This window comes from Nomascus leucogenys, chromosome 18 (assembly GCF_006542625.1).
Source record: "Nomascus leucogenys isolate Asia chromosome 18, Asia_NLE_v1, whole genome shotgun sequence".
Taxonomy (NCBI): Eukaryota; Metazoa; Chordata; class Mammalia; order Primates; family Hylobatidae; genus Nomascus; species Nomascus leucogenys.
Window position 1 is genome coordinate 53,336,373 of NC_044398.1, and position 119,503 is coordinate 53,455,875.

Consider the following 119,503-nt stretch of genomic DNA (forward strand, 5'->3'; position numbering starts at 1 on the left):
TTGCTAAACAGTTTGCTCCTTTATTCTTTTCCTATGTCCTAGGCACGGTCTAGACTGCTTCCACTGCTCATGGATAAATGCAGATCTAAGTGGCATGTGCATAGGGTCACCAGAATGGTAGCCTTGAGGATCCTCCCCAGCTCAGAAAACTCTTATAAGCACCAAAGGATAAACCTGAGGCCAAAAGACAGCCAAAACCAGCCAAAGAATGATACACAAGGCAAGCATTCTCAAGGACACAAAGCTGAGTGTGCTGGGGCTGCTGTTTCCCATCTCACTTCCAGCTTGTCTGGACAGAAGAGCCCCAGAGCTATCAGCTTCCACAGGATGAGAGAGGTTCAGACAAAGAGCAAGAGAGAGTTTGCCAGAGTGTATGACTGCTTCCAGTTTGGGGGCTGGGGTCTTTATTCATTCAGTAATTTTTACCCAGCACTTTTTTTTTAAGAGATTGGCTCTTGCTCTGTTACCAAGGCTGGACTGCAGTGGCACAATCATGACTCATTGCAGCCTCAGACTCCAGGGCTCGAGTGATCCCCCTGCCTCAGCCTCCCAAGGAACTAGGACTACAGGTGGGTATCACTGTGCCCAGATAATTTTTGATTTTGGTAGAGACAGGGTCTTGAACTCCTGGCCTCAAGTAATCCTCCCACCTTGGCCTCCCAAAGTGCTGGGATGACAGGTGTGAGCCACCACGTCCGGCCTATGGAGCATCTCTCATGTGCCAGGCCCTACAGTGGGTGTGGGGACCAAGCAGTCAATGAACAAGATCAAGTCCCTGCCCTTGGGGAGTTTATTTATTACTTGAGTAGCAGGAAAGAAACCATAAATACGTTAAAAGTAAAATGACCTTTCCTGACGCTCACAGATAAATTAGTGTAAACTTAGAGAGGGCCACATGCCATGAAAAAAATACGCAGAGTGGGCCGGGCACAGTAGCTCACGTCTGTAATCTCAGCACTTTGGGAGGCTGAGGCAGGTGGATCACCTGAGGTCGGGAGTTGGAGAACAGCCTGGACAGCATGGTGAAATCTCCTCTCTACTAAAAATACAAAAATTAGCTGGGCATGGTGGCGGGCACCTGTAATCCTGCCTACTTGGGAGGCTGAGGCAGGAGAATTGCCTGAACCCGGGAGGTGGAGGTTGCAGTGAGCCGAGATCGCGCCACTGCACTCCAGCCTGGGTGATAGAGCAAAACTCCATCTCAAAAAAAAAAAAAAAAAAAAAAAAAAAAAAAAAAAAGAAAATACCCAGAGTGACAGGATAGCGAGACTAGGAAGGGAAAGTCACCTGGGGAGGGGCACTGCAGCCGAGACCTAGGAGGTGTGAAGGATCCCATCACCTGAGACTCTTGGGGGATTATTCCAGGCAGAGGCAACATCTGGAGATAGCAGAGTGGATCTGCACTAAGAAGGGGCATTTGCCCAGCTCTTGAACGATGCTGGGTGCAGATACCTAGAGGAAGAGGCGGGCATTCCCAGGAGAAAGGGGCAAGAGGAGCTCTGACAAGGGAGGGCACACACCGGCAGCAGGTAGGAGAAATCGGTGCAATGTTGGGTGGAGGTGGGCAGTGGCAAGAGCTGTCAGGGAGGGCTCTGGGTCAGCTTGCTGGCTGGGATGAGCCACCCAGTGACCCCGAGTCCTCTCCAACCTACTTCTTAGGAGAAGGCTGATGCCGTCCTATGAAGCAAAGCAGCTACTGTGCATGCTCCGGAGGGAGCTTGGCAAAGCCGGCCGAGGGCCTGAATGTTTCCATTCTAGGGTGGCTTTGTGCCAATATATTCTGAACCCAAAATCAAGATTCTTTGTCCATCAGGTATAAGTACACTTATGCTGCAGGATGGACTCTGGAGGCCAATGGAGAACTCTCCTGTGCTTGCAGCCTGTGACGCAGTCCTGCTCTCAACATATGGGTGCTGTCCACCTCCCTGACTCTGCAAAAGAAGCCACTGCCCACCCATTCCCAGGTAGCTCTGCAAACAAGGTGACTAGAGCAGAGGCAGAAGAGGTTTTCGAGAGGACAAAGCCAGCAGTGGCTCAGTTGTGGAGAGAAGTGAGTCATCTTAGTTAAGTAGCCAGCACGTTGTATGCACTTGCACGGTGTCAGGCCCTGTGCTCAGGGCTTTCGTCACCCGTATCCCTGCCAGTCATCCTGCATAGGATAAAACAAAACCCAGCGTTCTCTGGGTCACGTTGCTTGTACATGCCAAGTCAACTAGGAGGGGACAGAATGAGGGTTTGAATTCAGTAGATCAGCCTCCTGAGACAATGTATAGAACATCTTCCCCCAAAAGAGGTATGTTCATTAAGATAAGTTCTCCGTCATTTCCCCCTTCCTATGTCTTTAGGGGTTTACTTGAAGTTCTGACATTTACTTTGAAAGTGCAACCACCCTTCTCTTGCCCCATCCCTAGTTTCCCAGGGAGGCTTCTCACCGGTTAGTACCGGCTTGCTGAATGTAGCCCACCACCGCCACCTGGTGTTGAAGGCCCATGACAAGCCCAGTGGCCACCACAGACATGGCTGAGACCCAGTGTTCCTGACTGCTGCTTTAAAAGGTTTTGTATTTTTTTTGTTGTTCTGACTCCAAAATAACATGCTCATTGTAAAACATTTAAGTATGCTTGTAGGGAGTAATTGGAAAAGCCTGCTTGCACAATAGAACGTGAAACCTCCTCTGCTTTGACCTCCATAGGGATATTTCTCTAATTATTCCTATCCCCAAATTCCATCAAATTGTGTTTGCTTTTGTGATGACAGTATATATATATATATGTGTGTGTGTGTGTGTATATATATATATACACATATATATACATGTATATATATTTGTGTGTGTATATATACATATATGTGTATATATGTATACACGTATATATGTGTATATATATACACACAAATATACATGTATATATATATACACACAAAAATACATGTATATATATATTTGTGTGTGTGTATACATTTATTATTTTTTTTGAGACAGTCTCGCTCTGTCACCCAGGCTGGAGTGCAATGGTGCGATCTCAGCTCACCGTAACCTCCACCTCCCAGGTTCAAGCAATTCTTGTACCTCAGTCTCGCGAGTGACTGGGACTACAGGCATGCACCACCACGCCTGGCTAATTTTTGCATTTTTAGTAGAGATAAGGTTTCACCATGTTGCTCAGTCTGGTCTTGAACCCCTGACCTCAAGTGGTCTGCCTGCTTTGGCCTCCCAAAATGCTGTGATTACAGGTGTGAGCCACCATGCCCAGCCTATTATAGTTATAGGATAATGGCCTTATTCTTAGGAGAGTCACACTAAAGTGTGTAGAGATATGTCCCACCATGTCTACAATTGGCTTTCAAATGTTTCAAACAAAAGAGCATACAGAGACAGAGAAAGAGAGGTAGAGAAATAGGACCACGTTAATCATTGAATCTCAATGGGGAATATACGAGTAGGTGCTCACTGTATAGTTCTTTCAACTTTTTATACGTTTGATATTTTTCAAAATAAAAAGTCACAGCATCACTGTTGAGTGAGGAGAGAGGAGAGACAGCTGGAATGTCAAACATCCACACTTGGGAAAGCTGACATGAGTGCCCTTCCATATGAGTGGGACTCCTAGGCGCTGCATGGTGCTAATGAGCAAGCTGAATGATGTGGGATGGATTCCAGCCAAGAACCTCAATGGCAGCATTAAACCTTCTTGGAGATATGCAGTCTTCCCCTGCCTGAGAAGTTCAGTGGCCCCAACCAAACAAAACATGGTAAACCTTACATGGCATTAAATGCAATTCACCAGAGTGATTTGCAGCAAGAACCTCCTATTGACCATCATCAGTGACTCTTTGGAAGCAGAGAGGATGCAGACAAGGGAGTCCCCATGATGAATGGCTTCCAAGGCATCAATGGAAAGGCTTGACATTTGCTCTGCAGTTTGCGTTGACTTTGTCCCCAGGCACAGTTTTCCTCTTTCCTGGTTCAACTACATGGGAACAGCTCAGTTCCTTCCTCTAGTGCTGGACACAGACACATTTCTCTTCCTAGGTTGTCACCTTCATTCTCTACCAGCAGCTTTTCTAACACTTTTCTGTTTTTACACTAAAGCAGGAAATGCTAGCTCCAGCAAAGTCCACATGGAAAATAACAATAGGTGAAGAGACTCGATTAAGTTTCCCAAAGTGCTAGTTGATATCTTGTCTTGTGGGGTTGGGGCAGAGGGAAACGGGCATGTGTGGAAGAAGTAGAATGAAAAGATCTCACCAGGATCGTGGGAACCAGAGAGTGCGTCCATTTCTGAAGTTAATCGCTCCCATCATCTGACAAATTCTTCTGGGAGACATGCATTTAACCAAAGTAAATGTTGAAAAAATTTTGCAATTCGTTCACATAATTGGAAACCCCACTGAGGGAAAAGCAGTGAAAAGGATTTTGTAATGAAGCCTCTCCTTCCCCAGATCTGCATCTTTTTGTCCCAGGCCTGCCTGCAGGGCTCCACTGTTACGACCTCATCCGTGTGAGATTTCTTGAAGGCAATTCACACTGTGTTCAAACTGGAAAGTTTTTTGCACATTTAAAAGAGGACCCTCGGCTGGGCGCGGTGGCTCACACCTGTAATCCCAGCACTTTGGTAGGCTGAGGTGGGTGGATCACCTGAGGTCAGGAGTTCAAGACCAGCCTGACCAACATGGTGAAACCCCGTCTCTACAAAAATACAAAAATCAGCTGGGCATAATGGCGGGTGCCTGTAATCCTGGCTACTCAGGAGGCTGAGGCAGGAGAATTGCTTGAACTTGGGAGGTGGAGGTTGCAATGAGCTGAGATGGTTGCAGTGAGCTTGAACCTGGGAAGCAGAGGTTGCAGTGAGCCCAGGCTGTACTCCAGCCTGGGCAACAGAGTGAGACTTTTAGATCAGGAACCAGGCACTCATCACATTCTAAGCTGTATCACTATAGAACATCTGTACTACCCACACCCATCTTAAAGGAAAAAGGCTAGGGATGTAAGGACTGCCTGCCTTTGCAATGGATGGGAAAATTAAGATTGAACAGAACTTGATGCCATTGTTTTTCCCCAAAAATGAGCTTCCTTTTTTAAGATGCCTTCTGTTAATTGCCCAACTTGAAAAGAAAAAAAAAATCATTAACTAGACAGCCTACAGTGCTACAGAACACTTTTATTAAAGGATATAAAATTTCTAGCCGTAATCTTATATCCTTTAACCAATTAATCAATTTCTCCCTATTCCCTCTCCCCTTCCCAGCCTCTAGTAACCACTTTCTACTTCTATGATATCAACTTGTTTAGGTTCTGCATATGAGAAGTATGTATCTTTCCGTTCCTGGCTTATTTCACTTAACATAATGTCCTCCAGGGAATGACAGGATTTCATTTTTTTAATGGCCAAATAGTATTCCATTTTGTATACGTACCACACTTTTATCCATCCACTGATAGACACTTAAGTTGATTCTCTCTTAGCTATTGTGAATAGTGCTTGCTGCAGTAAACATGGGGTTGCAGATATCTCTGATACATGCTTTTCTTTAGGTGTAGGAAATGCCACTAATGGAATTGCTGGATCATATAGTCGTTCTATTTGTATTGTTGTTTGTTTTTTAAGACAGTGCCTTGCTGCGTCGCCCAGGCTGGAGTGCAGTGGCATGATCTTAGCCCACTGCAATCTCCGCCTCCCGGGTTCAAGCGATTCTCTTGCCTCAGCCTCCTGAGTAGCTGGGATTACAGGCATGCACCACTGTGCCTGGCCCTATTTGTAGTTTCTTAAGGAAACTCCATACTGCTTTCCATAATGGCTGTACTAGTGTCACATTCCCACCAACAGTGATTGAGTTCTCTTTTCTCCAATCCTTGCCAGAATGTTATTTTTCATCTGATAATAGTCAAAAGTGGAGTTGATATCTCGTGGTTTTGATTCCCATTTCCCTGATTAATGGTACTGAACATTTTTTTCATACCACTGTAGTTTAGATAGTATCTTTGGAACTCTTGTGCTTGTGAAGATACAGACAAGTGTAGCCTGAAACTACTCTGACATTTTAAAAGTGAGAGCCCTCACCAACCATGGTAGTATTTTCAGCTTATCACTTTAACAGTTTTAGTTTATAAAGGTAATAAAATGTCAAGGCATCAAAATGAGGGGCAAAACATGAAATTTAAAAGGCTTATTATCTGTTTATTCTCCAACATGTGTTGATTCTTCTAGGTGATGGGGATACATGAGACACAAAAATGACAAAAATCACTGTCCTTACATTCTGTTGTCCCAAGATAAAGCCCTTGAACTGCCTAAAAGTGTAAGAAACAGTTCATACTAGCACACTTACGTACGCTGATCAAATTGGGCAATTAACAGAAGGCATCTTAAAAAAGGAAGCTCATTTTTGGGGAAAAACAATGGCATCAAGTTCTGTTCAATCTTAATTTTCCCATCCATTGCAAAGGCAGGCAGTCCTTACATCCCTAGCCTTTTTCCTTTAAGATGGGTGTGGGTAGTACAGATGTTCTATTAGTGATACAGCTTAGAATGTGATGAGTGCCTGGTTCCTGTTCTAAAAGTCAGAAGGGGGCTGGTTGGATGTCAAAGCATCTTCTAAACCACAGGTTCAGTCCTGTAGTGAAACCAGGACAATCTCCAACCCCCATGCCTCACCCAATCCTGGCTTTAGAAGCAGGGTCACTTCCTACCAGTCCATCTCCCCAAGATTGTCACATCAGAAGCAGCATCTCATTTCTCATTGGCTTATTTACTCCTAAAATGTGTTCCTCTTAGGCTATGATTACTGCTTTAGTTGGTTACCCTTGCTTAGAGACTACATATGCTAACAATTTAGGACAGGTTTGCAGTTAGGTTTTGGTGACCAATCAAAGTGTAATCATTTTTTTTAAAAAATGCTACTTGCTGTTCCTTTTCCATCTCTCAAGGTGAGGGGACCAAAATCAAAACGAAGAAAAAAAATTCATTAACCTTTTTACATCTTCACAGGTTCGGATTCGTCCAAAGCCCTTTAAACATGCACAATTCACTCAACACATCTGGTGTACTTTTGAAGAAAACTTGAGTGAAGAAAGAGTGATGGAGGGTGCTTTTAGATGGTCTGAGCCATCAGGAAAGGCTAAAAAAAAAAAAAAAAAAAAAAGTCTAAGGCTGGTCTCAAACTCGAGCTCAAGCAATCCTTCCACCTTGAACTCCCAAGTGCTAGGATTACAAGGGTAAGCCACTGCACCTGGCCCAGGAAAGGCCTCTTTGAGGAGACTGATACAGGGGCAGCAAGCTGTACCAATTTCTATCACGAGCTTTCTAGGCAGAGGAAAGCAAACCCGCAAGGAGAGACTGCAGCGATGAAAACGTGGCAATAATCAGGGGCTTGAACACGCAAGCCATGGTATGAGCTCTGGGTTTTATTCTGAGTGTGAATCATTGCAGGATTATGAACAGAACGGCCTGGTGGAGAACAGGTTGTGTGTGTGCGGAGGTGGGGTGGAGAGAACTTTGGGCGATCTGAGTAGAAGCAGAAAGGTTAGGAGGTTGTGGCAGGGATTTGGTTCAAAGATGATCGTGGATTGGACTAGAGGTGAACATTAAGGAAACATTTTCAAAGACAGAGCTTGTGGGTCTTGATGGATTAAATATGGAGTGTTAGAAAAAAAAGGATGACTTGATTTGGGTTTTGGGCAACTTTAACAATGATGTCAATTACTAAAAAACTAGGAGAATAATCTGAGGCACAAACCATGAGTTCTTTTTGGAGCGCATGCTGTGTTAAGGAGAGCATCTAAGTGGACTGTTTTTGGGAACTCAAAAAGAGATCAGGACTGGAGATAATCGGGATGTAAAGTAGCACATGAAGGGGTTTTTAGAGCCAAGAGCCTGCATGAGATCATCTAGGCAGGCTGCACTTCAGGGCACTATCAAAGGTCATGATCAGGAAAAGGAGGGTACCGCAAATTAGAGCACGACCTAAACAATCCCAACTTTACGTTAGAATTTTCACTAAAATGTTTCAGAGACTATTGAAACACACCGACTGATTAAAATTTCAGCAGTAATCTGTATTTTAAATTTCCTTACTCAAATGCAAATTATACATTCTAAGACTTTCAAAACACAGTTCTGAAATAACTGCACAATATAGTCAAAACATATTTATTACTTTTCAGTGTCATTTTGTACACTCCCGTACAAATACAAGAATATAGCCGTTATTTACAGGTATTGAAAAGAAATCTGTATATTCAAACCCAACATCTAAATACAGTAGCTGGAAGTCCTGAACTACAATAGTTCCGGTGCGCAGAGTGAATTATTTCCTGCATTGCCCTCTCCCCTTTAAAACAGTCCCTCAAAGATATGGTGGTTTTTGAACACAATAAACTGTTTTGGAAATGGGTAACAATTCCTGGCAAAGTTTTAAGAACCTCCTTCCCAAGATTTTACAAGTGTGAAACAAAGATTTAGAAGAAAAATACTACTACTAATTTGGGCTGTTAAAAGAAGCATAATGTCTTGAAACAGGGCTGAAGCATGTTTTTAGTCTGGAATTGCAGTCGTTTTAAAATCAGGTTAGACAAGTTAGAAAAATAAAAAGCGTAGGGAAGCTGGTTCTTCAGGGGAGTCTCTAACCTTCTTTCATCAAATATATTGTTACAATAACATGACATTTTAAAAGTTTGAATAGAGACTAATCTTTTAAAACGGGGGGAAAAAGCCACTTAAGTTCCCTAGAGGCTATTCAGTATTTCTATTTTCAAATTATCTAAGCCAAGGTGCATGTTCAAATCCATGGCCAACTAGATAAGGAATATTCCAGTCCAGAACATTATGCTTATTTTAATAGACATTCCCTAGTTAAGGTTAGGAGCTGGATACCATGTCTGTAGTAAGGTGCAATATTTAAAATATTTCCACAAAATTTTAAATTTTCTGTGTTTAAAAATTCACTACTGGCCAGGAGCGGTGGCTCACACCTGTAATCCCAGCGCTTTGGGAGGCCAAGGCAGGCAGATCACCTGAGGTTGGCAGTTCGAGACCAGCCTGACCAACATGGAGAAACCCCATCTCTACTAAAAATACAAAATTAGCCAGGCGTGGTGGTGACTGCCTGTAATCCCAGCTACTCGGAATGCTGAGGCAGGAGAATCGCTTGAACCCAGGAGGCAGAGGTTGCGGTGAGCCGAGATCACACCATTGCACTCCAGCCTGGGCAACAAGAGTGAAACTCCGTCTCAAGAAAAAAAAAATTCACTATTAAGAAATGTCAAATTAGGCGTCTTCTCCTAAATATATGTGACTAATTCATTTAGGGATTTAAACTTTTTTAAAAAACAAAACATAGCTACACAGACCAGTAGACTATAAGCAAATCAAATTCAAATTTACCTACATCACAAATTGCCATCTGATCAGGAAACATTTGCCTATTAAAACAAATTGCTCATTTCTTTCCAGAAAAGATACAGTAAGGTTTCTAGCTTAACACACAGCTCTTTGGGGTTTCATTTACATGCACTAATTAAATTCAACAGATGTTAACAATCTCACAGAGGTATAAACATGACAATAAATTAATGGCATTTGTCTTTTCTTACATTTAAAAAGTATTCTTAAATTACAGGAAAATATCTTCCAGTATAAGATTTTAATTCCTTTTAATTACACTGGAACATTTTTGTATTTTAGAAAACACCAACACTATCGCTTACAGTTAACTTTTTGAGCTTACTGAAGAGCCTGACCATTTCACTTCCATACTTTAAATATATGCTTAAAGCACAAGAGCAATTTCAAAATTTATGTTAGCATCCAAGAATGTAGTAACACTGACATTGATGTCTAACATAAAAAACAAGCCCTTGGTGCTGCCAGTTTTGGAAGCACTTATCTGCCCCAACAGAAAAAAAAAAAAAAAAAAATCACCAAAAAACCCTAAACCAATTAAAAAAAAAAAAAAAGAAAAAACACCTTTCTAAATCAGATGGCAAGATTTTGATGGTGAAAGTTTTTTTGTGGGGGAAGAAAGTTATTTTTTTCATGTGGAAACCCTTGTGATTTGATACATTACTGGCAGTGTGAAGCTAAGGCTATGTGACTAGTACTTTAGCAAAGGAAAAAAAAGTCAAGGTAATTTTATAGTAGCAATAGTTTCTTTTTTTATTTTAATATACTTTAGGAAACAATATACAAAGCTGCGCTTTCCTGCTATTTCCAGATAACAGCAGGAAGCTCCAATTACACAAATTTAGCGTTTTGTGATGGCTAAGAACAGCAGTCAGCACCAGACTTGAACAGTTAGCTACAACACAAACATCCTTCCAAATGAAATGTCATAATAGCAAGACAGGTAAACCAGGGTTTAACAAATGACAACCACTTGGGAAGTGACTTAATCATTCTTGTTGAATTTCTTATTTCATTAAATATCTTATACACAATTTCCTGTTAATACGTTTTAAACAAAACCTCCCTTAAGGAATTATTTCAATTAAGTATAAATATTCAACAAGAACAGTTCTGATAAAGAATCCCCAGGTAGTTCAAATTTTAATGTGCACTGACCGAAGGAAAAGAAAAATAACAATTTTTGTTTGTTTTAACATGTTTATTACAACAGATACAATTCACATCTGACTAGCTCTGTTTCCTCTTTCCCCTCCCACAACCATGTTCATTGGGCCATTTCCTTATATTTGAGCAATCAATGTACTTTGAGCACACATGCCTGTCCAGCAGTACTTTTTAAGTCCATTCTTACAGGGTGCAAATGGATTTCAATAATTTATACAAACAAGTAGGTTATGCTCAATCACTGCAATTTTAAGCTACTGTACACAGGAATGAAAAGGTTATAGAAAAGTGCCATAGCAACAGTGCCTTAAGAAAGGAGATGAAGAGGAGCCTTAAAAAAATGGATAAAATCAGAATTTCAGAGGGAAATGGAAACACACGGGAAATGAAAAACATTTCTCTGCAAAACAAATGGAGAAGCACTGCTCTTGATCAGGTGCAAGTGTGGAAACAGTTGTTTCATATTTTGTACACTGCCCATATGGTTCAAAATCGTATCCTTAGACACAGATCGCCTGGCGCTTGCACTGAATTTTTGAAAATGCAAGATTTCTGAATGATAAATTAACCCCCCCAATTTTTTTTTTTCTTTTAAAAAAAGCTAATTTTGCAGACAGGTTTACATGTAAAAGGCTAGGTATTTAGCCACCTCAGCATTGATTAGTTTTGGATGTCTAAGCTCTGTTACACATGGCTTCCCATGGCTTCACTCTACAAAACATATTTACAACGTGAAGGATACATCTACAAGAAATCTACATTTCAAGGGTTTTACAAATCAATCTTGTATCTTTCCCCTGAATTGACTCTCACAGACCCCGTCCCCTTGTCATTTCCTTTGCCCAGCTTAACGGTCCAAAGTCTACTTAAATGCAGCTCAAAAATGTTAAGATTGGGCAACAGATTTACAGTTCCTGTTCTCAAAACCATGTGCAATTATTCACATCTTCACACCATGAAGGAATTCTGATTTTTTAGCTTTTCAAGTTCCTTAATTTGTTGTCTCAAAAATAGTATCCTGAAAAAAAAAAAAGCAGACATTAGAACCTGTGTATATATACAAATATTACAGAAAACGCAAGCTTTTATAATTGTAATTTTTTAAATTAAAACAAGTGATTTCTAATTAAGGCAAAAAAATCAAAAAAATTAATTTAACTATAAATTGGTTTACAGTTAAGACAAAGTAAACATTTAATACATAATATCTATTAAAGTATCAGGATGATGAAAGGATGTTTTAGTTTTCTAACAACTTTTTTTATTTTTTATTTTTTTGAGACAGAGTCTTGCTCTGTTGCCCAGGCTAGAGTGCAGGGGTGCGATCTTGACTCACTGCAATATCCACCTCCTGGGTTTCAAGCAATTCTCCCTGCCTCAGCCTCCCGAGTAGCTGGGATTACAGGCACCTGTCCTTATGCCTGGCTAATTTTTGTATTTTTAGTAGAGACAAGGTTTTGCCATGTTGGCCAGACTGGTCTTGATCTCCTGACCTCAGGTGATCCGCCCACCTTGGCCTCCCAAAGTGCTGGGATTACAGGCTTTAGCCACCATGCTCGGCCTTTTTAACAATTTCTTTAATAATTCCTTTGGCTCTAACGACTTAAAATGTATTACTTTATAAACTATCATCACAATAAAGAAAGCAGCAGCTATTATACATGAAATAAACCTATACTGCATGTTTTCTGGCCCACTATATAGTAAAGAGTAGAATTAACCAGGTGTAAGAGATTAATCATTTAGAACAGCAATTCTCAATGTAGATGTAGGTACATAAAAATGAAGCCAAAAACCAAAAATTGAAACACACAAACCCCACAGTTACCCAGATTCCCATGAACGTAAAAATATTTCCTGTTTTTACTCCTCTCTTCTGGGAACTATAATATTTATTGCCTGTACACATGAATTAGGCATAATCAGGCTGGCTTGATATTTGACTGTATATACTGTTTTCCTAAGATGCAATAATGAATAATTTCCTAAAAGTCGAATGATGTAACAAGCCAAAATGAAGTTTATGTTAGAACTACTTTCAGAGCAATCTGAGAGTATAAGAACTTAAGTTGTTACTCAGAGAGTACCTCTAGATATTTTAGTAACTGTAAATAAACTTACTTTTTCAAGTTGTACTATAAACTACATTTGGTATTTACTAAGTATTTATGGTTTCTTGACAAGATTCAGTCTACCTGTAACTCTGTGACTTGCACAGACAGGACATAAAGCCATTGCCAAGTCTGTCCTCAACTCTGTAATAGGCATTAAAAAAAATACCTATGCTATTATTATTGTGACCTAGATATTCTATTTGAGTGAAACACTATATTAAGAAATGCGAGACAAGAGTTCAGGTGAAAAATACTAAGACAGCAGATACACTAAACTTGCTGGACAAATTCTTCCTATACTTTTCAAGGCATCTATTGATGATGCAAGGACAAATAATCTGAAATTTCAATGGAAACACCCTCAGCAAGAGAGGACATTTATAATTAGTTGTGGTCAATATTTCATTTTTTTCAACAATATATTATTGCAGCTTATGGAGTTATGAGAAAAGTCAAATGAAGCATTCATCATGGGTTAAAAGAAAATCGATAGGCTAAATTTATCCCTTCACGAGAAATATTATTAACTTATGAAAATGCAGTGATAGAATGTGATCAATGTATCAAAGAGAACCTTACATTTCATAAAATGTGATTTACATCTTTAGTTCGATTTAAGAATCATAATCTTGAGAAACATAAAAATATATTTCAGTGAAAGACTTACCTTTGCTCTCGCAAAGTTGCTTGAATTTCACATACTCGGACTAAAGATCTTAAATTTTTTAATTCAGTACAAATTTCGGACATGTGAATAGTTCCCATGTTATGCGCTTCTTCACGTAATCTTGATGCCTGTAATTAAAGAAATGAACAAAACAAACATTAATATACACAAAATAAAACATGAAATTTCTGAGTACAATTTTATACTAGGATCAGAGAATAATCCTTTTCCCTTAAATACACAAAAATGCTAGTGAATCTAATGGGGAAAATTAATTTCTTTTAAGAAACTGTCTCTAAGGGTGGAAGGTACTTATTTTAATATTTCTCTTCCAAGTTGGAGAAAATAGGATTTCCAACCTGAAGCTAATACAGCACTAAGAAAGGACTCATAATTTGTGGTTAATAAAAGATGCTGGGTCAGCCAAAGAGATTGTCATTTCTGCAAGTTCAGGTATTAGATACTGATTCAAAAGCCTCACTATACTCCTCTATCATAAGACAACACAACATATTCTCTGTAAACTTTCGAACACCCCAGATGGCCAGTTATCTGATAAAAAGAAAGGGGCAAATGGCAGTAAGTGGAATGTCCTAAGGTCTCTCATCCCAAAGCAAAAATATTTCCTAACTTCCAGTTGCTAGTCCAGTGGGAAAGTCATAGAAAATTAACAGTTTTTTGTTTGTTTGTTTTGTTTTTTTGAGACAGTCTTACTCTGTCACTCAGGCTGGAGTGCAGTGGTGCGATCTCGGCTCATTGCAACTTCTGCCTCCTGGGTTCAAGTAATTCTGGTGCCTCAGGCTCCCAAGTAGCTGGAATTACAGGTGCATGCCACCATGCCTGGCTAATTTTTATACTTATGGTTAGAGATGGGGTTTCACTATGTTGGCCAGGCTGGTCTCGAACTCCTGGCTGGCCTCAAGTGATCCACCTGCCTCAGCCTCCCAAAGTGTTGGGATTACAGGTATGAGCCACTGCGCTTGGCCAGTAGATTAACAGTGCTAATGGATTCTGAGACTATCAGAGAAGCCGAGTGGAAAAAGTACACTGGCTTTGAGCCACTCACTGTTAACTGGGTGACCCTGGGATCAAGGTCTTATGCACTATTCAGTCTTAAGGACTTCAATGGCAAAATGAGAAAACTCTATCTACACTGCTTAGCTGTTTTAAGAAGTAAAGAAAATAAATATAAGGCATTAAGCACTGAGCTAACTGCTGAGTACTTGACAACAGCGGCTATATAATGTTAAAATATTTTGTAAAACCGGAAAAGTTATCATACATATCAAATATTTTTTAAATGACTACAAAGTTAGAGATTCATTATTTTAAATATTGCTTGAATTCAGTGGTCACATTAGATTTTCTAGTTGATTAAATTCTGTTTTGCTGATCATCCAAAGGTAAAATCTAGGCTGTACGTAACATACCTGCTTCTCTGCATGATCTGCAGGCCATCCTTGAACGTGTTTTATGAGATTTTCACTGAAGTGTGCTGCTAGTGCAGGCGTTAATGAACACGTGGATCGGGCAGAAGAATTCTGTGGTACAACTGTTGCATTTGATGCATTACTACTATTAGAAGTATGATTGGGACCAGGTGATGGACTTCTCTGGCTACTAGAAAACAGAATTGAATGTGTAGTATGTTTAAAAGTAGTTTCTGGGTATCCTTATCCTAGAAACTGCATGTTAATACCTTTTATTAACTTAAAGATACCCAAATTCCTAAGAAATTTGTTATTTTAACGTCAAATAAAGAGAATTAACAATCCAAAGTATATTATTCCTCAAAACACTTTGGGGGAAAAAGCCCTTTTAACACTACTGTCAGAGTCAAATGTAAACTGTACTCTCCACATCTGAGAGCAGAACCTGCTAACTTTGTGTAGCACAAACACTAATAAGAATATAACTAAAAAAAGTCACATTTTAACAGCTGTAGATATAATGCACATCTGAAGACTGCTCATATACATCTAGGTAAGGGGAAAATATATATTGCCTTTGTTCCCAACGTCAGAACTGCTGAATCAGAGGGTGAAATAATGTGAAGCAAAATACAGACATTTTATTGGATAGCACTCAACAAGCATAGTGGCAAAACAAAACCAAAAAAATAACACTCTGAGATTCTTTATCTTCTTTTAAAGCCGAATGATTTGGGCCAGGGTTGGGGATATGGTGGTGAGAACCAAAAATTTAATCACCCAAGTTGATCTCCTACCTGCTTCACCAGACTTGGCTCTGAATGAATTTCAGTTATTTCCAAAAACTAAATCTCCCAAAGGATGAAGAGTTTTCATCACTGAGGATATTTAAAATAATACTGCAGCCTCTAAAAACAATTTAAAAGAAGAATTTCCCAAAAATGTTCAGAGCAATGGCAACATTGCTGGAGTAAGTAGACAGCTTCCCAAGGTGATTATTTTGAAGGGAACAACTCTCATTTGGAGGTATAAGTTCTGAAATGCTTGTTTAGAAAACAACAATAAAAACAACAGGTGAATTATTTTGCTACCTCATAGCATGAAATAAAAAATAGGAAAATCAATCAAATGAAAACCATTCATTCAACAAATGTCATTTAAAGTTGTGTTGTTAATGAACAAAGAAAAGTGCTAACACAATACAGCAGTATATAGAACCATCTAAAAAGCCATCTGCATAGGGTCACAGTTAAGCTATTGGGAAAGCCTGACATATACCAGTTGGGAAACATTGGCCCAAGTTTTAGATATGAGACTTTGGCTTTCATCAATATACTCAAACCAAAACTGCTATGAGGAGGTTAAAAAGTAAGGTAATTCCAACAAATATTGTAAAATCGTGTGCCTTTCTGGTACAAGTATCACAAATCTTTAGCCCCATCATATTGCACTGTGTAAAATTTTAAAGAGCCACTTTCTTCAAAATAACCCAGGCTTCACTACTAGAGACAACAACCTACCCTCTTTGTCTTTGTAAATTTTACAACATATAAGCCTACTTTAGGGTATTCATGGAGTTTAAGGTTAAGTTCTATTTTACAGATATAATATTCAAACAATGCAGTGTACCATCATTAAATAAAACATTGTGGTGTCAATATACAATATCAACCTACCTTGAGCGCTGAAGACTTCGAGGAGAGACAGGTTCATGACCTTGCTGCTTGTCAGCAGTTACAGGCTGCTGTGTGGCTGACTGTGACACTGGTCCTTGCTTAACTACTGGAGTACTAACCTGAAATGTCAAAATCTGGTGAGATGGTCTCCAAATCTAATTCACATCTCTCCCCCCAAAATCTAGGTAATCGTCTTAAAACACATAAAATGTGGTGTTTTTTTTTGTTTGTTCTGTTTTGTTTTGTTTTGTTTTTTTTTTGAGACGGAGTCTCGCTCTGTCACCCAGGCTGGAGTGCAGTGGCGCGATCTTGGCTCACTGCAAGCTCCGCCCTCCCGGGTTCACGCCATTCTCCTGCCTCAGCCTCACCGAGTAGCTGGGACTACAGGCGCCCGCCACCACACCCGGCTAATTTTTTTTGTATTTTTAGTAGAGACGGGGTTTCACCGTGGTCTCGATCTCCTGACCTCGTGATCCGCCCGCCTCGGCCTCCCAAAGTGCTGGGATTACAAGCGTGAGCCACTGCGCCCGGCCAAAATGTGGTGTTTTAAAGAAGACAGTCAATGTTCTGAAACTTACATCTCATTTCTTTGTAAAAGCCCAAGGTCATAAAATTACTTCCCTATCAAACCAGTCTAAGAAACTAGTTCTCCTCCTTTACAGCTCAGTTTTCTTTCCAATACATTATTATCTCTTCTGATTTACTGTTACTTTTATATCAATAAAAGTAAATATGTATGCTACCATATCATACACATATGGATGCTTAGATTTTAATGATATGGAGAAATATGTGATTGGGCTATCAGAAAATGAGTTATGGCCCATATAAAGTTCAACATCAGAGTTTTTCAAAGAGGTATTACTCTACAGAGGTAGACTGAAGTCCATGATTGCCAATCAGGATATGTATTATATTCAGAAGCCACATAGAGAAAAGCAGTTTAAAATATAAGCTCTAAATGGAGGCACAAAGGCAGATGGAGTCCTTTGTGATTAAGTCACACCTCACTGCTGTTTTTCTTTTGGTAGGGTGAGGGGATATGATTAATAATTCTCCCTAACAAATTCGGAATGTCCTGCTTAACTTCTGAATATTACATATCAATTCTAGTCAAGTCTTATAAAGAACATTTTAGCAAGCACTACATAAAAGCTCAAATGTTCAATTATTTTAAAAGCAACTTGAAGAAGTTTTTGGAACACAAAAAAACGAACAGCTACCTGCTTAAAGGATTTTTTTTTTTTTTTTTTTTTGAGACAGGGCCTTAATCTGGTTGCCTAGTCTGGAGTGCAGAGTGACATGATCTTCGCTCACTCTAACCTTGAATTCCCAGGTGCAGGTGATTCTCCTACCTCAGCCTCCTGAGTAGTGCACATTGCCATGCCCAAGAAAGTTTTTCAGAGTTTCACTCTCTTGCCCAGGCTGGAGTGCAGTGGCGTGATCTTGGCTCAACTGCACCTCCACTTCCCAGGTCAAGTGATTCTCATGCCTCAGCCTCCTGAGTAGCTGGGATTATAGGTCTGTGCCAGCACGCCCCAGATAATTTTTGTACTTTTAGTAGAGACCGGGTTTTGCCTGTTGGCCAGGCTTGTTTCACACTCCAGGCCTCAAGTGATCCGCCTGCCTCGAACTCCCCCAGCAAATTTTCAAATTATTTTTGTAGAGATGGGGTCTTGCTATATTGCCCAGGGCCTAATTCAATCCTCCCGCCTTGGCCTCCTAAGTGCTGTAATTATAGCTGTGAGCCACCACACCCAGCCTGTTTAAAGGAGTTGAAATGCTCAGTTTACAAGTGACTATAAAACCAATACTACCACTTATTTCACTTTTAACCACTATTTACTATACTCTTAAAATACCACCCTGAAGACAAGTTCTAAACTCCAAAAATAACATCTCTTTTGCTGAAACTCACATTTTAATTCTTTCCTCCTTAAAATACTGGCAAATGATAACAACTGCATAATAAACTAACAACTGTAACTTGGAATTTTAAAATTCAATCTAAATTGACCCTAAAACATGCAATGATCAATGGCCAAGGTAGGGAAGGGATGAACAAATGAGAAGACTTTAAAAGCTGACCAGCCACCTCTTTCAAGTTATATTTCAATGCATTTTTATTTTTGGGCTTCTGCTTAAGACCTTACAAATAATTATTTGGCATTAAAAAGTTTGAAACAGCCTACTGTTCCAAAACTACTCAAAAGAAATTCCCCCTACATTTACCATTTAGACCAGCAATTTTCTAACTGCACCTATGGAGCCAACCATGTAAGATTCTGCTGGGACAAATACAGGCAATATAAGCTTAGTAAAATGGGTCCCTGTATTCACAAACACCTAGGTTTCAAATTCTGACTCTACCACAGAAACTTGAGAGTTTGATTTTCTCATCTATTAAATAAAGCAAGTGATTCTCATGATGTGAAAATTAAACATACATTAAGTTCTTAGCACAGAAACTGCCTCATTTTTGAAATACAAATATGGAAAAGTCGCTGGAAAACATGTTCATTCATGTCTTTTGGAGTTTGAAAATTCTACAAATATTAAGACTCAGTATATCCTCTTTATCTCACTCTCCATGTGACAAATCCCAAAACCATTAGGGAACAGACTCAGATGGTGTATTAATGTAGCACAGATTCAAGCCCCTCTCTATCCCTCAGTGAACTGAGAAATTCTAGGCTGCATCTACTATCATACCTGTCATTCATTCCACCACTACACCTCATTCTCAGAGGGCTTTTTCTATAACAGATTCTAAAATGTTACTGACTTTTCAAAAGTAAGTAGTTTCTTTCCCAAATGTCCCTCAAAGGTGACATACCTTTGGCTGTGATGAAACAGGAGGAGTACTGATCAAAGGTTTGATAGGGACTGTGTTAGTTTGAGGTGTGCTTATTCTTGGAGAAACATATGATCTTGGGGATGACGCATCAGACGTTAAAGACATCGGAGACTGATTAGATGGCTGGGCTGTAAAAAAGGGAAACAATTAATTTTAAAGAAAAACAAAACAAAACAAAAAACTAAAGTCCTTTGTAATATATGTGGCAAAGATATTTGTATCACTCTAAACCCCCCACCCCCATATTACCCAGAGAACACTTAATGGAATAAATCAGAATCTGACCTTCTCACTGGGCCACACTGACTAAGTGAGCTGTGTGTTCAGAGGTAAGCACACCCAGTGTGGCCCACTCTCCTTTATGTGGCTGTAACAGGAAGCTAGGCCTGAACCTATTCTCACATGGAAGGCCTCCTCACCATCCTTATTTCTTCTTTCTTATTCTACATTTAGGCCCAGGTATCCCACGCAGTCTCCTGCTCATGAGGCTAGCCAGAGGGTTGCAAGAGTCTCTGCACCATTATACTTCCATTCCAGACAAGGCATTCCTGCTGTTTATCAGCTTTCTGACAAAGTGACCCTTTCACTTCCCATCTGCTCCTATGTGTATCTCTCTCCATTTGGATACCTTCATGAAGAGGGATATCTAATTCAAGGCAGAAAATGAGCATTTCCATATTATCCAGTCAAAAAACATCTAACGTCAATCTGAACCAAACTTCAACTCTTCAAATACATGCAACGTTTCACAAAGATATATGGCACATCATAGTTTACTTTTAGCTTTGGCATAAAAAAACTCATTAATAACAAAGTCTGAATTAAATACTGTATTAAGTAATTACAGATTTGATGGCAATACCTTAAGACAAATGTCAAAGCTTGCTTCATCTAAAAAGAAAGGAAATAAAAATACTACTGTATATGCCAGTGTTACAAAAAAAAAACAAAATTATTGTAGCTAATCTCTTAAAGAACTAAAAAAAAAAAAAAAAAAAAAAAAGGAAAGAAAAAACTAAATACAGAAAAGGGCTATTAATTCCAAAACAAAATCAAGATACCATTCTAGAGATATCTAAGATGAGTAAGAATACCTTGTGTTGAGAGCTGAGCAGCTTGAGAAATCAGAGACGTTATGTTGAAAGCAGATGGTCCAGCAGTAAGAAACTTATGAATTATAGACTGCAGTGAGGCTTGTGTCACAGCTGCTGTAAGAACTAAAAACATATTATTTCATACATTCATATAAAAACAAGAGGCTTATGTGGCGTTAGTAACAACCTGACAAGCAAGAGAACCCACAAGAAACAAATATTTCAACCTAGAACTCTCAAAATAAAAGCCTACTAGGTAGGAGTAATACAATGGGTCCCAAGATGTGAAATGATCTGAGGTAGAGAAAAAGAAACTTACTGGGTTTACAATAAAGGTAAACCAACAGAGTTTCTTTTACACTAATTAAGATGATCACCTGAACAAAGTCTCTCTACAAAATTTAACGAGTGTTCACAGGAACTTCCGATTACGTCAGAAACCTATTAGTATGTGAGTGTTCAGTATGTTGTATGGAATTCACTGGATAAACGATTGCTATTTCATGTGACTGCCTCTTTAGACAAGCTGGCCATTCAAATCCTACATCAAGATCCATCCTAATAATCTAAAAATGGATACAAAAAAGGGAGTATTGGCCAGACACGGTAGCTCACACCCAGCACTTTGGGAGGCTGAGGCGGGTGGATCGCCTGAGGTTAGGAGTTCGAGAACAGCCTGCCCAACATAGTGAAACCCCGTCTCTACTAAAAATACAAAAAATTAGCTGGGCATAGTGGCAGGTGCCTGTAATCCCAGCTACTAGGGAGGCTGAGGCAGGAGAATTGCTTGAACCTGGGAGGCAGAGGTTGCAGTGAGCCAGGATTGCGCCATTGCACTCCAGACTGGGCAACGAGCAAAAACTCCATCTCAAAAAAAAAAAAAAAAGTATTTAGAAATACCATGTATTTTTGATGTGTAAGGTATTTTATTACTGACATTAACTATTATTTCTTCAACTATTTATTTTGGAGACAGGGTTGTGCAATCACAGCTCACCATAGCCTTCACCTTCCAGGCTTAAGTTATGCTCCCACCTCAGCCTCCCAAGTAGCTGGAACTACAGGCGTTCCTGTGACGAACCACCACACCTGGCTAAGTTTTTGTATTTGTAGCAGAGATGGGGTTTTACCATGTTGCCCAGGCTGGTCTCAAACACCTGGGCTTCAGTGGTCCACCAGCCTCGGCAAGTGCTGGAATTACAGGCATGAGCCACTGCATCTGGCCTCCCCAAACTATCTAAAAGCCCCACTTTGCCTAAATAAAACATTTACCTATCACACACGAGAACTGTGTGGTTAGAGAATAAAATAAAAATACAAAAAAATTAAGGACAGTAGGAACAGACTAATGACCAACTAGCCTGAGATAGCTTTATTTTTAGGATAAGAACTTAACCACTTAACACTACCTTTTAAGTACATTATGTGAAAATGTACACAAAAATTGATTATTTTATTATTTATTTATTTTGAGATTGAGTCTTGCTCTGTCAGCCAGGCTGGAGTGCAGAGGCACCATCTCAGCTCACTGCAACCTCCATCTCCTGGGTTCAAGCGATTCTCGTACCTCAGCTGGGAGTAGCTGGGATTTACAGGCATGTGCCATCACGCCTGGTTAACTTTTGTATTTTTATTAGAGACAGCGTTTCACCATCTTGGTCAGGCTGGTCTCAAACTCCTGACCTCAGGTGATCCACCCGCCTTGGCCTAAAAATTTATCATTTTCAACAGAAAATTTTGCAGTGCTCTTAGGAATTAACGTGTGAATGTGAATAGTTTCCAAATTAAAACCACATCTACTTTTATTCAGACTTTTTCAAAGTGGCTGCCTAAATATTCTGAAACATAAGTAGCATTACTGAAAAGGCTGGAATTAAATAATGCAATTCACCAGGAAAAAATGGCAATATTTTATCTAGTACCTATCTCCTCTCTTCTCAGAATTTTTTAAAAGTATTTTAAGTAGCTATCTGAATTCCTACTTTTCTAGTAATTAGCATATTTTAAATAATCTGAGTAATTATTTATACAGGTTTTTTAGAAACATACCAGAAGTTTTTATATCAATTTCAACAAATGCTCTGTTGTTTTAATGTAAAATTTTACCATACACATTAAGTACATAGAATGGCTTATCTGCAGTAACTACCAGACACATAACAAGTATTGAAAAATATACACAAGATCCAAGCACCACTAACTCAATTATACTACCAATAGTCTTAAACTACAGTGGATATAAATTTCCAAACTCAAAAAAAAAAAAAAAAAAAAAAAAAAGTTCAACTATAAATTTCAAAAGAGGCCGGGCGCAGTGTCTCACGCTTATAATCCCAGCACTTTGGGAGGACGAGGCGGGCGGATCACGAGGTCAGGAGATCGAGACCATGATGAAACCCTGTCTCTATTAAAAATACAAAAAATTAGCCGGGCGTGGTGGCGGGTGCCTGTAGTCCCAGCTACTCGGAGAGGCTGAGGCAGGAGAATGGCGTGAACCCGGGAGGCGGAGCTTGCAGTGAGCCGAGACTGCACCACTGCACTCCAGCCGGGGCGACAGAGCGAGACTCCGTCTCAAAAAAAAAAAAAAAAAAAAAAAAAATTCAAAAGAAAACAAAGACCATTCCTAAAGTTGGGGATTTTACTACTTACATAATTTTGCACAATGCAAATACATTTTTAAAAAACTGTTATGAAGATTTACCTTCATTTATTTTAGATATGTCCACATTAGAATTATTAAGCTGCAGCGTGGCTTGCAAAGCAGGAAGCAATTGTCTAAGAAGATTTGGGTCCTGAAGTAAGGGAGGTATTGGTGACTGTGGAATAGGAGAAACAGGGACCGCTGAAGCAGATGTTGGAGGTGCAGATGTGGGGTTCAGTCCAGAGGCAGAAGACGTGGAAGGAGTTGTGCAAGAATGTGATACGGATTTGTCTCCTGATGTAGATTCTAAATAAAAAGATAATAAGCCTGAAAAATTATTTGAATAGAGAAAATTGGAACAAACATCAAAAGAACACCTCTCATGTGCCAGGCACCTAGGTAATCTCATTTAACCCTTACACATTGGAGCGCACAGAGAATGCTCAGTAAACATTCAAGTGACTAGAATAATGATTTAGACATTTCTCACCCTATTTCATAGGTAAGAAAGCTGAACAAGAAAGGTTAGATAACCTGAAGCCATAAAACCTGGTAAATCATACCCATATCTGATTTGAAAAGTACCAATCTGTCTACCAGCAATGCTACCTCAGAGATAATTATTTATTAACCACACATTCAAATAAGCTTCCATTAGGATAAAAGGACAATATAATTCTACAAGATTTAATTTATATCTCATGAAATAAGGTGAAAAATGTTTATGGCCACAGTAACAACCTACCTCAATAAGACACTGGTCTTAATACAAATCAGGACAGGTACCAAGGTGGTTACACCCAGAATGGGCTAAAGATGTGATGAGAAGAGACTTTTATACTTAATAACTGAGTTTTGTAACTACATACTTCCCTTTTCTAATTCAATATATAAGGCAATGAGCTATTTGTTTCATTTTAAGATTATTAAAATTAAAAAGGACACTTTAATAGTAAAAACAACCCACCTCATAGTATTTAGAAATAAAGGATGTATAAAATATGCATGGAAAATTATTTGAAAGCTGTTGTTTCAATTATTTATATAGATTTAATGTAACTGTAATCAAAGCCCCAAGAGCACTGTTAATACTATTTGATAAGCTAGTAACATAAATCCTGAAGATTCCATATCCTGAAGAAAAAGAACACTGCCAGCAGGACATGCCCTGCCAAATATAAAAACTTACATTTCAAACAAAGCCAGTTAAAGGTAGACTGAACTTCTGTGTAGGCATTTAAGTCTTTAAAACTATTAGAGGAAAATGTAGAAAGGTATCCATAACACCAAGCAGATGTGTAAAGTTACAAAAAGCAAAACAATTATATTCAAAGTAGTGGTAATCAAACTAAAGAATTTCTATAAGTCAAAAAAGACAAACTGCCCAATAGAAAAATGTACAGAAGACATTATTTCAAAGAAGGAACTTGAATGCCTAGGAAATTCAAGAAAAGATGCTCAACTTCTTTCAGAATCAGGAAAATGTAAAAATAAAGCAACATATCCCTTTACACTCACCATAATGCAAAAATTTTAAAGTCAGACAATATCAAATGTTGGCAAAGAGTAATGAGAACATTTACTTAACATTTCTGATGGATAATAAATTGATATAACCACACTGGAAAGTAATTTGGCATTATTTAGAAAGTTGAAGACACAAACACTACATGACCCAGTAATTCTCCTTTAGGTACACATCTCAGTGAAACTCAGATATATGTAAATTAGGAGAAATATTCAAAGACTATCACAATAGCACTCTGTTTGCTTTATTTTAGTACAAAACTAGAAACAACCTATTTCTTTAAGATTTTCAAGATCATATATACAGTACTAGCAAGCTTATTGAAAACAGACTCCCCTATGAGTCTTTTTACACTACTATAATGGTCAAAAGAACTAGGGATAATAGCTCTCTAAAGTGTGGATCTCACAGCTGATTTAAGTACATTTCAAAAATGTGTTGATTAACCATGATGAACTCAGAAGGACTAAGATATTTTTATTTGCGTAAGGGTATACACTTTTAAAGGAGGGTGCTTGAATCCAGCAGACTGCCTATTATTTTCAGCTTTGCTGTTCTGGATTCATAGACAAGCATAAAGAAACTTGAATAAAACGATAAATGTTTTCCTTGCGAAAATTCTGCTGTCAGATGGATGTGGTGACTCATGCCTACAATCCCAGCATTTTGCAAGGCTGAGATGGGTGACTGCTTGAGCCCAGGATTTCCAAGACCAGCCTGGGCAACATGGCAAAACCCTGTCTCTACTAAAAATACAAAAAATTAGCCAGTTGTGGTGGCCTGCGCCTGTGGTCCCAGCTACTCAGGAAGCTGAGGTGGGAGAATCACCTGAGCCACGAAGTCGTGGCTGCAGTAAGCCATGATTGAGCCACTGTAATCTATCCTGGGCAATGGGAGTGAGGCCCTGTCTAAAAAAAACAAAAAACAAAAAACTGCTGTCAGCTATTGTATTTTATAGGGCAATCAATTATAGAGTATATTAGCAGTATTCTCCAGATCACATCCCTCTTAAAGGTTCTTTCACACACAACTTGGGGGCATCCTGATTAATATTAATAATGAAATAAACTCTTTATATCTACTTACTGCATGAATTAAACTAGTATTAATATCCCCCTGAAATTATCCTCATTCTTTGTTATTTCTGTAAATTTTCTTCTGCTTTTAACAGAAACAAGTTGGAGAAGAAAGTGCAAGGTGTTTACAATTTTATTTGGTGCTACCAAATCTATGAGACATGAAAAATTAAAAATAAAAATTAAAAATCCCTCAGTGTTGCTCATCAAGCCAAGCAAAAGGGAAAACACTCCAAAATAAAAAACAAATACACATCATCATTAACAAAAAATAACAACAATATCCTTAATTTCTGTTTATTTACCCCAAGGATAGACTTCTTTTGCAGTTTTGGGGAATTATAGTTGAGTAGTGTGGAAACCAGTTGATCCTACTTAGTATTTATGGGACTCTTGGGCAAGTGACATCTCTGAAGGCCAGAATTGCTCTATGAAAAGGTTTGACTTTATTAAACCTTTTAATAAAGGTATTAGTCCTCAACAGACTGCTCATCGGAATCACTTCTAAAGTTAAAAAACAAAACACACACCTGGGCTCCAAGCCACATCTACTGGGCATATCTAACAACTTGTAAAAGTTCTATGTGTGATTCTGGCACTACTTGCTGTTTATGCAAAAAGACTGGAGAACCTCCAAGGTTCCTTTTAAGTTTAAAAACAAAAGAAAAACATAAAGCAAAATTGAAAAAATATAGCACAATGTGGAGAACTGAAATGAATAAAGATATGATCAGGGACAGAAGCGAAATCTTTTATCCATAGAGGTCTTCAGCATTCTATATTTACACTTTTTTTATTGCTCCGCTCTCTCAACCAAAGACACACATACAAACGTCCTTCCAAAGCATGTTGCAAGTTATTCACATATTTCTTATGTTACATGCCTCAATCTACGTGTATAATACTAATAGCTGAGTTTAATAATCCAAACATAAAATGCTATTCTGAGAGGTAGTTTTACTTTTATCACTGAAATAGTATAAAAGGTAGAAGTTTTATATTTAAAGTGTTGGTTGGGTGCCCCTCCCCTTTGGTTTGGAGTGCCCTTACACAAATCTAGCATATTACTCAGTATCTTCAATTACGTAACATTTATTATCCCTCCTTTGTACTAGGAACATGAGCTTCCTCGGGAGAGGATTTGTGTTGTACCTTTTCTTTCCTGAGATACAGTCATTCTCTGTCACCCAGGCTGGAGTGCAGTGGCATTATCTTGGCTCACTGCAATCTCTGCCTACCGGGTTCAAGTGATTCTCCTGCCTCAGCTGGGATTACAGGTGCATGCCACCACACCCAGCGAATTTTTTTTTTATTTTTAGTAGAGATGGGATTTTACCATGTTGGCCAAGTTGGTATTGAACTCCTGGCCTCAACTCATCTGCTCATCTCGGCTTCCCAAAGTGCTGGGATTACAGGCATGAGCCACCATGCCGGGCCTTGTACTTTTCTCTGTAGCCCTTGTAGAAAACAGGACTCGGCACCAAAATGGCATCAACATACACTTGTTGCCTGGGTGCCAGTTAATGACAGCATTCTTCAATACAGGTAACAGGAGCATGTACACATGCATTCGCATTTAACTTCTAGGCCAATCATCTTTATTGGCCTCAAAACTGATAATGCTAAACAATAAAAAAAAAAAAAAAACCTGATAATGCTGGGAAGGTAGGCCTTACGCTTCCATTGATGTAACAGTCAAACAAAACGATCAATAGCTCATTTTATGCTATATTCATAAAGCTAAGTAACAAACACTATGTAGAGACAAATTTAACTTAAACTTATTTTAAATAATCTTATAAAAATAACTCAAACCACCTTTTGTAAACACAAAGGCAACAAAACTTTGGAATAAGTAAAAAAAAAAAAAAAAAATCAGCGTACTTTAGTATAGAAATAGATAATTTTTTTTTTTTTTTTTTTTTGAGACGGAGTCTTGCTCTGTCACCCAGGCTGGAGTGCAGTGGCGCGATCTCAGCTCACTGCAAGCTCCGCCTCCTGGGTTCACCCCATTCTCCTGCCTCAGCCTCCCAAGTAGCTGGGACTACAGGCGTCTGCCACCTCGCCCAGCTAATTTTTTGTATTTTTAGTAGAGATGGGGTTTCACCGTGTTAGCCAGGATGGTCTCAATCTCCTGACCTCGTGATCCACCTGCCTTGGTCTCCCAAAGTGCTGGGATTACAGGCGTGTGCCACCGCACCTGGCCTACAAATACATAATTTTAATTAACAACTTCATTTGTCTGAAACCTTTTAGGCTAATTTGTTAGGATATGAGGCTAATATGCTTAATAACATGTTTTACATGTTTGCAACAAACTGAACATAAACAGAAAATCCACACCTTTGAAAACAGCTAAACACAAAGAATGAATTTACGTTAAGAATGTAGTGTTTCTCACTAAAAAGTCAGTTCAATGCATTCTTCTGCTCTTGAAGAGTATCAGCCCTATTCTCATTGCTTCAATGCAAACTTTTCCAAGCATTAAGGAAACCTAGACTACTATAGATTAAGCTCGTCCAACCCATGGGCCACAGGCCACATGAGGCCTAGGACAGCTTTGAATGTGGCTCGAAACAAATTTGTGAACTTTCTTAAAACATGCAATTTTTTAAAAAGCTCATCAGCTATCATTAGTGTATTTTATGTGTGGACCAAGACAATTCTTCCTCTTCCAATGTGGCCCAGGGAAGCCAAAAGATTGGATACTCCTACTTTAAATGGTCTTTCAAAATCACTCTTTAGTAATGGAATAATATCTGGTTTTAGCTCTAGTGTTGACTTGTGTGTGCCTATGATCTTTCAAAGGATATTTTGTGATCTCTTCCTAAGCTATTTTAAACTTTCCTTCACTCTCCCATTTGACATTTCTGTGACTTGTTTATCTCTGACCAATTATTTGATATGTGCTGTAAATGTCACCCTTTGATTTTAAATTGTACGTATTTAAGAGACAAAACTTCTTAATGCTTTATAATTATAAGTTATTCACTTGTATTTCCAAATTCTGCTGGGGCAGGGCAGCCTACCAAAGACTACAAGCATAAAAATCTGTTGCTATAACCTCTTTCTAGGGTTTAAAATATTATCACTTCAACTCTTCTTATAGGTACCCTTGCAAACTACTGTAAAGAGCATAAACTAAAGTCAAACTTTATTTATTACCTATATTTTTCTGGTATGTCAAATCCTTTTCAATATACAGAAGATCTAAAATGATACTGGTAATAAGTTTACTTCTAATCATTACTTTGGTGTTGTGTTTTGACAGTTGTTCTAATACTGAGCAGGACATGGGAACACATGAAACTCAAATTACTGCTACAAAGGCAGCCTGCTTTATCTATTTTGTAAGAGTGGTGTTACATGGGAAACAGCAGATTATGAAGAGGTATGTAAGTGTAGTAGGAAAAAACCGTAAGGTGGGTAGGTGACAACACCTAAATCTGTGACTTTAATTTTTAAATTCATGAGTATTTTTACTCATATATCCTTCTAGAACTCAATGCATTTATAAATGTACATAAATATGCTGTTTTATAACAGAAAGTATCCTTTAACTTGTTTTATTCAACTGAGAAAATCTTTGTGTTAACACATACAAAAGAGAAGCAACTTCCAACAGATTTTGCTAAAGTGACATCCCATACTAGCAAGACCCACTTACACACTCCCACATACTGTGCTTCCCAACATTCAATTGTTGTCATTAGTCTCAAGAGTGAAAAATATCCTCCTAGTAATTTTCAGCATGCACTGGCAATCTTTCTCTTGCATTGTTTTTATCCTGGTAAAGTATACACAGCATCAAACTTACTATTTTAACTATTTTGCAAGTATAATGCAGTGTCTTTAAGTACATCCACATTTCTGTGCAACTATCACCACTATACGTCTCCAGAACATTTTCATCTTCCCAAACAGAAACTTAACACCCACTCCCACCTCGGACACCACCACAGTCCCTGGTAACTACTATTCCAGTTTCTGTCTGTGTGAATTTGCCCATTCTAGGTACCCTTGTGTATGTGGAATCATAAAATATGTGTCCTGCTCCTGGCTTATTTCATGTAATATTCTCAAGGTTCATCCATGTTGTAGCATGTATGTAGCAGTTCATCCATGTTGTAGCATGTATCAGCCTTCACTCCCTTTCAAGGCTGAATATTGTATTGTTAGTCTATGTATCACGTCGTATCCTTTCATCTGCTGAACACTTGATTGTTTCTATCTAATGTTTGTCTGTTGTGAATTACCAGGAACACCCGCATGTAAGCACGTTCTGAGTCTCTGCTTTTCTTTTGGGTATGTATCTAGAAATGGAATTGCCGGATCCTACGCATAATTCTATGTTTAACTTTCTGAAGAGCTGCTGAACTGTATTCTAGAGTAGCTGCATCATTTTACATTCCCACCAACAATGTACAAGGGTTTCAATTTTTCCACACCCTCCAAAACACCTATTTCCATTTTTTAATTATAATAGTCATCCTAATGGGTATTAAGTGGTATTTCATTATGGTTTCTGAATTGCATTTCCCTAATGACTAAGGAGATTGAGCATCTTTTCATGTGCTTACTGGCCACCAGAATATCTTCTTTGCAGAAATGTTTATTCGAGTCCTTTGCCCATTTATGAACTGTGTTGTTTCACATGGTTGAGCTGGACTTCTACATATATTCATTCATCCCTTATCAACATACATGATTTACAAATATTTTCTTTTATTCTACGAATTGCATTTTCACTCCCTTTGATGTACAAGGTACATACATGATTTACAAATATTTTCTTTCATTCTATGAATTGCATTTTCGTTCCCTTTGATGTACAAGGTTTTAATACTGATGAAGTCCAATGTGCCTATTTTTTTCTTTTGTTGCCTGTGCTCTGGTATCATATTTCAAGAAATCATGGCCAACTCCAATACCATTTAGATTTTGTTTTCTTCCAAGTGTCTTAGTGTTTCAGTTCTTAAATTTAGGTCTTTGATCCATTCTCAGTGAATTTTTGTATATGGTGCAACTGCTCTTCTCTAATTTTCTGTTCATTGGATTGTCCACTGTTCTACTGGATTGTCTTTTTCATTCTGTTTTGTATGTATCTTTTTATGTATCTTTAATGTATCATGTTACATATGTTGCAAGTATTTTCTCCTGTCTGATACTTATCTTTCAACCTTTGTTTATTGTACTTTTCATAAAGAAGTTTTAAATGTCTTATATGTGGTCAAATTTATTAATTTTTAAAAAGACAAATCCATTTTGGGTCTTGATGAAGACTTTCCTTACCCTCAAATTACAAACAATATTTCCTAATATTCTTTTTATTAGTTATTTCTTAAGTTGACTAAACCTAGTTAAATTTAACGACTAAGACTAAATTCCTACACTAATGTATTTGATTATTCAATAAATATTTGAATAACTATGGCCAATCTTTCTAACTTTTCATGAATATTTAGTAAGCCTGAAAATTATTTTAAAGCAAAGCAACTTAGTGCTAAAGTTGGCCCACTACCACTGCCAGTTAAGGACCATCTACATCAGCTATAGAAGCCTAGCTTTAACACATACTGAAGTTTTTGAGTTCATTCAATTGTCATTTAGTCTACAGATAGCATAAAAACAGAAAGGAATTTTACTTCAAGTGACTGACTCACACCTCATATTAAAACGACTAGTCTGTCCTGTCCTTTACATATGGCACCAGCACATGAGTATGTGATTATTTACACATGTTCATACTGAGAGCTAGCTTGAGATTACTAAATAGGTCTAATTCTGTGGCTACTTTGTTTTGTTTTCAAATTTATCTCTGCTAATAATTCTAAATCACTAAATAAGGAACTTACTGAGTAAGGATATTAAACTCTCCTGACAACTTGGTCATAGCAAACAATAAGGACCCATGTTTCCTATTTTGTCATTTCACCAATCTAGAAGGGATAGCAGAGTTAGAGCAGGTTTAAAATGGCCATTGGGGTGCCAACTGATAAAATTCAATTTTATATTTTTTTGGTGTATCAGAGTTTCTCTATTTGTTATATGGTTGTCCAATAAAGTGATCATACATAGATGTTCAAATGTTACCCTAACGAACAAATATAGACCTAAATGGGGTCACCTCACTCCCTTGTTTCACTCTACCTAACATCAAGACTTGTGTTCTCTGCAAAAATAAAGAGCTCTGCAGCTTTCTATACCCTTCTGACTACTCACGCAGGCACAAAACTTGAATTCACCTTAGGTTCTTTCTCTCAAATGACACATTGGCATCAAACAGATCTAAATCCATTGCTGGTATGCTTTAATCAGATGCACAACACATACACAAACTTCTTTTTCTCCAAATACTTTTTTAAACCATGACTAGTGCAAGTGTTCCCAACTCTCAACACCTTTTCTTATAGCATCCATCTACAACAAATATTTACACATACAACATGGATGCCTATACAACATCCATTACACACATGTAGTACAGTCATCCATCCAACACATACACACTGTTGTATAGGCATCTACAACAAATATTTACACACTGCCTATTATCTGTCAAGCACTAGGAATAGAGCAGTGGTTAAGAAAGACAAAGACTCTGCTCTTGTACACAGCATCAACTACTGACATCTTTAGACACAGCTCAGCTATACTATTAGTGCTTAAGACCAGGCCAACCTGATTTGAACCATCAGCGCTTAATATAAATTAGTTAACTGTTAAGAAAAACCTAAACAAGTAAAATCACTAATTTTAATCATCTTAATCATTTTAATCATCTACTGATGAGAAGAGTCAATAGAAAGCTTAATTTAAATAACATGGATGTCTCCGTTGAGAAAAAAAAAATGTCAAATGGACACTTCAGAAATATGGAGAACAATCTAAATGAACAATCTAAACAGACAAAATGGAAAACAGTCTGTAAAGATTAAAGTTGCTATAAAACTTAGATCTAAGGATGTAAGTCTTCAATTAACATACAAGGAGAAGTACTTGGAAAGGCTGCACAATTTCCCCTAAACAAACAGATAATTCCATGGTAGGTAATCGAGTTTCTTCCTACAAGTTTAAGAATACTATATATAAATTATGCACATGCTTGTGATTAGCAAACACACTTCGTGAAATTTAAACTCGAATCTACTGTCAGAAATTTTACATTATGAGCGTCCGAACTGACACAGATGTGCTGTATGTTATGTCTTTCATTACATTTGGTTTTGAGGAAAGAACAGGGTTGCGGAGAAGCAGCCTCTAACACCACATGTTTGAACTGGGGTAATGTTTAGGCTCTTCATTTCTAAGATAGAGATATTACCTTCCCTCAGTGTTGTTTTAAGGAATAAACTAAAATGAACATAAGACAATTAGCATCAAACTGCATGGAGGGAAAGGTTAGAAGGTGAACAAAGTACAAAATGCAGTAAAACATAATGTTGAGCCCTAAAGGGGATATAATCTAAGTGAAAAAACTGAAATTACAATGTTTTAAGTGTTGTAACAAAAGAGTATTGCATTCAACAGGACAGCAATGAAAGAAAGAACATGTTCTATTTAGCAAAAGCTCAGGACAGGAAAGATAATGGCCAAGTCCTAAGAAATGTCCAAGTTTGCAACAGATGAATTACAGAGAATTAAGAGTGCAACGGGTGGAGACCAAGCTAGTAAAACAGACTGCAACCATCCTGCCAAGTGCTTGCTATAATCTATAAGTATAGACTTTATCATTTGGATGTTTAAGAAACCACTAGAAGTTTTAAGCAAGGAGCTGACACAATTCAATTTAAATGGTATAATGATGCCACTGTTAAGAGGATAGACTGGGTAAGAAGACAATCAGGAGATTATTTCAAGAGAACCTGGCCAGGTATGGTGGCTCGCACCTGTAATCCCAGCACGTTGGGAGGCCAAGGCCAGAAGACTGCTTGAGGCCAAAAGTTTGAGACCAGTTGGAGCAATACAGTGATTTTTACAAATTAACAAACAGAGAGAGATGACCTGAATTTCAGTAAGTGAAATCTCCACAAAATATTTTTACAATTAAAAGAGAGAGAATCTGAATTTCAATGAGTGCTAGGAGAAAGAGCCCAAGATTTGTCAATGGGTGGGTGGGTGAGAATGTTTAAGAATAAGGCAAAGTTAGGGAGAACAGTGCTGTTAATTACTGCGAATCTAAGAATAAATTGTGGGAAAGGGAGAATTTAGGGACACGTTGTATATGAGGATACGTAACAAATACTAAGAGTTTACAGAAGGTAAGTAGATATGTAAGTCTGAACTAGAACTAAAGATTTGGTAGTCATAACAGTAACAAAATGACTACCAAGGAATATGGTGAACAAGAAAAAGAACCAAACAGGAAAAACAGCCAAGATGCTGATATGTAAGAAGCAGGAAGGAACAGAAATAGGCAACTGAAGGAGGGTAGTATCACAAAAGCCAGAGAAAGAATTTCAAAAAGGAGTTAAAAAGTGTTAAATGTACAAAGGAGACATGGGATAAATACTTTCAAAGGGCCATCAGAATTTTAACTGACAAGGATTTTTTATGTAAAATTTCCTGTGAGCAAATTGTCAAAATTATAGGAACTTAAGAACCAAAATGTCCTATGGAAAATATATTAACTATAGCATTAATTCAGATTTCATGTCTCAATATTTCTCTTTGCAAATTTAATTCTGTCACAGGGTAAATCTGACATGTTATGTATGAATTTTGGTACAAACCATCTTTACCGAATTTGACATTTGGAACAAGCATTAATCTGACACATTATGTACTGTATGATATATATACTAAAGTATATGGTTGGATAACAAGGAAAATTCAAATAACATGCATAATACATACGTGTGTATTACATGCATATAACATATAATAAGAAAATTTCAAATAAAATGTATTTATAGTTGAGTTTCTGCTCAACTATAAATATTAATCTATATTAATCTAGATTTTAAGGGAGCTACAAGTTCTTTTTTAGGATTCTTTAAAATCACACTGTAGTTCAAGGAGAGAGGAAATCAGAAACAAAAGAAATCCAACTATTTGAGCCCTCTGTCAACAAATTAAATCAATGTGAATTAACGTATCAAGCCTCTCCTAAACCCACAGGACATTTAAAAGCACATCAACACTTACTAATGGTCTGCTAATGGATCTACCTGTGACAATTTATTTACTGCGTTTTAATTTCCTTAGATTCTTAAAACATACTATGAAGTACAAGTTTCAGATTGTGAATGGTCTATGCAAATTTCATCACATTGCTTATGTTGTGTCACACCTTCCAAGTAGCTGTTCTTAAGTTTTTCTGTAACTTTTTAAACATGCTATGATTATTGACACTGAGTTGGATAAACGCAATTTGGGTTGCAATGTTTAACTTCCACTCTTCAGACTTAAAGTCCAATTCAGACATTAACACTCCTTATCCTACGGCCCACAACTTAATTTTCTAATCGCAAACTGAAACCAATAATGAAATGTTATACAGACATTAGTTTAAAAATATCTCTATTCATATTAAGTATTAAGAGAAAACTGAAACGATTTATAAACTGTCAAGACAATGATCACAAAAACAGAAAATTGAAGAGACAGTTTTGACTTTAACAAATTACTTAAACCATTATTGTTATAAATTAAGCACCTGACTTAATTCAGAGGCAAGAAACAGTACTGAGGCTGGATAATTATAAATTAAAGAAAAAAGCTAAATATTGCTAACTCTACACCTAACTCTATACAAAAACATTCTAAAAGACTTTTTAAAAAATTTATAATTCAGAGCCAAAGGAAATAATGTAATATATAAGAAACTTAGAAACTATAGTTCAACGTGCAGCATCTAGTAATAATGGCATACCTTTTCTTTCTGTTTTCTGTGCAGGGACAGAAGATGTGGGTGTAGGCAGTTTTGATAAAGTAGATGCTCCATTAGCATCAAATGATTTCTTTGGCTGGTGATCAGACTGTAGCGTAAATGGACTAGAAGGAACAGTGCTTGGGGTAGCAGTTGGATGAACCACTGGTTTGATGGGGTGCTGTACTGGCGCAGAACTACTGTGAGTCTCTGCTCTTGGCAGTCTGTAGTCTCTGTCATTGTGTCTGCTTGTTTGAGACAAAATATTCTGTGGGAGCAAACTACTGGCATCACTGGAATGCTTGTCTTCCACTTTAGTTCACAGTTCGAAAAAACAGATGTTGGAATGACAGAAGGGGGAAGAAAAAAGATTACATTAGAATCCTACCTTTAACATCAGCTAATTTAGCAACATACTTGTACTTACATATTCTTTTATAAAACTGCAAACCCAGTTAGTGTCTGCAGTTTTACCACTGGCATGTAAATATGCAATACTGGAAGAGGAGGAGTTTTTGCTCAACTATAAATATTCATCTATACTCATATTTCAAGGGTGCTACACATTTTTTAAGGATTCCTTAGAATCACACTGTAGTTCAAACAAAACATTAAAAAAAAAATCAACATATGGATTTATAGTATCATCTCATAAAATTTTTAAAAATGTTTTAAAAGCAGAGAAAGTAAATGCTTCATTCTTTTACACTGTGGGTCATAGATTTTAATAACTGAATTATTCACAGTGGTTCAACTGCAAAGGAATATTAGGCTTTATTAGCCTGGTCTTTCTGAATATTAAGTTAGCTATAATTAGTTGCCTCTAAAGCAGTTTATACGAAAGCTTAAATGAAATCATTTTAAGATGACTGAAGTTATGATGAACTGTGAACACAGTAAGTAAAGCAATCTGTAGTATTTTTAATATTACAAATACTAGAGAGTTAATAAAATCATGATGCATAATGCTATCTGAAAATAGAAGTCCAACACCTGTAGCATAGTCAGAACAATCTACTTATCATTAGGTGTATTAAAAACAAATCCTCTTTCAATTTAAAGCCACAAGAATACTTTAAGCTCAGAAATACTGAAAACAGTTTAAAATCTATCAATTTAAATTCTAACACCATGATTCCACAAAACAGTACAAAAGAACGAAAATTTCAACTACCGTGTTGAAGTTCGTTCAAAGTGTCCAATCTAAATTACAATATTCCCAACAATAACTAAAGAATTAAAATAACCTCCAAGGAGAGAAATGACCTAAAATCCAAGCATGTGATGCACTGTAATTTTACTAAAGGATGCCCTCTCTGTTGATTATTGTATTGTTTTTTCCAATTCACAGCTCCTCCAATTGTAAGGACCAAGACAAAACAACGAAGGAGGAACATTCAAACTAGAAGTCAGTTTCAAACTTGTCAGTACACAACCACTACATGGTACACCACAACAAAAGGTACTGGAATACCACCCAAAAAGTCAATCGCATCAAAGCACAGGGTCTTTTGACAATGACTTACTATATAAAATTCAGTGTTATAAATGATACAATATAAAAATCTACAAAAATGAACAGAATACAAACATCTGTTGTATGATGGTAATATATAAGTAAGCTATCAACTTGCATGAACATAAAATTTAAAAAAATTTTATTCTACAGTTTCTACCTGCAATGAGGATACTACTAAGACAGAAACCTTTAGAGACAGACATAACAGGAATAATATCATGCCCAACCCTGTATACAATTTTTATTTCCTCAACCAAGAAAACTTCCTTTCAGTTCTATATTGCTAGTCAAAATGTATCAAGCGTATGTACTTCAGTGAAAATTAAGGATGATACTTCTAACATTTTTGAGTTAAAAAAACAAAAAGGACAGCAGCATTACAGGAAGAGGGGACGCTATAGCTGTAACAGCTTTCTATACTTACAACTCTAGATAAATACGGTTAAAGCAGTGCCTATTTGCCACCCTCCCAGACGGTGGTGCTTTGCTTTTCCTGACTGGAGAGAGGGGAGGTATGCTACTGGCATCTAGTGAGGAGAGGCCAGTTATGGTGCTCAACAACCTACAAAACAGGAAAGCCTTCCATAACAAACAATTACTTCACCCAAAATGTCATTAGTGCTTCTGTTGAGAAACCCTAAGTAAGGTTTCTCTAAACATAGAGCCATCAACATATAAAGCACAGGTTTGCAAAAATAAAAATTAGTAGCAGTTACAAGCAAATTAAAAATCTTATCCATATAATTTTCAGTATCAAGTTGTGGAGAATATTAACATTTGATAAAGTATTTTATTTATTTATTTTTTTGAGAGTGTCTCACTCTGTCACCCAGGCTGGAGTGCAACGGCATGAATCTCACCTCACTGAAACCTCTGCCTGCCTCAGCTTCCCAAGTGGCTCGGATTATAGGCGCGCACCACCAACGCCCAGCTTATTTTTGTATTTTTAGTAGAGACGGGGTTTCGTCACATTGGCCGGGCTAGTCTCAAACTCTTGACCTCAGATGATCCACCCGCCTCGGCCTCCCAAAGTGCTGGGATTACAGGCGTGAGCCACTGTGCCTGGCCTTTGTTACAATATTTTAGTGCTTTACAAACAATGTATTGCAAAAAAAAACAAAAACAAAAATCTCATTAAAACCGACTATCTCTTTACATGTAAAAATCTTCCAAATCCTTCCCCCTCTGCCATCCCCTAAAGTTCTTTTATTGGCAGTCAAAAACAAGCTTTAAGCCATACTCTACACAAACACCAATACACTGAAACACAAGGCAACACTCTGCCAATATGTTTTGGATAGACTAAGTTAAACATTTGAATGGCTTATTCACTTTATTACTAAGTTGACCAATATTTTAAAAAAGCAACAACACAGCTAAGGTTCTTTCTCAGACATTACCTAAACTAAAAAAAAAGTGTGATACATGACTACATTTCAACACAAGCACAGACACAATGACTCATCATTTGCCTATCCAGGAATTTAACTGAAGGCAGTAATCAGAGAAGTGGACAGATATGAAATCATAATCTTGTTTATGGTAGGAAAAGGCTGAAAACCTCCCAAGTATTCATTGATAGGGGATTATTTATCAATGAAGGTATACCTATGCAATCAATATAACAAATGCAGAATTATAAACAGACATAAAAACATATTCCTGATACATTACTGAATAAAAGAACAGGTAAAAAACAGTAACACAGAATCCCATTTTTCAAATACATACATATGTAATTTGTATACACATTTACATGCATACAGAAAAAAAAGCATATATTCCAAAATGTTCCGGGGTCACGGAATTTAAAAATTTTACCTATTTACGAATATGTCCTACTTTTGAAATCATGAAGAAAAACAAGTTAAAAAGTTATTTTTATACTTATCTATCACTGATCACTCATTTCCTTTTTTTTTTTTTGGAGACAGAGTGTTGCTATGTCGCCCAGGCTGGAGTACAGTGGCGCAATCTCAGCTCACAGCAACCTCCACCTCCTGGGTTCAAGCGAATTCTCCTGCCTCAGCCTCCTGAGTGGCTGGGATTACAGGCATGCGCCACCACACCTAGCTAATTTTCGTATTTTAGTAGAGACGGGGTTTCACCATGTTGGCCAGGATGGGCTCGATCTCTTGACTTCGTGATCCGCCTGCCTAGGCCTCCCAAAGTGCTGGGATTACAGGTGTGAGCCATCGCGCCCAGCCGTCTGTCATTCATTTTCTATGCATCCCCTCCCCTGCAATTTGTTCAAAAAACCCACAAGCTGGGTGCAACTTGTTTCTGTCTAGAGGAAAACCTCTGTCTCATTTTTAATTGTTTGACAAGTCAGTTAATTAAGATATAAAAAGAAACGGGACTAGAATCTAATTCTTCCATCTCAAAATTCAATGTTCTTTAATATGCCAACTTTAGTACTTTATACCATTAAAAAATTACACACAATTTCACTGATTTAAAAATTTAATATTTAACACTTAATCCTGCAGATGTTACTGTTTCATCTTAAATATTTTCTCCCATCAAAAACTCAATAATCCCTTCTAAGACCAAACACACCCCCAACTTTTTGGTTTGAGTTACAGGAGCAGGATTGAAACACTGAAGTCTGAGAATTCCCAGAAAACATCATCTTGAAATTCTTCTCAAAATTGCAAAAGGAACCCAAGAAGTCTATGTGACAGTTAATTTTTTTTTTTTTTTTTTTTTGAGACAGAGTCTGACTCTGTTGCCAGGCTAGAGTGTAGTGGCAAGATCATAGCCAAACTCCAAAGCTCAAGTCATCTTCTTGCCTCAGCCTCCCAAGCGGCTGGGACTACAGCTGGGTGGTTAACTTTTAATTCTGTGGTCTTGCCATGTTGCACAGGTCGGTCTCAAACTCCTGGCCTCAAGCCATCCTCCTGCCTCGGCCTCCCAAAGGGCTGGGATTGCAGCAGGCATGAGCCATGGCACCGGGAGTAAATTTTATTCAAGGTAAGGGACGCCAGTGGAAATAAGAGTACCTTTAATAAAGCTTCAAATTTGGAGAATGAATTACAAAACAAATGTATGTTATACAAAATTGTCCCACTAGCACAAAATTTGGCCTCAGAAGAACACTGAAGTATGCCCGCGGTTTGATTTATAGATGAAGAGCAACTTAGAACAAAAAGGTGTAAGTTTTCTAGTAGACATTTTAAAATTGTGTGGAAATTCAAAATAGAGATGTTACATAGATCTATGATCATGGTGAAATTAGTTTCTAAATACAAGGATAAACAAGTTACTCACTGGTAACATAAAAAAAAAAAAGTAGCTATTCTAGTGTCACTGTGTGTGATCATGATTCAATTATTAGACTAAAACCCAGTGAGATTTGTGTCCAGTTTAACAGGACACAACTTAAGGGCAGGCAGGTAGGGTGGGAGAGGAAGCTCCTGTCTGGGGGGATCAGGGGAAACCAATCCAAAACAAAATTTTACTGTTTGCAATTCAACTCCATTATAGCCATAATGTGTAGTGGGAAACACATACGTGTACTACTCAACCGTGTATCTTTTCTCCTTTCAGGGACCAAAATGGTGGAGGGTAGGGGATAATAAATCCAACAGAAAAGAATCTCCATATGTTTCTATTTATTTTAATTTACATATGTAGATGGCAATGGATATAGATTTGAAAAATAAATACGAGTAAGTCAAACATACATTTCAAAGAAAAAAAATTAATACTTACTTCCACTGGCAAATCCACTAGTGGCTGTTGCTTGCATCACCTCTCTTCTGTAATCCCTATCTTTTGGGAAGCTGTTGACTGCCATCTTGTTTGCTTCTTTTTGTCTCTGTTCTCTAAAAATAAAAAAAAAGATAAACACATAAAAATTACATTAAGGGCATGAGTTTCCATAATAAACAGCTCTGGCCAAATGCCTAACAAATGGTATATAGAAAACAAAAGGAGTGAACGTGGTCATAATTTAACTGGTGTGGGAGATGGAACGTAGCAAACAGAACACTAACGTGTCTCACTAATGGCAAAACTATACCAATTATCATACCACTAACGCCATAACCAAAGCTCAGCAATTTTAATTCTACATGTGAATGAAACATTATGGCCTTATTAAACTATTAAAATTTCCATCAAAATTAAAGATGCATAAATGTAGGTAAGTATTTTATTAACTATACTGACTATTCAAAAGGCCTTTGTGGACGGCTGCCTATCTATCCTAGATTTTTGTTTGTTTTTTGGAGATAGCATCTTGCTCTGTTGCTCAGGTTAGAGTGCGATGGCTCACTGCAGCTTTGGCCTCTCAGGCTCAAGCCATCCTCCCACCTCAGCCTCCTTAGTAGCTGGGACTACAAATGCATGCTACCACTCAGAGCTAACTTTTTGTAGAGGCAGGGTCTCACTATGTTGCCAGGGCTGGCCTCAAACTCCTGGGCTCAAGTAATCCTCCCAAAATTCTGGGATTATAGGCATGAGCCACTGCACCTGGCCAGGTTTTTTGTTTTTAAAAGTAAAGACAAACTATGGAAAACATGAAGGGGCAACCAACCACTGCAACTAAAAAGTGTAGATGGGCAGCACTATAAAAAAGCTAAATTAGAATGTTTAATGCTGTAAGATGTTAACCTGTAGAACCAAGCTAGAGAAATAATGTTTAATTAGATTAAAAGCTAATTACCTTTCAAGCCACTCTTTTGGTTTTTCCCATTGTGAAACTTCTGTTCGACAATTGTAGTAGTACTTTTTCCCAGAAGAGCTAATATGCTCAGACCAGTCATCTGCAGAATCATAAGGCTTAAAAATATATTTTTTACAATTAGAAAATGTTAATACTATTTAATCACATGAAATATCAAGAACATCAAAACACACATACAGGAAAACACTTATGAGATAAACGTACTCTGAACTAGAATGCAATTATCTGTGTAAGTATTCATAAGACCTTAGTTTATGAAAGTCTTCAAAGACAAAAGAACTTTATAAAATATCAAAATTAACCAGAATAAAAATTAGATCGTTAGGCACAGAAAGAAAACTGTGAAATTAACATCACCTTGATTTTAGAAAGCATGACAAAATCTCCCACCGCAATTTTAATTGTTGAAATCCAGTAACATGGGGGTGAGGAATGCACTCTCAACTAGATAATGGCATGAAATCATCAGTTCTAAATTCTAAGGCACAATAGTAATTATATATGGTATAAAAGAGAACAATCTTGCCTGTATTAACTGTTACTCAGTGAAAAAAGGAACCAAAATATGTAAACATAAACAGCTAATTAAAAGCTGTAAGTTTGTTTCACCTTCAAAATGGACAAGACGGATCAAGTACACATAACTAGAATCTTGTTCTCATGTAATATACAGGATTAGCAGTATCACTCATTTTCCCATAACTAAAAATGGTCTTTCAAAAATTCTCCTGTACAGTCTCTTCCAGGTACTTTTACAGGCAATGTAACATCATAACGAAATTAGAAAGATCTGAAAAGTCTAGTTTCCACGAAACGAATCTCACAAAGATTAGTTAAGTGTCTGACTGCCCCCAGGAAATCTGGTAGAATCTCAAGTATCCTGGTTGAATTCCTTAATTATTTTTTCAAAGGAGCTTACTGAAATAACTGATTATATTTTGTCAAATAGCTAGAAAAGAGGATTTTGAGTGTTCCCAACACAAATAAATGTTTGAGATGACAGACACGCAAATTACTCATTTGAACATTATAAAAATATACTGTATGTATCAAAACATCACTATGTACCCCATCAATATGTAGAATTGTCAATTTAGAAAAATTAAAAAATATTTGAAAAAATTAAACCACTTAAAAAAATGAAATAATGTACTGTTCTATCACAGTCTATCCTTCCGGGTTCACTGTATCGTGACACAATCTTCAAGCTTGAGGAAATGAAGTCTTATTCACTGCCTTACCCTTGGCCCAGCTTTAATTTTAACAACTAGGGAACAAGCTGAGAGAACTTATGAGTTGTCTATAGGTCACAAAACTAATTAGTGGTTTATCAAAGGACAAAAAACTGGTTTCCAAATGCCTATTATTTCCACTAAATTAACACCAATTCTGGAAATTCCCCTAATAATTCTGAAGGCAGTTAGAAAAAGATCACAGACTCTGCCATGTATTTATATGCTCAGGTTTACATCCCAAAATAATGAGGGTGGCAAAGCAGCCCTGTGCCCTCACACCTCAAAAAGCAGTAGAGAGTTAATTCTCAATCCCACTAGCTTCCAGAAGCCTACAATCAAGCATTAGGAACCCAATCACAAAGGGCCAAATTCAGAAAGTTCTTCTCTACCACCTACTCCTCCCTATACATAAATTATTATGCAACTGATCCCTTCTACAGATGTTATCTGGAAGACTTGGTTTGCTTTGCCAAGTGGTTATGGGGAATTACTGAATTGAAGAGGTAGAATGAGATTTGAGACTAGTGGACAGAGGACATCAGAGGTCAGTATGGTCTAGGCCAGTGCTCTTCCAAGTGATGGTTTGCCAACTTATCCTGGAGGAAATAAGGAGTTTGCATTTGAATATATAAACATACTGTTTCTTTCACAGAAGTTGTGCTTTAAGAAAAAAAAAAAAGTCAGCTGAACTAAACATTCTATTTAAGTGATTAACATTCTGGCACAACCTCCAGGACAGAAAGTTCACAAACCCGAGCACTGGTCTACCACACTACATTGATTTTGCCTATCAAATTCTAGATTAGTTCAAGCTGATGCCTTACACTTAACAAAATTCCAGAGTAGAGCAAACAATCACATACCAATAACTTTATTTTCTCCACCCCACTGCCATCCTCAAGGGATTAAGGAAAAAGAAACCCTTCAAATTATGGGATAATTTTTACAATGCCGATGTGCAATAGCAGGTGTCAAATTTCTTAACTTTACAAAAATAATAACTAATACTGAGAACTTAAACAAAAGGCCTGCAAACATTTAAAGTTTTCTAGATTTGGCCTGGGATGGCTGCCAACATATGCTCTAAAGCAGCTCTCCAAGTGTTATCCAGGAAACCTTGGGGAACCCCAACAGCCTTTCACAAGACCAAAACTATTTTCATAATAATACTAACATGATTATTTTTTTCTTCCTCATTTCACCACAAGCATATACTGAAGTTTACCCAGAGGCTCAACAAAACACTGGATGTATCGTAACAGACTGAATGCAGAAGCAGATATGAAGTTATGAAATTCTAAGTGTCTTTTTCTATTAAGTAAAACATTACCAAGATGTTCAATGTCTTTCTAAAAAATTACTTTTCATAAAGATGTTACATATGTTACCATATAATGGGTTTACAATTGGTATTTTAAATGAAATGAATAGTTAATTTCCCAGTTTTAATTTTTAATATGGTAGATATTGATGAGACTCAAACTTTTTCTTTCCTTTCCGTTCTTCCCTGAGATGAGGTCTTGTTATACTGCCCAGGCTGGTTTCCAACTCCCGGGCTCAAGTGAGCCTCCCTCAGTCTCCTAAGTAGCCAGAACTACAGGTGGCAAGCACCTCGCCTGGCTCAAGACTCAAAAGCTCCAAAGTATGCAGATGATACTTAGCTGATAACAAGAGGAGCTGGAATATGAATGCAAACTCATACAGGATTGAACTTAAGCAGATTCCAGCAAATCAAAATTGGCATAGAATATTTAGAAGGGAAAATCTCAATTACAGTGTCTTTAAATAAAAATAAGCAACATTTTTTTCCCTAATTCAGAGCCCCTTTTGAAAAATCAAATATGCACGACTAATCTAAAATAGTCTACAAGTCATACCGTGATTTTTTATTTTACCTTTTATTATTATTATTATTATTGAGACAGGGTCTTGCTGTCGGCCAGGCTGGAGGTGCAGTGGCGCAACCATAGCTCAATGCAGCAGCCTCAACCTTCTGGGCTGAAGCAATCCTTTCCTTCAGCCTTCCAAGTAGTTGGGACCACAGGAACACACCACCACACTTAGCTATTTATTTTTTTATTTTTATTTTTTTGTAGAGACAGGCGCTTACTGTGTTGCCCAGGCTGGTTTTAAACTCCAAGCCTCAAGTGATCCTCCTGCCTTGGCATTCCAAAGTGCTGGGATTATAGTTGTGAGCCACTGCGCCCAACATTCCCATGATTTTTGTGTGAAGGAGGCATTCATCAAGCTTTTCCTAATCTTTACCATAAGCCAGGCTCTGTGGTAAACACCCCACAATAAATGTTTATCACAGGACTTAGCAGGGAAGTACATTAAATGTTAACGCCTTAATCTGATACTGAAAATAAAAGATAATTTCAACTTGGCTTTTAACAGTTAACTTGATTTTAAAAAAATCACTCACATACCCAAATATCTGTGTAGATAATTCTAAAGCCAACTTTTCAGGTAAGATTAAATTTACAGTTTGTAAAGGCTGTTTGTGTCATTCCCACTAGGTACATTATAATGCAAAAGACCACTACACTTATGTACCTACAGGTGAAACCTAGAGAAACCAGAACGCGGATTCCAGAAACACAAAACATTTTATCTATTCTAGTAATGGTCTTCAACTTTCACTCACATAATTAAGTTCCCTGACACCCTTATGATTTGAATCATTCAAGCTTATCTGATGCCCATTATTTATTCTTTCTGACTTCACTGGGTTAAACCCACTGCCGTAAAATCCTAATAATCAAAATTTGTCTTCCTTGAATGAGGTGTTTTGTTTGCTTTTGTTTTACAAAAAAAAAAAAAAAAAAATGCCCACAACGGCTGCTGCTGTCCTAAGAGTACACAAACAGCAAATCTAAACTGTCAATGACAAGTGGAACTTTAGGTTAGTGTTACTTTGTAAAGTAATAGACTGTTTTCCAGGAAAACAGGCAGATTCATTCTAAAATCCTGAATATACATCTCACTGAAAATGATTTGTTCCCCCTTCTCCCCACTTGGCCTCATCCTCCCTTCCCTACTTGAAGAAAAAAGAAGAAAGGAAAAAGAAAATGACCCATCACAAATAGTTTGACAACAGCACACGTGAAGGCTTAGCGAGCTGTTTTCTCAGTCCCAATCCTACCCTTTGATAGTCCGCTCTGTGATGCTAGAGCTGGGACAGTGCAAATTACTCTCTATTTAGCCAGGTGGCTTCCTTCCTGTCAGAAGCATTAGACGAATGAAACGCAGAAGAAAGGAGCAGCCACAGTTGTTACCAGCTCTGGGCTACCATCCCACCACTAGAACTAGCTTCACCATACCCTTAGAGATATTACTACCAGCTCTGTGGGGCTCCTCCTCTACGCTATTAGGTTCTAAAACCCCAAATTCATCCTGTTGTTCAACAGCCCTGAGTGGTGATTACTATATGTGTTACTTCAGGGTTCCTTTGTTTTTTTTCAGTATCTGCTTAACCAATCCCATATATTAAATTCTGTGTTAAAACAACTAACATGATTTTCTTTTCTTTTTTTGAGCAGTCTTGCTCTGTCACCCAGGCTGGAATGCAATAGGGTGATCTTGGCTCACTGCAACCTCTGCCTCCCAGGTTCAAGTAATTCTCCTGCCTCAGCCTCCCAAGTAGCTGGGATTACAGGTGCTTGCCACCATGCCAGGATAACTTTTCTTTTTTTAGTAGAGATGGGATTTCACCATCTTGGCCTCAAGTGATCCACCTGCCTTGGCCTCCCAAATGCTAGGATTACAGGAACGAGCCACTGTTGCCTGGCCACTAGTGAAGTGCCTGGCCAACAGTATGATTTTCTAAATGAACACTAATATTATCTATTTTTATCCAAATATTATCCTAATGTCTCAATTTTCTATAGAAATGTACCATCCACACTGCTTCAACAAGAAACAAAAGTAAAATCTGAAGGTCTTTCAACATCAATTAAGACATGATGCTCACTCAAATACTCAAAGCAAAATCAGCTGGACTCAACCTACACCTTTGTTGGCCTTCTCATTGTTTGTTCTTTCCTATAATGTATTTTCCACACTGCTGAAATAATTTTTTAAATTGCAAATATGATGTTATTTTACTGATTATATCCTTCAATACCTCTCCACTGCCTTATATATGTATAATTAATATTCCTTGGCATGACATAGAACTTATGATATGCCTCCCATTTACCTCTGTAACTTTAGCTCCTGCCATTTTTCCATACTGTCAAAATTCCAGCAGTTCTCTAACTGTGCTACACTATTTTACACTTCTACATCGTTGCAAGCTCTATTCCTTTGTACGCTATGAAGTCCAGAGCTCTTTTACTGCCTAAGTTTTAGCCTGCTGGGAAGCATTAGTTATACTTTACTATCTTCCTCACCCAAGCTGGGAGTCCTGTGTTGAGCAACCTCCAAAGCAACTTAACAGGCACTGTTTGTTTACTTTTCTGTCTCTACCACAGGTCCCAGAATTCCTTTAAGATGGGCCACATTCTATATACATGCGGCTTAGCATATGCCTGGTGAATTAAAACCTTATTAATTTTTTGCTGAATTAAAAATATCATTTAAACCTATGACTTAAAAATCAAAATAAGTAAGTTATTTCATTAAACTGAACTTCTGAAAATATTTAAAAATCCCTCATTGGGTTTCACACTCTTGTGGACAGGTAAGTGTATATCCCTAGTGTCTGGGAGAGTGTGTAAGACACAGTAGATAATAAATATATCCTATAAGTAGTTTATACACTATGGAAAGAAAGTAAGCTTAACTTAGACCACTTTAAAGAAGTTTCAGCCTAAAGTTCTTTTTATCTCAGGTATCACAACGGAAAAACATTGCTTTGTACAGGAATCCTAAGTAAGTAATACCAAAGATACTATCTTCTGACAACGCTCAGTTCCATTAATAAGCTTGGCTCACTGGTTTAAAATAGGATAATAATAACATCAAATAAACACATTAAGACTGTGACTGAAACATTTTAAAAAAAAAGACAATCAGATTTTACAAGACTTGCCATGAGTTGTTTTTTTTTTGCTATAAATTCCAAAGAAACAATATTAGACATGTTTATAATACTTACTGCATCTGAAGTTTTGCTTGGGTTATTGCTTGGATTAGAAGAATGTGAATTTGAACTATGAAGAGCACTGTGGTTGTGTGAATTTTCTTGTGGAGAGTAACTGGTCCCTTAAAAAAATAAAGAACAAAGTGAATTACAAGTAAATTGTATTTCATGTTTAAACTGTTTTCTATCATACTAGATATTACCGTATATCTCTAAACGAACATCTTACATAAACATTAGGAATATATACACAGTCATACTTTTTATAGTATATAAAGTATCTGTGAACCTACTAAAGATGTGGCTTTAAAATATTATACATAGTTGTTATCCTGATATGCCCTGGAATAGCAGCATGTAACAGAACCTTTTTGAGAGAAACAAAACCTTATCTTTATCATCTGTAGCAACTTCTGGGTTTTCTTAAAGTTTTATTGGACAAAAATAGAAGTACAATGTGCACAGAAAAAATGCACAAGAACTCAAATGATACAGAACTAAAAGTCACTGTTATCAGTATGTTTTTGCAACTGTATTTCAATTTCTTAATAGTTTCCCCATTTGCCTTTTAATAGTCTTGACAATTTTTCAAATAAAACAGCATCAACTTTTTTCAAGAAGTTAAAGAGTCTTAGGGAAGGTGCTCACTTGTAAGATGATAAAGACATCAAGAGTCTTTTCCTAACAGGTCCAACTCTATCTAAAAATTGCTTAAGAGTAACTCAAGTTTTATGAAAACCTGTATATGTCAGTGACCAGAGAAAAAAGTTTCTCTTGCTTTAAGAAAAAGCAGGGTATAAAAATCCAGACATGCAAAAACACTTGATGAATGACACAAAAAGGTTCACCACAGAAGTCTAATGTTAGTATTTCAATTTCATTCCTTAATTTTAGATTTTTCAGCAACAAAGTAACATAATCCAACTGGTATTTTTTTTAATAAGTGATCTGGGAGTGGCATGGAGGCTACACCATTATGAACAAAAACTGGAAGTGCAAAGAGCAATTTAAATGCTCCAGTGGTCCAGGAATTATCAGTTAGAACCAGGGTGGATAAAAGTAGAAATGAGTTAGGATATTACTTCAATCACTAGAAACAACTAAATATTAAGAGGAAAGGTGAAGTGAGACAGATGATGACTATAAGGTTTTAGATATCCAAGTGAAAATGGTAAGCAGATTAATACAGATCTAGGAATTCAGAAGAAAAGGTGTAAGTAGATGTGGATTTGGAAGTCTTTTCTATTAGAGGTCAAAGGTAGGAGAGGGGACTAACTGCTCTGCATGTAAGCAGCAGGCACTAAAAGTTCATGGAAGAAATAAGAGTATGGCAGGAAAGAAGGCAATGGCCAAGATTTACCCTCAGTTAAGGGTCTGCTTATAATGGAAACTACAAGCAGATTCAAAGACCCAAGAAAGCTAGTGATGTCACAAAAGATCAAAGAGAATTACCTAAGTACAATGGTTACTTAAGAACAACGTAAGTGGTATGATAGAGGACATTTCCTAAGAAGCCTAATGGGCTCTTCTACTTACTTTGATTTCATCTTGCTGTACAGTATTCTATTTATATAGATAGAATACCTTAAACCCCCTTTTAAATAACAGGAAGCAAGAAATAAATCCTCAATAAATGCTCTAAGAATGAACACAATCAAGAAGAAATCAGTCAAAAATAAGCTGAACACTTTGGGAGGCCGAGGCGGGTGGATCCCCTGAGGTCCAGGAGCTCGAGACCAGCCTGACCAACATGGTAAAACCCCATCTCTACTAAAAATACAAAAGTTAGCTGGACGTGGTGGTGTGTGCCTGTAGTCCCAGCTACTCGGGAGGCTGAGGCAGGAGCATCACTTGAACCCGGGAGGCGAGGTTGCAGTGAGCTGAGAATCATGCCACTGCACTCCAGCCTGGGCAACAGAGCAAGACTCTGTCTCCAAAAAAAAAAAAAAAAAAAAAGGCTGACTATGCAGGAAAAGTTAACAGAAGCCCAGAGACTACTATCTTTAGAAAGGCTTTCTGGCACAGCTGGCCCCTGACAGATATGTGGGAATCTAGATTTCCAGAGGGATCTCATAACCCTAACTGATAAAGAGGTAAAAGAAGTGCTCACTGAGGCCAGGCACAGTGGCTTGCACTAGTCCCAACTACTGAGGAGGCAGAGGCAGGGGAATCCCTTGAGTCCAGGAGTTCAAGACCAGCCTGGGTGATATAATGAGAACCTGTCTTTAAAGAAAAAAAAAAAAAGAATCGCTCACTGTACCCAAGCTGTTTGGGTATATAATATGGTTTGTACTGAACACCTGCTTTCCTACTGGAGTCTGAAATTTTGGTACATGCAAGGCAAAGAGTACCTATATAACTCACCAAATCCAGTAAAAGCCGTGCACACTAAATCTCTAGTGAGCTTCCCTGGTAGACAACATTCTGTAAGTGTGTCACAATTTGTTGCCGGAGGAATTAAGTGCATCCTGTATGACTCTCTTAGGCAAGAATTCTTGGAAGCTTACACCTGGATTCCTTCAGATTTTGCCCCATGTGCCTTTTCTCTTTGCACCTGTCCACTGTAGTAAGTCACAGTCATGATAATGACTATGTTGACTCCTGAGAGTCTTAGAGAATCACCAAACCTCACAAATGGTTTCAGGATCCCAAAATGCTTAGTAACAAAGGAAAATTAATGCTTCAAGTTTTAAAGAAAACATGAGATCTATGCTGAAATTTCTACTTTTCAGATATAACTCTGAAGATTTTTTATAGCCGGGCGCAGTGGCTCACGCCTGTAATCCCAGCACTTTGGGAGGCCGAGACAGGCAAATCACAAGGTCAGGAGATCGAGACCGTCCTGGCCAACACAGTGAAACCCCGTCTCTACTAAAAAATACAAAAAAATTAGCCAGGCCTGGTGGTGGGCGCCTGTAGTCCCAGCTACTCGGGAGGCTCAGGCAGGAGAATGGCGTGAACCTGGGAGGCGGAGCTTGTAGTGAGCCGAGATCACGCCACTGCACTCCAGCCTGGGCAAGAGAGCAAGACTCCGTCTCAAAAAAAAAAGAAACAAAAAAGATCAGATTTACAACTGAATATAAGAAGTAGAACTAGTAATATGGACTACTAGAATATATATGCACTACTTGCAGAGTTGGGATTTCCATGAAAATTTCCATAAGTTTGTCGACAGTAATGGAAAAAAAGCTAATCTTACTGACTGAAATAAATCCCAGAGTAATCCATTAAAAAGCCTGGGTTAGATACCCCACTCTGACATTTATTTGCACACATTCTTGAACAGTATGTTCTATGCTTACATCTATGAAATGAAAGTGCCACATTAAAAGTTTACTGAAAGACATGACAGGTATTCTACAAATATAAGGTATATTACAAATGAGGGCTACTGACCTCTCATGAGGTTAAGATCCAGGAATTCACTCCGCTTTAGTGACTATTCCTGAAGTCAATGAAAACTCAAATACTGACAAGCATTCCAATTAATTATACCTCTAAAGAAATGGTATGCCTTCCACCAGCCTGATGGAACTTACCAACTAACTTTTAGGTCTAGTATATGTGTTTTCAGAAGGCACAGCATAATAAAGTCATAAGCATCAAGGCACACCAGCCTAAGACTTCTCTAAAAGAGAAAATGGAATCAGTTGTTGATGGGAAATTATTTTCAAAGACAGGAGCTCTTTGGATAGGGACCAGATGCCACATTCTATGGAGATTTACTCAGACTGCTTACCAAAAACAAAACTTGAAATGGGTGGGGAGTAAGATAAAGATATTTTTGTAAAAGACTAAGAATAAACTAACATTCTTAAACAGATTTCAAATTCACATTAAGAGGTTTTATACAAAGCATGGCAGGCAATACATCTTTAGATTCCGACTAGAAGGATACCCTTTGGACCTGAAGGTAGTGCAGATTTGCCCCTGAATAAAATGACAATAAGGTAAACAAAGTTAAATGTCTCAGAATAAAAGCTTCAGCTTGTATTACCTTAGATACTTTTTTTTGGTATTTCATTTGAGCCTTTTACTTTCTCTGTGTAATTCTTTCCAAACTGAAGTAATACACAAGTAGAAGAACAAACTGATTGTGCACATCCTCCCCAAGGCTGGGGTAATGGTGGTTATGATTTTCTAGAGCCATACCGAGAAGAAGTGCTACAACACAAAATTCCTTTTAAATCTCCTATCTTAAAATATCACATGAATTTTTATATGCGACCCCACAAGTTTTAGATTTCTCTTATTATAATACAGAATCTAAGGCTAAGAGAAAGAATATAGTAAGACTTCTGAACATATCCAGTAAGAGCAGAACCCATGCATAAAACTTGAACTCAGAATTTCAATCCCAAATCCAGTGAGTATTCAAGCATACAAAGGAAGATAATATATACATGCTGGTGAGAGACAGAGTGCATAAAGGGTACTTTTTACTGTATAAACAGCATTGTCTCCATTGCTTCACTGGGTCACACACTGGGTCACACACTGACCCAAAAAAGAAACGGAGGCAATGCCGTTTATACAGTCAAGTACCTTTATGCACTGTGTATATTACCAAGGAAAAGCTCACTATTTAACGACAAAAAAAAAAATTCACCTACCCAAGAAATACTGTATCAGTGAGTAAGTGGGATAAAAATGTTTTTAAATGTTGTACATTTAAACCAACCTCAAGAAATTAAAGTTAGGACTGATAAAGTTAAGTCTTAAAGGAGTCTAAAAAAAGGATGCTACTGGGAATGACTTGGTTTAGGGAGAAGGGCAAGACAGATATAGGGGTTCTATACTTCAGCTTGCAACCTGAAGAACTTAAATGGTGAGCAAAATTCTCCCTTCCAGTGCTTAGCTAGGGCAAATTATAAAATGGAGATGTAACAACATGACTGGATGCTAGTTTCAGACCACAGTCCAAGGGTCGGTACAAGAGAATGACATTTTCCCTGACAAAATCTTCAGTATTTTTGACAGAATAATCCCTATTTGGCATCTTCTGAAACTTCAGAAGCTAAAATTTAAGGGTGAGAAGGACCCTATAGTTTCAAAGAGTGAGGGCCTAGGAGAATAATCAGAAAATGGTCCAAAAAAATTCATCGAAACATACCCAACTCAGCGAGAAATGGACATTAAGCAATTACAATGCCCTTCCATTTACAAAAGAGAACCAGGATATTAGGAGTAGGGAAAGCAGAGGGAGGATATACAACTCTATACGATTAAATGACAGTGGGAAAGGCAACCAGCTTTCAAAAAGGTGGAACAACAGTTTTCAGTCTACTCAGGAACAAAATATTATGGCATTTATGTCCTTATTCAGACCTTGACAACCGCCAGAATTTATTGCCAGATCCACAGACTTAGAAGTCTTAGTGTCTTTATTCTCTTTAAGACACTAAGGAAGGAATAGGTATATCTGCATACTAAATGAAATAATTCAAAGACATCTACTATCCCATATTGCTTTCAGACAAAAGCAAAAATAGGACTGAATAAAGCTCAGTAGTGAATGTGAATCTTTAGTATATTAAAAATTGTAGATTTCAAGGTTGTCTTTCTCAGAGATTCTAATTCATGGTAATTTTTAAATTTGTTTTGTTTTGAGACAGGATCTCTCAGTTACCCAAGCTGGAGTGCAGTGGCACGATCTTGGCTCACTGCAACCTCTGCCTCCCGGGCTCAAGAGATCCTTGTGCCTCAGCCTCCCAAGTAGCTGGCACCACAGGTGTACACTACCATGTCCCACTAATTTTTGTATTTTTAGTAGAGACGTTCACTTTGTTGGCCAGGCTGTTTTCGAACTCCTGTCCTCAAGTGATCCATCCACCTGCCTTGGTCTCCCAAAGTGCTGGGACTGCAGGCGTGAGCCACCATGCCTGGCTTAATACCTGAATTTTTAATAGGCATTCCCAGGATGGTTCTAGTGTAGTTAGCACCCAGGCCACACATAGTGAAAGGGGGCCAGGGATGCCTACTGTGCATTATACATGTCTCCCAAAGAACCGTCTAACGTCTAAAAACAAGCTGCTTATAATTAACTGAGTCTAGAACCAAAATCTGCTTAGCACAGCATGCTAAATTTTCCAAGAATATAGCTGATATGCAAATTGTACTGTATAAAGCTTAATTCTTTTTTACACATGAACCAATACAACTTTAGTTTATAATAAGGTCATTTTTTGGAACTTTTATCAAAATGTCCACTACTTGGAAAAATCTCACCACTGACAATAATGCTATATATATAATACATCTGCCTTATATCTGTCACAAACAAATGACATTAAGTAGATTCCTTTGTTAACAGTTAGGTCCAAACACTGAAGTGGCAGAGATAAACGCAAGACGAAACACTCAACAAATTTCATTGTTTAAAAAACAGTACTGCCATATCTTATCTTAAATATACATATATGGCTACATATTTTTAGCACAGTGCTACAAAGAGTTTGTGAAAACTACACATAACATTATTTCTATGTGCAGGTAGTATATGTTATGTATATATTACTATGGCGATTTTATACCATACAGTCATGTGCTGCTTAAAGACAAGGATACGTTCTGAGCAATATGTTGTCAAGCAATTTTGTCCTGCAAACATCCTAAGAGTGTACTGATGCAAACCTATATGGTATAGTCTACTATACACCTTGGCTATGTGGTATAACCTATTGCTCCTAGGCTATAAACCTATACAGCCTGTAACTGTACTGAAGACTGTAGGCAACTATAATACAGTGTTAGTATTTGTGTATCTAAGCATATCTAAACACAGAAAAGGTACAGTAAAAATACATTATGAGATCACCTTCACATACACAGTCCTTCATTTATGGAAACATTATGCGACAGGAGCATTTAAAAATGGGCGGCGGCATGTGCAAAAGAATGAAACTGAGTTGTGTCTGAAAAGACGCTATCAAAAAGTGAAAAGACAACACGTAGAATGTTGCTAATCATGCATCTGGTAAGACTTTTATCTAATTCTACCAGTAAAAACTCTACAGCTCAATAAAAATAATCTGATTAAAAATGAGTAAAAAATCTGAACAAACATTTCCTCAAAGATGACATACAAATTGCCAAAGCGCATATCAAAGATGAACAATGGCATTAGCCATTGGGGAAATGCAAACCAAACCTGCAGGGAAATAACACTTCACACCCACTAGAATAGCTATAGTCAAAAAGACAGGCAAAAACAAGTGTTGGTGAGGATGCAGAGAAACTGGAACCCTCTCATCCACACTGCTAATGTGAAAGTAAAATACTGCATCTGCTTTGGCAAACAGTCTGGTAGTTTCTGAAAATGTTAAGCATAGTTATCTGTAGCCATAAAAAAGAACAAAATCACATCATATATACAAATACAACATTGGGTACTCGAGGACATAAAGATGGCAACAACAGAAACCGGGGACTACTAGAAAGGGAGGAAAGGAGGAGATACGGGTTGAAAAACTAACTGTTGGGTACTATGCTCAGTACCTGGGTGATGGGATCATTCGTACCCCAAACCTCAGCATCACTCAATATTCCCAAGTAACAAATCTGCAAATGTTCCCAACTAAATCTTACACAAACAAAAACTTAAACACAGGATATCCTCTATTAGTTGAAGATATACACAAAATACTAGTAATAAACAAGTGCTACAATCCTGGGTTAAATAGAACATCAATATTTACCAAATAATAAGCTCTAGGTACCATTAACAGTTAGGTCCAAACATTGAAGTGGCAGAGATAAACACAAGATGACACACTCAACAAATTTCACTGTTTAAAAAACAGTACTGCCATATCTTATCTTAAATATATATATATGGCTACATATTTTTAGCACAGTGCTACAAAGAGTTTGTGAAAATTACACATAACATTATTTCTATGTGCAGGTAGTATATGTTATTATGTATACTAACATTCATTCAAACATCTACTTGTGTACGTAAAATGTACTGGCACTATACTGGCAAACAAGAATAAAGCAGTGAAAAAGAGACCAAAAAAACCACCAACCAACCAATCAGTTACATGAGCCAGCAATTCCACGCCTAGGTACATATTCAGAAGAAATGAAAACATATGCCCAAACACTTGTACATGAATGTTCATAATGCATTATTCTTGGCTGGACACAATGGCTCACACCTGTAATCCTAGCACTTTGGGAAGCTGAGGCAAGCGGATTGCCTGAGCTCAGGAGTTTGAGACCAGCTTGGGCACCATGGTGAAACCCCGTCTCTACTAAAAATACAAAAAATTAGCCGAGTGTGGTGCTGTGTGCCTGTAGTCTCAGCTACTGAGGAGGCTGATGCAGGAGAATCGCTTGAACCCAGGAGGCAGAGGCTGCAGTGAGCTGAGACTGCACCACTGCAGTCCAGCCTGGGCAACAGAGTGAGACACTGTCTCAAAAACAGCAACAGGCCGTGCGCAGTGGCTCACTGCTGTAAGCTCAGCACTTTGGGCAGCCAAGGCAGGCGGACTGCCTGAGGTCAGGAGTTTGAGAACAGCCTGGCCAACATGGGGAAACCCTGCCTCTACTAAAAATACAAAAATAAGCCAAGTGTGGTGACGCATGCCTGTAATCCCAGGTAATCCCAGCTACTTGGGAGGCAGAGGCAGGAGAATCACTGGAATCTGGGAGGCGGAGGTTGCAGTGAGCCGAGATCTCATCACTGTACTCCAGTCTAAGGGACAGAGTGAGACTGTCTAAAAAAAAAAAAAACAAAAAACAAAAAAAACAAAAAACACATAATGCATTATTCTTAACAGTCAAAAAATAAAAACCAAATGTTTACCAATTGACAAGAAAATGTGGCATAATCATATAACAGAATCATTTAGCAACAAAAAGAAATGAGTACTAATACATGCTACAACACAAATGAATCTCAAAAATATGCTAAGTGAAATACCCCAGTCACAAAAGATCATATATGGTATGAGCCCATTTATTCAAAACATTAAGAATAGACAAACCTGTCGAGACAGAAAATACAGTAATAGTTTCTTAGAGCTGAGGGTGAGGGGGGTGTTGGGGGATGACAGTTAAAGGGTTTGTAAGTGATGTAAATATTCTAAAGTTGATTTAGAACATTGGTGACTAATTGTGAATATGTTAAAAATCAGTGAACTATACACTTCAAATGGCTGAATGGTATGGTATGTGAATTACACATAAATAAAACACGCTCCCACCAAAAAAAGCAATCTACTATATTTTACATGTGACTTTAATTTGTCTAGCTTAGACACAGTCCTTAATTCTTCAGTTCTCAACACCTAATCCCATGGGATGCTTTGAATAGAAAGTGGTGCACGACTGTGAATCTGGAATAAGCTGTATTGACATTCTCTTATGGCTTAAATGTACCTTATAGGCTCTGAGAATTACTGGAGTAAAATTTTAACCTAGGAAGTGAAAGCCTAAGTACTGATCTATAAAACAACATGGGTGAGCCTTGAAAACACTAAGTGAAAGCAGCCAGTCACAAAAGACCATATACTGTGTAATCAATTTATATGACATATCCAGAAAACAAAAATCTAGAGAGACAGAAAGCAGATCAATAATTGGGGAGTTGGGCATTGAGAAGAAAAAATGAAAGTGACTGCTAATGAATATACAGTAATTTGGGGGGGGAGATGATAATTGGTATGTAAATTTCATCTCAATTTTTAAAAATAACCAGGAATTCCAGACCAGCCTAGGGCAATATGGGGAGAGATTCTGTCTCTACAATAATACTAACAAATATCTTAAAAATAGGAAAAACATAGCCATGTAAAATATTTTTTAAAAGAGATGGCTGGTCTAACCAAGAGCCACTCCTTTAGTGAGACTAGCAATCAGGCAATCTGGGCTTCAGTTCAGATTTTGCCTCTACCTAGGTGGGGGGGCCCACCTGTGGTCACTTGTCAAATAAGATATTGCCTGACACTGTACATGGCTGAAATAATCACAAAAAGTCTGAAATGAGATACTTATGAATGCTTCTAACTTCTTTTGACCCCTGCCATCTGACTTTTCACTAAGGAATTAGCTAAGATTTCAAGAGTAAGCTTTTTGTTTTGTTGTTGCTGAGACTGAGTTTCGCTCTCGTCGCCAAGGCTGGAGTGCAATGGTGCAACCTTGGCTCACCGCAACCTCTGCCTCCTGGGTTCAAGCAATTCTCCTGCCTCAGCCTCCCAAGTAGCTGGGATTACAGGCGCCCACCACCACGCCTGGCTAATTTTCCTATTTTTAGTAGAGACGGGGTTTCACCACATTGCCCAGGCTGGTCTGGAACTTCTGACCTCAAGTGATCTGCCTGCCTCCGCCTCCCAAAGTGTTGGATTACAGGTGTGAGCCACCACACCCAGCCAAGAGTAAGATTTTTAGATCCTTTATACATTCTGTTATCTCCTCTCCTCTATCTCCCACTCTATTTCTTGGTCATGTTTGATTTCTCAGCTTATATGTCACATCCTCAGAAAAGCCTTTCTTGACCACCAAATTTAAAGCAAGCCCCCATCATAGCACACATCTCTCCTTAATGGCTTTTTTTTTTTTTTTTTTTTTTGGAGACAGAGTCTCTCACTCTGTTGCCCAGGCTGGAGTGCAGTGGTGCGATCTCGGCTCACTGCAAAATCTGCCACCCAGGTTCGAGTGATTCTCCTGCCTCAGCCTCTCGAGTAGCTGGGATTACATGCACCTGCCACCGTGCCCGGCTAATTTTTGTACTTTCAGTAGAGATAGGGTTTCATCATCTTGGCCAGGCTGGTCTTGAACTCCTGACCTTGTGATCCACCCGCCTCGGCCTCCCAAAGTGCTGGGATTACAGGCCTGAGCCACTGCGCCTGGACAATAGCTACTTTTATGCAGTGTAATTACATCCTATATTGCTCCCTGTTTTCTTATTTTTAAATTAAGTAGTTATTCTAAGGGAGGACAGCATTCCTCTGAGAGAAAAAATATAGGTTAGTGTAAAACCTTAAGTTTTATAAAAATTTATCAAATTATAATAAGATTCTTAATATAGCTAAAAAACTGAGTATTACCCCTTTTCCAAGCTGACTGATTAGAGTTACAAGAACACAAGGCAAAAAGAAACAGAGGCAGGTACCTGCATACACATAGGTGTCTCCAAGTAATTTTACCTCCTGACCCTAATTAACCAAGAAGTGGATTTCAACTTTGGAAGCCACATGGAACTCACTTCTCAATCTGAGAAGGAGTGAAAATGAACACAAAGCAATCTTCAAGTACATGCTGCGTTTTCATCTGTCTGAGTTACACTAAGATAGTAAGGCAAGCTACCAAAATCATCTCACACAGAAGATTTCAACTTGGTACGGTAGAAAACAACCTTCAGTCAAGGGACACATTACGAACAACAGCATAAAAGTAGGAAAGTACATGGTGATAAAGATCCAGAGGGCAAAGTACAACAGTCTGACAGGAACACGGTTACTGTACCTGCGATGTAACGGATGTGTAAAGCTGTTATGCTAGACTACTAAGGGGCCTTGGATACTAAACTAAAGAAAGAACAGATCTCATCTTCTGAATAACAAATTCTCAAAATTATTTACTTTTCACTTTTAAGCATTTTTCGATGCTTCTGAATAGTACTCGTGGCATCACAAAAAAGCACATTAGAAGTATGTATTTAAGGGCCAGGCATGGTGGCTCATGCCTGTAATTCCAGCACTCTGGGAGGCCAAGGTGGGTGGATCACCTGAGGTCAGGAGTTCAAGACCAGCCTGGCCAACATGGCAAAACCCCAGGTGTGGTGGCGAGCGCCTGTAGTCCCAGCTACTCGAGGAGGCCAAGGCAGGAGAATCATCTGAACCCGGGAGGCCGAGGTTGCAGCGAGCCGAGACTGAACTCCAGCCTGGGTGACAGAGCGAGACTCCATCTCAAAAAAAAAAAAAAAAAAAAAAAAAAAAGTGTATCTTTAAGGATAACACAACTAAAGAAGAAGAGTCTTTCTAGAAAAACAGTTATCTAATTTTTTCCCCAACTATTTAAAGCCACAGAGTTCTTTCCTTACATGGCTGGCTGTTCATCCTTCAGATGTTAATTCATATGTCAGCCTTTCCCTGACCAATGTAACTACTCTGCCTACCTCACTGCCACTACTGTTTGAATCACTATTTCCTTATCACACAATTATCCTTTTATATATTTTATATTGTCTGTCTCTTCCACTAGAAGAGAAACTCTGAGGACAGGGATCTTCCTGACATGCCACTGGAATAATTTCATAATCACAACAGTGCCCAGATCTGACAGTAGACTCCAAAATAAAATAAATGCATGAATGAAAGTCCAATACTTAAAAGTGGAGCTGCTCCTATTGCAACAAGGATAGTGAGTGATTAAGGATCAACTCTTGGTTCAGTCTGCTCTTAGAACCTTTGGGCTCCATACAGCATCATTTAATAATAAGGGATACAGAGAATCTCTGCAGATGAGCTGCCAAAGGCTGGAGACAACAAATCTTAGTGTCATATTCAAGAATATAATCATCATCTATTAAATACAACTATTATAAGCACAGCAAAGTTTTAAGACAACACACTATACCTGTAATACCCACTAAAAATACTTAGAATAAAAGTTGGTAACTAGTAACTTTAAAATTACTCTAGCCTCCACTCTATTATCTGTACAAAATAAAATAAACTGGAATAGTGCTTTTCCCAAAAACATGTGGTATTCAAGAGAGAAAAAAGGTAGCATATTACAGCAGAGTTACCTCAAGGAAAACTGTAAGTAAATTCTCCCTTACAGATAAGACAATTTCAATACTGCTCATGTGTCTCAGTTGAGACATGTGCACACAAAGCAGCATTTATTCTAAAACTCCATCTGTTTCGGGTGCTTAGTCATCCTGCTTTTATGCTGAGACAACCAGAGTGCATTTTTGGATAGAGCCATTGATAACCCAATATTGGACACTTTTGGTGCTGTTGAACTATGAAATGGTTGTTTATTCAAGGGAAAGTACATATTGCCACACTGCCTAAACCAATTTTATATACAAAAAGAAACAGATGGAAATGTTACTTACTGTAAGGTACTGTACTAAAGATAAAAACAGAATCTCAATGATTACTGGAGGGGAAGCCCCAACAAACCATATGTATGACAACATGCTCTAGACATATCTCTTCACTCTCCCTTCAGTCCCAATCTTTTCATTCCCCACCAACCTCCTTGCCCAACCACAGCTCTAGCCAAACTGAGATTATAGAAGTTCATTGAGGAACTGTTTCAAACATTCGGAGATTAATTCTCAGTGTATATATGCTCCAGAAACAGATTCAATCATAAAAGTAATCAACTGCAAAATGCTGACAAATAATAGAATAAGAGAATTCACAACTATATACACCCCTTAGCACAGGAATACAAAATGGTTGAATAACCAGACTGGCAAAAATATAATTCTTAAATGTTAATGTCTTTAAAATTTATACTATCAAAAGAGAGCAGTTGATAACATTCAAACAGATTTTCAACAAAGCATTAACAACTAATTGTAGGAATAGATGAATGTTTCCTTAATATGAAAAAGTTTTTGCATAATGATCATTTACCACCAGGCACAAGAATGAAATTCTCATAAATCTATTTTTATCATTATTTTTAAAAACTGCAGTACTATTTTATATGATTTTCTATAAAGAACAGTTATTAGTATCAAGAGACTACAGAAAAACACTTAGAAAAGGTGAGTCTCCTTATAGTTTTTCTGTATGTACATATTGTAACCAAAAATAGAATCATGCTACTTTGTGTGGGGATTTTTCTATTTAGTATCCAGGAACTTCTTCATTCATCAATAAATGTGCCTCTTACACCATCATTTTTAACAGCAACTCCACATGTACAATGCATATATTGTATGTAATCCACATGTACAATGCATATATTGTATGTAATCACAGGGACACGTATGTTCTCTAATTACTATTTATCTGGGTGTTGGAATTCCCAACTCATATAAAAAGAACTTAGGCCGGGCACAGTGGCTCATGCCTGTAATCCCAGCATTTTGGGAGGTCGAGGTGGGCAGATCACGAGGTCAGGAGTTCAAGACCAGCCTGGCCAGCATAGTGAAACCCCGTCTCTATAAAAAATTAGCCTGACATAAGGGGAACATCACACACCAGGGCCTGTCGTGGGGTGTGGGGAGAGGGGAGAGATAGCATTAGGAGATATACCTAATGTTAATGGGTGCAGCACACCAACATGGAACATGTATACATATGTAACAAACCTGCACGTTCTGCACATGTACCCTAGAACTTAAAGTATAAAAAAAAAAAAAAATTAGCCTGGTGTGGTGGCAGGTGCCTGTAATCCTAGCTACTCAGGGGGCTGAGACAGGAGAATCGCTTGAACCCGGGAGGCAGAGGTTGCAGCGAGCCAAGATCGCGCCACTGCACACCAGCCCAGGTGACAGTGCAAGACTCCATCTCAAAAAAACAACAAAAAAAGAACTTAGCAGTAACTAATATTGAAATAATCATATGAAAGTTATCTTAAAAGACCTATTTCCAGTTGACTTAAAAAGCCATTAATTCAGCAACTGGAATAATGTATTTTTGCAAACAACTCAGATGAATCAGACAGCAAATTGACACTGAAAATTATATTAAAAGGAAACTTTCAAAAAGATGACAGTTTGAGAATATGTTTCTGTATTTGCCCTCTATAACACCTATCAAAAATAACTAAAGGGATCAAAAAGAAAATGTAATCAAATCTAACAAGGCAAGTCATAACTCAACAAACCATCTCTGACAAATGGTTTCAAGAGACAAATTAAATCCATACTGAGGCCGGGCGAGGTGGCTCGGGCCTGTAATCCCAGTGCTTTGGGAGGCCAGGGTGGGCGGATCACTTGAGCCCAGGAGTTCAAGACCAGCTTGGGCAACATAGCGAGACCCCCATCTCTACAATGGTGTGGTGGTACCTGCCTTTAGTCCCAGCTACTTGGGAGGCTGGAGTGGGAGGATCACTTAAGCTGAGGAGGTCAAGGCTGCAGTGAGCCATGATAGTGCCACTGCACTCCAGCTTGGGCGATAAAGTGGGACCTCATCTCGAAAGAAAGAAAGAAAGAAAGAAAGAAAGAAAGAAAGAAAGAAAGAAAGAAAGAAAGAAAGAAAGGACAGACAGACCGAAAGAACGAACGAAAGAGAACGAAAGAAAGAAAGAACGAAAGAGCGAAGAACGAACGAACGAAAGAAAGAAAAAGAAAAGCCCATACTGAAATGCAGGAAGATACAAATTCCAATTCTTGTCAAGGCTACGTATTTAGAAAACTTATGGCAGGCAGAAGAGGTGGGAGAGAAGGGTCATCTGTACCAATAAACTGCCTTTTTTGGCCCAATGATGTAGAGAATTCTCAAAAGGGAGCCCTGCGCCGCCCTACATCTTTGCCTGGATCCCCAGGTGTAATCTCTGAGAAGAGACTTCATCAAATACTGTAAACCTTCAGAGTAAATATATAACCTCCTCACTGTATCACTCTCTTCCAAATATATGCCTTTCACACCTCTTTCCTTAACCTGGCCTCAGATTACAAACACCAAATTTTAAGGGCACAATTAAAATAGTGTCCAAAAGAGTAAGATGCAGAATCAGAGAGTATCTAATCATACTATCCACACACGATCCACTCAAAACACACACACACAAAACCTGTACAGACATGGAAGTGGGGGTATACAACATAAAGAAAATACTTCAAAAGAAATTTCAGGAAACCAAAAATTTTACAGTCCCCCTAACAAAAAAGAAAAAAAAAAATCAGAGCTGGAATTTAGAGGAACTTAAGGAAAAAGATGAAATTATTTAAAAAATAAAACCACATTAGAAGTAGCAAAAGAATAACATGGCTAAAAGCAATGTCAATCATAAGGAAACAGAACAGAGAAATACCATAAAGCACATAGGACAAAAATGTAAAGTACTCAGAGATAAGATACCCAATATGAAAGATGAAGCCAATATATGCAAAACTGAAGGTCCTGAAAAAAAAAACAGGGAGGACATTCAAGGGGATAATAAGACAAAACTTCCCTGAAATAAAAGATCTGAATCTGCAGATTGAAAAGGACTCACCACATACCAGCAAAAATAAAGAACCGAAAAAAACTGACACATGTCCTTACATCCTGGTGGAGCTGCTGTTTTACCTATTAAAAAAAATTCTAAAAGCATCCCAGCAGAAGCACGTCACTTACAAAACAAAGATGGGCTGACCTTGGACTTTTCCACAGTAACACTAAATGCCAGAAGACAATGGAGTAATGTCTTATGCTAAGAGAAAAAAATTGGATGTGACCCAGAAAATTATTTTCCAATCTAAGATGTCATTCATGAGTAAAAGCAATAGGAAGACATTCTCAAATACATTGGGGGAGAGGAAACTACAGAATAGACAATCATAAGAAAAATCAACATACATTCACAAATGGAGTAGCTGTACTTTGAGGACTGGCAGTGTACACCAAATCCAGCTAAACTCACGTGCTTACTGTCTGAGATCAATAGCCACTCTGATTACCATGTGCTTATTTTGACAACTTAATTTGTGTCCAAGGACTGACATTATAAATATTTACTCAAAATATATTCTTCACACTTTTTCTCTTTATAAAAAGTCAACACTTGCCCCACCCTACTCCCAGCATATGCACACATACACGTGCACACACACACGTGCACACACAATACTCACTTAACAAACATTTAATTTATTGAACATTTACTATATGCCAAAGCTGGTATAAGACACCAAAAGTATAAGATAGAAATTATTCTTCCCTGGAGCTTTGTCTGACTTTCCAAGCTTTATTAGGCATCAAACAAAACTGAAGTGCTTTTTAAGATTCAAGTCTCCTATGTCATCTAAGGCAGAGTAAGTAGCCTTCGGTACTGTATTTTACTCTAATTTTTTTTTAACACAATGGCAGTACTATAAGTATGAAACTTTGGTATAAATGTCAGATTCTAGATTGTGCTACTGCTTTCTGCACACTCTTTAACATTTTTAAACATCTCGAAAATACAGAGTGGCAGCAAAATCACCTGTGAAAACATACTAGCTCAAGAGTTTGACAGGCTCAAAATAAATTACCTTAAATACATTAAACAAGAAGTATATTTGTTACAGTATGTACTGATCAAAATTAAAGTGCAGGTTGTACAGAAAGAGTTGCTTGTATTATTTTATGAGCAAAATGAAAAGCTAATTTGGTACATTTAAAAATTAGCATCTAGCAAATTCCTTTTAAAAATTCAGGTATTTGCATAATAACCTACAGAAGAATGTAATGAGAGGACAATAGATAAAAACAGTAACAATTTATAATATTATTATTTGATAATTGATGACAATAAGTGAAGATTATTCTGCTTGTAACTGTCACTAGAACATTAAGCAGAGCTGGGCGGGGTGGTGCACACCTGTAGTCCCAGCTACTCCAGAGGCTGAGGCAAGAGGATTGCTTGAGCCCAGGAGTTCCAGGCTGCAGTGAGCTATGATTGAGCCACTGCACTCCAGCCTGGGTGACAGAACAAGACCCTATCTCTTTAAAACAAAAGTAAAAAATGTTAAGCAGCTAACCTACCATATGAATTTTGCAACTGCACTCTTGGGAATCACAGAGATACAAAAAGTGATGTTCACACAAGAATCTGTACATGAATGTTGTAAGAGCTGTACTGCTAACAGCCTTAACCTGGAAACGATCCACATTTCCTTCAATAGCGTATGGTTAAACAAACTGTGGTACATTCAAACCAGCAGTAAAACAGGAACATGTAACAACTTGGATGGTTTTCAAGGGAATTTTGCTGAGTGAAAAAAGCACATTTCAAAAGGGTAATGCTATACCATTTATACATAACACATTCCTGAAATGACAAAACTAGAGAGGCTGAGAACAGATTAGTAGTTACTAGGGGTTATGAAAGGTTAGGCTGTGCCTTTAAAAGAGTAGCACAAAGAATTCTTGTGATGGAACTGCTCTGTATATCTTGACTGTGGCAGTAGTTGCCTTAACGTATTAATGCAAAAAACACCAACCAACCCTGCATGGAACAAAATATAGACACACACACTGCATGCAAATCTAGTAAAATCTCAATAGAGTCAATGGGGATTATCATTATCAATTTGAAGACTGTCATGGTATACTACAGCTATGCAAGGTGTTGCCATTGTGGCAAATTGGATGAAGGGTATACTGAATTTCTCTGCAGTATTATTTCATAATTGCAGGTAAATCTACAATTATCTCAAAATAGATTTTTTTCCCTAAAAAACTAGCTAAATATAAACAGGTGAGGTTTAAACCCTAGTATGACCTTTATGTCTATTCTCCTGCCTATTAACAAACATGAGTAGTGTGGTTTTGTTCTCCTTGTCCCTAATGATAAAGACATTGTTGGTGGATGTTCTTTTGTCACTGCTCCTCAGTATCCCCACTAACATTCCTTAATCTCCACTAATGTGTTTTCATCACTCCCACTACTCCTCTAACCACCATGGCCTTTTCTGTCTTCTCTTCTTCCATCTCTATGACTTCAGTCAGCATCAAAATTTAATCCAAAAACTCATTTTTGCCTTCTAGCTACAACAATAGTATCTGACCACAGGACATTTTCCCTTCCCACTGTTCTTGTTCCTAGGGGTTTCTGTTTTGTTTGGTTTTGTTTTTTTGAGACAAGGTCTGGCTCTATCGTGCAGTGGCACAATCTTGGCTCACTGCAACCTCCACCTCCTAGGCTCAAGCCTTCCTCCCACCTCGGCCTCCAGAGTTGCTGGGAATACAGGTGTACACCACCATGCCTGGCTCGTTTTTGTATTTTTTGGTAAAGATGGAGTTGCCCAGGCTGGTCTCAAACTGAACTCAAGGGATCCGCCCGCCTCAGCTTCCCAAAGTGCTGGGATTACAGGCATGAGCCACCACACCCAGCCTTTTTCTTCTACTTTCAGATTGGATGGTGTTTCGGAAAATAAGCCTCTATTCAAATAATATTTTACTATAATTCTCGTTAAAAATACTGTATACTAGGCTGGGCACAGTGGCTCACGCTTGTAATCCCAGCACTTTGGGAGACCAAGGCAGCGGATCACGTGGTCAGATCAAGACCACCCTGGCCAACATGGTGAAACCCCATCTCTACTGAAAATAAAATTGAATAGAGTCATGCTGAAAGAGTAATATAGTTCTTTGTACCTAACTCCAAAGAGTTTTACTCAAACATAAAACACTACTAAAGAAAATAAAATTTTTGATCACCCTCTGCACACTAGTAATTGTTACAGATTTCACCGTTTCATTTATTTTTCAAGAAAATCTTCGCAGAAGGTAGTAAAAAATACATTTTTCACAGTTTGAAAAACAGCATTTAAAAAAAAAAAAAGCCCAAAGCCACAAACTGAGAAGACAACCACAGGCTAGAGTTTTTGCCCTAATGCTAACTTTATTTTCATTCTATCACTGTCATTAATGCACTACAATTTATACAACATCTGATATTTGGTTACAGGATAGCCATAATGTAATTAGTTTAACCTCTTCAAATAAGCACAGAATGAAATGCCTAAATGCTGTCAGCTTTATTGTTTACTGCCTTTCTTATCTCATAAAAATGTTCTGAAGATATATTCAAATTCAGAAACTAAATCACCATATCATTCAGCATCTCCTATGTGCAAAAGACAACACGTACCAGACCAAAAATCATGTTATAAAATATCAGATCAATCACTGTATCAGACCAGAAATCATGCTTGTAAAATGATCAATCATTATATTTGCAACAAATTTTCAAATATTGTCACTGCTCTTAAGAAACTGGAAAAAAACACATAGAAAATCTATTAGAAAATTGGCTGGGCCTGGTGGCTGATGCCTGTAATCCCAACACTTTGGGAGGCTGAGGTGGGCGGATTACTTGAGGTCAGAGTTCAAGACCAGCCTAGCTAACATGGCAAAAACCCGTTCTCTACTAAAAATACAAAAACTAGCCAGATGTGGTTGCAGCACACACCTACAATCCCAGCTACTCAGGAAGTTGAGGCAGAAGAATCACTTGAACTCGGGAGGCAAAGTTGCAGTGAACCAAGATGGCTCCATTGCACTCCAACCTAGGTGACAGAGCGCGACTCCATCTCAAAAAGAAAATCTATTAGAAAACAGAACTAATCTCAGCTGTCTGTAGCACATCGCAGATTATACTCGGCTCCTAGTCTCTGCACCCTACCTGCTTCTCATCCTTACCCTTCTTCCCAACAATTCCAATTCAATTGGGGTAGGGTGGTTGGGAAGGTGTTGATGGTTTTGGGGTGAAACGATTCCACCTCACATAAGGCATTAGTTAGATTCTCATAAGGGGTACATAACCTAGATTCCTCACATGCACAGTTCACAATAGGGTTCTCATGCTCCTATGAGAATCTAATGCCATGGCTGACCGGACAGGAGGTGGAGCTCCGGCTGCATTGCTTGCTCAGCTGCCGCTCACCTAATAGGTGATTCATAATAGGCCACAGAAAGGTACTGGTCTGTGGCCCAGGGATTAAAGACCCCGGGGTTTCAAAAAACCTATATTATTTCATCCATTACCCAACCTAGCGAAAAAACTTAAAAGTTCCATAATCCTTTTTGCCCCACAGGGTCAAATTCCATTAAATATACACGTGCTCTAATGTAAATTGTTTATGCCATCTTTAAAAAACAAAACATTTAAAAGTGAACTTTTCATTTTGGATTAAATTCTTGTCAAAGGAAAATCTGTAAAACTGCATTTTGGATAAATCCAAACTAGAAACAAGATAGGCAAATCAATGGGAATGACAAAATCAGGACAATTCTGGGAAGAGAATGGTTAGAGAATAAAATGACTGAGAACGGGTAGTACATAGGTGCTTCCTTTATGTGTAATTGAGTGGCGAGTACCCAGTTCTGGAGAGCTGTAGCAGATCATCACCTTGTATTACTGTTTGTGTAACTTGGCCATCAATATTTCATGTTAAAAGATAGAACATAAGCTAAAATATTTTGAAATATTCCCAAGTCCACTGATACTGCTCTCCATCAATGTCAATGCCCTCTAGGTTGCAGATTCTCAGTTATTACAGTATCTGATCTACTGGCAGACCTAGACACAGCATACACTCACATATTCTTGAGACATCCTCTTCATCTGGCATTCAGTAGACATTCTCTAGGTTCTCTTCCTACCTCACGTGCCACTCCTTCTCAGTATCATTTGCTAGTCTCTCCTCATATCCTTGCCTCCTCAACATCATAGTAACACAGGGATCACCACAAAGCCGTAACTTCCTCTGTCTACAGCAGGAGTGTACAAATTAGGAAAATCTGCCTACTGGTCAAAGCTGGCAACACCCCTTCACTTCCATCTTGCCTGTGGCTGCTTTTACACTATATAGGCAGACTTGAATACGTTTCCAAGAGACTCTATAGCAGCAAAGCCAAAAATATTTACATGTATCCTTTACAGAGTCTGCAGGTTCCTGGTCTTTACTCAATTTCTTTAAGAGTCTGGGTGGAATATACTAGTTTCACGGTTTTAAATTCCATTTACATGCAGATAACCTCAGCCCAAATCTGTGCCTTCGACTCTAGACTCTACCTACTTATTTGCCTACTCAACATGTTTGGTGTCTAAACCAGAATCTCAGGCATAAGACACCACAAAAAAAAACCAAAATTCCCGATTCTCTTCACACCACAAACATTTTGCTCTATAGTCTTCCTCTTCTTAATAAACAATTCCAGCTAATGCCTGCTTCAGCTTAAAATCGTGCCCCCCCCCCCCCACTCCCGACAGGATCTCACTTTGTTGCCCAGGCTGGAGTACAGTGGCATCAGGACGGCTCGCTAGACCTCCTAGTCTCAAGCTATCTGTGATTGCCCCCTCAGGTGCCTCCCATCCCCTAGCAGCTGGTACTACAGGTGCCTACCACCATGCCTGGCTAATTTTTAAATTTTTTATTTTATTTTTTGCAGAGACAGAGTCTCACTATGTTGCCTAGCCTGGTCTCGAACTCCCGGGCTCAAGCAATCCTCCCACATCAGCCTCTCAGAGTGCTGGGATTACAAGCATGAGCCACCACGCCTGGCCTTATTCTTCGTTCTTAACTTCCAGTTCATCAATCAGTTGATTCTTTCAAAATATATCCAGAATCACATTACATCTATTGTTATTACCCTAATCCAAGTCATTCTATTCAGAGGAAAAACCAAAATCCTTTCCAAAAGCCTGCAAGACCTTACATGATCTAGCCCTTATGCGAAAGAAAAGAAACATCTATCTGAGGAATGTGAACCCTTTCATCATGCCCAGAGAGGCAATGAAATGTGACACAAAGTCATGTCTCACTCCCCACTCAAGCTAAGTAATCACCTCTTGAAGTTTCTTGCTATGTGGGTTCTAGATTGACACCAAGTAGACGTAAATTAACCTATGCTGGACACCTTAACTTATCCCTTATCATGAACGGTAATAATAATCAATGTCATTTCTGTAAACCAATGGGAACTGCCATCAAACATCCTTGTATCAGCCCACTCCTTGTTTCCTTGTCTTTACAAATCTGCTTGTCACAAATGCTAAACAGAACACCTCCCAGTGTTTTCGGGGCTGCAGTGCTCAACCTTGGTCCAAAGGAAATCTCTATTAATTTTGCCTCCATTTCCTTCTTAGGTCAACTCGTTACCCCTTCCCTGAACTCATCTTGTATTACTTTCCCACCAGAAAGACACTGGTAGCGATCTTGTTTAAACAAACACTCTCACCGTAAGGCCTGGACATTTACTGTTCTCTGCCTAGAACACACTTCCCTCACTCCCATATCCACAGGCTTAGCTTCCTCGTTTTTACATAGAAAAGCAACTCCTACTTCCCAAGCATATCTTACTACTTCCTCCTTTACCTACCTTTATTTTTCTACAAGACAGCACTATCACCAACTCATACACTATCGCACCCAAGAGAACATCACTTACACACTCACACACACACACACACAATCAGGTTTCTCAAGAGCAGAGATTTAACTAATCTGTTGTCTACCATACCCACAGTACTTGACACACTAGGCTGCTTGATATATTTATGTACTACATTAGTATCTCATGGAAAATATTACACCCACCTCCAAAGCTTTATTTTACACATTCTATTTGTTATATTAACAAATTGAGCTGGGTTGATTTGCACCAAATGAACTACACATATTCGTCATTCTAGGATTTTCTGATATTTTCCAACATTCCAATAACATCTAAAGCAATACTTGACTTCTAAGGGCCAGCCAATTGTATCAAATAAAAAGCCCACAGTGCACAAAAATTATATTCTATCTTTGCAATGTATCTTTATCACAGGACAGTACCACCTTTGGATTCTCTGAATTTCTTGAGTGCACCAGACTTCATTGATTCACTGTAAAGCGAACTCACTGTTATTTTACTTGCTTTCATTAATACTCATGATTTTAGTCTCTGATACAATGAAGGCAATGAGGAACAACATAAAAAATAGAAAATTCTGGAACATACACAGGTGGTTCACTTACATAATTTTTTTAATAATTAATACTTATACAAATAGATTGCTACACATAACTCAAAAGAATTAAAATTAAAATGAAACAAACCCAGCTTCCTAATGAAAATGAAACACACTCAGCCAATCACAGGTGGCCAAATAGGTATTAGTTACAATGTCTTGAATTTCCCACTTAGTCCAAATAAGGCAACTGCTCAAACATTAAGAAATCAAATAATTTCTTTGCTCTGCTTCTGCATTTACCCTATATAAGCTTTCCCCTCAAACACCGCAGGCTGAGCTCCCTAACTGCTTAAGATCTGATTGTGAATCACTCTCCTCAATAAAATCTTTAAATTTTAAACATTAGAGAACTGGCAACAAAAAAAAAGGAGAAAAATAATTTCACAAAGTTTTCTCTCTAAAGATTGAGTTTTCTTGTAGATATTTTATAAGGAAAGAGCTAGGCCAAAAGATGACCCAGAATGAGTTTCTCGAAGTGTTTCATGTGACTCTATGAGTATTTTCTTTTTTTTCCAAGACAGAGTCTTGCTCTGTTACCCAGGCTGGAATAGAGTGGCACGATCTAGGCTGACTGCAACTTCCACCTCCTGGGTTCAAGCGATTCTCTTGCCTCAGCCTCCCGAGTAGCTGGGACTACAGGCGCCTGCCAGCACACCCGACTAATTTTTTGTATTTTTAGTAGAGACGGGGTTTCACCATGTTAGCCAGGACAGTCTCAATCTCCTGACCTCATGATCCACCCACCTCGGCCTCCGAAAGCACTGGGATTACAGGCGTGAGCCACTGAGCCCGACCCCTGAGAGTATTTTCTTAACATCTATCAAAATCTATCCAAAGACATTTTTCCACATTCCAGGACCATTTTAATAAAGCTATTCCTTTTTCTCTTTAAAGACACAATGTCTCATTCTGTCTCCCAGGCTGGAGTGCAGTGGAACAATGATGGCTCACTGCAGCCTCAACCTCCTAGGCTCAAGCAATCCTCCTGCCTCAGCCTCTCAAATAGCTGAGACCATAGGGGCACACCACCACGCCCAGCTAATTTTTAAAATTTTTTGTAGAGACAAGGTCTCACTATGTTCAGGTGGGTCTTGAACACCTGACTTCAGGTGATCCTCCCACCTTGGCCTCCCCATGTGCTAGGATTATAGGTGTGAGCCACCATACCCAGCCTACAACTATTCCTTTATTTTCCAATTTTGACTGTTTATACAAAAGAAAATCTCATATCCTTTATATAGCTAATGACACTGTATAATATTGACAGTTTTATAATATATTATTACATTGCTTCAATAGTCAATTTTTATTGGCACTGAAAATGCATTAAATTATGACCAACAGTTTATTAGTCAATATTACAAGGCACTCAAATTTATCTTTAAAAATCTGGCACAGGAACCTGAGTCAGGATATAAACACCTATATTACCAGTTGTTATTAGAAAAAGGCTGTTCAACTTAAATAATCGTGACTTATACCTATCAAAATTCCAATGAAATTTCAACACACAAAAAAAAAACTCCCAAAATTTGTAGGGAACATAAAAAGACCACAAATAGCTAAGCATTTTGAGAAAGAACAAAGCTGGAGGTATCACAATTCTTGATTTAAAATTATCTTACAAAGCTATGGTAATAATAAAAAAAAAGTATGGTTCTGGCATAAAAACAGAAACACCAATGCAACAGAACGCCCAAAACTAAACCCATGCTTCCATGGTCAAATAATCTTTGACAACAATACACAATGAGAAATGGGAATGGAAAGTCTCTTCAAAAAATGTTGCTGGGAACTGGGTATCTGCATGCGGAAGAATGAAATTGGATCCTTGTTGTACACCATATACGATCAGTAACTCAAAATGAATAACAACTGAAAATATGAGGTCTGAGACTGTAGAACTCCCACAAGAAAACATAGGGGACAAAACAACAGCTCTTTGACTTTGGTCTTGGCAATAATTTTTTGAATACTACACCAAAGGCAACAAAAGCAAAAATACGTGTGACTATATCACACTAAAAAGCTTCTTGCATCAAGAAAGAAAAAAATCAACAAAACGAAAAGACAACCTATGAAATAGTAGAAAATATTTGCAAGCCATGTATGTGATAAGGGGTTAAGTATCCAAAATCTATAAGTAACTCACCAGCTTAATGGCCAAAAAAAAAAAAAAAAAATTTAATGGGCAACGAAATTGAATCTACCATTTTTAAAACATACAAATGGTTGACAGGTATATTAAAAAGTGCTTAGCATCACTAATCATCAGAGAAATGCAAATCAAACTACAATGATCTATTAGCTCACACCTCTTAGGATGGCTATTATGGAAAAAACAAGAGATAAGTGTTGGTGAGGGTGCAGGCGGGAACCTTTGTACACTATTGGTGGGAATAATGGAAACCAGCATAGAGGCTTCTTTAAAAATTAACAATAGAACTACCATATGATCCAGCAAACCTACAACTGCATATATATCCAAAGGAAAGGAAATCAGTATCTCAAAGAGATATGCTCAATATCTGATCAGGGTTCTCATCCTCTACCATCTCCCAGGTGATATCTAATCACCCTGGACAATATTCAGCAGGAATCCTGCTTGGCTGGTGTCTTAGTTTTCTGTTGCTATAACTGAATACCAGATTGTGTAATTTATAAAAAATAGAAGTTCATTTAGTTCGTGGTTCTGGAAGCTGGAAAGTTGTACAGCATGGTGCCAGTCACCACATGGCGAGAGGTCAAGTGCACACAAGCTCAGGTCTCTTTTCCTCTTCTTACAAAGCCACCAATGCCATCATGGGGGCCCTACACAGGTGCCTTATCTAATCTTAATTACTTCCCAAAGGCCCAATCTCCAAATACCATCAACATATGAATCTGGGAATTAAGTTTCCAACAAATAAAAACTTAGGGAACACACTCAAAACCATAGCAGTTGGTTTAGCCAAATCCCCCTCACTTTATGCTTCGTCTTAGTAATTTTCCACCCACTGACTCCCACGCTACTCCTTGGCTATGAATTCCCACTTGCTCATGCTGCATTCAGAGTTGAGCCCAACACTCCCACCAACTCTAAGACCTGGTTGCAGTGGTTCTTGTATCTACTGCAATAGTCCCGGAAAAAAAAAATCTTCCTTACTGTGGCTTTAAACAAGTATTACTGAATACCATTTTCTCTAACATAAGGCAGGAATGTGCCTGGAATGCTCAAGGAACTACAATGTTCACGTGACTGAGTAAACCTAAGTGAAGATCATAACTCAGAGACAAAAGGTTGGAGAGGTAAGGGGGCTAGGCAGGAGTAACAAGGTGTAAGGCCTCATGAGCCACTTGCAAGGACATCTGAGAGGGTTTTGAGCAGAAGAGTAACTTCAGCTCATTTCTACATAAAGATACTGACGAGTAGGCTTGAAAGCAGAAAGACCAGTTAAAGGAGGAGGCTCAAGATTATTGGCCTGGCAATTGGGAAACTAACTTAGTTTCTACTTATCAAAATGCCGAAGACCTGAGAAAAGCAGGTTTGGGAGAGGAAAACACACAATTCCATTTCAGACACTAAAATACTATCATCATAAACTATTATATGTGATAACGGATGTGCTAAGTAACCTAGACTGGGGGGGGCGGTTAAGAGGATAGAGGAAGTAACTTTTAAGTTGAAGCCTGAAAAATAAGGAATTAACTAGGCAAAACGAGCTGATGGAAAGACTATTCTAGAAAGAAAAAGCATGTGTGAGGTACCCAAGATAAGTCAGAACTCTTACCTCAAAGAACATCTTCAGTGAAAGAGCCAAGGGGAGGGGTGGAAAAGTAGAAAGACATAGGAGTTGGCCACTGTAATGTCTGTGCTTTATTTTAAGGGCAGTAAAAGATTTTTTCCAGAAAGAACAAGCAAATGTGCTTTTCTTAAAAGGTGATTCTCACTGCAATGTGAAGAATGAACTGAGAGGGAATGGTGGGGTAGCACGACTCTTAGAGCAAGAGACAATCATGGCCCAACCTAGAAAAAGTGAACAAATTCACAAGCTATTTGTGGATATTGGGGATAAGGGAGAACAATGAGCTAAGCAAAGTAAAGGAAACCAAGATACAAAAATGAACTTAAGTTAATACAACTCCTAAGTTTTATTAAACCTCAGTAGTTCCTTCCATTCCACAGCAACAGAAGCAAACAACTTTACAAGTATTAACTGATTCTAGATATCTGCATTTGGAAAAAATCCATTTTCGCAAAAAATAAATCATCACATTTAGGTACAGTCATGTCTCAGTATCCATGGGAGACTGGTTCTAAGACGCTCCAGCTGATACCAAATTCCAAGAATGCTCAATTCCCTTATATGAAATAGGATAGTATTTGCATATAACCTATGCACATCCTGTGTACTTAAAATCACCTCTAAGGCTGGGTGCAGCAGTTCATGCCTATAAATCCCAGCACTGTGGGAGGCAGAGACGGGCAGATCACTTCAGGTCAGGAGTTCGAGACCAGCCTGGCCAACATGGCGAAACCCCATCTCTTACTAAAAATAAAAAACTAGCCAGGCGCAGTGGTATGCGCCTGTAGTCCCGGCCACTTGGGAGACGGAGGCAGGGGAATCGCCTGAACCTGGGAGGTGGAGGCTGCAGTGAGCCAAAATAGCACCACTGCACTCCAGCATGGTTAACAGAGGAAGACTCTGCCTCAAAAGAGAAAAAAATCTCTAGATTACTTACGATACTTATTACAATGTAAACAATTCTCATACCCTATTCCTTAGGGAATAAGAAAGAAGTCTGTACATGTTCAGTAAAGACACAACCATCCTTTTATCCCCCAAATATTTTCTATCTGTAGTTGGGGAAACCACAGATGTGGAATCCATGGATATAGAAGGCTGACTGTATTAATATTTACACTCTACTTATATACCTTAACAACCTTAAGTTTAAAATGCTTAGTATCTACTATTTCAAGAGTCAAAATGAGTATTTCCTGACTTAAGCAGAAAATGAATACTGTATCTGGCAGGCAACTTAAGATTTACTAAATTGAAAGCTGTATTAACAAGGTTACAAAGTAAATCACTTTTTAAACAAAAATTATTTGTAAATAGTACATACAGTACATACAGCAAAAACTATAAAAGATTTCTGTTTATAGTAGTTGTGAAAATTTTCAATCTTGTTTCTCAATTTAAACCTAATAAATCCAGAGATAACTATTTTTCTGTTCAATCCTTCTCTATATACTGATGAAAATATTAAATGAACATTGGGGGAAAATATTCCATTCGTCTCCACACAAACAAATGAAGCCATAAATACTACCTCTGGCAGGGAAAGTTACCATGGGCTGGCAGGACACAGAACAAATATTTGAAAGCAGAAATTAAAGTACAAAAATCAAAAGGCTCTCCTGTACAGGTCTCAAATCATTTATTCTGAAAAGGACCCTGGAGATTATCAAATTCAACCTTGTTCTTTACCCAAGAAGACAAAAAAAAAAAAAAAAAGCAGCCAAGTGGTTTCAAGATTTGCTCACTGTCAAAACACTAAAAAACAAAATAAAAACGACAACATCCAGATCCCAAGACTGTTCTAATACTCTTTTTTCTCACTTTAATTCTTGTTGTCAAGTTAACAATACTCTCTAGCAGCATACAATCCTAAATGATACATAATATCCAAACCCAAAAAGGAACTTCCTCATACACATTAGAATCCACTCAATATTCAAAAAGTTCTGACTATATAATTCAAAATTTTCAGTTTTAAATTTTATTTGGTGTAATTCCTTAACATGATGCTTTCTCAAAACCCCAAAGGCCAACCAATTAAGGGTCTTCTAAAGTAAAACTGCACAAAACACAAGCTCTCTATATGCTTCCTTGCATTCCTCCACTGACAGCAACATTAATGATATTGAAAGAATTACAACAGAAAGAGGGGTAGTATCTAATGTTACAAGGAAGAAACAGGGCTAACAAACCAAAATATAAACTATCACTCTGACCAACAAGCCTGATTTTAACCACCTGATTCTGATAAATTCTGAGCCTAGGCAGAAGAAAAACCACAATGATACATCACTGCAGCATCCACAAAATTAATGCTTTTTAAAGTCAGAAGATGGCTTTTCAAAAACCACACATATACCTAAGAATAAACACTAAGAGGAAAAAAAATTGAGAAGTAACAAATAATGTATTACTTTTTAAAAAGTAAACATTATTATGATACACATACAAGGGCTGGGCGTGGTGGTGGCTCACGCCTAAAATCCCAGCACTTTGGGAGGCCAAGGCGGGTGGATCATCTGAGGTCAGGAGTTTGAGACCAGCGAAACCCATCTCTACTAAAAATACAAATATTAGTCGGGCGTCGTGGCGCATGCCTGTAATCCCAGCTCCTCGGGAGGCTGAGAGGCAGGAGAATCGCTTGAACTCGGGAGGCAAAGGTTGCAGTGAGCTGAGATCGTGCCACTGCACTCCAGCCAAGGCAACAGAGCGAGATTCCATTTCAGGAATCACACACATGTAGACAGGAAACATAAAAGCATTTAAGTCTAAAATGACATCAATTCTCAAAACATTGTTTCTGAAAAACAATTTCAGATCCTACAGCATTCACTCCAATATCTTAAGCTAATTCTTTAATTATTGGGGATGGGTTTAACTATTAAAAACAATTCAGTGAAAATAACAGTAAATAAGATAAAAGGCAAGCTGGTTTATAATGTTTCAGATCAAAAATAAGATGGGATTGAAAAGAAACCAAGACTGACCTGCTAATGTGGCCCCTGGCTTTTCCACAAGATATGAATTCAACCCCAAAAACTTTTTACAACTGAGCCACTGCTCGATTATAATAGCTTATATGCTTTCAATGGGTTTACTTGTAAAAGTCATAGTTTTACTGTCAAAATGCACAAGCTCAAGAGCTAAAGTATGCCCATGTAATAGCTGCATTCTTTTTTCCCCCCAATACAAAGTGATGAAAGTCACTTTACATCATTATAGTCAGTTTAGGAATAAAATCACAACATAATGAATCACCAGTTCAAAACAATTAGCCATTCTCAAGGATGCAGGAAATAGAACACTACATCTGAGAAGTTTTAGGGATGTGTAAGTAGCTTCAAAAAGCTTACTGAATATTCAAATACAAGATATTTAGAAAACAGACCACCACTAACACCACCTCAAAATATCCCCCTATTATTCTACCTAATTTACTACAGAAAAGAAAACCATAAAAATCTCCTTAGCTAGTGAGATATGAATTTAAGAGGGTTTGAGAAACAATGATTTGGGAAAGGAACAATAAAATTAGTAAAGAGTCTGAACTGCACAATTTAAAATGTCACTTCAGTATTCAAATCACATACAGCTTTCTACAGGATTATACTAATGCAACGGACACTAGTCTAACCAGCGGGGCTACTTAAGGGATTGACAATGGTTTGGAATTAGCACATCAATTATGTACACAATTTTTTTTTAAGTTTACATGCTTATAGTTTACACATTTTCCTGAAAGCCTGAATAGACTATTTGCTTCCTCCACAAATAACACAAGAGCAACTTCAATTCAAACAGTATAGGAACTCCGTAGTAGTAAATTCTTATGGTTTTACTCTTAAATGCATTTAAAAGTTTGAGGGACATCAATTCTCTGAAGGTTACTGCCACTCACCTGTTCCTGAATATGTCAAATGACATATAAGACATTTAACATTTACTGAGCACGTATATATACACCAGACTCCCCTCCACACACACATACAAATTGCTGCCTATAAGGAGCTCACAGTGCAGCAGGCAAACAACATATGTAAATAATTACAAATCTCTACAAAAGAGCTATAATAAAGATAGGCTCAAGGAAGGCTTCATAAAATAAAGTAAGAGGTTTGGCAAAGGAAAAAAAAAAGGTGAGGTAGGAGTGGAGAGACGACAGTTTTGGCTATGAAAACACATATAATGGGACAACAGCATAAAAAAAAAGATGCCTAGGACTGGGTAAGTGCTTTTACATGACTAGATTATAGAGAAGGCAGAGAGTGGCTGAGAAAAGAGTAATGTGGACTTTGGGTAATGGTGGCTCATAAAACTGAAACTCTTTTTTTTTTTTTTTGAGACCGAGTCTTGCACTATCACCCAGGCTGGAGTGCAGTGGCGTGATCTCTGCTCACTGCAACCTCCACCTCCCAGGTTCAAGCGATTCTCCTGCCTCATCAGCCTCCCAAGTAGCTGTGATTACAGGTGCTGGCCACCACACCCAGCTAACTTTTTGTATTTTTAGTAGAGATAGGGTTTCAATCATGTTTGGCCTGGCTGGTCTTGAACTTCTGACCTTGTGATCCACCCGCCTCAGGCCCCCAAACTGCTGGGACTACAGGTGTGAGCCACTGCGCCTGGCCAAAACTTAAGCTCTTTAAACTTCAAGTTATATTTACACAAGCCAGAAACCTAGTGTGAGATGCTAACCTTCGGGCATGGACATAACAAGTTCTTTTCATTTCAGTGGCCTCTTATGTACATTAGATAAGAAAATGTATCTGATAAGTATATGTGGAAGCAGAGAGAAAAACTCATATTTGGACAACTGTCATCAATACAACATAATTAAGACCTATAAAATTCAGGCTTTCAGGGTTAATGAAAGGCATATGTTTAAATTTGTAGTTAATTTTTACTCAGCTGTGGGTGAAGAATGAGACAACAGGTCTGTAAACAAGATATTGCAATATTTTAAAACAGGGCAATGAGTTCTGGAAGCTGCCCATAAACACAGGAGAAAAGAATCAAGGACAACTTCCCAGGCATTAATCAGGACAGGCAATAGTCAAATTAGAAAAAGATTTAGGAAGATTATCTACAGAACATCAGGTGGTGGCTGTTCAGTAAGCAAAGAGATATGTAGGCCTGAAAATCAAAGAAGTAAAAGCATGAGATACCCACAGCTATACCCAGGTAGGGTATGAAAACTGAGAAAGCAGCAAAGACAGAACACCTCAGGAAATAGTAACTTTTGAGTCACCCGGCTCAAGCATGAGATTAAAACAGCAGTATAGAAAGGAAAGCCAACACCATAAAAAATCAAAAAGTTGGCTGGATGTGGTGGCTCACACCCATAATCCCAGCACTTTGGGAGGCTGAGGCAGGAGGATTACTTAAAGCCAGGAGTTCAAGACCAGCCTGGGTAACACGGTGAAACTCTGTCTCTATAAAAAATGCAAAAATTAGCCAAAAGTGGCAGCATGTGCCTGTAGGCTCAACTACTTGGGAGGCTGTGGCAAGAGGATCACTTGAGCCCAGGAATTTTTTTGAGGTTGCAGTGAGCCATGACCATACCAGTGCACTCCAGCCTGGGTGACAGGACAAGATTTTGCCTCAAAAACAAAACAAAATCCAAAAAAAACTACAAAAATTGAGTTTCTTAGCTGCACTAGCCACATTTCAAATGCTCAATATACATGTGGCTGGTGGCTACCACACTGGACAGCTCAGACAGCAAACATTTTCAACCATACACTCTATTTGATAGAGTTGACCTAGTCTTGTATTCCCAAATATGAATAGACAACTATAAACAGCAAGCATCTGAGGAACCCAATAACATGGGTATGATGCACCAAACTCAACCAGAAAAAAATATATTTAACATGAAAAAAACTAAAAAATAACCCAAATTCTCAAGAGTATTTCTAGTAAATCAGTCATAAAAATCACAAAAAGCTATGAAAAAAGCAAAGCATCCAAAATACAACTTGGAATAGGTGGATGAAATGAACACAGCTTTAAATATCAGAGGGTTGAAAGAAGATGCCAAGGGATTCTCCCCAGAGTGGAGTGTACACTTAAAAATTATCTAACTACTGTACTTACTATTTACCAGGCAAAAGAGAAATAGAACCAAAAAACATCTAACAGGAGTTCCAAAAGGAGAAAAGTTAGAAACAAGTAAAAGAGAAGAAAAAAGTGTGGAAGATGATTCTCTAACGGATAGGGTTAGACAAAAAGGCACTAAAACATTCAGGGTATTGTCCAGGGTCTTTAGAAAATTAAAATGTTGGCCGGGTGTGGTGGCTCACTCCTGTAATCCCAGCATTTTGGGAGGCCGAGACAGGTGGATCACTTGAGGTAAGGAGTTCAAGACCAGCCTGGCTAACATGGTAAAACCCTGTTTCTACTAAAAATACAAAAAATTAGCCGGGCATGGTGGCACACGCCTGTAATCCCAGCTACTCGGGAGGCTGAGGCAGGAGAATCCCCTGAACCCAGGAGGTGGAGATTGCAGTGAGCCAAGATTGCGCCACTGCACTCCAGCTTCGGCAACAAGAGCTAAACTCTCAAAAAAAAAAAAAAAAAAAAAAAGAGACAGAAAATTTAAATGTAATTAAAAAAATAAAACGCACTAATTAGAAGTAATGAAAAAAGGCCTACACTTACAGAGTGAGATTTGTTAAGTTTTAGAGCCAAGGATAAAGAAGGAAAAACTCTAAACTTTCAAGCTGGGTGGGAAAGTAAATTAGGAGTCATACATCCCAATGGGTATCTATCTACGAAAAAGAACCAGGTTTGATATCAGCTTCTCATTTCTAACATTGAACAGTAATCAGCATTTTAGAAATATCTTCAGGGAAAAAAAAAATTCAAGGATGATTTTTTAATATAGCCAAAAGATAATTTATTCAGACATGAAAACAAAATGAAGACATTTCCCAATACGCAAAGTCTTAGATTACAATTCACAAAAAATATTATGTCTTTTTTTTTTTTTTTTTTTTTTTTTTTTTGAGATGGAGTCTCACTCCTGTTGCCCAGGCTGGAGTGCAGTGGCATGATCCAGGCTCACTGCATCTTCTGCCTCCCGGACTCAAGTGATTCTCCTGTCTCAGCCTCCCAAGGAGCTGGGATTACAGGTGCACGCCACCACGCCCAGCTAATTTTTGTATTTTTAGTAGAGACAGGGTTTCACCATGTTGGCCAGGCTGGTCTCTAACTCCTGACCTCAGGTGATCCGCCCACCTTGCCCTCCCAAAGTGCTGGGATTACAGGGGTGAGCCACCGCACCTGGCCAAAAGTCCAGTCTTTAAGCAAACATATGTAACAAACAAAGCAAAAAGCGCTTTTAAAAATGAGAAATGAAATTAACTATGCTATAAAATAATCCCATCTGTCAGAAAATGCTAAATCAAATAAAGATACAAGACATACTACATAATTATTCATTAAATAATTAAAAAGCTTATCTACTGACAGAGATCTTTGTGCCCAACAGGAAATACATTATTTTCAAATATCCAAAAACTACTGACAAAGTATCCAGAGATAATAAAAATCCTAATTCCAAAAAGCCAAGAAAATTAGAAACAAAAAGAAAGCCTAACAGTGATTTACAAAACTGATACATTTAGATTTTTAAAATACCCTTAATAGATCTGGGTTAAAAAAAAAAAAAAGACAAATCAAAACTGAAATTACATTTAGGCTTGAATAAAAAATGAGATAACTCTTCAACTTTCCATCACCTACGCCATATGAACAAAGGAGCAAAGTTTACAAAATTTACATGTTTAAATAAATAAAATTGGTCAAACTCAAAGGGGAGAGTTTAAGGGTCTAAGTACCTCATTCTGTTTTTCCAAAATAATTAACACTGGCATTTATGTAACAGCGATATAAAAAAGGAATTACACAAAAATATAAAATTATTTTAGTTTTATAAAGTACTACTTCGGGACTTAACTCTTATTCTTTTTTTTTTTTTGAGACAGAGTCTCGCTCTGTCACCCAGGCTGGAGTGCAGTGGCGCAATCTCAGCTCACTGCAAGCTCCGCCTCCCGGGTTCACGCCATTCTCCTGCCTCAGCCTCTCCGAGTAGCTGGGACTACAGGCGCCCGCCACCACGCCCAGCTAATTTTTTTGTATTTTTTTAGTAGAGACGGGGTTTCACCGTGGTCTCAATCTCCTGACCTCGTGATCCGCCCGCCTCAGCCTCCCAAAGTGCTGGGATTAAAAGCGTGAGCCACCGCGCCCGGCCTTAACTCTTATTCTTTAAAAAATATCAAAGTATCATAACTGCGATTCAGATATCTGTGCATATCATATTAAATATGAATGCTCAGAAGACTGACAAGGAGCCAGCAGGCAGCAGAACAGAAACCAGCCCCAATAACCACAGAAAAGGCTGAAGGCAGCAGAGAACAGTACTCTAGCAGCTTGTCACTCTGTACCCCAACTTCTCCAGCTTTCTTCCATTACAATGAATCTTTTCACAATCAACAGTCACACAATTCTATGAAGTTAGAACAAATTATTAAATGCAGAAATATTTTATCATGATCCTCTCTTCTTCCAATGTAACATAATTCACTAGCATTGCTTTTTTAGCTACCAGAAAAGATTAGTTCTATGAATATAGAACAGGTCAGAACCTTTCGGAAGATGCCAAGAGTAGGTCATGCTCTTTTGGCACTGTCATACAAAGTCAGAAGTAATTAATGCCTACGCAGAAAGACCAGCACTATCTAAATATATCAACCACACACATTCTAAATTTCCTTTAAAATGCAAATGCAAATACTCCTAAGAGTAAACTTTAAGAAATCTTTTGTTAACACCTAAGGTCAGCCTAAGTATACTCTACTAACTTGGGGAAAGGCTGTTTTTCAAACAGAGATAAAAGCTAAATGAAATTTACCACTGAAGTGTCTCAGGACAGCTTAATGCTAGAGACGAGGGGTTATGGTGGAAATGTAGTACCTAAGTACATATTATCTAAAGTAACACCAGTGGCTCCAGATACTACCCAATGTATCTCACTGGCCTGTCCAATTAGAAACTTCTCTACTGCTGGGCATTAGACGCCCTTGCACAGGATATTAAGTTAGCTTTTTAATAGCAATTACTTACAAATCCTAATACTACCTGTGAATCTACAAGGTGATAGGGAATTCTTTGAAACAAGAACACATTACACAATTTGCCAAATAACCACTCTAATAATCAGACTGTTAATGATAAAACTCACATTCCTTAATGTCCACTTCAGAGTTCCTCTTCCCTTCTGTGTACTCTCCCTAAATCTGCAGTTTATAAATACTTAAATTAACCCAGTGTTTATTTTAAAAATTCAGTTTCCTTTTCTTTTTCTTCTTTTAGACGGAGTTTCGCTCTTGTTGCCCAGGGTGGAATGTAATGGCGTGATCTCAGCTCACCACAAACTCCGCCTCACAGGTTCAAGCAATTCTCCCGCCTCAGCCTCCCGAGTAGCTGGGATTACAGGCATGCACCATGCCTAATTTTGTGTTTTTAGTAGAGATGGGGTTTCTCCACGTTGGTCAGGCTGGTCTCTCCCGAACTTATGTGATCCACCCTCCTCCGCCTCCCAAAATGCGGGGATTACAGGCGTGATCCTCTGCACCAAGCCTAAAAACTCAGTTTTCCAGGCTCTATCAACTATTGCTTTGATTCTGGGTAATGGGGAGGGAGTCAAGGAAGCTGTAACTTTAAAAGCTTCTCAGGGAAGCCTAATAAGCAGCCTAATTTAGGAACCATTACTCTAAACTTGAACTACCTTTTTTTTTTTTTTTTTTTTTTTTTTGAGACAGAGTCTCACTCTGTCATCCAGGCTGGAGTACAGTGGTGCAATCCCGGGTTCAAGCGATTCTCCTGCCTCAGCCTCTCGAGTAGTTGGGATTACAGGTATGTACCACCACACCCCAGCTAATTTTTGTATTTTTAGTAGAGACAGGGTTTTACTATGTTGCCCAGGCTGGTCTCAAACTCCTGAGCTCAGGTGATCTGCCCGCCTTGGCCTCCCTAAGTGTTGGCTTTACAGGCGTGAGCCACCACGCCTGGCCGTTTTCTGTTTTTTAACCCTCACATCTATCCCCAAAAATCTCTGAACCACAAAGTCCTGTAGATGGGCAAGTTCCAAGTTAGAATGTTTCCACAAGCCACATCATGTAGCTCTCATTTGGCAAAGTGTCCAGCATGTTTCTTCCTAACTCTAAACAAAGAAAGCAGCAGCAGCTTTGGAAGTAGCTATAGGTTGCTAATCTGACACTAAATTTAATCACAGGAATAAGAGCAAGCCTAATAATCTACTCTGTTACCGTCTGGGCACTGAGGTAAATGCTTTACAAATATACACAATTTCATTTAACCCCGCAACAATCCTACAGGGATGGACACAAACACTCAGAAATTAGGTAGCATGTTAGGTCATCTAGCTAGCGAGTGCCTGAACCAAACACCAACCTAACTGAAAAATGACTTTCCTAATTAGCTAGAAATATAAAGTAGGTATAAATATTCCCTGAGCCCCAAATGAAAACTACTTCTAGTCAGTCCTCTAAGACTGATAGTCAACACCAAGCATTTGTTTAATCCACTATGCAAATATTAACACAAGCGAATAAAGGGAACACAATGCGGAACAATTTTACAAAAAATCTGGAAAGAAGCGGGACTCAGTGACTCATGCCTGTAATCCCAGCACTTTGGGAAGCTGAGGCGAATGGATCACATGAGGCCAAGAGTTCAAGACCAGCCTGGCCAACATGACAAAACCCTGTCTCTACTAAAAATACAAAAATTAGCTGGGCGTGGCAGTGCGCACCTGTAATCCCAGCTATTTGGGTGGCGGGAAAATCACTTGACCTGCGGAGGCGAGCTTGCTGTGAGCCAAGATTGCGGCACTGCACTCCAGCCTGGGTTGACAGAGTGAGACCCTGCCTCAAACAACAACTACAACAACAACAACAAACAAAACAAAGGAAACCAATTCTGGAAAGATTACAGAATACTAATTATTTTATGGTGTGAGAATGTCTTCTATGAAAACTAGTGATTAACTTTTAATGAGAAGATACAAGGCGACTTTGTTTTTCCCCTTTTCTCTGCATTTCCTAATTTTTCTACAATGAGCACGTACTAACAAAATTTTAGTACAAGAAGCACTATATAGCTCAAGGACCCATTAACTCCAATCTTGCTTTGCATAAATATGGCATTTCAGAAGTCAAGCATACAAAATACTTTCCTTAGAGAAATAAAAATATATGTAAAAGCCAGACAGGCCAACAGGGCAATCACATTCTTCAGAACTGCACTGTCCAATTCAATAACCATCACTCACATATGGCAATTAAACACATGAAATGTGGCTTGTCCAAACTGAAATGTGCTGTAAATGTTAAATAGACAATAGGTTTCAAAGATCTTGTACCAAAAAGGGAATGTAAAGTATGTCATTAATAGTTTTTAAGGTATCAATTATAAGTTGAAATATTTTTGATATATTAGGTCAAATAAAATATACTAAAATTGATTCATTTTTACTTTTTAAGCAAAGCTACTAGAAAAGTACATATATGGTTTGCATTTGTGGCTAACATATTTCCACTGGACGGTGCTGCTATAGAACCTTGTTACTCCAGTGAAGCATAGGTATCACCCGAGATTTTGTTAAAAGGCAGATCTTTGGGACCCACCCCAAAATTACTGACTATAGTATCTCCAGGTGCTTAGTATAGACATTCAAGTTTGAGGAACACTAATCCAAAATACTGTAATTTCATTCCCCTTAAATTATAAACAATCCATCAGAATTTTTTTAATCTATCCATTTAGTTAAATGCTATAAAGTTTCAGGCACTACTCAAGGTAACACGAATACAAGGTGGATACAAACATTAAAACTCTCACTTCCTCTTCTGGTGGAGCTTATATTCCACAAAAGGCAAGCAAACAAAAACTAAAATACATTCAGTTCTGCTATAACATTTGTTTCCAAATACACAAATTTGTTTGAAGGCTACTGATATATCAGAAACCAGCAAATTTCCCACTTATGTGCATTTTCACCTGTGAGAAACACTAGCTACATCAAGCTGCACAGGAATTTACAAGGCACAGATACACACAGCTCAAATATCTAATAGCTATCTTAGTTCATCATGAATTATGAGTCAGGTCCATCCACATTTGATGTTACAAGTTTTTGTCTCATATCAGGTATCTTCCATCCATCACTTCACAGTAATTCATGAGCTGCAACCCTTCCAATGAGTGGCCACTTCCACAAGAAGTCAGGTTTTGGTCAAGGTAAAGTGCCATTTATTGTGGTGTTAAAGTATTCTTTAACCATTTTATATGTGTAAAACTAAGTTACAGTTTTTATTAGGTTCCTATCTTTTTAAAATGTGTCACTGACAATGTTTTTGGTTACTATGCTCCTAACCCCATTTCCCCCATAAATTGGTCTGGTGCAATTTTGCACAGCACAGTGACTTTCAGAAATGCCCATGTCATGTTATAGCAGAATGACTGTAAGTAAATCATAACAGGTCACCTTCATACAAGGAAGGAACAAGCAAGGGGCAAGGAAAGACAATGATGAGAATGACTGTTTCAGGGTGTTCAGCAAGGGCAGAGAAGGCCCTGTGAGAGGGTGACACTTAAGCAGACACATTACTGGAGTGAGCACAGTAGAAGAAACATAAAGGCACATAATGTGCAGAGCCCCTGAGACAGGAACAAACTTCTGCCTGCAGGGCCAGTATGGAGAGTAGCACAAACAAGGGGAAGATAGTAGAAGAGGCTGAAAAAATACCCAGACACCAGATTACACAGGATCTATTATAAGCCTTGCTAAGAAACACGGAGTCACTAGAGGACTGTGAGCTTGAGAGAGATGTGAGGTGACTGGCATTTTAACTGGATCACTCTGGCTACTGTGTGGGGAAACAATTATACAAAGCAAAATGGACTCGGGAACACCAGGGGGCTCTTGCAGATTTCAAGCTAAGAAAAGATGGTAGCCAGAACTAAAATGATGAAGTAGTGAGAATTAGTTATACTTGGAGTATAATTTGAAGGCAGAGATAAAATTTTATGTGAGGAGACTTCCTTTCCAGTTTCAACAGTAGGCTAAATACCTTATAATTTCATCAGTACAACAGGAATAATACTGATCAGCCTATTTCAAAGAGCTACCGTGAAGTCAGATGAGAAACAATATAGAAACCCTTTGAAAATTATAAAGCATCATACAAATCCTGAAAAGGACTGTTCATAGAATATATTTGCAAGCCCCAAATAACTGGTTTTGCCAGGAGGTGGGGGTTGCAGTGAGGTGAGATCAAGATCGTGCCACTGCACTCCAGCCTAGGTAGAGTGAGACTCTGTCTTAAAAAAAAAAAAAAAAAAAAAACCCACAAAAACTGGTTTTGTAATTATCAAATTGACAATGAGCTATATCTAGTGCCTGGTATAGCATCCCAAATGCCCAGCTTATTTCCATCTTCACTCTTTCCAGCATCGTAACAAAATGATGCACTACCCCCCAAACAATTTTGCACAACAGAATAAGGTAACAGATGCTTAACAGACACAAATTAGAATATATAAATTTTCTGTGAATTACAGACCAAAACCCCAAGTATGTTACACCAAAAATTTTAAATACTTCTTGCACAACTAGAAAACAGTTCAATTAAGACTGTCTTAAACGATCTACAGATCTAAGTGAACTCGTTCTAAAATATTCTGATTGTAAAATAGAAATACCATTAAATCATAAACAATACATAATATCCATCTCTCTAAAAATATAAAAAATGTTAAAACGTGATGATGATAAGCCGTAAGACAAATGACTTGGTACTAGTGTTCAAATTTAACAATTTACATGCACAGATGCTTACATCACAGACACTGTTTTCTAAAATTTAAAAAAAAAAACAACAACAACAAACACTAGAGTTGAAACATTAAGACTGCTACTCCTTCAATCTTATTCCACTTCTCTTGAAACATAGTATGTTTCCTGTGTTTTCTAAATTGACCAATGGAAATCCAATGCAAACATTTCTGCATAGTATTATCACAAAGCATAAATCAATGAAAAAAGGTCATGTGTCACTATTTTTACTAGACAAAAAATACTTTAGTCAAACATATTGTTAAAATCCAAACATTAGTATATTAGATTCTATGCAGTACTTCCACTTTGTAAACAAGTCTTTAAATATGAGGGATTAAGAGAAAATGGACTTTTCCTAGTGAAATCTATGTCATGCTTCCATGTCAAAACTTATTTTTGAAAATAAAACACTGATGTGATAACTGGGCCTAGAACTACACAAATACATTTTATCAGTGTACTATAATTTGGCAAGTTGTAACCACTGAGGGAAGAAGGGTGAAGATATTAGGAGGATAAAAGCAAAAATGCCTTCAAACTAATTCATGCCATAGCAACCACCACCAAATAAGCTTTCAATACCCAAGTGTTTCATCTCTGACAGTTTACAAGTTACCAAAGTTAGAGAACTAGTTTCTAGACTCAGCTCTGTTGTTATCTGTTCAATTTTATTAAATTTTCCCTCATTTATAAAACTGTGAAATAAGGATACTATCTGTTGTCTTCCCATGTCAACATGAGTATCAAAAGCGACTGTTAATTTGTATAGTTACTTTCTATACAACATTTCTAATGTTAGTAATTTCTAACACTACTAAAACAAAGCATATTTCAAAGTCATCTAAATAACGATAAGACCATGTTGCTCAACTGCCAGTCTATTATTCAATGTGAAAGACTCAAACGTTACTAAATTTAAAAAAAAGACAAATTATCACCAAATAATCCCTACTAATTCCTTCAAAATGTTAATAGTAACTTTTATTTGAAAGGGAGATGAAAATACATTTCCAAATTTTTCCAAAGATATAGCTAAATGACAAGATAAAAACTTCACCATGGGCCAGGCGTGGTGACTCACACCTATAATCCTAGCACTTTGGGAGGCCAAGGCAGGTGGATCACTTGAGCTCAGGAGATTGAGACCAGCCTGGCCAACACGGTGAAACCCTATTTCTACTAAAAATACAAAAATTAGCCAGGCATGACGGCGCATGTTTGTAATCCCAGATACTTGGGACATTAAGGCAGAAGGATCACTTGAACTCAACAGGCAGAGGTTACAGCGAGCTGGGATCACACCACTGCACTCCAGCCTGGGCGACTGTCTCCAAAAAACAAAAACAAAAACAAAACAAAACAAAAAAACCCTAATGATTGTACCGTAAGGTTTTTGCTTTCGGTTAAACAAAAGATTGTATGTTTACAGAGAGATCACAGACTATATAAAAATAACTCATTTCACAAAAAACCTTTTAATTATACTCTCATATAACCTCTCTTAAATTTACAATAGACATTATTTCCTTTAATAAATCCTAATGGATAAAATCTCTAACTCTAAACTATACACGCTATGTTACAGCAAGTCTTATTTTAACTAGTAAGGTTTTTGGGAGTAAAAACCCTCACGATCCCTGATTTCTCACTTTTTATAGTATATCTGAAAGTCTTTTCATACATTACTTCTGAACAAGCATTTTTCAATGAAATCCAAGATGCTAAGAAATCTAGTAATTACTGAAAAATGCTGTGATGCCAGTAAAGCCTAATCCTAAGGTAAACAAATGCACAAGTTCCACATTTGTTTAACTTGCTGTGTAAAATGCAAGTTATAAATCATAGCATATAGGTTATTATTAGTAAAGAAAATCATTAAATCTTAAAATGAAAAACTGAGAAATTTGAAGTCAGTAGTTCAATGCATATAGTAAGTAACCTGCTGTAATCTTAAGTTTTTTTACATGCTTAGAGCTTAGATAATCCAACTCACTTGCATTTGATTTTTGATAATGGTCTTGAATTTATATACATTAATTCTTTTTTTTTTTTTTTAAACAGACTGGTCTCACTCTATCAACCCAGGCTAGAGTGTGGTGGCACAACCACAGCTCACTGTTAACCTCAAACTCCTGGGTTCAAGCAATCATCCCACCACATCCAGGTAGTTAAATTTTTTTTTTTTTTTTAGTAGAGGCAGGGTCTTGCTATGTTGCCAAGGCTAGTCTCAAACTCCTGGCTTCAAAGGACCCTCCCATCTCAACCTCCCAAGCAACCAGATTAGAGATGAGCAGCTGTGACTGGCTGAACTTTTTTTTTTTTTGAGACAGCGTCTTAATCCATCTCCCAGGCTGGAGTGCAGTGGCGCAATCTCGGCTCACTGCAACCTCCACCTCCCGGGTTCAAGTGATTCTCCTGCCTCAGCCTCCCTAGTAGTTGGGATTACAGGCACTCGCCACTGCGCCCAGCTAATTTTTGTACTTGTAGTAGAGACAGGGTTTCACCACGTTGGCCAGGCTGGTCTCAAACTCCTGAACTCAGGTGATCTGCCTGCCTCGGCCTCCCAAAGTGCTTGAGATTACAGGTGTGAGCCACTGAACCGGCCTGAATTCATTTTTGGGTAAAAATCCAACGAAGTTTATAATGCCTGCAATAAAAATCATACATATACACTTCCAACATCTTAGTGCCAAACACATCATTAGCAATAAAAAATAAACACCAGAAAACAAATTATAATGACTAAATATCTCACTATTAAATAAGAAAAATCACCATTTTACGTTTTTTAAAGACAGTATTAATATCAAAGATGTACTCTCAATTCCAGAATGGAGATATATCTCATATTATTATTTCCATATAATATAAAGGAATATGGCAGCCAGGTATGATAGAGATGGTAGAGACAGGAATGGAATTATAGTATTAACTGGAAGACTCCAGAAGACGACAAGCAGCTAGAAAGAAAATTAGAAAGTGGGACCTAACTTAGCAAGTGATTAGATCAGAAAAACATCAAGTTTCTTGCAAATGAAGCTAAAGAAACATCAGGAAAGATGCAAATTTTTAAAAACGAAAAGCTAACAAGTACCTGGAGTTCACACAGGTAGAAAAATGAAAAATCAAAGTGAAGAAAAAACGAGTACAGAAAAAGTAAGTTGCTAAAACACCACTAGCTCTCAAGAGTCAAAGCATTTAAGAATAGCTTCAAGGCCAGGATCACATCTTGACTCCCAGGAGTATCACACAAATGTTGGCACACACTAGATGCCCCAGGTTTGTTGAATGAATAAGCAACAGAATGTTCTTGGGATTACTTCACCTGTAAAAGAATTGGCTGAGCAAGATTTGCTGGAAATGATTGAAAGCATTTATAAAGTAAGTTTCTTTAACTGAAAAACTGACTTCTTGCATTTGGGGATAAACTGGATCATTGTCACTAAAGTAAGAGCCTATTTGTAAGAAGATGAGGTGCCATATCCTATTTTGTTACAATCACCAAATTTTTCAAAATAAATACAGTACAGTATACTACAACCAGTACCTGCTCTCCAAGAGCTAACATTAGAAATGAAATCCACTACAGAAGAGTGGTTGAGAGTACCATCTCAGGCTTTATATAACACTATGGAAAACTTACCCACAAAACTGATAACTCTAAAAGCTTAATTTTACAACCCAATAACTTGTAACACTTTAATAATCAAATACACCTGCTACTACTGTTACAAAAATGTGGTTTATCTGCATAAATAGCACTAAACTACAACTACATTCAATAGAGTACTTTCTTCTCATCCAAATTATTCAATCCCAGTGCAATCTTCTGACTGTATTTTCTCAAACCAGTAATTATGTAGAGGAAGCCAATGTTTCTCAGTATATGATCACACTGAATAAAGCTGATTTCTATCCCAGGAGGACAAAAGGGACCAGAAGATGCAAGGTATTTTTTTTTAAAGTAAGCAAAGTATTGAAGAACTAGTTGCCAATCGGGCAAAAAGTCACATGGTACTGTACTGAGTTTCCTTGGAAGCTTTCAATACTGTAAATCTGCTTAAGATATGTTATCTACTTAAGCAACATGTAGGAGAGAATATAGGTGTCTTTACTGAAATTGCTTTGTTCCTTAATGCATGCTTTTGACATGAAATGTAATTCGGGCAAATTAAGTCTGAAAATAGTCACTGAGAATTGGTTTTGTTTACTTATTCTCAGCCTCCTACCACAAAGAGCTTGAGGCAAACTTATAATTGAAGGTACAGGACTGTGCAAAAGAAATCAGACTAACTTTTAAAAAGAATATTTCAATGAACCAGGTATAAAAATCACATCACCAAAACTGGATAATACTGAAAATGTTTACAACAAAAAGCAAGAATGTATTTTCTAAGTCACAAATAATTTTTTAAATCTGGGAACTATCTTGAAAAAACATACTGAGTTTTTAAATTCATAGTTTATCATTGTAATTCGAAAACAGATTTGAACACCTTAAAAAGTAATAAACTGAAGCAACAATAAGGATCTCAAACTGAAATCTTTAAAAGGTCAAAGTTCCTTTCTTGGAAAAACGTCCTGCATTTTTCCCATCCTTGAGAAAGCATGTTTTAAACTATATTCATAAATGCATTCCCTATTAGACACTAAAGTCCACTTTTTTTTTTTTTAATGGAGTCTCACTCTATCGCCCAGGCTGGAGTGCAGTGGCACCATCTCAGGCTCAATGCAACCTCCACCAACCAGGTTCAAGTGATTCTCCTGCCTCAGCCTCCTGAGTAGCTGGGACTACAGGCGCCTGCCACCACCACCATGCCCAACTAACTTGTATTTTTAGTAGAGACGGGTTTTCACCTGTTGGCCAGGCTGGTCTTGAACTCCTGACCTCAAGTGATCTGCCCACCTCGGCCTCCCAAGTGCTGAGATTACAGGCGTGAGCCACCGCGCCTGGCCTTAGAGTCCACTTTTTAGATGCTCACATCAGCATCTTACTTCTACAGTAACTTGTTCAGAAAGAAAAAAAAATTGATAGGATTAAAATATTTTAATGACATAACTGAACAGTAACTTCTTCAAGCTAGAAATACTACTGCCGCTTTTTATATAGACCTATTGTTAAAAATATATGTCAAAGTTTCAACAAGAAAGATACTCACCACCATCCCTCTCTCTAACTCTGTGAGTATGCACATTTTTGGCCTTACTGTGACCTGTGCTGTCACTGTATTTGTTTTCAGGACTATCAGATCTCCGCAACATTTTATTTGGTGGTGAAGGATCTGCGGCGTCTCGCATCTTTTCATGTCTGTGATCACCGCTACTGGGGTGACTCTTCGATGAATACTTAAGTGCCTGCAAAACATCACCCCCCCAAAAAAAGAGAGAAAGAATTGAAACCTTAAACTCCCTAAACTAATTTAAACATAAATTTTGGTGTATTATCATTAAATTTCATAAACTTATAAAATTAAAATTTCCACTTTCAATTCTGCTTTACTCCTCAGTTTCTCAGACAAAAAACCTAATGCTTAAGTGTTACAATAAGACTCCTGATACAAATCATACTAAATATAAGAAGGAAAAAAAAATTCCATTATCTTATAAATAAACCACCTTGCACACTGATTCTGCAAAAAATAAAAAAATTTGGCTGAGAATATTTAGAATCATTTTTTGATAGCAAAACTAGAAATTCAGTACTACTATAATCAATTTCTGCTCTACAGCTGATATACACAAACACATGTATAAATAAAATAAGGACATGCATATTTTTGCAAACCTACAAAAAAAAAAACAAAAACCCACACACCAGTTTCTCCAATTCTTTGATTCAAATAAAGCATTTCAGATCTAACTTCCTTACTCTCCCAGGTGTGGGAAACAATTTTAAGGTATAAAAACACTAACCAAAATAAACTAATGTGAGTACTATTTCTCACCAAGCATAATGCACTAAAAATAATGGTTTAGCTTTATTCTAACACATATCTTAAGACAACCATGATGTACTAATCTGTTGCAATGTGTAATCAGCTATGCTTTGGAGGACAGATTCAGTAAGGTTTAATTTTTGACATACCCAATGTTTTACACATCAGAGGACAGTGTTTTCAAACTCAGCTATATAACACAACCATCAGGTTAGAAACCTGCTCTCCGGTCCTTTAAGATGTAGAAAGTGTTTCTGCAGTCATCTGATGGTTAACAATCATTTATGAGGTTTCCCTCCTGAAAACTGGGGCCACTTTCATCATAATCCTTAGAACTTTACACGCAACGACTGCAGTAACAAAAAGGAACCCACCTACCTAGAACCACCTACATCAGAATGATTATCCAAGTACCCAAGACTTCAATTCTTACACAAACAAAAGCACACGTATCTTTTACTTGTAAAGCAATTTATACCAAAAATATTAAGAGAAAAGGGTAGTACTTTATAACCGACTTGAAAGTTGTAAGTCATTTAGCTATTTACCCAAGTTCTTCACATAATTTTAATACCTTTACATTAACTTTCAGTTCCCCCAACACAATAAATAAATAAATAAGCCTCGGAAGTCACCTATCATCTCATCCCATCGATTCCTTCACCCGCAAATAATCGAGTCGTCTTTCTGGCTGCAAACAATTCTTTTTTCCTAAATCAGCGAACTCCCTCCAGTCACCTGTCAAAATAAGTCACTAAACCTTGCTGGAGAGCGCTAAAGGAACCAAACCTGGAATTTTAAGGGGATCCGTGGTGCTAGTTTCGGATGTTTTACACCGAAGGGCCTGTATCGACTTCTGAGGCCTGCGCTCGAGTAGCAGTCCCTCCCTTCCCCCTCCGGCCCCTTCCAATCCCTCCACCCCGGCCTCGGCTGGTACCTGGTAAGGCTGCGAGTCCCCCCTCCGGTCGTGACAGCTGAAAAACAGGAAGAGAAGGCAGCGATATAAGACACGGCGGGGGTGGGGGGCCGAGGAGGAAGAAAACGGGTCCCCCGCTGCCCCTCCCCGCGGGAGACCTACCGAGCGCCCCAGCGCGGAGCCCCGCGCGCACACGGCGCAAACCCGGAGCCTCCGGAAGGGCCGGGGAGGCCGAAACGCCGCGAAGCCGGGCCCCCGCTCCCCGCCACACTCCGTTCCCGCCCGCCCGCCCGCGCGGCCGCTCCTCCTCCCCAACCCGATCCGGATCAGGGTTAACAACAAAAATGGCGGCCCGGCCAGCTCCAGATAAGGAGGAACAGCCCCCCCGCCGCCGCCCCCCGCCGCCGCCCGGCCCGAAACGAAAAGACAATTTACCCATCACTGAGTCTCTGCTGTTTCCTCGCATACATTACCATCAATGCCCGGCCTGTGAGTGTGTGTCGGGGAGGGGGGAGAGCGGCCGCGAGAGGCGGGCGGGCGCGCAGGCGGCGGCGGCGGCGGGCGGCGGGCAGCCCCGGCACCTGGGCCCGGCGCGCCCTCGGCGACTCTCAGCACCTCCCAGTTACTGGCGCCGGCGCTCCCGGGCCATCTCCCTCCGTCGACACCACGCTCACTCTCAGCCGGGGCAGCGGCGCCAACTACACGGCGGCACCGCGAACCGGGGGGAGGGGGGCAAGACGACGCGTCCGGCTCAGCCCCGCGGAGAGCGACTGCCTCCTCCGCCTTCTCCTCCTCCTGCTCCGCCGCCTCCTCCCCTCCTCCCCCCGCCGCCGCCGCTGCTGCTGCCGCCTGGTCCTTCTCCTCCTCCTCCTCCTCCCGCCGCCGCCGCCGCCGCCGCTGGTGCCGCCGCTGCCGCTCCACCAACTACATCCGGGCAACTCGGACGCTGCCGCCTTCGGGAAACCTCGGCAGTTTCCGCCGGGCCCCTCCTCTCCCACCCTCGGCCTTCCTCCCCGCCCCGCGCGGGTCCGGAACACCGCCCTCGGCAAACCTCGGCTGGCTCCGGCCTCTCTCCTCCTCTGAGGCCTGGCTTTCCTCCTCGCGACCAGTCTGCCGTTTCCTTCTTTTCCTCACTCGCGAGTCCGGCCACCGCCGTTCCCGTTTAGGGATAGTCTCGCTCGGGCGCCTGCTCGAGACTGATCCCAGGGGCTCCGGGCCGCGCAGGGAGGGAGCCGCCTTCCGGAAGAGGACGGTGGGGCGCGAGGGAAGCCATCGCGGACTAAATAAGGGAGGCTGCAGCGGCTGCGCGTGCGCCCAGAGGCGTCGCGGGAGGGGGTGCTCTCGGGCGAGCTCTCCGGCCGCTGCCCCCGCCCCTGCGCTGTCGGGCGGGGAGATCGGAAACCCCCTGGCGAGACCAAGGGCGGACGCTTCCCGAAGAGCTGCCTGGGCTGCAGCCGCGGAAGCTGCGCCCTGGGGAGCGGGGAGCGCGCTCCGGCGCCCTCGGGCCGCTGCTAGAAGCCGGAACCGAGCCCGGGCCGCTGCCCCTCACCGGACGCCGCGCGCGCCACCGGCCCTCCGTGGGGCAGGGGCTGCTGCGAGCTCGCCGGGCACCCTTTAGACGTAAGTCTCACCCTGCACCCCGAGGCGGGAAGGAGCGTGTGCTGTCCCGGCCAGAAACGGCCAATAGGAAGGGCTGAGGGGTTCTGTGTCCAAGGCAGAAGGCCGTGCGTCAGGGCGGCCCTCAGCGGAGATGCCAGCGCGGAGCAGGGAGCGCCGCTCGGGGCAGGGAATGAAAGCGGTGCTTGAGACTGGAAATTTAGGGAGATTAGTTCCTTAGGAACAACGCTGAACCGTCTCACTGCCTCACCCTACCCCTTGTTTTTTTTTTGAGACAGGGTCTCGCGCTGTCGTCCAGTCTGAGTGCAGTGACCCGATCACAGCTCACTGCAGCCTCGACTTCCGGGGCTCACGGGTCCTCCCACCTCAGCCCCCTGAGTAGCCGGGACCAAGGGCATGCACCACCACGCCCGGCTAATTTTTTTTAAAGAAGTTTTTCCGGAGATAGGGTCTCGCTGTGTTACCCAGGCTGGTCTCGAACCTCTGGCCTGAATTGATCCTCCCGCCTCGGCCTCCCAAAGTGCTGGCATTACAGGCGTGAGCCACTGCGCTCGGCTTTTCACCCCTTTCTAACGTTTTCCATACCCAGCGGTGCCCTGACCACCCTCTCTTTATCTCTCACTTTTCCCTCTTCTGTTTCTTCCTCGCTGAAGTCCGTTGGTGAGAGAAAATTCATGTGAAAGTTCTGGGTGTGAATAAAGGCCTCAGGTGTGTTAAGTGAAATTGCTACAAATTTGATTTTATGTACTGCTGCAGGTACATTGAGAGGAGAAAAGTCAAGTATACCAAACAACCGTTAGTTGAGAGTGATGGTATTCGGGTGATTGATTGGTTGATTGACTTTTTTTTTGCACTAAACTCTTTGTAAGGCAACATTAGTTTAATGAAAAGAATTGTGGTAAACATAAATATGTGATTAACACAGAAGAGGCAACTAGTAAACAAGTCAGAAGAAACAACCCCCTCCAAAAAATAAAAAGTAACTGATTTATTTAGTGTCTAAGAAGTTACATTATTGCTAGACCTAATAGAATGAAGAGATGGAATGATGTAGGGAGAAAGCCTCTGAAATCACAACTGGTTGGAAAAAAAAATTACATAATCTTATTTGTCACATCCACCTGCCAGATGTGAAGATTATTGCTGTTTATGGAGATGTGCAGACCAATAAAAAGCCTATTTAATGCTCACTTAGACTGTCAGTAACTGAAAAAAAAATTGCCAGTGACTGAAATGATGAAAACAAAAAAATTCGGTAGCGTCTTAACATGCAATTTCTGACATATTTGTAGTGAATCCATTGAAGACAAACATCAGAGGAGTACAACAAATAACAAATATTTCATAGAAACTTTTTGAAAACTGGCATCAAAATTACTACTGATCTGTTTGATAACTAGATGTCTGCTGAAATTGGTATAAACCATTTGCTCAAAAGTAGCCAGGCATGGTGATGCATGCCTGTATTCCTAGCTACTCCAGAGGCTGAGGCTGAACAATCACTTTAGTCCAGGAGTTCGAGACTGCAGTGAGTCATGATCACACCAGTGCACTCCAGCCTGGACGACAGAGGGAGACCCTGTCTCAAAAAATAAATAGGCCGGATGCAATGGGTCATGCCTGTAATCCCAGCACCTTGGGAGGCCAAGTCGGGTGGATCATTTTGAGGTCTGGAGTTTGAGACTAGCCTGGCCAACATAGTGAAACCCCATCTCTACTAAAAATATAAAAATTAGCCAGGTGTGGTGGTGTGCGCCTGTAATCCCAGTTATTCAGGAGGCTGAGGCAGGAGAATCGCTTGAGCCTGGGAGGCAGAGGTTGTGGTGAGCCAAGATCTCACCACTGCACTCCAGTCTGGGTGACAGAGTGAGACGCTGTCTCTAAATAAAACCACATTATCAGAAGTCTGATCTGCTCTCCTTTACAGAAATACTTTATCTTTACTTCTACTCTCTCTTGAACCCACAGACTTCATTCCCACACTCTTGAACCTGTTCAAGATCATCTGTAGCGTCCATGTTTTCAAGCCTGATTTTTATTTCTCGGTCTTCATCTCCACTTGTCAGCAGCATTTGACACAGCTGATAACTTTCTTCTCCCTAAAGCTCCTTATCTTGCCTACCAGGATTTCATTTTCTTTCTTGCTTCTCTTCCTTCCCAAATGGCTGTTCCTTAGACTCCTTGCTGGTTTCTCCTTCTTTTCCAGCCTCTAAATGCTGGAGTGGCCCAAGATTCAAATCTTACAACCCGCCCTCCTCTGTTCTCTCTCCCTAGGCAATCTCGTTCAGATCTCTGACTGGATGAAACCCACATTTGAATTTCCAGTCCACACCTTTCCTATGAACACAAGACTCACACTTAACTGCCTACTGTATAACACTGCTTGAGTTTCTAACAGGCATCACAGACTTAATGTATTCAAAACCAAACTCTATCTCCCCCCACCCCAAACAAGTCCTGCTGAGATCTTCCCAGTCTCTTGAAATGACAACTCCATTCTTCCAGTGGAAGCTAAAAACTTTGGAGTCATCTTTTATATCTCACATTGACTCCATCAACAAATTTTGCCAGCATTACCTTCAAAATATATCCACAATCTGATCTCTGTAACCCACCTCCACCAAGTTCACTCTGGTCCAAGCCACCATCATTACACCACCTGGACTGTGGCAAAGGCTTTCTAACTGATCTTGCCCTTCTCTGCCTGCTTCCACATTGTTTGCTGTCTCATACAGTGCAGTAATCCCTTAAAAAATCAGATAATATCATTCCAATCTTGAATAAAAGCCAACGTTATAGCCATGATCCACTAGGCCATATGTAAACTGCCTGTTACCACTGACTTCTTTACTTGCTCTTTGTTTTTGTTTTTTTTTGAGACTGATTCTCACTCTGTTGCCAGGCTGCAGTACAATGGCGTGATCTTGGCTCACTGCAACCTCTGCCTCCCGGGTTCAAGCAATGCTGCTGCCTCAGCCTCCTGAGTAGCTGGGACTACAGGCACGTGCCTCCACACCCAGCTAATTTTTGTATTTTTAGTAGAGACGGGGTTTCACCATGTTGGCCAGGATGGTCTCCTCTTGACCTCGTGATCCACCCACCTCAGCCTCCCAAAGTGCTGGGATTATAGGCACGAGCCACTGCGCCCGGCCCTAGTTTCTCGTTCTTTTCCCACCATTCTACCATCCCTCCCTGTTTCTCCAATATACCAAGCATGCCTCTGCCTCAGGACCTTTGCACTGCTGTCCCTTTGCGTGGAATCCTCTTCCCCCTTAGTACTTGCTTAGCTTACACCCTCATTTCTTCAGGTCTCTAATTAAGTCTTGTCTTGTTTAATTGAGAACTCTGCATGATGGCACCCTACCACCATGTTGCTCTCTTAACCCTGATCTATTTTTCTTAAAACCATTTGCCATATATTTTGTTTATTGGTTGTTTTCCCACTAGAATGAATGCTTCATGTGACATACCATAAATATTTGTTGAATTAAAGGATATTTGCTTGCAGAAACATACACAATGAAAATAGCAAAATTGAATTCTCGAGGAAAAAGCATAGGTTCTATTTCTGTTTGCTTTGTGAAAGAATAAAGGAATTATAAATCCAGTCCTGTTCTCACAAATAAGATGGAGGATAAAGCTAGATTGTTCCTAATACAGGCAAAATATTGTGATAGATATTAAAAAATGTACATGAATTTGCATGTATAGCAAATCTTAAACCAGGTTATTTACACTGCTATCTAATGAGAAATATCAAGTTTCCAAATGAGTAAAAGACCCACATTTCAACCTGTAGATTGAACACATACCAACCAATAGAGGGGAAAAACTATCAACTCATAGGTTATATATAGGTTGACCAAGATTTTAATGTGATTCTATTGAAGGAAGAACCAAAAAGTGAAATCCTCAAGCCTCTAGTTGTGAAAGGGATATTTTTTTTTTTTTGAGACAGAGTCTGACTGTGTTGCCAGGCTGGAGTGCAGTGGCGCGATCTTGGCTGCTTGCAACCTCCACCTCCTGGGTTCAAGCGATTCTCCTGCCTCAGCCTCCCAAGTAGCTGGGACTATGGGCGCGTGCCACCACACCCAACTAATTTTTGTGTTTTTAGTAGACAGGGTTTCACCATGTTGGGCAGGATGGTCTCCATCTCTTGACCTCGTGACCTGCCCATCTCAGCCTCCCAAAGTGCTGGGATTGCAGGCGTGAACCACTGTGCCCAGCCAAAAGGGACTTTAAAAAGTTTTGCTGCAATTTCTAAAACATCATAAAATAAGGATGTATTCCTTAAAATTTTCACATACTTCATTCCTCTTTTTTCTCTGTCCTTGCCTTCCTCACAAACTCAGCCTACTTTAGTGATTAAAAGCATGGGTTTTAGAATCAGTATGACATTACGTAGAGCTCAGGCTACATTATTGACTAGCAACGTCACCTTGGGCAAATTACTAGTCTTGAAGATTATCCTGCTTTGTCTCTAAACTTGGCTTAATAGGGTATAGTACTGTTTGTGAAAAGTAATTGAAATTGTGTAAATAATTTAGCAGTACCTGGCACATACATGTTTCACTACTGGTGGTTATTGATTCTTTAAAAATAGTATTGAAGTTCTGTGTATCAAGTCTTAGTAACATAGTGTTAAGCAAAGTCACTTGGATTTTGCTCTTATGGAGTTTGTATTTTAAGTATAATACATAACTAAAAGGAGATACTTTGGGGTCTCATATTTGTGATATGAAGCTTTCATTCAATTATGAGGAAAAACAAGAAACTGCAACAAAAATTACTATCTGGGAAAGGGGAGTAAACACCTCCAGGACGTCACCATATCATCATATGGTGTACCCTTCTAGGCAGGGATGATGTAAATAATGCAATCAACAGATCTTGGGAGAATTACTTATTGACTCAAGATTGGCCATTTTTTAAGGTTCTTCCAGATAATAGATACTAAAGTTCAGCTAATATTGAGGAGCATACCCTAAACCCTTTACCTGTGTCTGGTGAAACTTAACCTGAATTAACCCAACCATTAATTTTCTGAGCACCTCTGAGCAGTTGCATGCTGCTGAAGATTATAAAATAATAGAATATAGTGATTCCACTTCAGCCTCATCATCACCAAAATCAAATGGCATAGTAATTTAGAAAGTAATAACTGCTACAGAGAACAGTGGGGTAAGATAAAGTGTTGGATGGAAGCGTAATGTTTTCAAGTAGAGTGATTATTGAGCACGTGGCATTTGAGCAAAGATTTGAAGGTGATGAGGTAGCAAGCTATACAGGTGTCTGGAAAGGAATGTTTCTGGCAAAGGGAACAGCAAGAGCAAAGGTCCTGAGGAAAGACTGTGCCTAATGTGTTCAGAAATAATAAGGAAACCTCTGTGGTTGAAGGGTAGTGACTGAGAGGGAAAATATTAGGAAATGAGGCAAAGTTGAAGGAGTGTGTGGAGGAACAGACTGAAGGATCTTATAGGCCATTATAAGAAGATTGGCTTTTATTCTGAGTTAATTGGGAAGCTATTGAAGAGTTATGAGCAGAAAATGACATGGCTACTGTGTTGAAAATAGTCTATATTGCAAGGAAAGAAGCAGGGAAACTAGTTAGGATCCTACTGCATTGCCTAAGTGCCTAAGGTTACTGTTTCAAAGCAGAAAGTAAGCTTCTTATCTAAGGCCATTTTCTTTACCTGTCCTTTATTGCCATCCCCCCTTCAGTTCACCTTATATTATCAATTATCCCTTCCTTTGTATATTCAAGCTCTCTTTCATCTGGATTATTTCCACTGGTCTTTAAACATATCTAAATCCTACCACTAAAAAAACCCTTTCTTGACCCTATACTCTTAACTGCTCACTTCAGCCAAACATCCGCCAAGTCTTATTTGTGGTACCTCACTTGTTTCATTCTTTACTCTCGTATTTACATTTTAGGTCACTGTAGTTTGACATCTGCCCCCATAATATTGGCAAAATAGATTTCCCCACAGCAGTGGTTCTTCAAAAGGCAGTGCCGAGTCTCCAGGGGGCATTTGGAAATGTGTGGCAGTATTTTTTTTTTTTTATCACTGCTATATTTTTAGTGTGACTTAAGGGCGAAGGGTGCTGCTGATATTTAGTTACCAGAGGTCAAAGATGCTAAACATGTAGCAATGCGTAGGACAGTCCTTTATACTTAAGACTTGTCCTGCTCAAAATATCAATGTTGTCTCATTTAGAAATAGTGTTAAGGTCACAGGTCACAAACAACTTCTTTGTACCTATGTTTAACGAACATTTTTTTCACTCTTTTTCTTACTTGATCTCAGAATATTTGACATTGATAGTGACTCTCTTTGCATTGCCCTTCTCTCTCGCCTTCTATGGCACAACACATTTTGTATTTTCTTCTTCCTTCTCTGACTGCTCCTCTCATTACTTTTCACAGACTCGTCCTTGTCTACTCCACCAGCAAATGTTGAAGTTCTTCAAGAATCAGTCCTTTGAAGGTGGTGTCGTTGAAAATGATGAGTAAGAAACTCCAAGAGTGCATTTCTCCACAAAACCAGTGAATACATTGGCAAAAATTGTCGGAATCAATTTTATATAAATTCTGGAAATTAGTCAAAGGTTTATAGTAACCGAGGAAACATCTTTTTAAAAAGATGGCTAAGGCCAGGTGCGGTGGCTTATGCCTATAATCCCAGCACTTTCGGAGGCCAAGGTGAGCAGATCATTTGAGGTCAGGAGTTAGAGACCAACAAAAAAATTAGCTGGGTGTGGATGCGGGCGCCTGTAATCCCAGATACTCGGGAGGCTGAGGCAGGAGAATCATTTGAACCTGGGAGGTGGAGGTTGCAGTGAGCCAAAATCATGCTACTGCACTCCAGCCTGGGTGACAGAGCGAGACTCTGTCTCAAAAAAAAAAAAAAAATAAAGTCTGAATCCCGAATCTCAGGAGCACTTTCTGTCACTTAAACTTACCCTGGTACCACCTCCCTGTCCAGCTTTGAAAACAACGACCTGCATTTCTGATATCTGTTCAACGACCTGCATTTCTGATATCTGTTCAACGACCTGCGTTTCTGATATCTGTTCTGGTGCCAAAGGGAGCAGAATGGACCTCGTTTTCTTTTTTTCTGTCTTCTTTTTTTTTTTTTTGAGACAGAGTTTTGCCCATGTTGCCCAGGGTGGAGTGCAGTGGCGCAATCTCGGCTCACTGCAACCTCCACCTCCCGGCTTCAAGTGATTCTCTTGCCTCAACCTCCCAAGTAGCTGGGATTACAGGTGTTCACCACCATGCCCGACCAATTTTTGTATTTTTAGTTGAGACAGGGTTTTGCCATGTTGGCTAGGCTGGTTTTGAACTCCTGACCTCAGGTGATCCACCCACCTCAGCCTCCCAAAGTGCTGGGATTACAGGCATGAGCCACTATGCCTGGCCATGGACCTTGTTTTCAAAGAATTATGGAGGCTTATTTTAGTTCACCTAACTTGGAAATCTCCTGAGGAAGATGGGTGACTACAGGCATTTGTCAAAAATTTGTAAAGGCAAGTTTATTAGCCTCTGCCATCTTGGGCAAAGAATAATAGCTAAGGTAAACAATAGACACACCAAAAAGCCTGGGAGGAAAAGCTGGAAAGTAAGATATTTTGGAGAATAAGGGCTTTTAAAACTCCCACATATTCCTGGGAATCCAAAAGGCCACATTCACACCCAGGGTGAGCAAATACTCAGAAAAGACTTGAGAAAGCCTTAAACTCTCACCTCTGGCTAACCATCAGGCTCTGCTCAAATAGGAAGTGAAAACTAAGGTGAATTTGTTGCTTAGCTGAATGTTGAAGGCATGCCCCACGCTTACACAGAGCCTACTGGTAAAGACTGAGAGTGTTTTCTTTTTGTCTTGGTTTCAGGCATTTAAGGAAATCTATTTCTCTGTTGAATCACTAGCTGCGAATTAAGCTAACAAAAGAAGCTCAAGTGGTCACACACAGCAACAAATACAGACTTTATGAAGTTCAGAAAAGTTACCAAACAATAGTAACCGTAACAAGTACCAACAACAAACTATGGGGAGGGAGGAGAATCTGATTTCCAGAGTTACTACACTATGATACTATTCAAAATGTCACATTTTTAGCAAAGATTACAAGACAAGGTAAAACCAAAAAAGTATGGCCCATACACAGGAAAAAAAGAAATTAATAGAAACTACCCCTGAAGAAGCACAGACTTTGGATGTAGAAAACAAAGACTTTTCATCAACTTAGATATGCCAGAAGAGCTAAAAGAAACCATGGACAGAGAACAAAAAAATTAGGAAAGCAATGTCTCATCAAATACAGAATAACATTAGAGAGATTGAAATTGTAGAAAAGAACCAAATAGAAATTCTGGAGTTGAAAAGTATTATAACTAAAACTAAAAATTCACTAGAGGTATTCAGCAGCAGACTGGAGAAGTCAGAAGAAAGAATCAACAGGCTTCAAGATAGGTCAATTAAGATTATGCAGTCTGAGGAGCAGAAAGGAAAAAGAATGAAGAAAAATGAACAGTGCATAAAAGACTTCTGGGACTCTTATCAAGCATACCAATATATGCATAATGGGAGTCCCAGAAGGAGAAGAAAGAAAGGGACATAAATAATATTTGAAGAAATAATGGTAGAAAATGTCCCAGCTTTGATGAAATACATGAATCTAGATATTCAAGCCTCAAAGAACTCTAAATAGGGTAAACTCAAAAAGACCCACACCAAGACACATAACTAAACTGTCAAAAGTCAATGACAAAGAATCCTGCAAGCAGCAAGAGAGAAGCAATTCCTCACATACAAAGGATTCTCAGTAAGATAAATAGCTGACTTCTCATTAGAAACCACAGAGGTCAGGAGGCAGTGGGATGACGTATTCAAAGTGCTGAAAGAAAAAACTGTCGGCCGGGCTTGGTGGCTCACGCCTGTAATCCCAGCACTTTGGGAGGCCAAGGCAGGCGGATCACGAGGTCAGGAGATCGAGACCATCCTGGCTAACACGGTGAAACCCCGTCTCTAATAAAAATACAAAAAATTAGCCGGGCACGGTGGCGGGCGCCTGTAGTTCCAGCTACTCAGGAGGCTGAGGCAGGAGAATGGCGTGAACCCGGGAGGTGGAGCCTGAAGTGAGCTGAGATTGTGCCACTGCACTCCAGCCTGGGCGACAGTGAGACTCTGTCTCAAAAAAAAAAAAAGAATTAAAAAAAAAGAAAAAAACTGTCAAGATTCTGTATCCAGCAAAACTATCATTCAAAAGTGAAGGAGAAATTAAGACATCCACAGATAAGCAAAAACAGAGTATCTCACTAGTAGTCCTGCCCTACAAGAAATACTAAAGGGATCCTTCAGCCTGAAGTGAAAAAACACTAGACAGTAATTCAGATCCACATAAAGAAATAAAAAACACTGATAAAGATTTAAATACGTAGGTAGATATAAATGAAAGTAATAATTATATCTGTGTCAATGAAAGCACAGTGTATTAAGGTGATTCATGATGATGAGGAAAGTATGAAGTATAGGAGCAAAAATTTTGTGTACTGTTGAAACTAAGTTGGTATTTTTTGAAAGAGATTGTTATAAATGAAAGTGTTAATTGTAATCCCTAGAGCAACTACTAAGAAAATAACTAAAAATTTTGAAAAGGGAATAAAAATGGTATGCTAGAAAATATCTAATACAAAAAAGGCATAAGGGAGGAATTGAGGAAGACATAGGGAAAACAAATAGCAAGTGGCAATGTCCTCCCTTACTACTAACTACATTAAGTGTGAATGCCTTAAACTCCATTTAACAGTTGGAGAGATTGGCAGAATGGAGTCTTTTAAATGCTCTAACTATATCCTGTTTATAAAAGACTCACTTTAGAACGAAAGACACAAATATGTTGAAAGTGAAAGGGTGTCACCTTAGTTTTCTTTTTTTTTTCTTTTTTTTTTGAGAGGTAGTTTCATTCTTTTGGCCCAGGCTGGAGTGCAATGGCACGATCTTGGCTCACCACAACCTCCGCCTATCGGGCCCAAGCAATTCTCCTGCCTCAGCATCCTGAGTAGCTGGGATTACAGCCATGTGCCACCACACCTAGCTAATTTTGTATTTTTTAGTAGAGATGGGGTTTCTCCATGTTGGCCAGGCTGGTCTTTAACTCTCAACTTCAGGTGATCTGCCTGCCTCGGCCTCCCAAAGTGCTGGGATTACAGGCCTGAGCCACTGCGCCCAGCCAGCACCTTAGTTTTCTTGTGCTGCCATAACAGAATACCTGAGACTAGGTAATTTATATAGAGCAGAAATTTATTTTCTCACAGTTTTGGAATCTGAGAAATTCCAAATTATGACATTGGCAGGTTTGGTTGTCTGGTAAGAGCTGCTTTCTGCTTCCAAGATGACGCCTTATTGCTGCATCCTCTATACGGGAGGAATGTTATATCCTCAACGTGGCAGAAGGTAAAAGGGCAAAAAGGAATGAAATTCCTCATCAGGCCTTAACTTAAGGGCACCTAATCTCATTCATGAAGGGAGGAGCCCTCAAGACTTACCCACCTCTTCCTGGCTGGGCGCAGTGGCTCACGCCTGTAATCCCAGCACTTTGGGAGGTTGAGGCAGGCGGATCACAAGGTCAGGAGATCGAGACCATCCTGGCTAACACGGTGAAACCCCATCTCTACTAAAAATACAAAAACAAAATTAGCTGGGCGTGCTGGCGGGCGCCTGTAGTCTCAGCTACTTGGGAGGCTGAGGTGGGAGAATGGCGTGAACCCGGGAGGTGGAGCTTGCAGTGAGCCGAGATTGTGCCAGTGCACTCCAGCCTGGGTGACAGAGCGAGACTCCGTCTCCAAAAAAAAAAAAAAAAAAAGACATCCACCTCTTAAAAGTCCCACCTCTTAATACCATCATGTTGGCCATTTAGTTTAAGTATCTGAATTTTGGAGGGCACACATTCAAACCATAGCAAGTGGAAAAAGACATTCCAAGATATCTCAGGTTCACATGGAACAGTCTTCAGAATAAAGCATGTTAGTCCACAAGTCTCAGTTTTAAGAGATTGAATTACAAAGTGTCTTCTCTGACTACAATGGAATAAAACTGAAAATAACACACCCTTAAACAACCAATGGGTCAAAGAAAGATTAAATCACAAGATAAATTAGAAAATACTTTGAGATGAATAAAAACAAAAATGCAGCACCCTAAAACATACGGAATGCAGCAAAAGCAGTGCTCAAAGGAAATTTTATAGCTGCACATGCCTACATTAAAAAATACCGAGAATCAGCAACCTAACCTTCCACCTTCGGGAACTAGAAAAAGAAGAGGAAACCAAAGCTAGCAGAAGGAAGGAAATAATAAAGACTGGAGCAGAGATAAATGAAATATACAGTAGAAAATAGAATCCACAAAACCAAAAATTGGTTGTTTGAAATAATAATGTTCACAAACCCTTAAAAAGACTGAGCAAGGCAAAAAGATTCAGATTATAAACAGATAGGGGGGGGGGGAGGGGGGGGGGGGGGGAGGAGAGAGACGGGAACGCTTAAAAATAAAAATAGGGGGGGGGGGGCGTGAGCAGGGAGGGGGCAGGAGAAGGGGGGGGGGAGAGCTTGCAGGAGCGAGATCGGCATGACTCCAGCTGGTGAAAGAGCGAGACTCTCAAAAAAAAAAAAAATAAAAAAATAAAATCAGGAATAAAGTGGGGACATTACTGCCAATCTCACAGAAATAAAAAGGATCGTAAGGAAATACTATTAACAATGATATGCTAACAAATTAGATAGCCTATGGACAAATTCCTAGCAGCACACAAACTACCAAAACTGACTCAAGAAAAAACTAAACCTATAATAGTACTAATTAAAAAAAAAAAAAAACTTCCAAGAAAGGAAAGATCAGACCACGTGGCTTTACTGGTGACGTAAAATATTTTAAGAGTGCCAGTCCTTCTCAGACACTTAAAGTAGGGGAAGAGGGAATATCTTAACTCATTATATGATGCCAGTGTTACTTAGTACCAAATCCAGACAAAGACATCACAAGAAAATAAAACTACAGTCCACTATTTCTAATGAATATAGATGCAAAGATCCTTAACCAAAGTGAATCCTGAAGCACATTACAAGGATAGCCAAAAAAAAAAAAAAAAAAAAAAAAAAAAAAAAAAAAAAACTGTTAGAGCTAATATCTCAATGTCACAGGATGCCCAGGATCAACATACAAAAATTAGTTATATTTCTGTATCCTTGCAATGAACATTTCAAAGTGAAATTAAGAAGACTCATTTACAATAGCATCAAAAAGAATAAAATACTAATAAGATGTAAGACTTATACACTGAAAACTACAAAACATAGTTGAAATTTAAAAAGACCTAAATAGGCATTTTATGTTCATGTATTAAAAGACTTTGAAAATGGCAATACTCCCCCAATTAGCCAACAGAATCAGTGAAATTCCTATCAAAATTCCAACTGCCATTAATGTAGAAATGGGCAGGTTGATCCTAAAATTCATAAGAAATTGCAAGGATGTGGCCAGGTGTGGTGGCTCACGCCTGTAATCCCAGCACTTTGGGAGGCCAAGGCGGGCAGATCATGAGGTCAGGAGGTAGATACCATCCTGGCTAACACAGTGAAACCCTGTCTCTACTAAAAATTTAAAAAAGCCGGGCGTGGTGGCGGGTGCCTGTAGTCCCAGCTACTGGGGAGGCTGAGGCAGAAGAATGGCATGAACCCGGGAGGCGTTCACTCAAAAGAGTGTGGTACTGACATAAGGATAGATATATAGGCCAATAAAACAGAATTGAGAGCCCAGAAGTAAGCCTATACATCTGTGGTCAATTGATTTTTGACAAAGGTGTCAAGATAGATCACTGGGAAATAGAATAGTATTTTTAACAAATGCTGAGGATACTGGGTATCCACATGTAATAGAATGGATTTGGACTCTTACCTTACACCACATGCAAACATTAAGTCAAAATAAATCAAATACCTAAATATAAGAATGAAAATATACAACTATTAGAAGAAAATATTGGGGTAAGTCTATATGACCTGGGATTTGCCAGTGGGTTCTTAGATATGATACCAAGAACTCAAGTAGCAACACGAAAAATAGATACAATTAGGCTTGATCAAAATTTAAAACTTTACATATCAAATGACACTATCAAGAAAGAGAAAAGAGAACCCACTGAGAGAGAGAAAATATTTGCAAGTCATATACCTGGTAAAGGTCAAATAACTCTTACAAGTCATCAATTAAAAGACAACCCAAGTTAAAAATGGGCAAAGGACTTGAATAGACATTTCTCCAAGGGAGATATTCTAATGGCCAAGTACATGAAGAGATGCCTAGCATCATAACCTTCCACCTTAAGGGAAATGCAAATCAAAACCACGATGAGATACCACTTTCTATACTCACTAGGGTGCTATTATTAAAAGACAAGTATTGGCAAGGTTGTGGAGAAATTGGAAAGCTCATAAATTGCTGGCGGGAATATAAAATGGTGCATTCACTATAAAATAGTTTGACAGTTCATCAAAATTTTAAACGGAATTAACATATAACCCAGCAGTTCTAAATATATACTCAAGAGGATAGAAAACAAATAAACAAAAACTTCTACACGAATGTATATAGCAGCACTATAATAGCCAATAAGTAGAAACAACCCAAATGTTCATCAACAGATGAATGGACAAATTGTGGTATATTCATACAATAAAAAACGACTCAGCCATAAAAAGAAATTATGTACTAGTATATGTTGCAACATGGATCAACCTTGAAAACATGCTAACTGAAAGAAAAAGCCACATCTTACATGATTGTATTTATGTGAAACATCTAGAAGAGGCTCATCCATAGAGACAGAAAACACTGATGGATGCTAGGGGTTAGGGAAATGTAGAAATGGGGAGTTGCTGCTTAATGGGTTTCTTTTTTGAGTGATGAAAATATTCAGATTTAGGTAGTGGTGATACTTGCAAACATTGTGAATGTAATGGAAGGCACTGAATTGTACAGTAAAATGGTTAAAATGGTGAGTTTTATGTCATGTGAATTTTACCTCAATAACTTTTTTAAAGTAGCCCCTCTCTTAATCCATTTTGTGCTGCTCTAAAAGAATACCCGAAACTTTATAAAGAACAAACGCTGGCTGGGCACGGTGGCTCATGTCTGTAATCCCAGCACTTTGGGAGGCCGAGGTGGGCAGATCACGAGGTCAGGAGTTCAAGACCAGCCTGGCCAACATGATGAAACCCCATCTCTACTAAAAAAATAGCAAAAACTAGCAGGGTGTGGTGGCACGTGCCTGTAATCCCAGCTACTTGGGAAGCTGAGGCAGGAGAATTGCTTAAACCCGGGAGGTGGAGGTTGCAGTGAGCTGAGATCACACCATTGCACTCCAGGCTGGGCAACAGAGCGAGAGACTCTTGTCTGAAAAAAAAAAACAAAAAAAAAACAGTATATTGGCCCACAGTTCTGGCAGCTGAGAAGTCCTAGATGAAGGGGCCACATCTAGTGAGGGCCGTCTTACTGCATCATAACATGGTGGAAGTCATCACATGATGAGAGAGAGAGCAAGAAAAGGTACTTTTGTTACGAGCCCATTCCATTATAAGGAACTCACTCCCATGATAACAATCTATTCATGAGGACAGAGCCATCATGACCTATTAGGTCTTACGTCCCAACACTGTTGCATTGAAGATTAATTTTCCAACACAAGAACTTTGGGGGACACAGTCCATAGCAGTCCCTCTCTTCACTAATTTTTTTTCATGAATTCTTCCACTCCCGTGGCTTTTGTGTGTAGTTACCATCTATACAGAGATGCCTCACTAGAGGCAGTTTGTATCTCCAACTCACATCTTTTTTCTGAGTTCCAGATGTGAATATCCTACTGTTTACTTACCTACCACCTCCACACATATGCTTCAAATGCAACTTTGAAATATAAAACTGAGTTCATTACCCTTTCTCCTAAATTTGATTATCTGTGAATGTTTTCTGTCTCACTAAAGATAGCTTCCAGTCATTGAGAGTTTACTGTATGTTATGACTAAAGTAAGTGTTAATCCATTAATTCGCTTAATCCTCACAAGAACCTCAGATAATACTGTTTTCCATTTGCAGTGAGAAAGTTGAAAGGTAAAATAACTTCTTAAAATCATACACCTTTTAAGGAAAGGCTAGCCCTCAACAAAGGCAGCCTGACTTTTCACAGCCTATGTTCTTAATGCCATTGCTATACCATCCTTTACCTTTTTCTAGAGACCTAGAAGTCATCTTTGTCACTTCTCTCCTTTACATGCTTTATCCAGTTGATCATGACGTCCTGTTGATTTGACTTCCTAAGTAACTCTCACTCCATCCAATTCATTTCATCTGCTACCACCAGCCTTATCCAAGCAACCATCTTTTGTCTATACAATGGGCTCTTGACTAACCTCCCATATTCACTGACAACAACCTAATAAAAATATTTATAAATATAAATTTGTATCTTACAGGTAGGGAATTTATATTCTTATTAGGCCCAAGGAACATTTCCAAATATTAATCATAAGATTGACCACCTAGAAAACCTTAGTGAATCTCAAAAAGTAGGAATCTTAAGAGCTACTTTTCAGATAGTGCAATAAAACCTAAAGTCAACAAAGGTTATTTTTGTTTCTTGATGATATTAACTGCTGGTTTACCATCAGTCTCTCCAACACTCCTGCCTTAATTCTTGGTGATTTTAATATGCACATCAATGATCTTTCCAATATCTTGATCTCCAGCTTCTTGGACACCTCTTTTCATTCTACTTCAGCCACTCCTTTGGTCATTCCCTAGTTAGATCTGCTTATTACCATTAACTGCATCTCAACTTCATGCATCCACCTTTCTGGTTGCCACATCTTGTCTTTCCAGCTTTCCCCTCTGGATCCCTAGCTCCTCATAATTATTTAACTTTGTTGGTAGTTCTAATCTATTGATTCTATCACTGTTTCACTGCTTCTCACCCTTATTTTCCTCCTCGCTTGGCTTAAATTCCATAGCCAGTCATTGATTGGATATTCCTTTTACCCACTGGCAAAACCATAACCCTAATCATTACTTATCTACTCCATTCTTGCTCCCATGTAGCTGAACATGACTGGAAGAAAAATGCAAGAGTTTCACTTTAAATTCTTGAAGACAAACCTCATATGACCTCAAGATGCTGCCAGTCAATCAAATTATATTTTCTCCAAGTTTATTCACTTGTAGTCAGCTTGGGCTGCTACAATAAAATATCATAAACTAGGTAGCTTATAAACAACAGACTTGTCTTCCGTATGGTTCTGGAGGCTGGGAAATTCATGATCAAGGCACCAGCAGATTTAGTGTCTGTTGAAGTCCAGCTTTCTGGTTCGTGGATGGTGACTTCTCACTGTGAGTAGGTATGGTGGAAGGAAAGAGGGGTCCTTTCTCAAGCCTCTTTGATAAGGACACTAATCTCAATCATGAGGACCACCCCCCCATAACCTAATCACCCTCCAAAGGTGATTAGGCCTTCTAATACCATCACCTTGTGGGTTAGGATTTCAACATATGAATTTTGAAGGGACGCAAACATTCAGAGCATAGCACTCCCTTTTCCTGAGATGATTTTATGTAATTCTCCTCTCTTTTCAAATATCCAACACTCTATTGCCAGTCTTACCCTCGATGATAACTCTTGTTCCTATTTCCTGGAGAAAATCGGAGCAATCAGAAGAGATCCCCTGCCACTAAATATCTTTCTAGCAGCTTCTGAACTCATAATTTTCTTTCCAGCCTGTTACTATACTTATATGCATGATGTCCATGCTCTCATCTAAAATCAGCCTCTGCTTGTGTACCAGATCAGGGTTGACAAAATGCAGCCTGTGGCCCAAATCCTGCATTTTGTTTTTGTACAGCCCATAAACCAAGAATAGTTTTTACTTTTTTTTTTTTTTTGAGACGGGGTCTCACTCTGTTACCCAGGCTGGAGTGCAGTGGCACGATCTTGGCTCACTGCAACCTCCACCTCCCGGGTTCAAGCGATTCTTCTGCCTCAGCCTCCCAAGTAGCTGGGACTAGAGGCGCCCGCCACCACGCCCGGCTAATCTTTGTATTTTTTAGTAGAGATGGGGTTTCACTATGTTGGTCAGGCTGGTCTTGAATTCCTGACCTTGTGATCCACCTGCCTCAGCCTCCCAAAGTGCTGGGATTGCAGGTGTGAACCACTGCGCCCAGCTAGTTTTTTACATTTTTAAGTGTTGGGGAGAAAAAAGTATATACAGCAGGAACCATGTGTGATCCACAAAGCCTAAAATATTTACTGTCTGGCTCTTTCCAAAAAAATTTTACTGATCCTGTACTAGATCACATTCCCTCACACCTACTTGATAGTAACACAGCAATTCTTCCTTCTGTCTTCTACATTAACCAGTGTTTGCCCTCATTCAAGATTACTTCCACTGGCATTCAAGCATTCTGTTATTTCTCCCAGCTTTAAACAAACCAAAAAAATCTCGATACTACTTTTCTTGACAGTTACTGTCCTGTTTCTTTGCTCCCCTACGCAACACAGCACCTTGATTTTTATTTTTATTTTATTTTATTTTGAGACAGGGTCTCGCTCTGTTGCCCAGGCTGGAGTGCAGTGGTGCAGTCTCGGCTCACTGCAACCTCCACCTCCCAGGTTCAAGTGATTCTCCTGTCTCAGCCTGCTGAGTAGCTGGGATTACAGGCATGTGCCACCATGCCCAGCTAATTTTTGTATTTTTGGTAGAAACAGGGTTTCACCATGTTGGCCAGACTGGTCTTCAACTCCTGACCTCAGGTGATCCGCCTGCCTTGGCAACCCAAGATGCTGGGATTACAGGCACGAGCCACTGCGCCCAAATAGCACCTTGAATTAATAGTCTGTAGATGCTGTTTTGAATTCCTCATTTCTAATTCTTACTTGAACCTACTCTAATCAGGCTTTCTCCCTGTCACAAAGACCACTGTCCTTATCACAGTCACTAATAGCTTCCATATGCTAATTCCAGTGGTCAGTTTTCAATCCTACTTTATTTGACCTATCAGCAACATTTGACCAAGTATATTCACTACCTCCTCCTTGGTAAACTTTTCTTCACTTGATTGCCAAACCCCACACTGTGTTTTCTCCCTATGTTACTGATGTCTCCTTTATTGGTCTGATACGTTTCCCAGATCTCCTCACACTGGAGTGCCCCAGGGCTCAGCCTGTCTTTCTCCATCTACACATCTTGAGGGATCTTATCCACTTTCATGGCTTTCAAAACCATCTATTTGCTGACAACTCCCAAATTTACATGTAGCCTTGACTTCTCACCTAAAACCCAGATTCCTTTATCTAACAACCTACCCAACATCTCCAGGTAAATGTCAGATAAACATCTCAAAACCAAAACATCTAAAACCAAATTTCTGATATTTAATCCTCAACCTGTTCAGTAGTCATCCTCATTTTAGGAATGTTAACTCACCCTTCTCGATAATGATGGTAAAAACTTTGGAGTCGGCTGGGCGTGGTGGCTCACGCCTGTAATCTCAGCACTTTGGGAGGCTGAGGTGGGCGGATCACAAGGTCACGAGATCAAGACCATCCTGGCTAACACGATGAAACCCCATCTCTACTAAAAATACAAAAAAAATTAGCCAGGTGTGGTGGCGGGCACCTGTAGTCTCAGCTACTTGGGAGGCTGAGGCAGGAGAATGGCATGAACCCAGGAGGTGGAGCTTGCAGTGAGCCAAGATCATGCTACTGCACTCCAGCCTGGGCCACAGAGTGAGACTCTGTCTCGGAAAAAACAAAAAACAACTTTGGAGTCATCCTTGACTTTCCTGTTTAATACCACATATTCATTGTATCAAGAAATCCTGCTGGCTGTACCTTTGAAATGGAACCAGAGTCTGACCCCTTCTCAGTCCTCTACTGCCACCACCTTGATCCAAGCTGCTATTATCTCTCACCTGGGTTGCTGCTCACTTGCCTTCTGATTCTATCCTTGTTCCCTATAATCTGTGCTCAAATAGCCAGTCATGCTTTTGAAATGTAAATTATGTTGTGTCACTCATCTGCTCAGGATTCTTCAGTGGCCCCCCATCTCACTCAGTGAAACCCAAAGTCATAACAATGGCCTAAAAGCCTACATGAACTGATCCCTCTTGCGTCTCGGACCTCATCTCCAACTCTCCACCCGTGCTATTCTGGGCACTTACTAATTTAGGGCTTTTGCACAAGCTGTTTACTTTCTATTCTTCTTCTGTGTATTCACTTGGCTAACTCCCTCCCCTCCTTTAAGTCCTTCCTTAAATCCCACCTGCTCAATGGGGCCTACCTTGATCACTTTATTTTAAATTACAGCCCCTTCATTTGCACATATGATATTCCTTTCTCTTTTTTATTTTTGTGTTACATATAACACCACCTTCTAGCATGCTGTATAATTTATGTATTATGTTTATTGTCTAGCTCCTGCCTCCTAATGGAGGCTTCATAAGGATAAAAATCAGAATCTCTTTCGCTCTGTGATATATTCCAAGCACGTGGCTCATAGTTGATACTTCATAGATATTCGTAGAATAAATAAAAATGAATTAAAAATTTCCCAATTCTTTAAAAACACTACAAAATAATTACTGGATTATAGCAGAAGTCAAATTTGAGATTACAAGTTGCATACAAATTGGAAAACTGGAACACTTCATATGAATATGTATGGGAAGTGAATCAAACCTAAGCCCAGAGAAGAATTCATAGCTTTAAAGGAATATAATGCCAAACAGAATAATTCTTACTGTGATCAGAGCTCTTAATAATGTTCTCTATCATCACTTCCTGCATCAATCTCCTAGCAAAGCTACTGGGCTTTCTCTCCCAAAGTTATTACATTAGAACAGCGGTTCTCAATATGTAGTTGCTGGCCTAACAGCATCAGCTTCACCTGAGAACTTGTTAGAAATGCAAATTGTTTTAATTTGCATTTCTCCAACTGATTTCGATACACGCGATTGTTTGAGAATATTGCATTAGACTCAGGAAGCTTATTTCTTACTGCCTTTTTCTTTTCTCACATAGAAGAATAGAGTCCACTATTGATTCAAACAGTCTTGCTTAGGGAGACAAATTTAATGCATCGGACAGGGTTAATAGATAATCGTTTCTTTCATGTTAGCCAATATACAATTATCTTTAGGGCCAGGCGTGGTGGCTCATGCCTGTAATCCCAGTACTTTGGGGGGCCGAGGCGGGCGGATCAGGAGTTCAAGAACAGCCTGGCCAACATGGTGAAACCCCATTTCTACTAAAAATACAAAAATTAGCTAGGCATGGTGGTGTGTGCCTGCAGTCCCACCTACTTGGGAGGCTGAGGCAGGAGAATCGCTTGAACCCGGGAGGCGGAGTTTGCAGTGAGCCGAGATTGTGCAACTGCACTCTAGCCTGGGTGATAGAGTGAGACTACTTCTCAAAAAAAAAAGAAAAATGCATTCTGGATGCATTTTGTTCATCATGTATACCTTGAGTATCATTACCTTAACTTCTATTTTTAAGATGAACCAAAACAAAAATATTGTGTTGAAGTCATAATCATAGGCTTGTATCACCCTTACAGTTTTCATCCTGAGGTTCATAATCACAAACAAATTTTTATAGAATATCCTGTTTAATATCCACGAATATGTTGTAAAAGAAATATCAAGACATATTGAGAACATCTTAAGAATTTACAGAAGGGCGCTCTTGGGCAACCTACTTTCTCAGCATGAGGAAGCTTTCTGTCTCCTTGTCTATTAAACTTTCCACTCCTAAACTAAAAAAAAAAAAAAAAAGAATTTACAGAAGGGCATAAAATAATTTGACTAAGTCAAAAAACCATTTAATTTCCTGGTTAGAATAACTTAATAGTGTAAAGATACTTTACACTATTAATATATACATGTAATGCAATAATTTCAATCATAATCATAACTTTGGAGAAATGAGGGTAGTGTTTGATGGTTCTAAAATTTATCCTGAGAAATTAATTCATGGAAAAATTTAAAATCATGAGGAAGAAGAAGAATGAGGGAATACCATACATTAAAATGTACTGTAAGTCTAAAGTCATTTTAAATGTATGTTATAGCTACTGGAAGAGACAAATACTACATGAATCAAAATACTTTAAAAATACATCCATATGGTTATGAGAATTCAGTGAATTATAAAGGAGCCATTTTAAATCAGTAGAAAATTGATGGAATATTTAAGAAATGATGTTGAAACGTGTCTACTCATTCTGAATAAAAAGTTAAATCTCTTCTTTACATCATACTCCCAAATAAGTTCTTAATGTGTTAAATACCTAAATGTTAAAGTATGAAAGCACTAAAAGAATATATAGGATTGTTTTAATCTAGCTATCAACAGAACATGAAACCCAGAAGCCACAGAGAAAAACACTGATAGATTTGACACATACAAATTTATAACTTCTTTATGATGAAAAATATAAAGTTAAAAGCTAAGTTATGGATTTGGAGAAAATAATTACAATACATAAAAGAATCAAGAAGTTAATATGTATACTATACAAAGAACTCCCAAAATTAGTAAAAATAC

At 38.8% G+C, this 119,503-nt stretch overlaps 1 protein-coding gene and 1 long non-coding RNA gene across 11 annotated transcripts; one reads left to right on the plus strand and one right to left on the minus strand.

Moving 5' to 3' along the window:
* Positions 1 to 10,128: 10,128 nt before the first annotated feature.
* WAC (WW domain containing adaptor with coiled-coil) lies at positions 10,129 to 97,825 on the minus strand. Of its 10 annotated transcripts, none has more exons than XM_003269400.4 (14): positions 97,287 to 97,825; positions 96,257 to 96,293; positions 94,543 to 94,738; positions 48,068 to 48,174; positions 41,711 to 41,826; positions 40,756 to 40,868; positions 35,526 to 35,834; positions 23,108 to 23,353; positions 20,407 to 20,529; positions 19,292 to 19,440; positions 16,456 to 16,574; positions 14,780 to 14,969; positions 13,350 to 13,477; positions 10,129 to 11,586 (listed from the first exon to the last, which is right to left on the minus strand). In XM_003269400.4, exons 3-14 carry the CDS (start codon positions 94,679 to 94,681, stop codon positions 11,517 to 11,519), a joined length of 1,809 nt encoding a protein of 602 aa, XP_003269448.1. In that variant the 5' UTR covers positions 94,682 to 94,738; positions 96,257 to 96,293; positions 97,287 to 97,825; the 3' UTR covers positions 10,129 to 11,516. The 10 variants fall into 10 exon arrangements, with proteins under 10 accessions (XP_003269448.1, XP_030654882.1, XP_003269449.1 ...); XM_030799022.1 differs by having other exon boundaries at positions 94,543 to 94,756; positions 97,287 to 97,756; XM_003269401.4 differs by lacking the exon at positions 97,287 to 97,825 and adding an exon at positions 96,671 to 97,171.
* LOC115831287 lies at positions 97,766 to 106,817 on the plus strand. The gene is made up of 3 exons (XR_004026811.1): positions 97,766 to 97,855; positions 104,283 to 104,365; positions 105,749 to 106,817. It is a non-coding gene; the product is annotated as an uncharacterized LOC115831287 (long non-coding RNA).
* The last annotated feature ends 12,686 nt before the right edge of the window (positions 106,818 to 119,503 follow it).

Bases quoted from the DNA above. Each gene is read 5' to 3' on its own strand.
- WAC (XM_030799019.1), bottom strand. From the start codon at position 96,711: ATGGTAATGTATGCGAGGAAACAGCAGAGACTCAGTGATGG. The intron at 41,827-48,067 runs GTAAGTATTATA...TATATTTTTAAG, and splicing joins CAAGCAAAACTTCAGATGCA to CCTTATGATTCTGCAGATGA. The intron at 19,441-20,406 runs GTATTCTTACTC...CCTTTTTTACAG, and splicing joins TGCTCAGCTCTCAACACAAG to CCCAGCCATCTAATCAGTCT.